Here is a 137,751-nt window from a genome sequence, read left to right on the forward strand (position 1 = left end):
GGGATTCAAATCCAGTGACTCAAACTATCTCGGAGTTCGTCGGTCGTGATGACTGGAGCTTGCCGGTGTTCACCGGAGCATCGTTGGCCGTGTCGGATTTGGTCTGAGCAATTGAATATGGTCACCGGAGTGTCGTTGGTTTCGTCATATTCGATCACCAAAGTGTTGTTGATTTCATCAAATTTGGTCCACAAATCTCTTCATTGGATCTCTTCGTTCATTACCGAAGCTTTTCATTCTTCGTCGGAGCTTTTCATCCTTCTCTAGATCTTCTCGGTGTCTGGGATTGGTTTCATGTCGAAGAGCAATTACGCGTTCATGTGAGTTTGTGTGAAAGATCGTATTGTCAGCTTCGTCGGAGAACTAGGCAGTTGTCAAATCCGCCGGAGAACTCGTTAGCACCGTCAAATCACACCAGAGTTGATATCGTTCATGTATAGATGGAATGATCGATTTCAAATTGGGGGAGAAAGGAAGTAGCGTAGGTATAATTATTCAAGGATATAATAGTATTTTGCCTATTAAAAATTTGGTGGTATAGTTGGTTAGTGTATAATTGAAAAGTGGTATCATGAAAGTGGTATTTTTGGCAATTTCTCAAAAAATTATTGTGTATTTCTTCTATTTCAAAATGATATAGATATTAAATTTTTTAATAAACTAATATAATATATTAAATTTTATTTATAAATGTATTAGCTTTTATGGGAACTACTTTCATAATTTAATCAATAATTTTTTTTTGAAGTTTATAATTTACTTTTATTATACAATAAAAATATAATGAATCTGAAAATTTTATCTGTTGAAACAATTTTTTTAAAAATATGGTTCACTTTAAAAGGAAGAGAATATTATTATTTTAAGTATATTCTTACAACCATATTTGTCATTTTGTTTTACCAGTTTATAGATTTTCTTTTATTTCTTTCTTAAAACATATTTATCGAGAAAAAACTAATCCGAACAAATGAAATGTAATATTAGATACAATAATCAGTGTGTGGATTCATCCGGTGTCAAAACCGTACAAACTGCTAACTTCACATCAATGTGTAAATTGTTAGATAGCTTTTGATTGTTTGTTGATTTGTGCAACAAAACTCTCACCACATGTTAAACTCGGTCCCAATTTTTTTTTTTTTGAAACTCAACTCGGTCCCAAATTTGACTTATTTGTTTTGAAGTTATCGAATGAGTTATTATTTTCAACGTGCTTTTGTTTTTCTATATTGTCGGTATGTGGGCACTTATAAGGAGTCGTCGATTTAGAAACAAACGAAAAAGGAAGTCGTCGACTACTCCTCTACATTTTATTTATTTGGTTAATGGGATAAATCATTAATAAGAGTCGACCACATTTAGGCACGTATCAGATTATTTTGTGAAATGAAAACAATGTCTATGCGATAATGAAACAATTGAATGGTGCATGGGAAGCCAACAATCTTAAGGTCGTTGGTTACTAGTATTTCTCATGTCTCACGTGTTTTACTTTTATGTTAGTTTCTTATCTAAAATAAACAAAACAACAAATAATATGTTTGTTAAATTTCTTTCTTTATAACAACAAAATGCCATTGGCTCAACTATTAAAGTAACTAATTATATTGGCAACGAGAACTCATTTAATACTTGTTGTTTCCATTACATCTGTCAAAAGGTTTCCATAGACCTTGCCACCGATTCATAGTGATTTGAACCAAACTTTGAAGGTGAAATGCGTATGCATAAACCAAGATTGATCAACATATCTCATTTTAAACATTAAATATCCAAAACCGGAATGTAAATGACAATGATTACTTCACCGATTTCATTTCAAATATGTTTTTATCTTGACTAAAATACCATTATAGTGGATGGCTTGATAACTAAACTCAATCACTAATCAAAAATGTTGTCCCTACCACGTTTTTTCTCCATGAATCCTTACCACTTGTTTCATATATGGCCGCAAACAAAATAGAATACAAATTAATCATGTAGAGGAATTAATAAAAACAAGAAAATCTCAAAAGGAGCAGCTTATGGGAGACGCAAACACGTGCCTTAAGCAAATATTATCAGTTATCCTAATTCTAGTTTAATCATTTAATAAAATTTCGTAAAACACCTAACAGAGAAGTTTTTTCAAACACCGGCACACCGCCAAGATTGATAATATTTGCGTGTGCAGTGATTATAGAATTGACTTAAGAAGATACGCCGCTTGTGAATAGTAACCGGTAAACTGTTCAGCAGTTGATCCTTTGACAACTAAAAAGAAGGTAGGCATCAAACACTTTAGTATACCGCACCGTTGACCTAATATGGAACTATAATCGAAAAATACCAAAGATACGAAATATTTAACAAATAATCAAAACGAATGAAATATGAGAGTATTATTTGGGGAGATGTGCAAAATGCATCTAAAGAGCATACACACTGGTACTAAAAAAAAGAGAGTTTTTATCATAAATAGTATTACAAAAATAAAAATATGAGAAAGATTGTATAAAAAACTATGAATGTTTCTTCTTCCAAAGACGTTCGTACACAAATGAGAAATAACTACTCCATTTGGCAAATTCCTGATTAATTAGTAGCATTTTTCTATATCATTTAAATTTAGTTGCATAAAGATAATGATGTCTAAACCGCCAATAGAGATTTATTTAAGTTCAATCAATAAAAAATCCAAAACCTCAATACTGATTACTGAACAAATAAAAGAACAGAAAAAAAACATTTTCCACGTGAGATAATTAAATGAAGCTGTGATCTGTCTGTCTCTGTCTTAAGATACCGTGTTCTGTCTCCACTAGCTCTCTCGTGTCCTCTCCCTCCTCATAAACCAAACATATAAATAAACTTATATTCATTCATCCAGACACAATATCATCATCATCATCATCATCATCATCATCATCATCAATTCTCTCACAACTCAGAAGATGGAGAAAAACTGCGACTTGGAACTTCGTCTCTTTCCAACATCCTCTTATGATACCGATTCAGACACCTCGTAAGTGTCTCTCTACTCTTTCTCTCTTTTATAAGATTTAATCAATAAAATTTAATTAGTATACATGAATCTGATAAATTTTACATTAAATTGATTTGTAGTGTGGTAGAATCAAGAAGCTCTGGAAATTCACTACCAAAGGAAGAAGAATCTCAGAGGATAACAATTTTCTACAATGGAAAAATGTGTGTTTCTTCGAATGTTACCAATCTTCAGGTATGTACATATATAGGCGCCCATATGTATGATTACTATATTTTATAAGCAACTAATTAATTTTATTAACCATTAATGTTTTCTATAAATATGAATGCAGGCTAAATCTATAATATCGATCGCGAGTAGAGAAATGGAAGAGAGGTCATCCTCAAACGGGTCGGATCCTCGGGACAGGCTGACCCGATTACATCATCATCACCTTCCGAATCCAAAGGCTTCAATGAAAAGATCTCTCCAAAGTTTTCTTCAGAAACGGCGGATGCGAATTCAAGCCACTTCACCTTACCATCAGCATTCACGCCGATAGTGTTTTTATTTGACATCGCTTAGCAGTTTTGTGTTTAGTATGTGTGATCCAAAAGTAAATTCAACTATGTTATATTTCTCATGTGCGCTTGGTCCTGATTAGGGAGGTACTCCCAACACAAACACACATTTAATCCCAAGATTTTGATTATGATTTTACATTAGGATACTTTATTACTTTTCTGTTGAAATGTAAAATATATATCTCAACATGCATGTCATTTAAAGATTAGATAGATCGATCTTATGAAAAAGTAGGAAAACACAGAGGTATACAAAAAACAGAACAAGAGTCACTATAAAAGGGTAAACTCTTGGGGATCACAGGTTGGAATCTCCAAAATGATGGCTGGTGACATTTTTCTCTTTTCAAATCCCATAACCGGGAAAGTTCAAGTTTTGACAGTCGAAATAAAGACTAGAGAGCGCTTTTTTTTTGACATGGCAAAACCAAATATAACTGGGATACGGATTCATTGTAGTAAACCGGAATAATACACCTAGAGGCCAGTTTGGACGTGGTCGGGTTTTTACGGAACCCAAACAATCGATATCCACTTATGTTCAATCTGTCAAAGCTTTGTTTTGATATGCCAAGTCTAATACTAGGTCAAGTTGGAACTAGATGAATTTTATACATGTCTTGTTTGTTGTTGGCGATGGTTAAACATGTGACATCCATAGTTTGTCTTTGTCAGGCTAGACATAATTTTTCTCTCTTAGTAGGTTAGAGAGATTGTTTGGTGACAAACTAAGACATGTTTTAGCCCTAGTGTGTAAAAACAAGTTGAGAATATACTTAACTTTATAATCTCTTCCGTGTGGTTGTGACGACGTCTTCATCTCTTGGGTGTAGAGATCTTGTGCTCAAAGGAGACTTGAGTCCAATGATTTTTTTTATAATCTCTTTTGGACAGCTCCAGTACCGTTCATTTCAGTAGAAACCCTCTCAGCAATGATGGTAGGGATGCAATCCCCTTTGACAAAAGGATGGTGTGAGAGCACCTCCCTCACCATATTCTCAAATCGAGTGAGGAATTCAGGTCGAACCCTGTCCATAACCACCTTCCAAGAGGCATGAAACATTTTGTGGATAGAGAAAAATAGATAGAGAGGGAAGGAGAGATGTGTTGTTTGTGACTGTTGCAGGGACACATATATATATAGAAGAGAAGAGAAAATTGTCATTTGCTTAAAGGCAATAAAATCAATGCTATGTTAAAATGCGAACTAGAAAGTAAAAAAAAAATAGTTTACTACAAATAAAATATACTAGATGATTATCCGTGAATTCGAGGATATAAATATTATATGTAAATATATATTATATATAAAATGTCGTTAAATTTTTTCATAAATTTGATAAAAAGATAAGTGATGAATATTTAATAATAATAAATACGAATGAAATTATATATGTAATTACCACATTAACTTCTTCAACACATACTATGCATCTTTTCGATCTTTTTATTTTTTTGTTATTATTTTTTTATTTTTATTAATTTTTGCTAATATTTTTCTAATTTTTACATATTTTTTACTAAATGTTTATTTCTCTCTGTAAACAGTAATAAGTGAACCAAAAATAAATCTTATCATTTTTTTCAAGTATAAAATTAATTTATTCACTTTATTATTTGATTTAAATGCAAAACTTTTTTAATCAAAGTTCTCACATGTTTTGTTAACATAATTTGTTCAATTTTTAAAGTCTAATTATTTATAAAGCATATATGAACATTGTAAGAGATTAATAATTATTATTAATATGATTATATTTTTGTTTGAAATTGGAAAAAATATTTGTTGATTCATTGGCCATATATACACATTGTATTTTAAATACGGTAAAAATAATTTGAAATTGTTTGTTTGATAATATAGATTAGATTAAGTAATTCTAAAATTAGTTTCCTTTCAAAAACCTTAATTAAATAAATGAAATTCAAATACAAACAACCAATCAAATTAAGAGAATTAATTCTAAAGTTCACATATAAATAACACATAAGCAAAATCCACTTAAATGACTTCTCAACTAATATATAGGAAGATTTTAAGCATTTTTTCTTGATTAATATTATTTTTAAACCACATACCATATAATTAAAATCTTCATATATATTAGTTGAGGAGTCATTTAAGTGGATTTTGCTTATGTGTTATTTATATGTGAATTTTAGAATTAATTCTCTTAATTTGATTGGTTGTTTGTATTTGAATTTTTATTTATTTAATTAAGGTTTTTGAAAGGAAACTAATTTTAGAATTACCTAATCTAGTTTATATTACCTAACAAACAATTTCAAATTTTTTACTATATTTAAAATAGAATGTGTATATATGGCCAATGAATCCAATAAATATTTTTTTCCAATTTCAAGAAAAATCCACTTAAACCATGTCTTTAACGATGCCGAAATGTTAATTTTTCAGTAGTCAGAATTCGAATTCAAGTGGTGGAATTCATAACTTACAGTTATAGGCAGGAGAAAACATCCTTGATAAACGGCTAAACAATTGTAAAGGGGTTTTTATTTTGTAAAATGATCAGTGGTAAAAGGTTTACAACTGTGAGTACCGTTTTGGGTTCGAGTTTTTTTGATCATCCAGACTATCTTAAACTGTAAGAATACGCGGAGGAATACCATGAGTCACGTGAGATTGGTATGTACGCTTAGAAAGCTTTTTTCTTCCTCTTTTTATAGTTCAAATTTAACACAGATCATTTGATAACTGGTTTTTTCACATTTTATAAAATAAAGTAATGATTAGTTATTTACCCATCACATGGGATCATGACAATCGTCTTTTGTTGGCAAGACTACTTACAGCGAGAAATAATCTTATGGTTTATTGATAATATTATATCAATTATATTTCTCTTTTATTACCAATAGGCATGAGCAGCAACCTTCTTTTCCTTGTTTCCTCTTTGGTATTTTTTGGAGAAAAAAAAAATGAAGCCACAGTGGTAGCTACCATGGTCAGTTCTAATAAAGAGAGCAGTAGATGTCAATTTATTTGTTTATGAGTGATTTAGAAATTTAAGTGCCCAACAAGTTTCCAGAATCTTTACAACTTGATGTCTTTTTTTTTAGCAATACAACTTGATGTCTTAGACATGTTATGAGTGATTAAAAATAATTACACATACACATTTGTTTTTACGTATACTATTTTTTTTTTTGGGGGCAAATCCCCTTACTATTATTTGAGGAGACCACTAATCAAATTAACTTTTTGCTCATGTGTTTATTACATGTGTGTCATTTCCTATGTGGCATCTCCACATTTCACCTCACACCAATTTTTCAAAAGCCCATCATTGCCTAGAATATTTACCTCTCATGCCATTGTAATGGACATATGTTATAATCAAAAGGGAATAAATGTTATTAATACCCAATGCTTTGCGTGATGTGCTATACGTGATGTGCATATAGTTAATGTCCAATGCTTTACGTTCATGATAAACCATAAACTACCTCTTATATGCCTCTTTTATATTTTATGTTTACAAAATATGTTTATAAAATAGAGTTATATTGCTCGCAGGAAATGACACTTTTATATGCATGTTTTATAGTTTATGTTTATACAGACAATAACATTATGTATACTTCTTTTATATTTTGGTGATGTATTCTTTCTCAACTGAAGTTATAATGCTGATACTAACATAAAATATATTTTTTTTTCACCGTAGAATATATATATATATATATATATTTTTTTTTGTTCCAAGAACATATATATTTATATATATATTGTTAATATAATGCTCATACTTATAATAGTTGTATGTCATATTTTCATACACATCCATCGTTTCGTGAAAACATATATTTTGAAGAATTGTTTTTATATTTTATGTGTATCGTAATTTTTATACTTTTGTATTTTTATAATACAATGAATGCATAATTTAAAACGATTTAATGATACAATAAATGTCATTATTGAATATGAAATCTCGCAAATCATGAATATAAAATCTCTCAATTTCGTATGCCAGTCAAGGAATAATTATGATTGATTTATGATTCAGTCCCTAATCAGATCGTACATTATTATTTGCATTAATTTCTTGAATTTCCTGAATATGAAATCTCGCAAAACATGATTGATTTAGGATTCAGTCCCTAATCAGATCGCACTCTTTCCGTATTAACTCAATCACCACGTAATTGAGGCTTAATTGATATGATTAGCGATATTTCTTTTAATGTTTCATATTTGTGGCATAGTCTTAGTTTTGATGTTACCATAATTATAAAAAATCTTTGTCACATTTGTTATAAAAGGAAAGCCAGGTGAGTAAATGGCTGTCTTTTGTTTTGTTATAAAAACTATTTGTCACATTTCGTTGATACCCAACACAAATAGCTGTCTTTTGTTTTGTGCCTTTCAAAAATATCCTCGATGGATCGTGTAATCCTCATATTCTGATTGGTAATTCATTTTTTTTTATGTTCATGAAGTATCAAATATTGTTTAACTAGCAGCGTATTGTTATATAGTTGTTTTACTAATCCATTTTGGTTATCATAGATGTCATCGGACATGTTCTGCAAGTGGATCGCATTCAGATGTTTTCAGTTAATGAAAAAGAGATCCCGAAGATTTCATTGCTGATACGTGATGCTGAGTAAGTTCCGTTTAAAAAATCATATTCAAATTTTTGTCACATAGTTGATATCCCTTATATATTAAAATAGAAGCACTTTTAGAGACTAACCTTATATTCATGTGTTATTAACAAGAATGACATTTCCTATGTGGCAACACCATATTACTTCTCAACCTCTTTGTGTAAAAATCCTCTTCTTACTAGACTTATTAAATTTTTTGCCATTGTGAGATAATAGTAGCTTAACATAATGTTTTAGTCATATTAATTGATATTAATTGGTTATGTGCATTGATATGGACGATAATATCAAATCCGATAGGGTTTTTATAATGTTATACGAAATTAATATGATAGTATATGATATCTATAGTCACAATTGATAGAGTTTTGACTATATATATGATTCATATTTTTATAATATTATATTTCTTTATGACTCTAAATTATAAATGATATTTTTAGGGACTGAAAAATATAAATGATTCATAATTTTGTTTTTCTATAAAACTTTAGTGCATGACATTTATTTTGATGAATATTTTTTGTATTTTATGGAATACATGACATTTATTTTTAGATAGACAATATAAATTGTTTATATTATAATATCAAAATGTCGTATATAAAAATTTATGAGCAATCTTGAAAATTATAAAATACATTCAAAAAGGAATTCCATATTAAATTTATTGAAATCCCTAAATTTTTGCAAAAATACTTTTTAATTACAAAATTATCATAAATGATGACATATATATTGAAAATGGAAATTTATATAATTCTTTCCGATTAAATTTAAGGCAAATATCAATGTTTAATGTGGACTTCCTTAATTTATGCCATATGCATATAATACTTTCTATAATTATCTGAAAACCTATGATTATAATCATATACGAAATTAATAGGATAGTCTAATATATATAGTCACAACTGATAGAGTTTTGACTATATATACAATTCATATTATTATAATATTTAACTTCTTTACGATTAATAAATGATACATGACATTTTTTAAGAGATTAGAAAATATACAAGAATCATAATTATGTTCTTCTATAAATCTTTAGTACATGACATTTATTTTGAATAATATTTTTTAGTTTATGAGATACATGATATTTATTTTGGATTGGACAATACAAACTGCTTTATATTGTAAAATCAAAGTCGTATATAAAACATTATGAGCTTACATTCAAAAAGGAATTACATATTAATTTTTTTGCATTCCCTTAAATTTTGCAATAATACTGTTCATTACAAAATTATCATAAATGGTGATAGACATTTCATTTGGAAATTTATATAATTATTTTCGACTAAATTTAAAGAACAAACCATTTTTAATGTGTAATTCCTTAATTTTCGCCATATGTTTATAATACTTTCTATTATTATCTTGAAATCTAAAATTATAATCCTAAACGAAATTAATAGGATAATCTTATATATTAGTCACAAATGATAGAGTTTTGACTATGTATATACATTCATATTTTTATAATATTTAATTTCTTTATGCTTCATACCATTCTTTAGGGATTGGAAACTATGATTATAAAACTTTGGTATGTGACTTTTATTTTTATTAATATTTTTTGTATTTTATGGGATACATGACATTTATTTTGAGATAATATAAACTGTTTTATATTGTAAAATCAAAATGGTGTATATAAAAATTTTATGAGCAATCTTGAAATATTATAAAATACATTTCAAAAAGGAATTTCCTATTAAATTTCTTCCAATCTCTTAATTTTGTGCAATAAATTGTTTTACGAAATTATCATAAATGGTGACATACATTAAATTTGGAAATTCATATAATTATTTCCGATTAAATTTAAGAAAAACATCAATTTTAATGTGGACTTCCTTAATTTTTGCCCTATACATGTAATACTTTATATAATTATCTAGAAATCGACGAACAATTAGGGATTTACAACATTACTTTATGGTAATATCTAAATATATCAGGTGATAAGAAAAGAGATCGAATCCAACATCCGAACCGTAGCCCATGATCTCATGTCCCATCAATATTTTTTTAGTAAAAACACTCTTTATAAATAAAAAATAAATCAAAAGAAACTCATATGTATTTTGAGTCATAATGGATATTAAGGTTCGATAAAGGGTCTTTTTTACAGTTTTGAGTCCTAATTAATCCACTAAATTTACTTCAATTTATTTATATTCTTCTTACAACTTTTATGTACTTCAAAATCAGTATGATTTTAATAAAATATAACGATTTAACTTCGATAATAAAACAATTACATTTGTCAACCATAATAAAATTATCATTATCCGGATACTTCAATAATTTTTTTTGTTGATTGAAAAATTCAATAAACCTCTAATCCCAAGTTGGTTTTCCTTACATTAATCTATATGACAACATTACTTATCCTAATTATACCAAATATAATATGTCATTTTTATGTTTTCAATATCTATAGTTAAAATTTATAATTTCTTTTCCGTTCTCCCCGCACAGGGTGCGGGTGATCACCTAGTCGTATACTATTATTATTCATCACTTTGTCAAGGTAAGTTGCCAAAACATTATAAATTTATAACATGTTTAGTGGCGTCAGAGGACAAAAAAGTCATGTGTGGTATCTTGGGTAGTTTGGCCCATTTACGTTTTTTACACTATGTTTAATGTTTATCTTAGCATCATTGTAAATTGTATTTATCCCTAATGGGCTCTCCATTTGATAAAGAAAAAAGATGAACCCAAGTATCTATATAGGACCACGAAACAATAGCAGAAAGGCATCAATGAAAATACATAACTTAACCGTTATAGGCTGGAGAAAAGCATCCTTGATAAACCATTGTTAAAAGGTTTTGAACTGGTAAAATACTTTCGTAATTATTTCCTTCCTCTCTTTGGAGTTTAAATTTAACACAAATCATTTGATAACAGGTTTTATTTTACATTTCATAAAATAAAGTGATTTACTTACCCATCACATGGTATCATGGCAATCGTCTCTTGTTGGCAGAATACATGTGAAGTTTAACTACACAGTAAATAAATCATAAGATTTATTGAGAACATCAATTCTATTTTTCTTTTTTATTACCAATAGGCATGACCACCAACTCATTGAAGAAGAAAGGAAGGAAAAGAGAAGAAACAGAGAGATCACAAACGTCTGCTAAAAACTGCAACAACTCACTGGCTTGTGACACATGATTCTTCACCAATCATGCGAAGCGAGTTTCCAATTGAATTCGTAGGGAGGCATGACTGTGGGAGTTTCTTCTGAAACCGAAGAAGGCAATTGTACATAAACTCTTGTAAAAGAAGTTTGCCAAGGAGCAAAAACATGAATTGTTTGTGTGGTTTATCGGGATGGGAATCGCCAGGAATGGATTCTATCACATTTTGTGTAATAAATATATATGAAAGCTAAATACTCAAGACATTGGTTGTCTTTTGCGTCTTCTATCTTTCTCTGTTTTGAACTATGCTCTTGTTTGATTTATGATCTGCATATCAAATCTCATGAGCCGTATCAATCATCAAAATTGACAGAATGAGGATTACTTGACAACCTTGGACCTTGGTCCAGGCAAAGTTATAACAAATCAATGAACACACAGAAGGATATATATATATATTATTAGTGAACAAAGGGGTGAACAGAAACCTCTCTGAGCGTAACAATGGCGAGAGAGACGAGAGAGAGAAAAGACAAAATAGGAATACTTTCTGTTAGATTTTATTGAACGTAGTCAAATGACTATATACAGTTGTAACTTCCTAACCGGAACAAACCGGGTATCAATGTACAATTACTAAACCGAATTTACAGAACCGACAATCAATTTATTACATATCAATATTCCCCCTCAAGATGGAGCATATATGTTAATAATGCCCATCTTGCCTAAGAGATGTCGGAAAGGATTAGGATAGAGAGGTTTAGTAAGCAAGTCAGCAAGCTGATTCACAGACCGAACATGCAGGGTCTTGATCTGCCCCATCTTCACTCGTTCCCGAACTATGTGGCAAGCTCTTTCCACATGCTTTGTGCGTTCATGGAACACAGAGTTGTTGGCTATGTGGAGAGCTGCAGTGTTGTCACAGTAGAGAGGAGCTGGTTCGGAGATGTCGATCCAAAGATCCTCAAGAAGATTGCGAAACCATAGCATTTCTCGTACTGCATCAGACATAGCGCGATACTCGGACTCAGCAGAAGAGTTGGACACCACATCTTGTTTGTTTGACTTCCAAGATATCAAAGATGTCCCAATGAACATACAAAAGCCTGAGACGCTACGGCGAGTGTCAGGACAAGTGCTCCAATCTGCATCAGCAAAAGCGGAGAGCTTTAAGTCAGACTGTGCAGAGTAGAACAAGCCTTGACCAATAGAGCCTTTTAAGTAGCGAAGGACTTTGTATGCAGCTTGCTGATGAGGAACGCGGGGAGCAGAGGTGAACTGACACAGTTTGTGTACCGCAAACGTGATGTCGGGTCGAGTGAAAGTGAGATACAAGAGTTTTCCAATAAGACGTCGATAAGACTCCACATCAGAGAGAAGCTCACCATCTTCAAGAGAAAGTTTGATGCTAGGATCCATTGGTATAGAAGAAGGTTTTGAACCAAGCAATCCAGTCTCTGTTAAGAGGTCAAGAACATACTTTCTTTGACAGATGGTGATTCCAGCAGAGGATCGAGCTACCTCAAGACCAAGAAAGTAACGTAGAGGACCCAAATCACGGAGTTTGAAAGAAGACTTCAAAGCTGTTTTCAGCAACTCCGTAGCTTTGTCACAGCTGCTTGCGATGATTATATCATCAACATACACTAGAACCGCCATGTAAACATCCCCAGAGTTCTTCAAGAACAGAGTGTGGTCACCAGAAGAAGTATGGAATCCCAACTCAAGCAGCGTTGCAGAAAACTTCAGAAACCATTGCCGAGAGGCTTGCTTCAAACCGTAGATTGATTTCTTAAGACGCAAGACTGCATTAGGAGGAAGAGATTCCCCCTGTCTTGTTGCGTATCCAGGTGGTAAAGTCATGTAAATCTCCTCCTCTAGATCCCCATTTAGAAATGCATTGGAGATATCCAGTTGAGAGAGTGACCATCCTTTGGCAGCAGCAACAGCGAGTAGCAGTTTGACAGTGGCTAACTTGGCAACAGGGGAGAAGGTTTCAACATAATCCAGACCTTCTTGCTGAGTATAACCTTTAGCCACAACGCGTGCTTTGTATCTTTCTATGGTGCCATCGGCGTTGAGCTTGATCTTGAAAACCCACTTACATCCCACGGCCTGTTTCCCTTCAGGTAAAGAACAAATTAACCAAGTCCCATTATCTTCAAGTGCCACAATCTCTATGTCCATTGCCTTACACCATTCCCTAAACTTGAGTGCCTGAGCGTAGGTAGTAGGTTCAGGAATGCTGTCAACAGCATTGATAAACATCAGGTAAGGGTCTGATAAGGCATCATAAGAGAGGACGTTGGAGACAGGATGCTCAGTAGAAGAGTTCACTGCGTAGCAATGATAATCTTTGAGATGGCTCGGTGGTTTAGTTGTTCTGCGTGTAGAAGTTGGAGCTGCAGGGACAGGGATTTCAGACGAAGATGCATCACCTGAGACTGTAGCTTCATGGTCATTAGAGGCTAAACCAACAGGAGGGAAGAATACTTCAGCGTCTCTAGTAATTGTGGGTTTATGAAGGGGAAAGATGTCCTCATAAAACACTACATTGCGAGAGATGAAGATAGTATTACTCTCCATATCAAGTAGTTTATATCCTTTATAACCGGAGGGGTAGCCAAGGAAGACGCAGGCTTTAGCTCGTTCTTGGAACTTATGGCGATGCTTAGGTGAAGTACTAGCATAGCACAAACATCCAAAGGTCTTCAAATGAGTGTACTCAGGTTCCTTTTGATGGAGAATCTCGAAAGGGGTCTTGTTGTCAAGAAGAGGTGAAGGCGTTCTGTTGATAAGGAAGACCGCCGTAAGAACACACTCACCCCAAAGAGAGAGAGGAACATGAGACTGAAAGAGAAGAGCCCTTGCAACATTCAAGATATGTTGATGTTTGCGCTCTACCACTGAGTTTTGCTCAGGTGTCTCAGGGCAGGAGTGATAGGAGATGATCCCTTTGCGTTTGTAGAGTTCATCGAACCGCAATTCTGGTGCGTTGTCTGAGCGCACAGACTTGACTTTTGTGTTGAATTGTGTTTCCACCATGGTAATGAAGGAAGGGAACACTTGAAGTACATCACTCTTGTGTTTGAGAAGATAGATCCATGTGACTCTAGAATGATCATCAACTATAGTTAGGAAATAGCGATGACCATCTTGAGTTTCTTCAGAGAATGGACCCCAAACATCGATGTGAAGACGTTCAAAAGGAGTTGTACACATGTTTTGTCGTAAAGGAAAGGATAACTTCTTCTGTTTAGCTCGTTGACAAATATCACAATGCACCAATCCTTTATTCTTTTGTTTAGAAATCCCAAGTACATCGGTAAGAGTATCTAAACGACTGAAAGAAGTGTGACCAAGTCTGCGGTGCCAAACAGCGGCATCAATAACAGAGTTTGTAACAAAAGAAGTAGAAACAGAGTCTTCACAAACTGAGTCTGCACAAACTGAATCTTCTCCATCCAAGATGTACAGGTTCGCAAGTCTTCTACCTCTTCCAATCATCAATCCCTTGGAAAGATCCTGGATCAGACAACACGCAGGATCAAAAATAATCCTAGAACCGAGATCTGTGGTCAAGGAACTGATACTGATAAGGTTCAAGCGGAAAGCAGGAATGAATAAAACATTCTGCAAGGTGATAGCTTTGTTGATAACAACAGAACCGACTCCTCCAACAGCAACTGTTTGACCAGTGGGGAGGTTCACATGACGCTTGATAGAGGTATCAAGCGTAACAAACAGAGATTTGTCATGTGAAACATGGTGAGTTGCACCAGAGTCGATTATCCAAGTTTTCTCAGTTGTCACACATTCAGAGACAGTAAGAAGACCAATGAAACTGAATGTGGAGGGTGAGAATGAAATACCAGAAGGACTAGCGACAGACTGACTAGTGGAAACCGAGGTGCTAGCAGCACTGTAGTTCACAGAAGATGCAGGCTGAAGCTGAGATGAGAAATAGGCTATGAAATCCTGAATCTGATCCTTGCTCAAGTTACCAACGAGGGAATCAAGACCTCCAGTGAACGGCTTGTCTGGAGCACTGACATTGGCTGCTACAGCAGGAGAAGAAGGTGGCTTGCCATGAATGGGTTTGCCTTTCTTCCAACCAACGGGATAACCGTGTAGTTTGTAGCAACGATCGATCACATGTCCTTCAACGCCACAGTGTGAACAAGTAGGTCGATTGTTCTTCTTCTGAAAAGCATTCAGAGAGCCTTGTGAGGCAGCAGACTGAGCTTCTGGAGAACTAGCAGTCTGAGTCTCAGTAGGAGCAGAAGGAGAACTGATGTGGTAAGCAGCAGGAATCACAGGAGAGTTGAACATTCGTTGACTGTCATCTTGGTCAAGAATGTTACAAATCTCAGCCAAGTCAGGAAGGGGCTTTTTCATGATTATCTGGCCACGGATGCTCGAGTACTTGTCGTTCAAGCCAGCAAGGAATTTGATGGTTCGAGAACGATCAACTTTTGCTTGAGCTTGACGTTGTCCAGCGCAGTTGAAACCGTCACAGCAAGCACAAGGATCAGGAACCTCAGAGCTGTCAAGATTATCCCAGAGAGTCTTCAACGTCGTGTAATAGACAGAGAGATCCATCGAGCCCTGACGTAGATCCTGGATTTGTTGAACAAGCTGAAAGGTTCTGGGTAAGTTGGTTTTGTGAAAACGGTCATGGAGATCCTTCCAAATCTGAGCAGCATCATCAAACGAAAGGATACTACCATAGATTTGTTTGGAAACCGAGTTCAAAAGCCATGATTTAACCATACTGTTGCATCTAGACCAGATCCGAAACAGAGGGTTACCTTCAACCGGACGAGGGAGAGAGTTATCGATGAAAGAGATCTTATTCTTTGCATCCAGTGCTATCTTCATCGCGGAGCTCCATTGACCATAGTTCGATCCATCCAGCTGAACAGAGACGATCAACAGGCCTGGATGGTCGGCGTGATGGAGAAACAACGGAGAGTGAACGCTATCGGGGTTCATCAGTGCAGCGCGAGCAAACTGAGTCTCAGTAATCGGAGTTGTCGCCGGCGAAGAGCCAACGACCTGAGGATTCGAGCTGCCTGCACGAGTGAAACGACCGGTACGGCGGTTGCGACGAAGAGTGACCACCATCGGAGCAGAGAAAGCACCAAACAGAGAAAGGGAAGGTGAAAATAAGATCGATGGAAGCGGAAAAACGAGGAGAGAGCGATGTTGAGCTTGAGCTCAACGCTCTGATACCATATTAGTGAACAAAGGGGTGAACAGAAACCTCTCTGAGCGTAACAATGGCGAGAGAGACGAGAGAGAGAAAAGACAAAATAGGAATACTTTCTGTTAGATTTTATTGAACGTAGTCAAATGACTATATACAGTTGTAACTTCCTAACCGGAACAAACCGGGTATCAATGTACAATTACTAAACCGAATTTACAGAACCGACAATCAATTTATTACATATCAATATATATATATATATATATACTCAAGATAATTAAAAACTAAAAATTTCGTTACATTATACATTTTCTCATCAAAACAACAATTCCTCTCGGTCTGAACTGATATGTACTCAGGCTTATTTTCCTTCGATTCCTCTCCTACATTTTTAATTTTAAGAAACATTTCACAGATCAGCCATAAATCTTGATAGAATGTAAGGTATGAGCACCAATCAAGCTGCTAAAACCACCATTATGAAACCAAACAATTGAAGTGTGTAAGTAATAGTGTGTACAAGCATTAGGGAGTATTCATTCCCTTCGGCCTTGACACAAACAAGCTATGGACTCAGCATGATAATTCCTTATTAGTTATTACTAATGACAATCCAACCTTGACATGTACTATGCTGATGAAATAGTCTATTTTATTGTATATAAATAAAGGTTCCTTTAGTACTAGTGCTCTTAATCTCAAACAAAAAAAGAAATAAATCAACCAAGCTGCATTAGTTTGCTAATATGTTCATGTTGGTTACGGCTAAAAACCAATTCAGAATTCATTTAAGAGAGAAAAAAAACTCCACTCCACTCAAAAGCAAAATGTTTTATCTAATATAATGTGTCAGGGATGTAAAATGTGACTGATGGCAAAGGGAAAGGCTCATGGGACAAATGAAGAGATGGGTTAGATTCCGACACACAGCATGTGGTGCCATTTCAGGAGGCCAACGGTTAATAACAATTTGCATTTCTTACCAGGCACAAACTTCCCATCTTTTGTCTGAAATAAAATATTATCTATCAAGTACAAAAGTTTCTTTGATTTTTACAATTTTAAATGATTTTTTATGTAAAAGATTCCTAAACATCAGAACTTGAATACTGCTAGTATTTAATTCATTCAAACAATTTGATTTTTTTATGGTGAGTATAAATTTAATTTATTTATTTATGCAAGTTATTCAGAAACCTATGGTATGTTCAAGACTTTAGGAGTATACTACTTCCTCTAAATATGATATTGAAACAAACAGATACATCAAAGCAACAATCAATCAAGTTGATTAAACTAAATGCGACAACAATACGTGTGGGGAAGCAAGAAAGTACAACAAGTGGAACGTTTGTCCAAAAAAAAAAAAAAAAGTACAACAAGTGGAACAAAGTGAATATGCTAGTAAGAAGGGAACCCAACATGGAACACATGAGGAGACAAACACAGACTATGAAAGCCCTCTTTTCAAATGCATCCACATGCCATCAAGTTACAATCTTAAAATGTCATTACTTCGAGACACACAAATAAAGATAAGACTCAATGCCCACCCACGCCCCAATAAACCATCTTTCTTTTACAAAAATCAAGAAACCAAAAGACATGGTACTATTACAACATTAACTAATGCCGGAGCTCCGGTTTCCTTCACCGTAATAGAGATATAACCGGCCGTCAAAAGCCTCTGGAAGCTGAGGACTATGGTGGTTGAGAGGCGGAGCCATGAAAAAAGAAATGCTTTGACTGTCCATTGGAGAAGATGAAGAAGAAGACGAAGATATCGATCTTTGATTGATATTGTTATTGTTGTTGAGAAAGAGAGATTGTGAATTGGACTGAAGGGTCCCCCTACTGCTGTAACAACCGGTTGCTCCGGGAGAATCAGAAGAAGAGATTCCAAAGTTGTAGTTCGGTACAAAAGAGTATTGGTTTTGACTATGATGATGATTCAACGACGGTTCTTGACGATGATTCAAGGAGTTTGAGTTTGGCATGAGCTGAACCGGGTTGAAACAATCAGAAGAACCACCACCGGTCCAATTCCGGTTCGGTTCGTCGAAACCGCTTGTGAGAAGCTGAGTGAAGGAGCTTTGCAAGTCTTTATTGTCTCTCTCTTTCGATGTCCTCTCTCTCTCTTTGCCACGACTCTCTGTCCTAGACAAAGACAACAGCGAGCTCTCAGATGTGCTGGATTTGGACAGCGAGAGCGTCTGGTCGAAGTTCGTGTCGATCGGATCCAAACCGGAGATCGAATCAGAAGCCGCGTTGATAAGCCACTCGACGGCTTTGCTCGGCTGATCGAACCCGAGACGGTCTTGGAGATCGTAGAACTGGATTGCTGTAGCGACGGAGAGACGTATCCTCCGATCTCTCAACCCTTTTGATGTTAAGACTTTGCTGTGTCGGTCTTTGCCACCGGAAGCTCGTGAAACCCTAATGATACGCGACGATGGATCGCTCCAATCCCTCATTTCGGTTTTGTCGGAGGAGAGTCTCTGTAGCTTTCTGCTTGTTTGTTGTTGTTGGTGTTGTTGTGTCTCGATGTCGTCGTCGTCCTCCATTGAAACACTACTCTCATGCTTTTCCGGCAAGATAGTCGCCGGCGAGACGGATGAAGCCAGTTAAGCCCTAAGTAAGCATTCAATATTCTCTCTCCCTCTCTCTCTCTCTCGTCACAGTTTCTTTTGTTTCTGAAGCGAAAACAGTAAAGAGCAAAAAAGCCTGAGTATGTTGCAGTGATGAAATCTGTAAAAAGAGGAACAAGAAATTAAAGTCACTGCTATATATTGAAATACTGAAATATATTTTAAAATTTTAATTTTAGCGAATTAATTAATTAATACTAATATGTAGATCTGCAAAGCCTATCTGTAAATTAACATTCATGTTCATTCTTAGCATTTCAGTTACATAGCATATAGCTTCATAGCTGCAAGAGTCTTTTTTGAAACCCTAAATTATTATTATTGTTTAATAAAGAAAATATATATTTATATAGATTATGAGCTTTGGTCATAAGTTTGGGCAGAATCATAAATACCCATAAGAACAAGGAGAGATATTAATTAGTTGAAGAACATGGCTAATGATTTTTTTTTTCATGAAGCTTGCCCTAAAAATGGAACAATCACATGAGTTAACAATATAGATAAATTAAATTAAACATAGATTTAATCCTTAATAAATAAAAGAGAGAAAGGGTTTTGCCTCAAAAATCACCAACAAGAGAAACTCACTTGGATAACAGGTGTCAGCTGTCCAAGCTCACTGTAGAACAACAACGGCTCCGAAGATGGTATAAATGAAATTTCATTTAGATTCTTCTCACGAGCTTGTTTTCTCTCTGTCTTTGGTATGTTTCTGTAACTTAGATCTCATCAACATAAGCGTAGTGGTAAAAAGATCCACAGATCTGAAATATTCAAATCAAAAGGGTTATTCAATATAACATCAAGTATTCATTTCCAGGGGAGTTTATGGTTTGGGGTTTATGATGTTTTTCTTCTTCTTTCCAGGGGAAATAAGCCAAGAAAGTGAAAGAAAAATGGCGAAAATGGCGAAAAATGGGAATCGGAGGGATGCTAGAGAGAGAAAGTATTTTTACTTGTTAGAGAAAAATATCCACGGTAGCCTTCGGACAAGGGGATACAAGTGCACCGTTCGGACCATTTAGTACTTTCGTCATGTTGTTTTCTCTCTTTTACCCTTCTTACGTTTTCCTTTTCACAAATCTGCCACTCATTGTTTACCTAATTACAATATCAAATTGGCTACAACTAATCCAATTATGAAGTACTGCTTGTCAGTGTTACAAAAAAAATGTACTGTTTGTCTAATTCATCAGCATTGGTGAGTAGATTTATATTTAAAAATATGATTATTTTTCAAATATGTGTTAAATCTCTCAAACTTTTTTTTGATCAAAAAATCTCTCAAACTAAATAAGATTGTCTTCTCTCTTCTTTATTTTCTATTTCAGTCCTATTATATTCATGAGAAACCTGTTCAAGTAATCAATCAATGTTGATGTCCTAAGATCATTATAAAATCTGACTAGGCAATAGCTAGGAATAAGCACACGGGTATATTCTCTGTTTGTGTATTTGTAGGTGAAAGAAAATAAGAATAATGCAAGTGCATATAATTTATTAGGAAAAATCTTTAAAGGGTAATTAGTAGTTACATACATATTTGCTACATAGTGGGGATAAAATATACATTTGCTAGGGTAATTAGTAATTACATACATATTTGCTACATAGTGGGTAAATTTTTGATCTAAGTGGGTAAAATATACATTTGCTATAAAATTGATATATATTTGCTACATTTGCTACTTTAAAAGTTAAAACAAATGTATATTTTACCCACTTAGATCAAAAATGGATATACCAATCACATGGCTTTAAGTTTGTGTACAAGTCAAAACGAAAAATGTCCAAACGTACAAATTCGATTCGAATTACTTAGCGTCGGGATAAAACAGACAAAATAGAAAAGCTAATAATCTTAAGTCACTCTTTTTTTTTCTGAACACCATCTTAAGTCACTCAAACTCATCCGAAGAAGGTGTGGACAACGCTGTCGCTGACCAAACCAATATGTGGGGTTGACATTATCAGCAACGAACAATCTATATGAAAAGTCATCAACAAATTCATGGTGCTCAAATATACAATTGTGACATTTCATATCCTACACTAGCGATTCCATTTTTAAATGTACGGGAGAAAGGATCCTTCCTTAAACTATGGCTCCATGAGGTACATTGATGCAAATATCTAGTCTAAAATTGTTAAAGGATTGTTGTCTATTTAGGAACCATACTTGCATCATGTTTCATGCTGATTTAAAATCTATAGTGAAAAAGACCCTGTCGAGGTGATTAAGTGGACACACGATCTTCAGATAAGGCATAAACTTCAATCTTGCACTCGATAAAATACAGGGAGGTTATCAGTAGAATCTAACTCTATATCATTTCTCTCTTTTCAGATAAATCAGAGTCAACAAATCAAAACTGTGCTTTTCTCACTTAAGCAGGGATTCTTTTGAACTCTAGCCGCTAGTATTTTTTTTTTGTTATCTGCCCATCTATATAGATCAATTGGTGGTCAGTCGGACGACCCTCCGTAGAGTGTCTCCGTCTGATCGGGTCTGATCTATATGGGAGAAAATATGATCTCTGCTCCTTGCTTCCTTAGCTAGCGCATCAGCTCGAATGTTCCGGTTTCGAGGAATATGAGAGTCTCACATCCATGAAATCCTCTTGGAGCCTCCGGAAGATCTCTATCTCTGTCGAGAAAGTAGGCCACTCCATCGGATTAGTGGTCATGTCCACCAGGTCCGAGCAGTCCGTCTCAATATGTATCGAGGTGATCCTCCTATCTCTCAGACATGAAGTTGCCCAAATTAGCCCCTCCATTTCCGCATGTAACGCTGATAGGCTCCTGATGAAAGCCCGCAGTCCAAAAGTCTCTGAGCCCGTATGGTCCTTTAGACTCCACCCTAACCACTTACCATGCCATTATCGGTCTATGACGCATCGATTTGGCAGGTAGGAATTTGGGGTATCGTGGTGAACCGGGTCGCTGTCTCCACTCTCATGATGGCTGAATCATCATGATCCTCCTCTATTTCTTCTTTCTCGTTTGCTTTCCTCCACTCTTCTGCTTCTAGAGTCGCATGTTGGAGAGTGTCCATAGGTGAAACGACCTTCCCATTAAAGAGCTTATCGTTTCTCGCCTTCCAAATGTACCAACAGATCCATGGGAAGGTATCGAATTGTGGCCTTAGTGGGGCCACTTCTTTTCTCTCCCAAAACAGAAAATTCATGTTTTGGTATATCGAAGTACTCGGGAAGTCACCCGGAATGGACGGATAGTCCGATAAGGCCCAGACTTGTAGCGCTGGAGGGCATTCAAAAAGTAGATGGTTGATCGACTCCACTGGGTCAGCACATCTAGGACAGCTCCTATCGTTGTCCAGGTGTCTATAGGTGAGACTTTCTACCGTAGCTACGCAACCCGAGATAGCCTGTCATAGGAAGTGTTTCATCTTACTCGGGGCCTTTATCTTCCATACATGTTTTTGGAGCCTCGTGATGCTTGGTTCAAGAACCCGGTCATCCATCAAGCCTAGCTTGTTCGAACATAGTACTTCATTTGATGCTTGAAGCCACTTGGACAGTTACATTACATCTCACACGAATTCAAACCCACTAGGACTAACTAAATACATTCCCATTTAGGGAAATGTTACGTTCTCTATAGTCACATGCATGTCTTTAATGATATGAATATTCCAGAATCGCATAAATATTTGTGTGGCTTCCATTTTTAAAATGGTTTTTAAGAAGACCAATGCAAAAAGAAGGTGATACTTTGGGTGGTAACAGAGCTTACGACGGGCTCGAGACTGTGAGGCACCAGGCACGTGTCGCTGTCTGAAGGCATTTATTGATGCATATTCAGAATATTTTGTTTCACATCGAATTTCACCTTTTTGTTGCCAAAATACATAGTTTTTTTTTTACAAAATACATAGTTTTTTCTTCAAAATACATAGTTACTCCAATGTATCTCTTGAATCTGTATTTCGAATATTTATTGAATCTGAAAAGTATTTTCGTCTTTTCGAATTGATTTATTATTAGAAATTTTATAATGCAGAAAGAGCAAAAGACCATTTGGAGTTAATCAACTTCCAACTTTCAAGTACATTTTTGTTATCTGCATTTAATCTTGTAGTTGTCAGCTCCATCCTCAAAGCTCAAGAGTCAAGATTTTATTCAAATGATTTATTTTAACAACCTAGAACGTCTTTTAAAAAAAACAACTTAGAACGTAACATGACCAATAGTGGTTCATAACCATTGACAATAACTAAACGAGAGAATGTGTACTTCTGTGTCCATATATATTCATAATTTAAATGGTTTTATCAAAATGATTTTGGTGAGTATTCAATGTTATGGTAAAAGATCTAGCTTCTAGGATCTTCCTCAGTAGTGCGACTCTATTTTTATGGTTCTCGAAAGAGAGGATAACGAAACTGTCACTATCAGTTTCAATACAAAGTTACAAGTCTAATGTGATTTCTTATTTATATTACTAATGAAATCTGTAAAGAGGTTCTCTCATGCAGTTTGGTTTCCTTTCTCAACAAGATGTGATCTTTTCTTCCAGAACTTGAGATGAAGAGATCTTCCTTCAAGCATCTTCTCAATCTCCTCCATTGGCATTCCTTTTGTCTCCGGAACACACACCACAACAAAGAGAAGAGCAATGACTGAGATCACTCCAAACATGAGAAATGTCCAAGAAGTCCCAATAGCTTCAGTCAGAGACAAGAAAGATTGAGCCACAATTAAATTTGATATCCAATTTGCAGTTGCAGCTATTCCTCCACAGATTCCTCTGAATCTCAATGGATAAATCTCTGAGTTAACTATCCATGGAACAGTCCCCATTCCAGGAGAGAAGAAAATGATATAAAGTCCCAATCCAAGAAGAGCAAACCAACCAAAATTACTAGGACATCCTTTTGTGTACCAAAGCCGGTTTTCATTATGACACAAGTCCTTAACCGAATCATTAGAGACCCAACAAGCCCCAGGATGTACCTGCATTAATCATATAAAAAAGGATATGGAAAATCAAATTTAAAAAAAAAAACATTTTCGGATTTTTGAAGTACCTTTCCACTGGGAGATGAACAAAACCCACAGGAAGGTGAAGAAGCTTTCAAACAAGTCATACAATCCCAACTTTGTGCTTTCACAGATGAGTTGTAATCTGGACAAGTAAAGTTATTGAACCTGTGTGTCTCCAGGGAGCTAACCGCAGGAGCATGAGTAGTCACTTCGTAGAAAACACCAGTTAGCAATCCAAGAGAGACAATGACTCCTAAAAGACTAATGATCAAAAGCTTTTTCCTTCCGGCTCTGTCGATGAGGTAAATGCTAATGATGGAACCAAATGCGTTAAGTCCTGCGGTTACTAGAGACAAGAGAATAGCTGTTCTGTTTGAAGCGAAACCGGCGAGTTGGAAAATGGTTGGACTATAATACATAACAGTGTTGATACCAACGAACTGTTGAAACACTTGGAGACCAACACCAGCTATTAGTCCTCGTCTAACGGTTTTGGTTTTGCATAGTTTGATCATGTTTATTTTCTCTGAAGATCCTTCTTCTAGTATCTCTGATTCAACTGAGTCCTTTAGTGCTCCAATCTCTTGTTCTACATCTTCTGCTGAGTATATTCTTCTCATGATTGCTCTAGCCTCTTCTTCTCTTCCCTGTTTGTATTAAAAAAATATTAAAAAAAAATTGTTGTGAGTATATATATTTTTCTCATATAAAGTAGACTGAACCACCGAACAGAACCAAAAATGTGAACTGGAAGTAGGCTTAAAATGGTTATAAAATATTTAGAGAAATGATACCAAACGGATCCATAGTAGATTTGGTTTTATATTTTGCCATATTACTTATGATCTTTCCCTAAGTATTATATTGAGCACATTCATATATACCTTGCGGTATAACCAACGAGGCGATTCAGGGAGTGTAAACATTAAGATGAACTGCAAAAGAGCTGGGACTCCCGCGATTCCTAGCATCCACCTCCATGTTCCCTTCACCTAAAACCAATGAGAGAAACAGAACATTAACACCCTTTAGAATAGTCCAAAATGTTAAATTGTTTAATATCACTTACATCGGTGAAGGCTAAGTTAATGAGATAAGACAAGAATTGTCCTCCGGTGATAAGAAACCCATTGGTACTGACCAAAGCTCCTCTGATCTTAGCCGGAGAAGCTTCTGAGATGTAGAGAGGGGCGGTCATCGAGGCCATACCGACCCCAAGTCCCACAAAAACACGGCCAACGACAATGAGGGACGGGTTAGGAGCAGCAGCCATAATGGTAGCTCCTATTAGGAAGAGGAAATCCGCCATGAGAATGGCGCTTCTCCTCCCGAATCTGTCGTTGGCCCAACCTCCGATGGCGGCTCCAACGATGGCTCCTGCAACCGCCATGCTCACTATCATCTCCTGTTTTTACAATTTTGTTACTTGGAGCTTAGTGCTTGTTTGTAACGTTTGGGTGGTTGATTAGGTGATTCCTAACGGTAAATACAAAAACGGCATGATGTGTACAACGGCTTGCGTAAAACAATAGAATCGAAATTCTTATGATCTGCTTTTATTTACGCTTGTCCAATTTTTTTCTGAAATTTTTTCTTAAAACTTTTGCAAAGTACTACTCCATAATGATTAGACCTAAGGTTATTAAGGTTTCTTTAATTCGACACTATGATCTCTGTGTTGCTTTGGGATATACAAATACAATTTCATTACTACATCAATCCTGTTAAAATAGTTCCTATACAATAATCATAATTCAACACACATTTTTTTGTTGTAAATTCTAACTAGATTATGACCCGCGCTTTGGAAGCGCGGAATATTTTACGATGAAAATTTTCACTAATAACTTAACAAATATTTTGGTAACTTTTAAAGAGTATATTTAAAATATTTTTGCATTTAAATCAGTGTTTCTAAATTCAACCCAATTGTGATTATACCGGTTAATCCGGAGATCTGACAATTCAATTTAGGTTTTTAAAATATTCATATTAACAAAAATCACTATAAACCGAGACTAACCGATTGAACTGATGGATGACCAATATGTAATCTAATTTGATTTAAATTGTAATAGTTTCATAATTTGTAATCTTATAATCTAAATTTTAAAGTTTATTATTTTGCAATTTATGAAATTATAATGTTTTTACAAAATTTTAAAGAGAAAATGATAGATATAAAATATTAAGATTAATTATTGTATTGTTTGAAACATTGATAGTAGTATAAAAATATATTGTTTGGAAATATTGATAGTAATATAAAAAAATAAGTATATTGTTTGGAAACATAGATAGTGGTATAAAGAAAAGAACATTAGTGATTTAATGTATGTTTAACTATAAAGTATAAAGATGTATTTAATTTAAAAACTTACAAAATAAATGTTAGGTCCAACAGAATGTTTCTGTTTTAATAAGATAAGATTAAAAACAAACATATAAGAACCTGTAACCAAGTTTCTCGGTCAACAGTCTTGAAATCTTCTTTGATATAAAGCAGAGCTCCTGATATAACTCCTGCATGTATATATAAAGCCAATCAAACTTGAGCCACATGTGTACATAGATGAGTGAATATACAAATAACAGATTAAGAAACTTGCCGGTATCGTAGCCAAAGAGAAGACCACCGATTCCAGCGGAGAAAGCAAGACGAAGAACATAAGGGTTCTTCCATGTTAGAGAAAAACACTCTCTGAAAGCTGATTTATCTGCTCCTCCATGTATTCCTCCTTCCATCCTTTCTTATTTTGTGTGTGTAAGTTTAGTTAAGTGTTAGATGAAGGAGACTGAACAACAACTATAAACTTATAAAGAGTGTGAGTTTCTCTGTTGTGGCTAATTTTTTTTTGTATTTTTCGTTGTGCTGACAAAAGTGAGAAAATGATAAGTGGTTATTATTCAATGGAGAATTGATATGGTACAAGACACTCTTGCTAGAAAAATCCAATTGACTTGTCCAAATTTTCTTCTCTTACCTTTTTGATAACTCGTTTATTTGCTTTTTTTCTCATTTCTATTGTATTTTACTTAAGCTATTATTTATTTACCTTTTGAAAATTTCGCATATTTTCTTTAAATATACACAATTATTATTACACTTTCTAACAAAACATAAATGATTGAATTTGAATCAATTAACAATGGTTGGGTTGCATGTTTTGATTAGTTTGTTGTCAGTAACCAACCTTTGGTCAAATATCATTGTCATCCTGATTATTAGACCGAAATAACACGGGAAATGATAATATGCTGGGTCAATTGAAGAGTGTGCATGATCATGTATAAATAAATATAAATATTTAAGAACTTTGAAAAAATTAGCTTATCTAAGCTTAATCATGCATGCTTATAATTTTAAAAAAGGTATCAAGAGTGTTTAAATCAAATGGGTGATTTGACGGGCCGATTTGGAAGACAAACTATGCTAGTCTATCTAGTCAAGATATGAAAAGTTATAACAGAGGAATACGATGTGAGCCTACTACATAGTTGCGTAATTTGACAACTGACATCACAATATCATATTATTTTCCCTGAATATTAGTCTCACTAATCTAGACTTTTCTTTGCTTACTTGTGTATCATCCGAGACTACTAGTCGTCTACACCACGTAAGAATTTTCTGCATTGGAATATATTCCCTGGATGTATTAGTTTAGTTCAAACTTTCTTTTATTTATACCTTTTCCCTGAAAAAGATAAAAGGGTTTATATAAACTTAAAATTATATTATGATATTATTAATAATCTTTTAAAAGTATAAAACAAATATTAGTTTTTTTGTAGATATAAAACAAAATTTATATTAAAAATTTTAAAACTAATTTATAAATTAAAAAAACTAACACAACATATTTATGGTTAAAATAAAAAAGATTTTCCTACCTTTCCAAAAAAAAAAAGAGATTTTCCTTCATTTATTTTTGATGTTTTCTTGCAAAATGCAAAATTTTATATCACAGAAGCGACAAAATACTACCGTGACCAAAACTGAATGAAAACATTGGAAAAAATACATTTGAGTATCTTGAAAGGCCTCACCGAGAGGTATTAATTGGCAAAGGCCTCACTGAGAGGTATTAATTGGGCCAAATAATAAGCCCAATACAAGAAAACCTAGAGGCGTTATATAAATTCCAGCATCCCTCGTCAGCCCTCACTCCTCTTCTTCCTCTTCAAGTCCGCCGTTGCAACTCAGGTACGTTATTATTCTTCTTCGATCTCCATCGTTATAGCTCTTCTTACTACTCCTGTTAGGTTTGTTCCATCTCAAAATTATATCATCGTTTTTATAGAATCTTATTCAAAATTTACTTATTTTTCGGACATAACCTTTTGAATTACGAAACCAAGATCAATGCGCTATCTCTTGTCTTCTTCCTGACCTAATGTCTTAATGAATCTCTGTTTTGTCTTTTTTTCCCAAACATAAAGTTTCCTGTTCTTATCTGTTCCGATCTTTGTGTTCAGTAATAAAGGCTCGAGCTTTAGAAGACAATGGCTGCTTCTTTCCCCAACCTTAACTCTGATTCTGGATTGAAGAAGCTCGACGAGCATCTCCTCACTCGCAGTTACATCACTGGGTAAGCTTCTGTGATTAGATCCTAAAGTCTCTACCTTTGTTTGAAACTACAAGACAAGAGTAACAAGTAGTTTCGTTTCTGTTTGTTTCACAGGTACCAGGCTTCAAAGGATGACATCACTGTCTTTACAGCTCTTGCAAAGCCTCCAACTTCACAGTATGTCAACGCATATCGTTGGTACAGCCACATCGATGCCCTTTTGAGGATCTCGTAAGCTTCATCTTTGGTTCCTACTTATTTATGCTTTTTGTTGTTGTTTGGATTCATCTGAAGTTTGCGTCTAATGTTTTGTTGTGTAGTGGTGTCTCTGCTGAAGGAAGCGGTGTCATTGTTGAGGGATCAGCCCCCGTCTCAGAGGAGGCTGTTGCTACTCCACCAGCAGCTGATTCTAAGGTATGCTCAGATTGGTTCTCTTCTCTTATCTTATTATGATGTATCTCATGGGGATGTTTAATTTTGCAGGATGCGGCTGATGAGGAAGATGATGATGATGTTGATCTTTTCGGTGAGGAGACCGAAGAGGAGAAGAAAGCTGCTGAAGAGAGAGCTGCTTCCGTGAAGGCATCTACTAAGAAGAAGGAATGTAAGTTTGGGGTTTTTTTGTCTTTATTATACTTATGTTTTACATGTCTTGGATTCTAACTGGCTCTCTGTTTTTTTCTCTATCAGCTGGAAAGTCATCAGTCTTGATTGATATCAAGCCATGGGATGATGAGACTGACATGAAGAAGCTAGAGGAAGCTGTGAGATCCGTCCAGATGGAAGGATTATTCTGGGGAGCGTCAAAGCTTGTACCGGTTGGTTACGGTATCAAGAAGTTGCAGATCATGTGCACCATTGTTGACGACCTCGTCTCTGTTGACACCATGATTGAAGAGACGCTCACCGTCGAGCCAATCAATGAGTTTGTCCAGAGCTGTGACATTGTTGCCTTCAACAAAATCTGTAAGTTTTCCACGAATAGATTCCCAACATTTTTTTTTTTGTATTTAACTCACTCATTTTTGGTTGGTTGAACCATAATGCAGGAGGATGGAGAAAAGAGCTCAAGGATGTCCTTTGTGTGTTTTTATTTTTTGAGTTTCCTGTGTTTTCTACTGTTGTTTTGATTCTGATATTTGAATAATTTTGATGCTTATTCAATACAGTCTTTTCTTTATTTCTCAAATATGAGTCAAAAATTTAGTAAACGTCTCATTAAATTATCTTTGAGGATTACTAAAGGTTTGAATCATTGTTATCATGCGTATGAGGAAGACATGGACTAATTTGTAAGAAAATAAATACAGAAACAAGGTGCTGTAGTTCCTAATGCTGTCTGAAGCCTCTGACATGAAAACATTAGGCCAGAAACGACCGTCTCTTGTGGAATATCCTCCGAGAGTTCGTTCTAACACAGGTCTGTCTAGTGACTTAAGCTCTCAGGCACGTTAGTGAAAGACATGCCTGATGTCCTCTGAATGAGTTGTTTAATAAGTTGATAGCAATCTACGTCTAATAATAGATCCTGGGATCTCTCCTTGGAGGTTGTTTCTAGAAGAAGAAAACCCTTATTGATCTTTCAACTAAATTTTATGGATTACAACAACTTTGCTAATATAGCCAAGAAAGCCAAAAACTTAGAAAGAAGCTTGATGTGTCTCAAGCGCACATGCCAGAGGACAACAACCATGATCTCAGGTTGAGATATCAGAGCATGGAACCTGTATAGAACGGACTTTCAAATTTAGCAATGTCTTGAACCACAAGAAAATTCTAGTTCATTGCTTCCAAACTTAGACATAGTAGGTTAGAGCAATTCATGGGAGATCTTGGAAGATTAAGCGAGTCTCAAATATAAGCCAAATTTACAATACTTAGATAATATAAATTTATTTTATGAAAATATCAAAATTGTTCTAAAACATATATGTTAACAACATCAAGATGATAAAACTGTTACTGAAGGAAACATAATGATACTACATTTAAGATTCAATATCAGAATCAGAGGAGAGATAATCATCTGCCTTAAGGCTTGGAACAGAATCATCATCAGATTCACCCAAGGACTCTTGCTTCTTACCAACTGCTGCTACTTCCTCCATCAAACTATCCTTAGCGGCTAAACCCTCTCCCTCTTGAGTCTCACTCACAACTTCTCTATAACCTTCCTCAGAAACCATATCATCATCTCTGTCTAAAACATGTGTTAGAGATTCCACAGCTGATTCAGGAACCTTCATAAGCACATCATCCGCCTGTTGAACATTCTCTGATCCAACCAAATCGTTCCCAACTTTCAATCTTTTGGCCTCTCGGAGAGGTAGAGTCGTGTCTACGCTTCTCTGAACCTCGCTGTTAGCTGGAACATCCACGTCTGCCAGCCATAAGTTGGATAGAACACTGCCATCCACAGCACTACGGTCCGACTTATTCAGACCTAGTGTGTTGTGTTTTTGGCTGGCCAGAGAATTGCTTTGAGGGAACTGGCTGCTCAGTGATGGGAGACCGTCAAGCGGAAGTGCCCTCGGATGTATGACAACTTCAAGAGACATGAGGGCATGAGCACAGAACTCAGCAACTTTCATCTCCGCCTGCAACTTACCTGTTCAAAGTTCCAGTATATGCATCAAACACTTCAGCAGTTTCTTGGCTTTTTTAAAGCTTAGTGTTTAGTTACCTCTTTGGAAAAGCTCATGTCCTTCAGCTAAAAATGCAGGGCGTACTCGTGATGGAGAAACCAGAGACGCCAAAAACGCACGGAGTGCTGCAAGCTGAAACTCAACCAGATCTGTAGACGATTTATTGGGTAAATGATGGTAGGTTTCAGCATTGGCCCATCTCCCTTCACAAGCATTTGTTGCTGTGGTCATTAGTAGATTATCAACACGTTCTCTCCAGCTATCCAATCCCAATGCACCAGCCTGAAAGCCATTAAAAAAAGAAGAAGAAATATGGTGAGTATAAGTAAGGATTAAGGTAACTAAGACACAGTGCTGATTAAAGACTAAGTTTTGATAGTAATAACTAATAAGTTAAAAACAGCTTACAGTATTGAGAAGAGTTTCTAGTGCCTCAAGAGCTGCTATCTTCAACGAGTGATTGTGAGGGACACCCACTTCAACAGCAGAGTTCTCTGCCTCGGCTCCGGAATTAGCTGAATGCTTCCTTTTTTTACCGCAACTCTTAAGAACAGCATTATTTGTAAGCGACGGGGTTTTGCTAGATACCGCATCAAATCCTTCTAGATCCACAGAGGCATTAGATACAACTTCATTTGCCAGTTGCATTGCCATTCCTGGTCAGAGAAAACTAATGTTAGCACAAAGGATCTTTTATTTGTCATCACCTCAAGCTGAGAAATGAAAAAAAAATGCAAGCAAAGGGAAGATCTATTATACCTACACCCATGGATTTGAGCAAGGTTTTAATGATTGAGTAGAGCTTTATCCTCAGCTCTGGCAATGAACATTTCCAGAAGTAACTACTAACAAGCCTCACCACAGATGCAGCATATGGTAAAACTTGGCTGCAAAATGAATCAACACAGTTTAGTTCCAGACCGCATAGACTACTAAAGGAAGGTCAGGTTTCAATTGAAACATGAACTTTAATGTGCACACATATATAGTTTTGGTTCTAGAGAATAAAAAAGAGACCAGTTTACCTGCGGATGCACTTTATAGTAGCGCGCAAGAGTTCCAGAGCCGAAGAATGCAAAGTCGGAAGTTCTGCACAAACCAATTCTTGTTGGATCCCTGTCATGAAAGGTGACATGGCTCGTGGTAGAGAGCCATTCACCACCAACACTCGCTCAACAAGGGACAATAATGAAGCAACTGGAATATTAAGCTGAAACGTTGAGGGAAAAAGAATATTCAGCAAATTGAATTTGGATTACATAGTAGTAGCACACATCAAGAGAGAAGTAAGGAGCTGAAACTTGTAAGCTCACACTACCTTGGATTTGTACGAGCTAGTTAACATCGTTGAGCTACAGAACATAAGTGTAGAAACTCTAGAAACAATCAACTGCTCAGAGTTCCACGAAGCATCATCCAGAGCCCCATCTTGACCTCCCAAAGGCAGAGGAGAGTCTTTACCAGGAGGAACCAATCGTTGGATTGCTTTTTTCCCTATTGTTTCTGCAAATAAACGCCACAGTGTTCTATCAGGGAATCTATAGCCAAAGACAAAAAAAAATAGGGAACAAGGGGAAGTAGCAAATATTACCATCTTCTAAACCTTGGAAAAAATTATTTAAATGCACGTTTATAGATATCAACAGCTTCTGCATCATCAAGGACCAGCTGCCTGCATCGCCTTTGTTAGCTTTTGGGAGCAATGCTAGAAAGTGGGCAAATCTCTGAAGGTTTGAGATAGAAAAGGAATGAAGTGGGGCAACGTTAATATTTCCTTGCTTATGAGTTAGTGAATGTATAAAAACGATGAGTACCTTTAACATATTAGAACTGGTTTTCGCAGAAAATATTTTGGAGGCAATAACGGCTTCAACCTGCAAGAAATATCATTTCAAATAGACTCTCAATAATAAAACAGTGATAGAATATCAAACCACCAGATATTTTACAAATTTAATTATATTAAAACATCAAAATACTGATACAAATAAAAAGAAGATTTGAGAAGCGAAGAAGAGCTGACCTTGTCATAACTACTGTGGAAGGCAGCAGGAAACAAGGTAACAATAGTACTCAGAAGATGCGCAATGCTTTCCTGCACACATCTCAATACCAATCAAAATGAGGAATCTAGCAATGACATGATCAGAACTAACGTTTGTTAAGAGAAACTTCAAGGGCCTTGTTAAATAGGACACTTACACATAAAGCTTCTGAAGATTCTTCCTCCAATAGTTTAATAATCGGAAGGACTACTTTCGAAGCGTGTGAGACTGCTTCTTTCTTCGTATTCGTGAATCTAGACAGCCTGATTCCAATTTAAAAAAAAAAACAGCTTAGAATTACACAAACATACGAATATAAAAATCTGATGTACATAGCTTTTCATCCTAATGTACACAGACCTTGTAAGGAGATCAGAGATTGAAGTACACGAAGCCACACGAACAATTCTAGAACTTGCTGGATTCTGCTTTTTTTTTTGAAACAAAATACAAAAAGTCAGAATAACTGGAAAAAAATAGAGCAAAGCCACACACACACACACACATACCTTAATAAGTGATAGCAAACTGTTGAACCAAACAGAGTATAAACTAAAGAAACGATCTGAGCTGCATTCTTGACAAGTTACTCCAATCAAAACGACACCCACCCAGCATTTATCAGCCTATTATCAATTAACCAAAAAAAAATAAAATTAAAACTCGTTTAAAAAACAACAAAGTTAATACCTTTCTTTTTAAATTAAGACAAGAACTTGTTACCATGTCTGAAGAGACCAGAGCCAACAACCTCTCGACCCAATCATCGACGGCTGATTTGGAAGGCTTGGCTTGAAGCTTCTTGTGGTCAGGTGAAGACGACGGAGGCTCGGATAAGAGTTTGTGGGTGGAGATGGTGGATACAACCTTGGAGAGTGATTGGAAGTCGACGAGAGGCTGCTTCTCGTTCGGGACGTGCTCGGAGAGGAGGTTTCTGAGAATCTTGGGCTTCATTCTCGGGTCGCACATGTCGTCGAAACGCTCAAACGACGCCATTGAAGCTGTCAGAATCTAGAGAGAGAGAGAGAGAGAGAGAGAGAGAGAGAGAGGGGGAGAGAGAGAGGTAGGGTTTTAGAACAGAAGCTCAAATTTGCAGTTCGATACCCTAAACTCTAATAAATTTGCAAAATGAAACTGAATATTATTATAACTACAGAACAGCTCCAAACTATAACTAGAAAAGGTTAACTAGGCCCGTCGAAAGTTAAATGTTGTTATGCAAACAGAAACTAAAAGTCCGCTCCTGGGGGGGGGGGGGATACATATGAAACATTGGGATACAGTCTGGTCTCTTTTGGAACCGATAAGAGAAAGACATTAGGGGTTCTGTAATTTCAGTCAAAAGACACTATTTGTGCCAACAGAATAAGCCTTATTCTACTACAGTCTATTAGGAATCGGCTGGTGGGCTGCTTGAAAAGGGATGAAGCCCAAGTTACAAGGTTTATGCTGTATAACACACATCTGATGGTGTTTTTTTTATAATCCAGTATCCGACCACTAAGCGTGATCGACTAGCCCACCGGGCTTATGCCCATGCCATTACAGGATTTTTAAGCGTCCACTTAAGAGCCCCTGTTTACGCAAAGTGGTCTGGAGGGCGAGAGGAGCCCGGGTAAATCCTCTCGTGGCCAGCGCGGATCGAACACATCTGATGGTGTTACCGGTTAAAATTAAAACCTTCATTTTTGCACTTTCTACACTGACTTGAGAAGGATACATATATAGTGTGCGAGTTTGATTGGTTTCCCACCTGAATAGCATAAAGTTTTTTTTGTGACCTGAGGATATTCAGTGGACCAAAATCCAACAGACTAATTTTTCGGAGGTATATTTATCGGCGTAGAAGAAATCCGGTTGTTTACAATGAGAATTAGATATTTATGTCGCATGACCAAACAAACATGCAACTCTGAGATGGTAGGTTTCACACTCATAATATTTAGCATCTTTTCGAAGATGCTATACCATTTAATCATGCTTGTGTGCTTAGAATAACAGAATTTCTAAATAACAAAATAATGAAATAGATACACTTTTGATAGTAAGATATTCTAAAAAAGTTTCTCACAAATATAATAATAATATTTTACACTTTTATACAAATATTTAAAACAATATTTTGAAAATTAAGAAATAAAAAATATAAAATTGTATGAATATCTCAAAAGTTGAGAAAATCTTGCAAAAATAAATCATGAGATACTCAATAATCTATATTTTTTTATTTTTATTTTATTAGTTTTTGAAATACATATACTTGTTTTTTTCCCTCCTCTTACTTGCACTATATGTATTCTTATAATATAAAGTTGAACCAATCATGAATGTATAAAAGGCATTAGAGGTTTTGATTTAAATTATCCGGCTCTCGTTTTCTCTCATGTGTGAGATATCCCGTTGGACATGTTTGGAATATTTTTTCAAATTAATGGTTGGCATGATTATATTCCAGTGGAAACTACGAAGTCGGAGAGAATGGAATATATCAACTTCTATTAAAACAAAGACCAACCATTATCGGACATCAGACATCACTAACTTGATTATTACAAGAAAACCAAAAAAACACCATAATCGCTTTGTGGTGAAAGAAACATCAAGGGCACTTGCAGTTTCAGTATAACAGAAAAGAAACTTCTGTAAAAACAATGCATCGACCCATAAACTGACATCAGATATTACTAAGTTGACTAGTACAAGAAAATAAAAACACCATTTTTAAGTCGCTTTCTAGTGAAATTATCAAGGGCACTTGCAGCTTCCGTATAACATGAAAGAGACTTGTTTATTAGCCATCAAGAAACAAGAGGTCGCTGGAAATACCGCAAGAGTATCCATCTCAGCGACGGTGCTAGGACGATCTTCTTCCGGTGCGGTATCTTCCTCAATAATCATTTCGAGGGTTGTGGTAGAGATGTGGCGGCGTGCTCGTGGGGCTGTAGCACGGTGAGGGGTCACGGCAGAGAATGGAGTCAGAGGTTGAGGTGCCAGATTCTGATGGTCTGGTCGGAAGACGGAAACGGTATTTTGGGTATCAGCCATTTTTTATCAATGGGTTTTGTGTTCCTTGTGCTGAACTAAAGAGTTAGGGCTCAGAAGTGTAAACTTTTTGTTGTGTTTTGGGTGTTGTTGACTTGGAAGGTGGATTCCTCTATGTTTATATAGGAGTTGCATGGACCATATTATCCTCAATTATTCTTTGAGAAATTGGATAAAGAATGTATTTGCTTTCAATAAGACTGAACTTGACATATACGTCCAGTGCAAAGGACAGCAGTAACAAGTTGTTGTTTTCTTTTTGTAAACTAGCAGTAACAAGTTGTTACTAATAACTTTATGAATTAAATGAAAGTTTTGGACATCATCAAAGAGTTTTGAAAAGTCAGCTAGCTTCTTCATTCTTCTTTCTTCCAAATTGAAAAAACTAAATAGCGATAGATATTATCATTTTTGAGATAAGATGTCATTTTTCTGCAACGTGTTTACATTTGTTCTTTTTATCGATTTCATATTTGCTTCTGTGATTTAAAAAAAAAAAAAATTTATGCATCTCCAACCTCATTTTATTTTTTACTCTAAGATAGAGTTCAGAATAAAAGTACTTCAGTGGTGATCTATTTCTCATTCTATAATAGATTGAAAAATATGTTTATTCTAAATGTAAAATAATTTATTTTTTATCACTCTATTTTTTACTCTAAATTATTGTATCATTGGAAACAAACTGCAGCTCTATTATAAAATTACTATATTTTAGAATAGAAAATAGAATAAATCATTGGAGATGGTCTAACCAGCATAAACCTGATTCGTTTTTTTCTCAAATACTTAGAATAGGTTAAATTTATGTGCATAAAATTTGCACATATACTACCTTTGAGTTCAGTTGTATACTTAAAGTTTGTGCGTAGCTATAATATATAGAAAAATGTCGTATTTGGATAGGCGGTGCTAGGAACCCAACCCAAATGGTAATCTAACCTATTAAGGTGATGTAAATAATCGGTCTAGTTGAATGACATACGCTTAGAAGCTTTGAGTTTCCATAATTATTGAAGAAACCACGTAAACGTAAACAAGAGGCCGATGGCTATAATACAACGTTTGCTCTTTTTACGCTTTTAATGTGGTTTCATTTCGTAATTATATGAAAGGGAAAAAGAAGAATTTTGTTGGTGGTTTCTGCAAAATCATTGTCTCGATTTGGGCTAAATTTAATGTGAAAAGCGTTCAAACTGTCTCTTTTTGTTTGCCGGTGGATTGTGCCGTAGCTCTGACGGCAAATGTGAGAATGGCGTGTCTATAACATTGAAGGGTTTTGGCTTTCTCTTCCTTTATGAGATAAGGCTACACATAATCAAGATACATGTGTATCAAATTTGAAATCCAAAATAGAAATAAGCGCAAGTATAATATCAGATAGATATGACGTGGTCCTAATTCCACAATGACCTATTATATTAACATGAACTAGATTTTCACCCGCGCTTTGGAAGCGCGGAATATTTTACGATGAAAAATTTCACTAATAACTTAACAAATATTTTGGTAATTTTTAAAGAGTGTGTATTTAAAATATTTTTGCATTTAAATCAGTGTTTTTAAATTCAACCCGATTGTGATTATACCAGTTAATCCGGAGATCTGACAATTCAATTTAGGTTTTTAAAATATTTATTTTAAAAAAATCACTAAAACCCGAGACTAACCGATTGAACTGATGGATGACCGATATGTAATCTAATTGGATTTAAATTGAAATAGTTTCATATTTTGTAGTTTTATAATCCAAATTTTAAAGTTCATTATTTTGCAATTTATGAAATTATAACGTTTCTACAAAATTTTAAAGAGAAAATGATAGATATAAAATAACTAAGATTAATTATTGTATTGTTTGGAAACATTAATAGTAGTATAAAATATATTGTTTGGAAACATTGATAGTAGTATAAAGAAATAAGTATATTGTTTGGAAACATGGATAGTAGTATAAAGAAATGAACATTAGTGATTTAATATAGGTTTAACTATAAAGTATAAATGTGTATTTAATTTAAAAACTTACAAAATAAATGTTAGGTCCAACAGAATGTTTCTGTTTTAATAAGATAGATTATTGTCCCCTAAAATGAATTTCTACTTACCCGATAAACCGAACCAGAACCTATCTAGTAAATCAGCAGAATTATTGCTCATGTATATGCTCATTTGACTGAAAGAAGTATTCCTAGAATTAATATAAATACATTAATATATCCCTGTTCTAATCCAAAACAAGGTATTTGTAAAGATACATAAAAATAAATTAAACTGGTTCATAATCCCAAACTGGTAGTGCATAGTCTAGAAAGGTGATATAATATGATTTTGTTTTGATTAAATTTTATATTAATTAATCAAAGAAAATGGGCATTTACAAATGATTATTTGGATGTAGATAAAAACTGAGCTAAAAGAAAAAACCCTAAACATTTTTATCATCTCGCATGCTAAACACCATATGCTAAACAATCGATTTTGGTGTCAAAATTGCGTGGAAAAATAAGAAGAGCAGAATGACGAATTTTTTTGCTTGATCCTCACAAACTTATCTATGTGAGTTGAGAGTAATCAGCCTAATCTATAGGGAGGTATGTCCTCTTCACTATAGTTTGGAACAATATGTTGAAAAAGACAATGTCATTCTCCAGAACTAGATCATTTAAGTCAAGGCATGTATTAGTGTTCCGAGTTCTTGGGTAATAGGAAGAGGATTAACCTTGTGTTACAAAAAAAGTGTTACAAAAAAAGGAAGAGGATTAACCCACTTAGAGATCCTACCACTTTCTGCTGAAAGCAAAATTACCTATGTGAAAAAAAAAAAAATTATGAGAAAATAGAGCCTCTTTAATATCGGTATAGAAAAAAAGGTGTTGAGTTGAGATTAATTGTTATATTCGTCATGCTTACGCTATAATTATGGAAGAAACCGCGTAAAAATTGAAGGCCGATGGCTATGTTCCAGTTCTACACTTTTACGCTTTAATGTTGCGGGTAAGGGACCCTCCAAATTTAGAAAACACAAACAAGAATTTTGGTGGCTTCTGCAAAACCTTTGTCTTCACTAGGGCAGAATTGATGACAAAAAGCTTAAAACTCTCTTTCTTTTGGCGGTGGATCTTGTGCCGTGTCTCTGACGGCAAACATGAGCATGGCTCGTCAATAATAGTAACTACTTTTGGTCTTCATTGCCGTATTGAGATAAGGCCCGCAAAGTACGTATATATCCAACATGCATATACTATTTAGGGTTGAAGCACTGAAAACCAAAATAAAGTTAAGCTCAAACATATATCAGATAGATATTAAGTGGTCCATAGATAATTTAGGGTGTTACTTGTGAGTCTATGATGAACCGACGACCCACCTTATTATATCACATTTCCTTCTTTTGTAGTCTTTCCAAGGTTTAACCCATATGAATCCGTAATTTCGTATTTTGTCAAAATAAAGCGTATAGATCCGTTATCCATATATGTGTGTATCAGCTTCTATATGATAAATATGGTATTAATATGCATCAAAAGATTAACATGAATTTGGTGGCCCAAGTTTAATACAAAATAAACACTTTTCTTTTTAATCTTCTGGAAGGGATTCTGGCGTTTTGGATGCCTGGTTCGGTGAGAATGTTTATAATGTTTAGCTAACAAAGTTGAGAATTCTGAATTTCAGGTGCTTGTGATTCAAAACCCCTGTGATCTTATCAAAGGTTAGCGATTGGTCAGTAATGTTTTAAAACCGATTGAGTTTAAAGTTTTGTGGTTCTATATTGTGTTCAAACCTGAGATTAACATATGATCGATTGGTGTTTTGTTTTACCAAATTGTATTTAGAAAGCGACCGTTTGGACATGACCAGCCAAGAACGTATAAACGAGAAGACACAATCAGTAAAGCCAAAAAGGTTGAGTTCCCAGCTAAACATGCCATTTCCAGCGAAGGAAAGGTAAATTAGATTGTCACCGTCTTAAACCTGACTCAAGTAAAGTTGAACCAAATGGTACTAGAATTGTATCCCCATGGTCAATCACTGTTGCATTTTCCTGCAGGATCTGATTCGACGGTGTCTAACATATAACAAAGCAGATATGCATTATGTTCTAACACTAGCACAAGATTCACATCTTTCCTGAACTAAGTAATGAGAGTGTGTAGTCTTCACTAACAAACCAGATCTGTTAAAGGACAAGGTCTTAGACAATTTCATTATCTTCATCATGTTTGTTATACTCATCAGACAATATTTTGTCAGTTGGAACATCAGCTTGGCCACTTTGATGCTGGTTGATTGCTTTACCCTCCTTATTTTCATTTTTCAGAATATAATTTTCCCTGCGATTGTTCAACATATTATCTTCAGAATGTTCTGTGTCTTTGTTACCAGACTGTGAATCTTTTGAGAATCAGAGCCCTCTCTGTCCCATTGGCTGACGGTTCTTTCTAAATGTGAACCAACCCCTTTGAATCAAAGCCCTTTCTAGTTTGTTCCAGTTGGGAAAGAAGAACCAACCCCTTCAGTTAGCAAAAAAAAAAAAAAAAAAAAGAACCAACCCCTTTTAGTAAATTATTTCCTCACGTTCTTGTACTTCAGTCAATTTATACACCCACATTATTTTCTTTAATGTTTAATTCAATATGTTACTTATTTATGTTCCTTTTTGACAGATTTTGAAATGAAACATTTGGTCAAATTTTTGTTTTTGTAAACATGATAACTTTAATTAAGTAGCTTGACTTAAATTGAAGAGAAAGCCAAAAGACAAAAACTAAAAAAATCAATTAATTGATCAATAACTCGTTTTATACTATTTAGTCAAAATCATTTTTATGGTATGAATCTTTTTTTTTTGCCGCTGGATTCTATTATTAAGTCTTCAAGGTAAAAAGTTCTAAACAATGATAACTAACAAAACAATGTAGAAAAGGATACACCAATAGGAGATCCAAAATAAACTAACACATCTATTTTACGTATGGATAACTAAAGATTTTTCATATAAAAGCTTCATATTTGCTTCTAGAATAGATGAATCTCAAAGGAGATAATCTTCCTATTAATCCAAAAGCACAACGCTTCAAAGTGAGTTGAAAATGATTGTCATTTTCTTTTTATTACTCCAGTAGAAACCACCGAGATAAGACAACTCTTTATTTTGCTATATTAGCAGAATCAAAGAGATTACCGTTCCAAAGAACTTCATGCTACCTTTTGAAGTAACCATAGTTTGCAGTAAGAACCATCAACGATTGAAGCCGGTAAGACATGTCGCCACCATCTCCAGTAGATCTGTCAATTATCTTTTCTAAACAGTTCAATTGAACCGAAAGTTTTGTCTTTCCAAAACAATTGGAAAAGCATACAAAAGAACAAAAAACTTTGCCAGATTCTAAATAAATTGGCAATAAAATAGCTACTGGAAACAAAACAGATCAAAGAAAAAGAAATAAAACGAATTAAATAAGCCGATGTCGGAGCTGGAGAAGCCTCCGATCATCGACTTGAAACTATGAAAAATCTCTCTTTTTCTCTTTTGATGGCTAGGATTTTTTTTTATGGTAAGAATCTAAAATTTGACTATGACTCGTCTTTAAGTGGTGTATTAATTACTTACTAGGGGCGGTGCCCCGCGCAAGCGCGGGGTTATTGACAATGATACATGTGATTCCTACCAATCAATCAGAGGCTGAGCTAGGTCGAGAGAATCCTTCCTTGTATGTAAAGTTAAAGATTTGCATGCAATGTTGGCTTGCAGTAAAAAAAAGGTGAAATTACACTTAGTACGAAACATGTATGCCGTGTGGATAGTGATGTCCATTTTGGAAAAAAAAAATAGTGATACCCATTTTAGAGGGGTTTTGTATTTGGTGCTGCTGCGATGGATCAATAAGTGGGGAGAGATCAGTTGTGTTTTTTTTTGTTTTAACACAAAGGAGGTGGTTTTAGTTTTCAGTATTTGGTTGTTTGTTGTATGAATTATTAGTGTATACGTATAGTATTTATACTATTATTTATGAAGTGATTTTACTTACTTGTCATGTTCTCCATAATTTTAGCTAATTTTGTTTATTTGTCATGTTTTATTAAATTTAAACTAAATTATCATTGATTTATTATTTGTTTTTAGCTGAGTCACTAATTTATTAATTTCAAAATAGCTTTGATGAATCTTGTATAAATAAAAACGAATTTTATCTCTATTAGTCATAAATTTATATGTTATATTAGCTTTTCTTATTTGTCATATTTTTATTAGGTTTTAGACTTTTAGATAGTTTATTGGTTTATTATTAGTTTCTAACTATTCACTATTTTATTAACTTAAATAATACCCTTACTGAATTTATATATAAATAAAAACGAATTTTATTTTAATGATATAAAGTTTATATGTAATATGCTATATTAAATAATTGATTACAAAATAATATTATAGATTTTTTTAAAAAAATAAAATAAGATAACTCTTATATATATATTGTGTGCCTATCTGAAAACAATATTTTTATTATAAAGTTAAAAAAAATTAAGATACAAAACAATTTATAATTAAATATTAGTCAACCAAAAAAATATAAATATATTTTCTAAACTATCTCTAAGATATGAGTGTTTTAAAAAAACTTAACACACTAATATTTGACATATATATTTTGATAAAAGATATTTGACATATATAAATATTTTGATGTTTGATTTAATTGGTTAAAAACATAAATAATAATTTATTATGCTGGTTTTAGATTAATAAGACATAAACTAATAAGTATTTATAAAAAATGCGGGCAAAACATCTAGTAACATGTATATAACATGTTGACAATAAAAGTTTTCTAATACTTAAAAAAAGTGTAAAAAGTGGTGGATTTGGGTGATTATTTTGGTTTAGTTGAAGAGGTTTTAATTGATATATTAAAGTGAAGTTTTGATACAAGAAACAAATCAGAAGCGAAAGCCAAGATTATAAAACAAAAATCAGATTGTGGAACCAAGAAAAGTTGTGAGAAAGTTCTCGTAGTCACCAGAAACATATCAGAAACATCAGCAACAGTGTTATCAATACGTTATCTTTTACATTTTGAAATTGTTTCTTGGTAAAGATGTTTCTCCATAGATATATTCATATTCAAATGTCAAAAGCTACCGGATATATTAAATCTAAATTGGAAAAAGAAATGAAGAAGGTAATGTCTATGTCATTTTATAAATATAATCATCATCCAAGAAGTAATGTCCATTAAGAATTTGTTCATCGTGTGATCTTCTCAGTGCTTTCACTCATCATTAATTATCCATGAAGCAAGTACATCTCAGTCTTACTACAAACAAAAGGTTCAATTTTCTGCACCCTTATTTACAAAGACAAGACCACAAATCTCTACTCCTTGCATGCCTTTGACCATCGGCCCGAACCTCCGCAGCCAAAGCTTCCTTATTGCCCTCAACAGAGCCACGCCTCTATTACTAAACTGCTTCACCGCCGCCAAATCCACTTCTTACCACTCCATCAGACAAGATCGACCAGTCAATACCAGGCTCCTTCAAGACATCATTGGCTTACTATACACACCTAATGGAATATACTCCATGGACGGCGAAAAGATCTCTACGTTACTTTGACGTGCACTGACGATGCTACTGCGTTGAAACCTACCCCCAAGGATTTCGGTGGATCCATTGGTCTCGCTAACAACCACTTACTTATCTGTTCCCTCGCAGCTTGTCTCCATGTACAAGCTTCCTACAAAGATGTCTCTTTGCTTGCCTTCCACGGAAGGTATAAAGTCTTATTACAATGAAGATTTTTGGATCGGCGGTGGTCCTTTTTTCTATTTCCCTTACCTTAAAGATGCGTCTAAGATCTTTGCCTCGACGACTTGATTATAATTTATTGTCTTTCTTGATCCTTTTGATATTTGAATCTGCTCAATATTTTTAGTACCTTTGCAAAGTCTCTTCTCAGAAATCAATGCAACCATATATCTTACAACCTGTACGAAGAAGAAAACAAAGTGGCGTCTCAGATCAGTGTCTCCAGGATATTTATCAACGGCATGTCCAAATATAACATCAAACCCGATGCCGAGGGAAGAAAATAAATGTCAATGAAAGCGGAGCTTAAGACCTTATTAAGCTTGTAAGTTTCTCTGAGTTAATAGATATTGCGAGACCCTAATATAGTAATATGTATTTGACATGATTATGATCTAAGAGAAGAAAAACCTTTGCGAAGGGAGAAGGCACAGAAGAAGCAATGTATTCTTCAAGCGATGAGTCAAAGAGAGAACATTAAGCATTCTTCACAGCAATCAGATAGTTTGGAGAAGTGGTGGGAGAGACCTATACGATAACTTTCAGTTTATCTTTGCTTTTCTTTTATTCCTTCAAGACCATGTTCGTTCGCAGAGCCTTGCATATCTCTTTGGTGGATCATGGATCCTACAAAATCACAGTTTTAATGCCAATAAATCAGAAGCGTTTCATTTTAAAGAGGATAAAAGACATCAAATCTCAATAATTTTAAAAGAAATGTCACTACCAACAATTTACCTGACAGAGGAGAGAATATCAATAAGATCTTTGCCATAAGTTCAGTTATTTCGAAAGTGAAAGAACAGAGGAAATGGAGAAAACAATAGATGATGAAGGAGTTATAGGTGGAATTCATCGCTGGAAAGTCGTTATGTATAAAGTAAATGTAACCACCGGTCGAAACGGCTCGAGTGGGAGTTATGAAGTATTCGTAATAACACAGCATGTTTGGACTTCCATGGTGAGCAAAAGAGTCACAGTCACAGCACCGGAAGAAGACATTATCGAAGAATCTTGCAACGCTTGATGAAGAAGATTAACAGAGAGTGGTTGTGGGTGTTTATCCCAACTCTCAACCCTCTCCATTTTAGTGATTCGACGTGAAGGCAACGGAGAGGTCACCAGCTTAGTGATAATAACATTTATTGGCGAGATTAAGAGAAATACGTTGAACCTAGGAGAGGCTAAGAGATGATAGAAGAATTCATTGTCTTTGCAGTCTAAGATCTGAGGAGAATGTGAAGTTGAAGAGACAAAAGACGATAACATTGAAACCCTAATACTGTATCAATCACAAAACGCAGAGTTCAGTTCATTAACCAAACTCATATGCATAACCAAACGTACCAAATGACTGAACCAAAGAGGAAAACCGAAATCAAACGGGAGAACAAATGTCCTAACCAAACCGAGAACAATATGGGGCCCACAAATCATTAAAAATATGCTGAGGTGGACACATTGAGAAGAGAGGAAAGTCCCTCATTATATATATGATTCCTGGTCAAAAATCATTGTTATGGTAAGAATCTAAAATCTTGCACTATATAATCTCGTATTCTGTTTAGTAATTTATATTGTTACTAGCACCACATATTCTGCGATTTGAAAATTTTATAGCATCATCGATTTTCATTTTAAAGGTACCAGCTTATACGTATTATACATTTGATTATTGTTATATTCAAGGTATTTAGTCCTAATTTTGTGTTCCCTATTAACAAATAATGAAATATTTTTGTTTGTTTTAGATTCATTGATCAACAAGAAATAAATTATAAAAATGAAGCGAAAATAAGAAATTGGTTTAGCATTTCAAAAGTTTGAATTTTGATATAAAATACTTTTTGTCTGATGTCTGATGTCTGATGTCTCATTGTAGGCATATCTCTTTTGGTTTGTTTTTGTCTTTCTGTTCACTATCTTGTTAAATAATTCGTTGTAGTCATAATAATATACATCTTGGAATTACAAAAAAGTGAATTATAATGTTCTTGTGTCGTTGTCCATAATTTCTATGTATTGGAAACTTTTTTGGCTATTGATTGTAATATTGTCTAATTTTCACCCTAACATCGACTGCCATTGCACATCTCCATAAGATTTTCGATTTTGTACGTTTCATATGCGCAAATTCTAATACACATTATTGAGCATAATTCAGTATTGATAACTTTAACACCAAAAGTGTAGTCGTGTATGTTGAAAATGCTATATTAATTTTATGCAAATATTCTAAATGGTGAGTGTATAAATATATTTTTTTTGTGTATAAATTTTTTTGTGTATAAATATTTTTTGTTTTGTCTTTTGGTTTGTTACAGATAGTTATGTCAATTTTAAGCCAATCTAAACCAATAAAATATTGCAGTGATTTAATAATAACTAGAGTTTTGACCTGCATGTCCATGCAGATATATTTTTCATTTTATAAAATATATAACTAAAAATTTTAATATATAATTTACATTTTAATGTTATTATATATTGTATAGTTATATAGCTTTATTGTTTTAAGTTTCTTATTTGACATAATTAATTTATAATGATTTGTTGTATATATTAAAATTGTTTTTTTTAATTATTACACCTAATATATTTTAAAGTTTGGTACAATAAATTCATAATTTGAAATTATTAAATAGAAAATCACGTACAAGATATATTTTAATACAATTCTACATTTTGCATACAATATATTTTCAAAATTTGTTTAATTATACTATAGAAATGATATTTTTGAATAATTTATGTTTTCATATTTTATTTTAAAAATATACTTTAGCATTTATAATGTTATTATAGTGCCTAATTTTATATGTAAATCTGTTTAATTAGTTCAGTCCTAATATTTTTTAAAAATTATGCATTACAATATCTATTATATTATTTTAGTAACTTTATTGATATATGATATTTTTGATGTTATAGTATCAAGTTAGTATTTTTTTATTTTTTATTAAATTAAGATTTTAAATATTATATTATTTTAATTTTTACAAAATTGTTTGTTTTCCGTGTTTCATTAAAAAAAATACTTTAGGACCTATTATTTTTATATTTTGTAAAAATTTTGAATTTATCATAATGATTTTAGAAGATATATTTTTAATATTTATATTTAGTCAATATAAATTTGAAAAATTACGTAACTATTTTGATTTTGGAAGACTATATGACTTTTAATTCTTCTTTTATTAAATTAATGTATTATTTTGTTTGATAAATATTAAAATTTTCAGAAACTTTTTCATATTTTTCAACAATTTTTTTTATAATTTTAAATAATGAACAAATTTATTTTTAAAATTATTTTCTTATTAATATTGAAAAATATTTAATTTTCAATTTTTTTAGTAGCATAGTTTTTAAATAACACATGAATTACAGGTTAGTTGTATAATTAATATTTTGTTGATAATTATTTTTAGATGATATATTGTTGGGAGTTTCAATTTAAATAGAATAAAAATATATTATTATTTTTAGATAATATGTTGTTGTGAGCTAGAGAATATACGTTAGCAACTTGTTTTTTAGGTGTAAAAATATTACATGATAGAATTTCTAATTTAATACAATATATTTTAAAATTGTAAAATTTATAAAGTATAGCATATCTTAATATTTAATTAACATTAATTTATAATAATTTATAACCACGAAATTAGGTATTATTTATTTCATAAAAGATATTTAAAAATATTTGGTAAGATTTTATTAGATTTTTTTCAACAGATTTTTATATTGAAATTGATTTATTTTTTGATATCCTTATTAAATATTAAGATATTTTGAAAATAATATATATTTAATTGATTAATGTAAATAATCAAATCATATTAACTAATTAATGAAATGGTCCAACATGACTTTTGTACAGTAGATTTTTTTTGTGCTTCTTTTTTAATAGAGAAAGATTACCAATATCAATATATTATAATAAAAATATAGAAACATACTATTGAGATAAAATATAATAATTATTAGTATAATATGATTAATAATAATATTATGTTTATTATTTATTTTTTTAATAGTTGAAAGTTATAATTTTAATATTTTTTCTGAAGATTTATATTCAATTTTTAAAATTTTTTCGTTTTATATGTGTATATTTTTATATATGTATGTATATTAATTTTTTAAAAATCTAATGAATAGCTAGTTTAATTTAAAAAACAAATTATGATATTGTTTGTGAATTTAAATTAATATATAAATGTGTATATATTTTAATTATAAATATTTCCATTTTTAATTCTTAATTTAAAATTTTAAAATATTTTTTAAAAAGTTAATTTTATATTTTTTATATATCCGTAACTGTAAACGTTAGCTGGAACCAACTTTTGATTTTAAGATATTCTAAGCGATTTGAAATGTTTTGTAACAATTTGTATGATTGTTTGAAACGCTGTCAATCGTTATCAACCGTAAAAATTGCATTTACGGGTGGTAACGGAGAAACTAGTCAGACTCTAAATAGACAAATTCTAATTAGTTGTCGTATCTAGTTAAAACTTGTAAGAGCACCATTAACGCTGTTGTTAACGAGGGTGCTTACTATTTTTTTAATTAAAAAAAGCAGGAAAGAGAAAGAGAAGAAGAAGAAAGAACGCTTAAACAAGCGGCGTGAATTATGGGTTGTTTCAATTGTTTGCGGGCTCCACCGACGTGTGAAGGTCCGCGATTGATTCTCTTTTTAATTTTTTTTTTTAATTCAGATAAAAAAAAACTAAAAAAAAAAACTTGTGGGGTAATGATGCTCTAAGTTATAACTTATAACCTAATGATTTGTGTTCACATTTTCATGTCGTCATCCTGAATTAAATATAGTAAAAATGTCACTCGATACAATGGCCGTCTTGCCAACCATTAGTTTCGGTTACTCGTGGCTCCTTGATACTTCCAACGGCTTCTCCGTAACACCAAAAGCCAAAATGGACGTTTGTATTGTCTATGTTAACGTCTTCTCTCTTCTTTTTCTTGGTCAAAAGAACTATGTTAGCTTTAATATAAAGATTCCTCTTACGAATTATTTGAAATTTTGTAGTTTGATATAGGCATGCACATTTGGGAACCGTCGATTTTGGTTCAGTTGATTCGGATTTTTAGATTTTTGGTGTTATTCTCGTAAATCTTATGAGGGTTTTACTAATTACTAGGTCGAATTCGGTTTAGTTTTTTATAAATTCGGTTCGAATTAGATTGTAAGCAATGTTTAAAATTGTCTAAAAATAAATATTTTAAACCTAAAATTGGACAATTTTCTTCTTTAAAATATATTAATTATTTACAAGTCTAATTAACAGTTAGTTAGACTATGTTAATTAACTAAAAGTATTCAAAATAACCAATAAGACAAACTACAAAAATAATTTGAATACTCTAAAATGTCAAAATCACCTTAACATATACAAAACTTTAGTATATTTAACTAATTTCATATATCTCCGAATTTAAAGTTTGGATTTTGGTTCGGTTTGGGTTAAACTAAATCCCAGAATACTAAGTTTTTAAGTTCTGTTCAAATATTTTTGTATAACAGTTCGGATCTGGTTTCGGTTTTTCTGGTTCAAAATTAGATAGATATTTCGGATTGGATAAAAATGCTCAGGTGTAGTTTAATAGTAGGACAAATGAATTAACACTATGAGTGTGATTTGTAGTTGTTGTTGGAGCTCTCTACAGCCCGATTTATCTCTAAAGCACCAAAATCAGAGTAATCAAGTTTTAATTTATTTTTAAAACTACAATTTTTAAAATAACCTACAACTGTATAAGTGCTATGCAGAGCCAAATATCCAAAGCAATTTTTAGTGTTTTTCATAAAATTCTACCTGCAACAATAATTTTGAAAGTACAACCATTACCATAACTTTTTTTTTAACATAACTATATACTAGATTAACATTTCAACTATTGTAATTATTTGTGTGATGATTCCTTCAAATAATCTGGATGATTAAAAAATAATTAATTACGAAAGGTTGAGGTTGAAATACATGATGATTAAGGTATAGTATAAGCACGTTATGATCTGATTAAGAATTAAACTTTCTAAAAAGTAATAATTTGACCAAATCATGTGTTTTTTAAAACTCCTCAAAATATAGATCAAATTTTCACGTTTTCTTGTTTTTTTATTTCAGAAAGTTAGAATTCGAGATTTTAACAGTCACGAAAGCATAACTAAATATTTTATAAAAGTGTGAAAACACCGTAACCTAATAGTAAGATTTAAAAGTTCTACACTTCAGTTTAGAATTCGAATTATAGACTATGCAAATTATTGCAGATTGCAAATAATCTATATTCCAAGATTTGGAGACAACGATTTATTAAACAATTATACAGATAACGGAAGAAATATTTACAAAATGTAAATTTTGTAAATATTTACAAAAAATTCATTCAGAAAAAAAGAAATATTTACAAAAATGTATCTTCATAAGGTATGTAGTATTTTCGATTGTCGAATCGTTTATGTAATCGTTTGCATAATTGTAATATCATAATAAATCAGTGTTAAAAACATTTTATAAGACCATAATTTATTGTTTTGTTTGGTAAATTGGTAAAGAAAAACCAATCCATTCTAAATTTTTTATAGGGAAAAGAAAAAACTGATATCACGTTAATTAAAACGTGCGGATCATACTAATGAACCTTACCTAATTCTGTATAGACACACTTTTATACTCGTCAACTCAAATATATTACGAATTTTTTTTTTTTTACGAAATTATTGTAGCTAGCGCAGACGTCAGAGTGTGTGAGAGAGAGATGTACATGCAACCTCGTCCTAAGCAGAAATAAATTAATAATACTCCTAAGTTAATAATACGATCAATGTAAAATGTAAACTTAATTAAATACCTTCCTCGGACTAATCAGAAAGTTCCCCTCCTTCTCAGCTCTCTTTCTCTCTCTCCATCTGGCGATTTTTTTCATATCAATCGGCTTCGTTTTTTATTTTCTTGAATTTTTAAATTCGTAACTCCGTACTGATCTCATCTCTTCTTCGAATATTCTTCGTTCGATTTGAATATTCTCCTCCGTTTCCCGGGATTCTCAACGGTCTTACAGATGGCTTCTCGAGCAACTCCTTCGCGATCGGCGCCGTCATATACAGCTAGTAGTAGTAGTAGTAGTAGTTCGAGTGGTGTTAGCAGGACACGTGTGGGTAACTACGAGCTGGGTAGAACTTTGGGGGAAGGCACCTTCGCGAAAGTCAAGTTTGCTAGGAACGTTGTCAACGGACAGAACGTCGCCATTAAGATTATCGATAAAGAGAAAGTTATGAGAAACAAGATGGTCGCTCAGGTATTTTACAAACAGAAAAAAAAGAGAGAGAGAATTTACGAAAAAGACTTTGACTTTCGATTTGGGTTTTGTCTTTTAATGTTAGATCAAGCGTGAGATCTCGACGATGAAGCTCATCAAGCACCCCAATGTGATCCGTATGCTTGAGGTGATGGCTAGCAAAACTAAGATCTACTTTGTTTTGGAGTTCGTTACTGGTGGAGAGCTTTTCGATAAAATTGTGAGCTTTTTCTCTCTGTTTTATCATCGATTGAAGATGGTTTTGGACTTGATTCTATGTATGTAATCTACTAGGCAAGCAAGGGGAGGTTGAAGGAAGATGGTGCTAGGAAGTACTTCCAACAGCTTATTAATGCCGTCGACTATTGCCATAGCAGAGGAGTTTATCATAGAGACCTCAAGGTTTATTTAGGAATCTTATTAATGTGTGGTTTTTTTATTGAATCAATAGTTTATGATTCAGTGTTGTGGTTGCAGCCAGAGAATTTGCTTTTGGATGCAAATGGGACTCTGAAAGTCTCTGATTTTGGATTGAGTGCTCTACCTCAGCAAGTCCGAGTGAGCTTCTTGTTGTTATATTATTTTGATTTGTGAATGTCACTAGCGTGATAATATTATGTGACCCCTTGTTCTTCTTCTTTAGGAGGATGGTTTACTTCACACAACATGTGGAACACCCAATTATGTTGCTCCAGAGGTGTTATTATTTTACTTCTACTGTAAAGAAAGCTTGAGCTTTATTTTTTTTCTGGTCTCACTAGCAATCTATTCTTGCCTTGCCTCTATATATAGATAATCAATAACAAAGGTTACGATGGAGCCAAAGCTGATTTGTGGTCTTGTGGTGTCATTCTCTTTGTCTTAATGGCTGGATATTTGCCTTTCGAAGATTCTAACTTGGCTTCCTTATATAAAAAGGTTGTTACATGCCTGCTTCATTCCTTCTTCATTTGCTTTTTTTTAATGTTTTTCTCTCATGCATCTTCACATGCCCACCTGATTCTTATGTCTTCATGGTTATAGATATTCAAAGCCGAATTTACCTGCCCTAACTGGTTCTCTGCAAGTGCCAAAAAGCTAATCAAAAGAATTCTGGATCCCAATCCAGCAACGGTATTATATATATTTATATATATATATATATTTTTTTTTTTCTTACTCCTTTATAGCTGAAGAGGTTTCCTTTGTTTTTATGCTGTTTGAAGAGGCAAGAGCTTCTTCTACTGAACTGAGTAGGTTTGAAGTCTTCGCACTTTAACTTTTTTTTTTTTTTAATATTGGACAGAGGATTACATTTGCTGAAGTAATTGAAAACGAGTGGTTTAATAAAGGGTATAAAGCACCCAAATATGAAAATGCAAATGTCAGCCTTGATGATGTTGATGCCATTTTTGATGAATCAGGGGTAAGACTCTTATGTTTCGTTTTTTTTCTTTCTAATATTTGTCTTGGATGATTGTGTGCTTAGATTATTTTTTTGGGGGTCATATAGGAGTCCGAGAACCTTGTTGTGGAGAGGCGGGAGGAAGGACTTAGAACACCAGTAGCTATGAATGCTTTTGAGCTCATCTCAAAATCCAAAGGTCTCAATCTCGGTTCACTTTTCGAAAAGCAAATGGTACACCGCTTTCTTTTTCTTTGGGATATAACTAAATGAGAAGTAGCTTTTTGCCTAAAGTTTAGTTACCATTTCTTTTTCTTTTTTTTTTGAGAATCCTGTATTTTTGTTAGTGGGAAAGTAGACGTTCTTACTGATAAGCATGTTTTAATTTCAGGGGCTTGTTAAAAGGAAAACTCAGTTTACTTCAAAATATCCTGCCAATGAGATAGTCACAAAAATTGAGGCTGCAGCAGCACCTATGGGATTTGATGTCAAGAAAAACAACTACAAGGTTTTGAGTAATTTTCTGTTGCATCATATTCTCACTCACGTTTCCTGTTGAAAATTTTGTATTTTAATTCTTCTGATTACACCGTTTTCTTTTTGATTTCATCCAAAGATGAAGCTTCTAGGAGAGAAATCAGGCCGCAAGGGTCAATTAGCAATCACGACTGAGGTTAGTCCTTTTCTTGTCGTGATGATGTCACGGTGTTGGATGAGCCCCTAATCTCTTTTAAGTTAACGGACATATTATACTGTTCAGGTTTTTCAAGTTGCTCCATCGCTATATATGGTTGAAATGAGGAAATCAGGGGGTGACACCTTGGAATTCCACAAGGTATATGCATCTAAGGCTCTCTATCTAATCTTTGTGGATATGGTTCATAAATCTTTTGCCTTTTTTCTTGGTCTCTATTTTTAGTTTTACAAGAACCTCACCACGGGTCTTAAAGACATTGTTTGGAAAACAATCGACGTAGAGAAAGAGGAAGAAACCCAAGGTGCAGTATTTTCTTTGAAGAATCTGTTAAAGATATAAAAGCCTTAAGAGAGTAATGAAAAGACAGAACACCAAATCCTGTTTTTTGTTTCTCTTAGTTTCAGGTGGTACTAGTGGTGCCGTGGTTGCTTCTTGATACCGGTCAAATTGTCTACGTATGCTTCTAATTATTAGATTTTGTTCTGTATAAAATTGCTTTGGGGTGTTTCGAGTGTGGTTTTGAAGTTATTATACAAAAGGAAGCGTCAAGAAGTGGAGCAAAGCAGCAAACTGGAAACTACATTTGGGGGATTTTTTTCTTTTTTGTTAATCTTTTGCTTGATTGCACTGGAATGTTGTGAATAACGTATATAGCTTGAATCTGAATAAACCGTAAATCAAAAGCTTTTTACATATTTGAATAGCTTTAAGAATTTACATATACGGATCAACGTAGTGAATACAGAACATTATAGTAAATAGTTGGTGCTCAGCCCTTAGTCCAGCATCAGAAGATACACCACATAGATATTAGATACCATAAAATATTGTGACAAATTTTATTCAGAATATTACCTGAAAACTTAGATAATACTTTGTCATTGATTCCTCCAAACCGTTTATTTATAATAAAGCTAAGATAAACACTTAGTTTAAATAATAGTATAAACTTTTATTACTGCTCATTTTAATCACAAATACTACAAAGTTTCATACAAAACTAAAAAAAAAAAAATCTTCAAGAAATTCAAAAAACCAAATCTTAAACGAACTATTGGGCCAAAATATTAAAGATATTGCGGCAAACTCTTATTGGGCCACAAAGGCTCACGAAGAAAACAGCGAAAACCCTAGAAGAGAGTGAGCATATATCGAACGCCTCCTTCCACATCTTCGCTCTTCAAGCTCTTCTCTCTCCTTCCCCTCCTCCAAGGTTAGTCCGTCTCCTTGTTACCGATGATTATTTCTCTCCGATTGTTGATTCTTAATTTTCGTCATGAATCTGCACTGTTTTTAGCTTCTGATGTCTAGATGACCAATACTGTTCGTTTATCGATTATTAATCCCTCGACTCTTTGTTGTTAGTGTAATCGATCCGTCTCGTTTCTTTAGATCTGATCGTAGAAACGTTTACAAACTTGTATAAATACCGTTTGATTGTGAGCTATTCAGATGCAAGTACGATAGAACACAAATTATATAAATATATTTTTACACTAAGTCTGTTTGGAAAAGCTCAGGTTCAGAAGATTATGAGATTTATTTTGGGATTAAAATATTTCTAAATCGTTTCGTTTCAGATGATTAATTCTTATTGTTATATTTGTGATTGCAGAGTTATCGTAGGTGAAGAAATAAAAGCTAGTCACAATGGTAAGTCTTACTTGTTATATCTTTTACTTGCCTTCTTCTTGTTGATTCTAAGCTAAATACATTATTCTTTTTTTATGAACTTGTAGGTGAAGTTCACGGCCGATGAGCTTCGTAGGATTATGGACTACAAACACAACATCCGTAATATGTCCGTTATTGCCCATGTCGACCATGGTACGACTTTCTTTTTACTTATTCTCTTTTATTTTATGCTTTTATATATATTCTTTAAAAACTTACGATTTTATATATCTTGTGATTGATAGGTAAATCCACCCTCACTGACTCCTTGGTTGCTGCCGCTGGTATCATTGCCCAAGAAGTTGCTGGTGATGTCCGTATGACTGATACTCGTGCTGACGAGGCTGAGCGTGGTATCACCATCAAGTCCACTGGTATCTCTCTCTACTACGAGATGACCGATGCTTCCTTGAAGAGTTTCACCGGTGCCAGAGATGGAAACGAGTACCTTATCAATCTCATTGACTCCCCCGGGCACGTTGACTTTTCCTCTGAGGTCACTGCTGCTCTCCGTATTACCGATGGTGCTCTTGTGGTGGTCGACTGTATTGAGGGTGTCTGTGTTCAGACCGAGACTGTGCTGCGTCAGGCTCTTGGTGAGAGGATTAGGCCTGTTCTGACTGTGAACAAGATGGACAGGTGTTTCCTTGAGCTTCAGGTTGATGGTGAAGAGGCTTACCAGACTTTCCAGAGGGTTATTGAGAATGCTAATGTCATCATGGCGACGTATGAGGATCCTCTCCTTGGGGATGTTCAGGTCTACCCTGAGAAGGGAACTGTTGCCTTCTCTGCTGGACTTCACGGATGGGCTTTCACCTTGACCAACTTTGCCAAGATGTACGCTTCCAAGTTCGGTGTTGATGAGACTAAGATGATGGAGAGGCTGTGGGGTGAGAATTTCTTTGACCCTGCCACCAGGAAATGGAGCAGCAAGAACACTGGATCCGCTACCTGCAAGCGTGGGTTTGTGCAGTTCTGTTATGAACCCATCAAGCAGATCATTGCCACTTGCATGAATGACCAGAAGGACAAGTTGTGGCCTATGTTGCAGAAGCTTGGTGTCCAGATGAAGTCTGATGAGAAGGAGCTTATGGGTAAACCTTTGATGAAGCGTGTCATGCAGACTTGGCTCCCTGCAAGTACTGCACTACTTGAGATGATGATCTTTCACCTTCCTTCTCCCCACACTGCCCAGAGGTACCGTGTTGAGAACTTGTATGAAGGTCCTCTCGATGATCAGTACGCCACTGCCATCAGAAACTGCGATCCTAATGGTCCCCTTATGCTCTACGTTTCTAAGATGATTCCAGCCTCGGACAAGGGTAGATTCTTTGCTTTTGGTCGTGTCTTCGCTGGTAAGGTGTCCACTGGTATGAAAGTCAGGATTATGGGTCCCAACTTTGTTCCTGGAGAGAAGAAAGACCTTTACGTCAAGAGTGTCCAGAGAACTGTCATCTGGATGGGTAAGAGGCAAGAGACTGTTGAGGATGTTCCCTGTGGTAACACCGTTGCTATGGTTGGTCTTGATCAGTTTATCACCAAGAATGCTACTCTGACGAATGAGAAAGAAGTTGATGCTCATCCTATCCGGGCCATGAAGTTTTCTGTGTCCCCTGTTGTACGTGTTGCTGTTCAGTGCAAGGTCGCTTCCGATCTTCCCAAGCTTGTTGAGGGGCTTAAGAGGCTGGCCAAGTCTGACCCTATGGTTGTGTGCACAATGGAGGAGTCAGGTGAGCACATTGTTGCTGGTGCTGGAGAACTCCATCTTGAGATTTGCTTGAAGGATCTTCAGGATGATTTCATGGGTGGTGCTGAGATTGTCAAGTCAGACCCTGTTGTCTCATTCCGTGAGACTGTTTTGGAGCGATCTGTGCGTACCGTGATGAGCAAGTCCCCTAACAAGCATAACCGTCTGTACATGGAGGCTAGGCCCTTGGAGGATGGTCTTGCGGAGGCAATTGATGATGGCCGTATTGGTCCAAGAGATGATCCCAAGATACGTTCCAAGATCTTGGCTGAGGAGTTTGGTTGGGACAAGGATCTTGCAAAGAAGATTTGGGCGTTTGGACCTGAAACCACAGGGCCCAACATGGTTGTTGACATGTGTAAGGGAGTTCAGTACCTGAACGAAATCAAGGATTCTGTTGTTGCTGGGTTCCAGTGGGCTTCCAAGGAAGGTCCCCTTTGTGATGAGAACATGAGAGGAATCTGTTTTGAGGTTTGCGATGTGGTGCTCCACTCTGATGCTATCCACAGAGGTGGTGGTCAGGTTATCCCAACAGCGAGGAGGGTTATCTACGCCTCGCAGCTCACTGCCAAGCCCAGACTTTTGGAGCCTGTTTACATGGTGGAGATCCAAGCACCAGAAGGAGCTCTTGGAGGAATCTACAGCGTGCTGAATCAGAAGCGTGGACACGTGTTTGAGGAGATGCAGAGGCCAGGAACCCCGCTGTACAACATCAAGGCGTACCTACCAGTCGTTGAGTCATTTGGATTCTCGAGTCAGCTTAGAGCAGCAACCTCAGGACAGGCTTTCCCTCAGTGTGTGTTTGATCACTGGGAGATGATGTCGTCTGACCCATTGGAGGCAGGATCTCAGGCTTCAACGCTGGTGGCTGACATCAGGAAGAGGAAGGGTATGAAGGAGCAGATGACTCCATTGTCTGATTTCGAAGACAAGCTGTAAGCAGCAGCAGCCAACAAGCCTCGCTATGGTCGCCCTTTTCTCTCTATCTCTACCGTATTTTGTTTACTGTTTACTCTGTTTCGGTGGTTATGATGCGACTTTATTTGTGTGGCCACATACTCTTGAATGTTTTGTTTTTGTTTTAGTTGAAAACTGTTTTATCTCTACGTGTTCGCATGTATTTTACTCTTTGCACTCATTATCTTGTTTTCATTGGAAGCAATGAGATGTTAAATGCTGTTATGCATTGCAAGCAATGAGATGCTAGTCTCCAAGCCAAACCATTAGGTTGATACTATGCAGGTGTAGGGAAGATGTTGGGGATGTGTTTTTTTTAGGTCAGAGATTTTTGATTCCGTTATTGCGGTGTTGAAGTTAAAACTCGATTAAACACTTATGACACCGAGACTGTCTTTTTTTTTTCAAGGGCCATTGAGTGGTCATCGTGCATGTAAATATTGTTGTTCCGATGATGTTTAAACTATCCAATGTTGTGTTTTTGTATTTTGTTAGCCAAAATATCTCTTTTTCTTTATGGCATTGTTTATCTCAGCTGTATGTTGAAGAGCATCCATCATATCCCATCTAGAACCTATTTGTTGCAAATGTCATCGTACAATCTTGGATTTGTATGATGAGCCCTTCTAATCAAATAAGTGTCCTCTTCTGGTGCATTGAGAGAATTTAAGCTAGCGTTATCGAGAGAGTTACCAATCAGTCAGTCACCATCATCCTCTTGTCATTGGACGGGCCGTATAAAATAACTTTCAACACCAAAAAAATTTCCGGCATGAAAAAGTCGGTTGACCTGGAAACTTCGAAGACGACCAAATCTCAAGTATGTTCGGTTCGATTCTAATTAGTTTTTGAATTTTTAAGGATAAGAACTTAAACTTAATTTAAGTATTTATAAATTTTGGTTGTATTTCAATTTGAATTACTACGGATTTGTTTCTGAATTGAGTATTTGTTTAAATTAGAAAATTTTAAAATCTAAATATATCATAAAACTTTCAAAATCTAAAAATAAAAATAATACAAAACAATAACGTAAGAATATACATAAAGGCAAATAAAAGATAGTTTAATTTGAATATGTAGATGGAGAACGAGTAGATATTTCTAACGTTTTGAGCATTTTTGACTATTTTCAAATTTTTATTTGCAACTATTTTGGATATTTTAGCTAAAAAAAAACTATTTTGGATATTTTAATGTATTTAAAATATTTTCTAGATTATAACTGTTAATCTTTGTTTGATTCGGATATCTAAACTAAGAGTTTATTATGGCTGCTTCAAAAGGATATTTTAAGCTATATATTGTCAACAGCAGGCCGGCTTAGATAAATTATAGTCCCTGTGCTAAAATATTTTGTTTCTCATAAATTACAATATCATTTCTCTAAATACAAATGAGGACCCTAATTTCTATAAGAATTTTTGAAAAAAAAAATGGACCCTGTACTTGTGCACCTTGGGCACACCCCAAGAGCCGGCACTGGAACTCAACAGTCTGACAATAGGCTAGGAGGTTGGGAGAGTGATAACTATAGGCTGGGAGACTTATCCTAAGATTAGATGGCAACACCTAACAAATTACAATAACACTCTTCTCCGATATCAAATATAAGATTTTATGGATGTACATATATTTGGATATTGAAAACAAAAGTTTTGGATATATTTTTTTGTCAACACAAAAGTTTTGGATATATCCGACATAAAATAGTTTTCGTGATATTATGAGCGTTTTTTAATTTTATACACAATGAACAAGGAGGCGTTGTTTGCTCTGTATCTATTATTAAAGGAAAAAAAAACAAAATATTACAACATTTGTTTTTTTCTTATCCAGGCTCTATTCGTTTCGCACATTAATTTGATCTTTAATGTAGTTTTCAAGCATTTTGTTATTTTCTGTATATATAAGAACACTGACAATGGACGCCACATATGCAACACATGGGAATGTTCATGGCTTTTACAATCATAAAAGATACAATCTCTGCTTTTCCTCTTCTTATTCTTCTTACATTTTAAACCAACATTTCCGGTTTAATGGAAACCAGAAAATGATTTATGAATTCCGGTTTAGCTTGAGAGTCCTTCATTTGTTACGTACACAGCCCATGCTTCCTACAATTCCAAAATGTCAGCTAAGAGTTAGTGACCATAACAAGAACCAAAGCTTACAAGTTGAACCAATCTCGGTTCTTGCTCGGTTTAAGTTACCTGAAGAATGGAGAATACTCTGCTCGCGACCGACTTCTGAACCGGTGAAGTTCCACCTCTCTGTTGAAGTTTATCTGGATGTAAACAAAGCCGAGCTTTTTGGTAAGCTTTCTTCACTTGTGATCCATCTCGAAGATTCGCCAAAGGTATCTCTTTCCAGTTGCTACTGGACCATAGAACCTGAATAAAAAAATCCCGGTTTGGTCAGAATCAGTGACCGGTTTACTTGCTCTGAGACAAATTAACCAATTTACTTACATGATGTAGAGTTGAGAGGAGGAGTCTAATGTTGGTCTCTTTTCCGGTTAACCAGATTCTTATCTCTTCATCTTTCATCTCCATCTCCATCTGCAATCATTCAACTGCCACGTCAGATTCTTACTTAAATGAGAACATTAGTTACTGGTTTTGTCGTGTTCCAAAAAAAAAGTTACTGATTTTGTCGGAATTTTTTTTATTACAAGTTACAACTAACCAACCTCTTCTTCTGATTTGGCTTCTTCTTCTTCTTCACTTCTTCTTGAATCCATTAAGTCTTCTTCTTGTGTTTGCTTTGCTTCTGGCCGTTGAGATCTCTCTTTAGCCCAAGCTATTGCTTCATCCATGTCGTTCGAATCCGAGTTCCCTCGATCAAAACGATCTGAGTTTATTTCGATCACGTAAGAGCTCATCTCTTCTTCTTCTTCCTCTTCTATCTCATCGACTCTACAGTCTCCGGTCGTCCTCTGTTTTGTCTCAGTATCTTCTTCTTCTTCGTAGACGAAAGAAGAAACAGGGGAAGACGCCGGAGAGCTCGGTCCGAAATCATCAATTCTCCTGAAGGAGCTAGGATCCAAGCTCATGGTCTCCGGCGAGGATCTTCTCGATCCGCTGAAGTGTGTTTTTTGTAGTAAAAATCTGATCTTTCGTGGCCGGAGAACGCCGGGATACTCTGTTTCTTAGATTCCCGCTTATGACTTCTCGACGGGACGTTTAACGGTCTACAAAAAAAAAACAGAGCATATCGAAATTACAAATTACGTAACCAACCTCGGAAACTAAACATAAGTGGAGGGTAGAATAGTAAATTTAATTCACCTGAGTCTAGAAGTAAAAGAAGAGAACCCCGCGTCATCGCCGGACGTCACCGCCGGTGGCGGATAGTGAGGACTCACCTCCTCGGAAGTGAGCACCGACGAGGAGTTCGACCTCGACTTCGGCTTGCTCTGCTTCTTGAATCCCTCCTTGGCCGTCCCACCGCGACTGCCGAACACGCCGTCGTAGAATCCGTCTCCGCCGGAGGGGATCCTAAACGCCGTTAAGTTTCTGCCGTGAGATTTAGAAGACGGGAGCGTGCCACCGGAGGAAATTCCCGGGGGCAGGAAAACCTCGTCGTAGAAACAGTCGGAGCGGGAAAAGTCGCCGGAGAATTTTCGAGTGAGGACGCTTCGCGGCGGACCGCCGAAGACATCGGCGAAGTCTTCCGCGTGGATTCGAGCGTCCATGGATTTTCGAGCGATGGAGAAGAATGGATCAAGGTTTAAACCCATCTTCATACGCCACGATTCGTCCATTTCGCCGCTGAAGTCTTTTTTTTTTTTGCTCCGGTTACTCGAACTTTCTCAAGAGAGTGTGAAGTGAAGAGAGAATGTATGTGTGCTGTGCTGTGTTGTGTTGTGTTGTGTTGTGTATGTACACAAAGGTAAACATATATAGTGGTAACGGGGAAAAAGAATAAAATATTGATTTGATTGGTTTTCAACTCTCTTTTTCCCCCTGTCTGAGAAGGTTTTTTTTTCTGTCTGAAAAGATATTAGTTACACAAAAAGTTAAATTTAGGTGTAATATTTTTCTAAATTTAGTGTAGTCCGACACATTAAAGCTTTGATTGGTAATCTTGCGGAATGGTGAAATGACGTTTTCACGAGATTTTGCAGGTATTTTATCAATCAAGAAAATTTTGAAATGATAAAAAACGCAAAACATAGATTTGCGTTTCTGCTAACAGAAATATAAAAAAAAAATATTAAGTGGAAAAATGAGTTTTATTATATTATGGTGGAAAAAATATAAATTCAACACTTTCATATTACTAAATTATATGCCAATACCATTTTAAATCTTTAAATAAATAGCAATAATTTTATGATAAATATTTATGATAAATATTTATGTCAATCTATTATTAAATATCATATTAAAAAATAAGCTTAACATTTATAATAAGAGCTAAAATAATTTTAATAAATATTAGTTATTTTCATATTATGTAATAATTAGTTTTATTATTGATATTTATTTTTCTTATAAAAGGTGAATATCATATAAAATATTTTGATCAATTCAACATTTATTTCATCATTCCGCAAATTTAAAATTTTTTATTGCTTAATTAATTTTTTTCGCAGCTTAACTTTTTATCTGCGATTCCGCGATTAAACGATGGTTATCAGTAATCTGAGCCTAAACGTAGGATACCATTGTGCAGGCACATTGATTTATCCCAAAATATATAGTGAAATTCTATTCGTTAAACATATGGGAGATATCAATGTTTTTTTTTGTAAAAAAAGGGAGATGTCAATGTTAACCATAAGGTTGTGGTTTTTGGAGAACTAAACAATCCAAATCCAAAAAGGTTCATTTCATTTTATCTTGTAGCTACGTAAATATAAAATTATATTATAAACTTTATTTTAATACTTAAAATAACCTTTTCACGGACCCAAACTATCTCAGATTAACAAAAAATATCAATGCTTCCTCTCTGTCTTTCAAAAATTTAATCCATGCAAATATTAAATTATTATAAACCGATTCCATTTCATTTAGAAAACTAATATATATTTACGAGTAGCATTATATTAACAGATTATAAATAGAAGCAAATATGTAAATCATTTATGTAAGATAAAAAATTGATTCTGATTTTTTGGTCATTAATTAATATAAGCCATTGCCACTTGGAGAGTTGGAGTCCCTACTCTGAAAGACATGATTTAATGGTTTCCCTTTTGTTTAGCTGTATAATTGATTTTATCTTAATTAATTCTACAGAATTTTTAATTCATAATTAAAATTTCAGTTGTTTTTTGGGTGATAGTGGTCCTAGTGGAGTGTAAAACCAAAAAAAAAAAAAACAAATCTCATCTGTTAAGATTAAATTGTTGTTTCAATAATTTACATAATAAAATATTAATTGGACCATACGGTACTGATTCCAGTACAAATGTACAATGTGTTCGTTTTTTTCGTTGCCAAATTATTCATGTAGATTGAGATGTTTCCCGATCATTTGCGTTGAATGTTTATAAATTAGTTGATATAAATATACTCCATTTTGAAAATTTAGATTTTTTATTAAAATGATTTTAAAATATATTGTATGTTTTATATATTTTTGAAGAGCACATATTCTTAATACTGATCATATCCAGCAATTCCTTATACTGTATATTTATTAGTTAAAAATAAATAGTAATTTTGTTTATTGAATTAATATAATTAACGAAATGTAGTCATATACAAAATAATATATAATTCAATTTTACTATGTTTTTAATATATGGCAATACAAAAAATACATATTTAAGAAACAAATAAAGTATAATGTAGTTATTTTCATTTAGATGTACAATCGAAAATATACATAGTTATATGTTGTTTTAGAAACAATAAAGTTTTACAATAAAAATTATACTTCTATTTTAGGTAACATCACATAGACGTATACTGTATAGAAGTCATTAAGTAACATACAAAGAAAATTTATTGTGTCTTAAGAAATTAAGTTCGACGAAAAATACAATGCAATTCTTATACAATCATTTTAGACATAATTATTTTAGACAAGTGAAGATAGTAATTCTTTTTTTTGAGAAAAAGAACATAGTAATTAAACCGAAAACTTTTACGTGTAAGCATTTTTTTATTTTTTAAAAATGCATTTTCAAACTGATATCATTTTAAACAAGTGAAGATGGTATTTTTTTTTGACTAAGAAGATGGTAATTAAACCGGGAACTTTTAAATGTAAGCATTTTAATTGATAATCCTCACTTCCTATAGACATTCTAAATATGTTTTTTTTTTGCGAACTTTTTAACATTCTAAATATGTTAGGGTTAGGGAAAGGATTATTTATTAAAAATGTGATTATTATGATATTAAATAGAAGCGGGTGCAAGGAATGACATATACCATTTGGAGGGGACAATGCATATGCTATAATTTGATGTCAATAAACTTTCTTCCCCACCAAAAAGCTACACTTCTTACTTTCCAACACATGCTTATATCATTAATACCAATTAAACGATTGTTAATTTCTTTTAAATCATATGATGTTCCCGAATGGACAGATCATTAAATCATCATTTTATATAAGTGGTACCCACTTCTTATTTTTATGTTATTTGTAAACAAATTCTCACTCTGTTCATAATAAATGTTATTCTAATTGTTTTTGTTATATAAAAAATATTACTTTATAATTTTAATACAAATTATATTTAATTTCAGTTGAAAATTAATTGCAAATTATATTAATTTTATAAATAGTTTTATTTATCTCAAATACTATTGGTCAAAAAAATGTAATTAATAACAATTTATATATATTTCCGCCACTTTATTAATCTGTGTAAAAAATGTCAAATTGACACTTAATTATGTGGTGATAATTATATGTTTTTGGAAATAATAATTAGATAAAGAACAAAAAGAAATTGGAACAAGCCTTGGTTTAGCTTAGAACACGTATCAGATTCGGACCATGGTATAGGAACATTACAGGTAAAAATGCAGATCAGGTGGTCTTGAAAGGGGACAACTTAACTTATTTTAACAATATTTCAATACAATATAATAAAATATGTTTAAAAATATGCATTGCTATAAGATTTGCCCCCTTAAGATTCGAGCTTAGATCATTTTATATCAATTAAAAACTAACTAAAAGAGATAAACTAAAGAATGTCCAAAGATCTAAAAAATCAATTAATCTTTAGCTGTTCCAAGCATGTGTGTGAGCTGTAATGCTATGTTGCAAATATGTCACCTCTAAGTTATCAAATATCTTTTAAAGATCAAATCACCTTTAACAAAGGTTAAAAACTGAGTGGTCTACCATTTCCCAAAAAAATCTTAAATGGTGAAAACTGATAAAGATGAGTTCAATGCATACAAATGAGACTCATCATATACATGTAAAGTTACCTAGAAGACATGAAATACATTTTACTAGTAGCTAGAGCCATGTAGTATATATTTTAAATGAATAGATTTTTTTTTTTTGCTAACTTGAAATGAATAGATTTGATTAATTTCCACAAGAATGTGACAGTACAGAGGCAATGATCTTAGTGAAAACTGGAAGACAAACAGAAGCAACAGAACGTGGGAGATGATTCAGCAAACCAAAAGCATTAAGTTCTTTGAATAATACCAAGCACACAAAATCATCAAAGACACAAACAGTCTAGGTCAAACACAAAGAATGGATGGCCATAACCAATGGGCTTTCTCTTGATACATCGCCGGATAAAGTAATAACTAATAAGCCGACGAGGTAAGCTATTGTAACCATAAGAAGACAAAACAATATACAGTTAAATTTTAACCTAGATCACACAAAACACACGGGCCACGGCATTTGAAAAGATGGGTGAAAAAAAAGAATCAAAATATATAGGTTGCTTAAGGAACAATATACCCATGACTCGTGGTCGTGGATATGGAGCAAAGGAAGCATTCCATGTGTTTCGTTGCAGAGTAATTTTACTGAAGCCAATAAAACCATGACACAGCATTTACTAAAAGTGGAAGAAAAGGAAACATTATATAGAATATTTATGTTTTTGACAGAAGAGTGCTAAAAGAACTACACAACCCATCAGTCCAAAATGGCATGAATACGTAGCGAGTGACTCCAGTGATATGGCTGTGTGATTCTTGGGGATGTAAAGAAGGATTCACCAGTGTTGTTTATGAATAAAGTAACAAGCAGGATATTGTACGATTTTTACTGCAGGATTCTATATAGATCCCTTTTGCTAAAGCGTACAAAATTTAACTGCAGGACTATATTGTTTAGCTTTGTACCCTTTGCCAACTATTTGAGGGTATATCTCAGTACATAAGATGCTAAAGAACTTACTAGATGATGGTATAATCAGAGCTGTCGAGTTTCTACAAACTATTTAAGCTGTAAAGCTGTTATTGTATCAGCCAGTTGACCACAGAAAACATTGTACAGTAATGTTAAGAGATTGAACAGTTCTCGCTCTGTCGGCACCCACAATTAACCCTTCACCATCCCTGAAGCTCCAGTAGCATTTACTGCTGAGTGTTGATCTAAATATCATAAATCCAAGGTAGAAAATCCTGTAGAAAAATTCCACGAAATGACTACAACAAATAGAAACTGAGGGCATACCATTTAAGCATTACAAACAAAACAACAAATCACATCACTAAACATATTTTCCAAAAAGACTATTTCACAAGAAATTTCTTGAAAGTAACACTTTCCTTTTAGCATGATTCTGTATGGGATTATATGGTAACAGAGAATGGTAGCGTAAGGGTTCTCTCAACCTTAACATGGAAAAACAAACAGCAACATGCAGAAATGTGAATAGCTCAGTAAGTTACTAAATTCCAACAAAAGGCATGATAAGACATGATTTTTTGTTTGCAGAGAATAGTGAAAAGTCCTACATCAAAAGCAGTAGCCGAGGAAGGTGCCTTCTTTACTTTTATTTTCTCAGCAACAGTTTCCAACTTTGGCTTACTATCATAACCAGCCAAAGATGCATGCATTATCACGAATTAGTACCTTCAAACATCACCAAGTTCACAAAAACCACAATAAACAATAAACCGAGAGCTAATGCAACAAGAAAGCTATCAACTTCACTATACCCAGATAATGGATATATCTTTAATGATATAGCAATGTGTAAGATATACCCCATCAAGTTTAAGCCTCACATTTTCTCCTAATCTATTTCTAGCCATTGAATCCTATTTGTCCCAAAAGATTTCCTTTTTCTTTTCATTATTGATATTATAATTTGCACACTTTCACGGAAAGTAAGCACATCTTAAATGTAAAGAAACTTTTGGTGTTACTGTCACGCCTTCTCAGTTGCATAAACTCTTACTATTTTTATTCCATCAACAACTTTTTGCTTGAAGCCTCAAACGGTGTACCAACCAGTTTATGCTTATAAAAATGAATATACCTATAAACTGAACCAAACAAAAAACCTTCCAGGACAAATTCTGTGTCAAGCACAAAGAATGAATGGCCATAACCATTGAAACCAACCCAAAATAAACCTGAATCATGCAAAACACAGATTTGCATAGTGAAAAAAGGAAGAAAACATATTTTATTACAAAATGTGAATGTAAAATGTGAATGTGTTAGAGAAGAGTGTGCTAAAGGAACTACATAACCCATCAGTCCAATGGCATGGATTCGTTGCAGGTGATCCAATAACCTGACTTTATGAAACACTAGATATAAGCCCGTTGCGTTGCAACGGGATTTTTGATGTTTTAATTTAATAAAGAACATAAAGAAATAATAATTTTATGATTGATTTGCATATGCTGTATGAAATTTATTTTATAATTAAAATTTTTACATAAGTTCAAGTTAAATTTTTATTTTATAATCATGATACATAGAAGAATTTTATCTATTTATTTAATAGATAGTTTTTATTCATGATTTTTATTAAATAATTTATTATATTGTTGAATTTTATAATTTAATTTTATTAACAATTTTTTAAGTTGCTTGGTTCTTCCAAGTTGATAATTAATATGATGGCAATTATATATTTAAAATGTGACTTGTTCTAATATATATCATAATTAAAAGAATATATACTAAGATAATAACCAAAACTAAATTTTTAGAAAGTAATTATTAATATTATTTAATAGTAATTTTCCATTTTTGAAACCCTAACCAAAATATAATTGCAAAAGACTATTTGATAACAATTTTTTTTTCTAATATTGTGACATGTGTTTTAAATATGTAATGATTAAAAATATATGAACCATGAAAATAAAATAAACGAAGTTTGAAACAACTAATTTTAAAAATTATTAGAAAAACAATTTTAAAATTATTTAATAGTAACTTGAAGAAATTTTCCTTTTTCAATTAACAGAAAAAACAGATTTGAAAAATAATTTATTTAATACTAATTTTCTTTTTCTAAATTATAATGAAATTTTATCATAAAATACTATATTGAACCTAGTTTTTCAAAATTAATGGGTAACATGGTTGTGACACATGACAATTATATATTTAAAAATGTGATATGAGTTAAACTATCTCATAAATAAATAAATATATACTAAGATAACAAAAATGATTTCTGTTAATAGTTTATCATAAATATTATTTAATAGTAATTTCTATTTTTAAAATTTTTAAAAATATATAATTGCAAAATAATATTTGATGATATTTTTATTTTAAATATTGTGAAATTTGTTAGAATATTTTATGATTAAAATATATATACTATGAAACTATAAAATTAATTTCTAAAAAATATTTCAAAATTATTAAATATTTTATTAAATTTTTTTAAATATTTAGTAGTAATTTTAAGATAAATTATATTTTAAAATACTTTAGAAAAATATTTGTAAAATAGTTATTTAATAATAAATTAATTTTTTAATTAAAAATTATTTTTCTATTTACTCTAGTTTTTAATGCACATTTTTATCCTAAATTTTGTTAAAGAAATATCATTTACTAAATTATTTTTTCTCTATGTTTTTTTATTTCATAATTTTCATCTCTTTTGAACATGTTTTTTCTAATACATGATATTAACATAAAACTAAAAAATATCAAATATTCATGTTGTTGATATAAGATATTTTATGGAGCAGTGAATACATCATAATGTAAGGTTTCAAGTTTCTAAAGTAAATAAAAAAATTGTCAAAAATACTACATTCATATTATTACTTTTCATGTTTACACTAACCACTATTATATTTTCACTTTTAAAAAGGAAAAAAACATTTCTAATTCTAGAATTAATGTCGACAAAAAAAACTAAGGTTAACTAATTTAAACTTAAAATTTAGAGTTGAGAGATAGGGTAATGTTAAGGGTTTAGGTTTAATATTTTTGCATATATAAAATTATATATGAAGTCTTTAAGATAATAGTAATTATCTTAAGAAACAACATTTGCATTAATAAATAAATATTTTTATAGAGTGATAATTATTACTGTACAAAGGCCTAATCATTATTGTGGCAATAATTTACGTAGGTAGCATAACAATAATGACAAAAGAAGTCATATTGAGTTTGTAAGAAGAAAAGAATATGCGATGATAAGGATACAGAACCGTACTTTGTATTTTTCATGAATCAATAATTATACTTGGTGATCAAATATGAGGGAGTTTAGTTCTATATATATATATGTGAATAATTGTAATTATTTTTGGTTTATGATCTTTTTAATTATAATTTGAATAAAAGAAAATTAACATTATATAGTCTTTTACATTTTTTGGTCTAAGATTTTTTAAAAATGATAACTACTATCAAATATTTCTTGACAGTTTTTTTATTTCTTTAAAGTTATCTTTTCTTCATGATTTGAATAAAGGAAATTTAACATTAAGCAATTTTTTGGTTTAACATTTTTAAAAATGATAATTACAATTAAATGTTTTTTACATTTTTTACGATTTTAGAAAAGGAAAATTAGTGTTAAATATTGTACAAACTGATTTTTGTTTAAAACACATGTGACAATCTTAAACTTTTAATTATCATGTGTCGCTATCATGTTAATTAGTAACTTTGAAAAACAAAGTTTCATAAGTCTTAGATTTTTCCAAAAAATATAATTACTATCAAATACTTCTTGACAGTTTTTTTTATTTTTTACAGTTATCTTTTCTTCGTGATTTCTATGAAGGAAATTAACATTAATCAATATTTTTTACAATTTTTTAGTTTAAGCTTTTTAAAAAGGATAATTATGATTAAATATTATATACATTTTTTTATGATTTTAGAAAAGTAAAATTAGTGTTAAATATTTTACAAATTGATTTTAGTTTTAAACACTTGTCACAATCTTTAAGTTTTAATTGACATGTGTCGCGATCGTGTTAATTACTAACTTTGAAGAACCAAACTTTATTATAATAAGAAAAGAAAATTGTTTAGAATTCTGAAAAAAGGAAAAATCTGAAACAATTAATATTAAATAAATTTTAACTATTAAATAATTTTTACAATTAGATTATTCAAAATTCGTAGTTATTATATAAGTACATATATATTTTAATCATTATATATTTAAACACATGTAAAAATATCAGAAAAAAAATTATTATTAAATAATATTTTACAATTATCTTTTGTTTAGAATTTTAAAAATTATTGTATATATATATATATATATATATATATATATATTTAATTATGATATATTTTAACAAATATCAAAAATTTAAATATATAACTGTCATGTGTCACAATCATGTTAATTAATAATTTTGACATGTGTTTTAAACTATAATCAGTTTGTACAATATTATCTTTTGTTTAGAATTTTAAAATTGGAAAATTACTATTAATTATTTTTATAATAAGGTTTTTAATTATGAGATAGATTAACACATGTCACAATCTTAAAGAAGGAAAAATTCTGAAAAAATAATATTAAATAATTTTTAACTATTAGAAATATTTACAATTAGATTATTCTTTTTTTTTGGTCAAAACAATTAGATTATTCAAAATTCGTTTTTATTATATAAGTACATATATTTTTAATCATTATATATTTAAACACATGTAAAATATTAGAAGAAAAATTACTATCAAATAATCTTTTACAATTATCTTTTGTTTAGAATTTAAAAAATGGAAAATTACTATTAGTAATATTTATAATAAGTTTTTAATTTTTAATTATGAGAAAGATTAACAAATGTCACAATCTTAAATATTTTGTTTAGAATTTTAAAAATAGAAAATTACTATTAATAATATTTATAATAAGGTTTTTAATTATGAAATATATTAACACATGTCACAATCTTAAAGTTTTAATTGTCATGTGTCGCGATCATGTTAATTAGTAACTTTGAAGAACCAAGCTTTATATAATAAGATGGGGAAGTAAAGACACATCAATGTTGTTTATGATTAAAGTAACATGCAAGCGGGATCCAAGTCTTCGATTAAGTGCTATAATATTTTAATTTTTGAATTAAAGTTTAATATCTATCTTATTAAAACAGAAACATTCTGTTGGACCTAACATTTATTTTGTAAGTTTTTAAATTAAATACACATTTATATTTTATAGTTAAACCTACATTAAATCACTAATGTTTCTTTCTTTATATTACTATCCATGTTTCCAAACAATATACTTATTTCTTTATACTACTATCAATGTTCCAAACAATATATTTTTTATACTACTATTAATGCTTCCAAACAATACAATAATTAATCTTATTTATTTTATATCTACCATTTTCTCTTTAAAATTTTGTAGAAATGTCATAATTTCATAAATTGTAAAATAATGAACTTTAAAGTTTGGATTATAAGATTACAAATTATGAAACTATTACAATTTAAATCCAATTAGATTATACATAGCAGTCATCCATCAGTTCAATCGGTTAGTCTCGGGTTTTACTGATTTTTTATAATATGAATATTTTAGAAACCTAAATTGAATTGTCAGATCTCCGGATTAACCGGTATAATCACAATCGAGTTGAATTTAAAAACACTGATTTAAATGCAAAAATATTTTAAATACACACTCTTTAAAAATTACCAAATATTTGTTAAGTAATTAGTGAATTTTTTTATCGTAAAATATTCCGCGCTTCCAAAGCGCGGGTCAAAATCTAGTATCTTATTAAAACAGAAACATTACAACTTCTTTTAGGTGGATTTTAATGTTGGACCTTATGTAATTAATGCTATATTAATCTACTTATTATTAAACATGCCTTTTTATAAATAATTAACATCAACCATTACCATAGTTTTTCACTTTTTACCTTATTATTATATCCACTACGCATGTTTCCTTATATTACCTATATTTTACTATAAGCTAGATACATCCACTAGCATATTATACTATAAGATAGATTATTAATAATACATCTACTAACATATAATACTATACGACAGATTACTAATAATACAATATATTATCTGTATTCATTAACTTGCATCCATCAATATTAGCAATACTATGAAGACAACTAAATATATACTTTGAACCTATAAACCATGATATACTAATTTATAACAAAAATGATATTACTGTTACAAATTAGTTTTTATAAATATTATTTATAACAGCAATTTGTTATATAAGATAAACTTAATCAAGACCCAAATCTTTTTTTTCCTGTTCAGAAAAAAAGAAACCTACGAATATATACCGTTAATTTAGCGAAATCTTTCGAATAAATGGTAAATCTCACCAACCCAAAAAAATGAATTAAAAATATAACAAAAGATATTATGTTTGAAATTTAGCTCACTGGGTCGGGTATAAATATGTTCATTTCAGGTATAAGTTATTCGAGTTCTCAATATTTGGATCTAAGTAGGTATTTGTTTTTTTTGTCTGGATCGATTTTTTTTTGTTCCGGATCATTCTAACCTTTTTATATTATAAATCTTAAATAATATACAACATTTATATAAAATATGTGAATCAAAAGATAAATCCGCGCAGGTGCGCGGGTCATGAACTAGTCTTAATATAAAAGACAAACCAATAAATGAAAGACACATTAGCTATTGGAGTTTTTATGAGGTTCTTGAAAGTTATCAAATGATATACTCAAAGAAACTTTCATCCTTCTCTCATACGTTTTTTTTCAAATTATTTCCTTATTGTTGGAATATCCATTGGGGTTCTACCAATAAACTTACAGCTGACCTTAGAGCACTATACATCGCACAGTAACTAAAGAGAATGAACAGTTCTCGCATTGTCGGCGTCCAAATCTCTTACAACCTAAAGCTTCATTGTTTACTGCTAAGTCTAGTATCATAAACCCAAGGTAGAATCCAGTAGAAATGTCTTCCACATAAAGACAACAACAGTTGCAATCGTTGTCATAAATCGGGACATACCATTTACATTACCAACAAAAAGGCAAATCACATCACCAAAAATCATCTTTCACAAGAGATTCCTGAAAGTAACAATAACAGAGCTCTAAAGCAACAAGCGAGCTATCAGCTTCACTATACCTGAACGCCGATAAATAATGGATACCTTTAATGATATAGCAACGTAAGATATACCCCATCAAGGCATAAACCTCAGAGATTCTATTTCTAGCCATTGAATCATGTATGTCGCAGCATAATTACTTTTTCTTCTCATAATTGATATTATTACTTGCATATAACTTCAGAGAAAGTGAGCATCCTAAATGTATAGAAACTCTTGGTGTTACAGTCAAGCCTTTCTCAGTTGCACCAATAATTCGTACCTAATTGCACCTTTTACCGTATATCTAATCGTGAAGGCAGCTAAAAACAAAACACCAAAGTCTATAATGAAATCATCAAGAATAATCAAAAGTGATCAACAAACAGTGAGGCATGCTGCGCATTGTATGAGCTGTGAAGTTTCAACTCTTTTTTTTGGGCTGAATATGAAGTTTCAAGTCTTGCTATTAAGTAAAATATTACGTACAAATCAAGAGGCAACTTGATTTAGGCCAAATTGTTTCTTTGTTTTTCCGTTTGCGTATTCATGTTATAATGAGACACAAACGCACAAGCAGAGAAACAATCCCGCCTTAGTCAAATATCTTAGAGTTATCGTAGTTTCTGCTAGCTAACAGTCCACAAAATATAACAGCATCTACTTATCATTTCTAGTACCTGGAAGGGAAGGAGTTATAAAAGAGAAGCCTTGGAGCTTCACGAGAAGACAAAATACAAAAGAGAAAAGCCTGAATCCATTAAAGTTAGGTCTTATTCGTTTATAAATAACAAAGGTCAACAAGCACCAGTGGTCTAGTGGTAGAATAGTACCCTGCCACGGTACAGACCCGGGTTCGATTCCCGGCTGGTGCATTCTGAGCTGTGAAGAAATATGGTACAGCGTTGGTTGGGTCCTTCGCACTCATCTGAACTGAGATGATGTCACCACATCCTGAGCTCTCTTTTTTTACTCTCTCTCTGCAAACATTGTCCCACAATGAGTTCACTTAGAGCCGCTAAGATTATGCCACGTGGCAATATTAATTAAAAAGCTATATCTATTTTTCTCTCCTTGCTTTGTTCTGTTAGCCCACTGTATTCTAGAGGATCCTCTCCTCCGCCGGAATATTCCAGATTCGTTACACCGACAATACGTATAATCTCCGATGATGGAAGACGGTTCGAATCCAACTGAGAACGGCTCCGATCGCGACGGATCGGCTCTGATATTCCTCGGAACGGGATGCTCGAGCGCGGTCCCTAACGCAATGTGCCTGATCCAGAAATCCGACTCCCCCTGCCACGTCTGCTCTCAGTCTCTCTCGATCCCTCCCGAGAGAAACCCTAACTACAGGTAATACACACTCTCAATGCGATCTTCGTTTAGATTCGAGATTCGGTTTATTATTATTTTTTCTTCTATCATCTCATCGCCATTGTTTTAATCGGAGCTCTGATGTATAGCTTTCGATCCGTATGAAGGCTTTTAAGATTGTGTGTGTGTGTGGATCCATTGGCAGGGGAAACACTTCATTGCTCATCGATTATTGCTCAAATGATGATGGCAAGCATAAGTACATTCAAATCGACGTTGGCAAGACGTTCAGGGAACAAGTCCTTCGTTGGTTCACTCTTCACAACATTCCTCAAGTTGATTCCGTAAGCTCTCCCCGTCTACTTTAGATCTCCTCTTTTTATGAATGCTGCTTGAGATTATGTTTGCTATATATGATGCAGATCATTTTGACTCATGAGCATGCTGATGCAGTACTTGGCCTGGATGATATACGTTCCGTGCAGCCATTTAGTCCCACCAATGATATAGATCCTACTCCTATTTTTGTTAGCCAATATGCTATGGACAGGTAGGTAGTATATAATAATGATATCTTCTTCAATCATCTTTGGAAATTTTGAAGCTGTAGTTTCAACAATTTTTTTTGTTTTTTAACTGAAAACAGCCTTGCTGTGAAGTTCCCGTATTTGGTTCAGAAGAAACTTAAAGAAGGGCAAGAAGTTAGGCGAGTAGCGCAGCTGGATTGGAGAGTGATCGAGGAAGATTGTGAGAAGCCTTTTGTAGCTTCTGGCTTATCGTTCACGCCACTTCCAGTAAGTTATTTCGGTAGAAATAGTGAAATCATGTATTTCCTGCTGATGATCTGTGTGGAGACTTGAATCTTTGTTTATTTCCCGTAGGTGATGCATGGAGAAGACTATGTCTGTCTTGGCTTCCTTTTTGGCGAAAAATCAAGAGTGGCGTATATATCCGATGTGTCACGCTTTCTTCCAAGCACTGAGTATGGTAGGTGTTAACACTTTTGCTTAGCGCGTGTGTGTGTGTGTGTTTGATATTCTGAAACAAGATATCTCAGACTCTTTTGCCTTTGGATTTTATACAGTTATATCGAAATCTGGTGGTGGACAACTGGATCTCCTTATCTTGGACACATTATATAAGGTAATAGACATTATCCGTGTGCTTAAAGTTTGAATTTGTATGAATACTCTATCTGATGTTTTCACATTGTTTCTTTTATTTTTTTTTGCTGCAGACAGGATCCCACAACACACACTTATGTTTCCCACAGGTTAGCTTAGTTTGTTGTAGTTACTGTATTTATTCTTTTTATGGTTTATATATGCTTACTTTTGTTTTCTGTAGACACTAGAGACGATCAAAAGACTGAGTCCGAAAAGGGCTCTTTTAATCGGAATGACTCACGAGTTTGATCACCACAAAGACAATGAGTTTCTTGAAGAATGGTCTAAAAGGTAGCAAACTGTAGACAAATCTCAATTAACACCATCTATCTATCTGAAGAAACCATACGCAGAAAGAGAGGACTAATCTTTACTTATTTGTTGCAATTTTTTGGTTTTATTAGGGAAGGGATTTCGGTAGAACTTGCATATGATGGCTTGAGAGTCCCAGTCGATCTATGAAGAGGTAAATAAACATTAGACCTTCTCATTTAGAGAACTAAGATTATTTGCGTTTGATTCACCTCTGTTCATTTAAACCTCTTTAGGCGGAACATTTAAATTTGAAGATGAGGATGCTTGCTTGTGTGGGTCTTCTTGTCTTAAGATACAGAGAGAGAGCTTCATATCAAGATTATCACTAAAAGATTTTTGTTTTGTTATTTGTTATCTTAAGTTGGGATTCTTTTGTATTCGTTAAGTTATAGTTTAGGATTTAACCCTTGATTATTATCTTTTTGATCGTTTTTTCAGATATACCTGTTAAAATAGTAACTAAAGAAAGAAAAAAGTTCATCTTAAAACTACTTTATGCTTGAAATGTTGATTACTACATCAGCAATCAAATTTCTAAATAGACAACTGCAGAAAAGGATAGCAATCACTTAACTTCTGTTGAAGTTCAAAACAGGCTATTGACTGTGTATGAGAAACATAAATGAAAGGTTATATTGAACTTGTCAGTGAAGAAACATAAAGTAGAATACCTAAAAAAAACTTGTTTTTCATTTCTTTGTGACACTCAAATTTTTTTTTAGGTATAAGCGTGAGGAGATCAGTATCCAAGCTTGGGAAAGTCAGGAGAAAGCCAAACTCGAAGCAGAAATGCAACGAATTGCGGTATGTGAGGTGTTTTTGAACACTTCTGCTTTATCACTTGCATAAAAGTCAATGATAAAGCATTGTTGGTAGGTTAAAGGTTAGCAGATGAAGGCTGAAGCTGTAGCAAAAATGGTGAAGAATATAGCAATGGTTATGTAAAGGTCGGAAGAGAAACGGGCTTCTGCAGAAGCTAGAAAAGCCCGTGATGTCGAGAAAGCAGTGGCTGAAGCCCAATATATCAGGGAAACCGGTCGAATACCGGCTTCAGGCTCCAAGATATGATATGTTGTGGTTGGTTCACATGAGGCATTGGAATGATTCTTGTACTTTGAGTAAATCAAGATTTGATTCTCAAATCCCTTTGTGTAATATATAAATGAAATGCACTTTGTGTTGCATAGGTTCAAAAGAGAATGGTAAAGATTGTGTCTTACATTAGGGCTTGCTATTGCCTAAGGCCCTAAAGGAACAATTTAAACCAGAACTGATATAAACATAAACCACTTGTAGGCCGGATAAATCACTTGAAAAAACACTTATGCTTTATGGTTACATCATTACATGTTCACATCATATTACTTGCAAGCCAAACAACTGTACTAGTGGCCCTCTATATTGTTCATGAGTATTTTTGGGATTTAAGTCGTCCAACGATAAGACAGTTCATGAGTATTTTTGGTCCAGTTAGCCTAATGATCAATCATCAAATGTTGTTAATCATATCTGGGGTTTGGGTGTTTTTGTTTGTTTGTTAAATGGTAAAATATCATATAAATAAAATGAAACTTAGGAGTTGAAACTTGTGATTACAACTTGGTGACCCTAAAGTATCATAAAAATGTCAAAGATCGGTTTAATAGGAAAAAAAAATATTGAAGCAATAATCCTTTTTAAAACTTTTTTTTTTGGAAGCAATAATTCAATTGATGTGATATTATGAAACGTTGTAATTAAACACGAACACTTGAGGAAAGACGAAACTATAATGAGTTCTCGAACTCGGAGATAGGCTTGTGATGGTATTTGTGCAGGCTTAAGACATAGCTTCCATTGTTTTTTTCTTCTTTCTGGTGGTGCTTTAAGTTTGAATTTCGTCTCTTGGTGGTTTATAGAAGGTACAAACGTGACGCAAGAACACACGTAACGAGTAATAGAGTTCTCGAGATTCTCCATGCTTGTTCCTTTACTGGAGAAAACTTCGCAACTGAGCGTTCCTCTCCTTATAATCGCAGAAGATATCTCGGCAGAAGTGCTAGAGATACTGGTGGGTGAATAAGAAGCAAGAGCAGTAACACAAATTACAAAAAGCTTTAGCAAGTGTTTAAGAAAATACCAAAACAGCAAAATCGTAACACAAGGAAGAAAATATGAATTCATCCGTAACACTAGTGCTATATTTCCTTAAATTTCGTAACGTAGATCATATATCACAATGTGATTAAAATATGGTCTTAGATTTTGGTTTAGGATATAGGATTTGAGTATAAAATTTAAAATTTAGAGTTTACGATTTTAATAATAGCGTTTTTGTCTTTAAAATTGACGTTATTCTTCTTTTTAGCTATTTTAAAATGATTTTTTATTTTAATTATCTGTGTGACATTTTGATTGATCGTAGAGAGTGAGAGGTGAATTTAAAAGTTCGGCCGAATTTGGTTTTTTTGGATTTGTTCGTTTGGGTTTTTTGTAATTCCTGTTGGGCCCTCTTTTTTTGAATAAATAAATTGAAGTTAAAAAACAAAAAAGGTTCGGTCGAGTTTTGTTCATTAAAAATCTCATACTTCCTATTTAGTAATTTTGGTTCTTAGTTTGGATAAATGGTTTAACACCGTCAACGTCTTGGTAGCGTGGATTCGAGATTGGTTTAAACGTCAAATAGAACCGGCGACAGAGAGTGCATATTCCCTTTTTATGCCCGACACAGATGATACGACGAGTCAGCCAGTTATTAATAGAGACGTCACGTCAAAATATCCGAGAGGATGAGAATGACTATAACCGGGTCAAGGATAAAGATAATAACGTCGCCAAACAGATGATGCGTCAAGTAAACGCTCCTTCTCTCGAACTTTTTCTTCAGCGCCCGCCCTTGATTGTTTTCTTCTTCTGGTAAGCTCGTTTGTTTTCTGCAGCGAGCGATCGCAACGTTTTAAATTTGTGAATCAGTTTCTGTAGATCATCATCATATGTTTCTGTAGAAAATTTCGATTTCTGTGTATGTAGAGTCTCGCCCTTGATTGTTATCTATCTTCGTTATTCCTCCTGATTCGTTTCCGGGAATTCATGTGTGTAGAATCGATGCCTTTAGATTTGATTTTGACCTAAGCGTGAAGCTGATCATAATATTATCATAGATTTTTTTTTTTTTTTTTACTTGTAACGATGATCTCTTTGTGACATCAGTTTTGATTTCACGTGATCATTATGATTGATTGGAATCATCGTGACAATCTTGCTTGATTTTGGTTTACTGTATGAATGAATGATTGAGTAATGAGTTTGCTTGTTCTTTGTTCAGTACCAACACTTAGCGATGAAGCCAGGAAAATCAGCTTTGAATCCCCACGCAAGGAGCTTACGTACGTACCACTCTCGAAAGAAGAGGGTTGTTTTGCAAAGCCTGCTGCTGCTGCCACACTTCACGTGCAGTACCAACCCTGTGGAGCATATGTTTATGAGATGGAGTCCAAGGAATGGGAACTTTTTTAAGTTCTCAAATGTACACACCTGTCACAATCAGCAGATGAGGGATGAGGATTTGAAGTTGGAGTTGGACACGGAAGAGAAATTTGCAATCCTTTTAGATAATTTGTCTCACGAGTCTATCATAGATGCTTACTTGGCCAACAGTGGTGATTTGGATGCAACCATCGACATGAATCAGCTGCTCGCGGTAAATTCATTCAATCACTTGCTCATGAATATGTGTGTTTGAATTCTGGGTGGAAACATGCTCTAACATAACATCATCCCTGCAATAGCTTTCTTAACAAGTTTAACATTCTAATCCTAATACTATTACGTGCCTCCAATTCTAAACTTTCAACGCATATTTAAACTCGAAAATCATTCTTATTCATATAGTATTCATTAGAGCAATTCATCCATTTTTGGATACATATAAAACATCATTTACATATTCACATTATATAATTAGTGTTAGTCACTTTAATTAAGCATGTGTTTCCTTTACTTTTTTTTTTACTTATCTTATTACTATGTTAGGTCGAGATTAATGTTATATTATTGAGATTAATGGTACTCGCCTTATAATGTTAGGTCCAGGTGTGTTTGTAGTATTTGATTTGCTCAAAGCTTAAATTATTATACTTTTATTTTCGTAAAATAATAATACCCGCGTAGGGTGAGTCACCTAGTTAACATATGTTTACCAATTTAAAAGACAAACCAAAACTAAATGCAAATAACAAATTAAGTAAAATTTCAATTTTATTTTTTGTTTTTATTTATCATTGTGTTTATTTTCTCTTTTCCTTATTTTTTTTTATTACTATTATTAACAGATAGACGGTGGAAAAGGAGGTTGGGGGGGGGGCCGACAGTAAATAAATAAATATTTCGGTTTGGGGGTGGGGAAGTCTCGCAATTAGGTTATCCGAAGATTGAGAGAGAGATGGAGGTGGAGACGATAATGGCGTCGAAGGATTTGTGTTTGTACAATACGATAACGAATCAGAAGGAAAATTTAAAGCCAATCAATCCAGGGAAGATCGGAATGTATGTCTGCGGAGTCGCACTTCACAGTTACGATTCCCTCAATCTCCACGAAGCTCGAACATCCGTTGCTTTTGACGTCCTTTACAGGTGTGGTCTCTCTCTTCTATATTTCCCTCTCCACACCATTGTTGTTAAGTTTGAGTGATTCTGTTAAACATATATATGCATGAATTATGCAGATACTTAAGGTACTTGGGTTACCAAGTTAATTATGTGCGGAGTCTTGGAGACCTTAATAACATGGTACGTATGTTCCCAGTTGATCTCTTTTTTTTTTCTTTTTGTTTTCTCTCTGTTCCAAAGTAAAAAAAAAAAAAAAAGTCTCTCTGAATATTACTGCAGCTATTCTTAAAAGCTGAGTTCCATCGGGAGAACCCAGTAGACTACAGCAGTCGCCTCCGCAAGCAGTATCTTGCAGATATGAATGCTCTTCAGTGCCTCCTTCCCACCCACGAACCTCGTGTCAGTGACCATGTGGAGCACATCATCAATATCATTATAAAGGTCATTGAGAAAGGTTATGGGTATCAAGTGGGTGGTGATGTTTTCTTCTCGGTCCATAAGTCACCAAACTATGGTCAACTACTTTCTAGTCAATCACTAGCTGGTAATCGTGTCAGTGGGCGTGTTGCGCTTCTTGATCTTAAAAAGCGCAATCCTGCTGACTTTGCACTGTGGAAGGTATGGCCTGTTTTTTTTTTATTTCTTTCTTTTTTTTTAAGTCGGTAAAATTATTATTTATTATTATTATTATTATGCTGTGAAGGCTGCAAAACCTGGTGAAGAAGAACCAAGCTGGGAGAGCCCTTGGGGACTAGGTAGACCAGGATTGCACGTAGAGTGCAGAGCAATGAGCACCCTTTACCTCCCTCCGAGATTTGACATTCACGGTGGTACTGCAAATCTGAAATTCCCGCACCATGAAAACGTGATTGCCCAGACTTGTTGTGAAGAAGATAGTAGTGGTGCGAATTTCTGGTTGCACAGTGAGCAAGTCATCTACAACGACGACCATAAGTTGCAAAGACATGGTCGATATATTACAATTGGAGAAGTAAGTTTTTTTCTTTTATCTTGTTCACATAAATAAAATTTAGTCTCTGTTGTGGGCTAATATGCAGCATTGTGTAGATGATGGTCGTGTTTCACCCACTGGCTGTGAGATACTTCTTGATGAGTGTGCACTACCGCACTTCCCTGACCTATACCAAGCACGAGCTAGAGGTTTCGTCAGACTCTTTGTATAATGTATATCAGGTACAACACTACTTTCCCAACTTTGAATTAATGGTTTGCCAATGTTTATTTATTTATTTATTTATTTTCATATCTCCTCTTTTTTTTTAGACATTACAAGATCTTGTTGAAGCTCTGGCTCCATATCAAGAAGCACTAAAAGACAAGAATAGAAAGTACTATAAGCAGACTTCAGAAGCTCAAGACGCTATTAAGAAATTGTGGAGGGATTTTGAAGAGAAAATGTCAGACGACCTGAACTCACCTCACATACTCAGAGACGCGTTGCCAAGAACGATGAAACTCATCAAGGTTTTAATCACCAAACTCAAGAAGAAAACGAAGAGGATGTCGCTGGTTGTGTCGCTGGTGGAGCTCGAGAAAGCAGCGAGGGGAATCCTCGATGTGCTTGGTCTGCTCACGAGTCTGAGCTACGAAGAGCTTTTGAAAGAGATGAAACAAAAGGCATTAGGAAGAGGAAAATTAGGGGAAGAAGAAGTATTACAGTTGATTGAAGAAAGGAAAACGAGACGGGACCTGAAAGACTTTGAGAGAAGCGACAAGATTAGAGCTTGGTTGAAAAGCAGAGGAATCTCCCTCATGGATATTCCTGGAGGAAAAGACACTCTGTGGAGGCCCTCCTTCCTTTTCAGCCCTCAGCCTAAACCTGGAAAATGATACTCTGTGGAGGCCCATGCTCCCTTGCAGCTCTAAGCCTTAACCTGGCGAGTCAAAGGCAACACCTCCTTGATCATTTTAAACTTATGCTTCTTCTGCAGCATAATGAACTCTTTTTATGTGTCTACTCTTTTTTTTTAATTTATGTTTTGTTGTTGTCCAATGGAAGACATATTGATGACTTAGGGCCTTATGTTTAAACAAATGCTGTGTGTTTTATTTTATGCCTTTATTGGAATTCATATTTTTCTCAGTCGCACCCTTGTTCCAATAGGAGTGAACGGCATATTGTATTTATGCACCCTTTGTTTTATCATATTGTACCTGTCATCTACTGTTTAAGACGTACTACATTCATTGTTAACATTATTATATGGTAATAAATCAGGTTCTTTTCAAGCTGGTTCTTGTAATTGCAAAATCTGCTGATAGCTTTTCGAGTCTGTTGCCTATCAAAAAACTGAGAAAGGGGTACACACTTTTGAGAGTATAAACCTGGAGGCTGTTCAAACCATATGTGCCATGCTACTTGAAGTTCCAAGCATGACATCGAACCCACATGATGCCACACGCACTCATGCTGCCTTGTATGCGTCATCTGCGATGGGAAGCTCTACGTGGCCAATGCTGGGACAAGTCATGAAGGCAACAGGAGATGTTCACGCCACTCAGCTGTCGACCGAACATAATGCGTCTATAGAGTCAGTGCGAAGGGAGCTTCAGGCTCTGCATCCGAACCATCCGGATATAGTGGTTCTGACTTCTGAAGCATAACGTTTGGAGAGTAAAAGGAATCATTCAGGTGAAATAAACACACACAAAAGTCGTATGTTTGTATATGTTGTTACATACTGCTCTGAGTGATTTGTAATGGCAGGTTTCAAGATCAATTCGGGATGTGTATCTGAAACGGTCGGAGTTCAACAGGGAACCGTTGTATGCGAAATTCAGACTGAGGGCACCGTTCAGCAGGCCGTTACTGAGTGCAGAGCCGTCGGTGACGGTGCATAGGCTGGAGGAGGAGAAGGACAAGTTTATAATATGTGCGTCAGATGGACTATGGGAACATATGAGTAACCAAGAAGCAGTAGAGATGGTGCAGAATCATCCGCGTAACGTGAGAATTAAGCACTCATAAATTGTTTTTTTTCTTTCTTTGTGCTAGTGAGTGAGTCTTTATAAAGTGAAAAAACACGTAATTGGTGATGTGCAGGGGATAGCAAAGAGGCTGGTGAAAGTGGCGTTACAAGTAGCGGCAAAGAAGAGAGAGATGAGATACTCAGACCTTAAAAAGATAGAGAGAGGGGTGCGAAGGCATTTCCATGAAATAGTAACTAAAGAAAGAAAACAGTTCATCTTAAAACTACTTTATGTTTGAAATAAACAGGCTATTATTGACTGTGTATGAAACATAAATAAAATAGTAACTAAAGAAAGAAAACAGTTCATCTTAAAACTACTTTATGCTTGAAATAAACAGGCTATTGACTGTGTATGAAACATAAATAAAAGCTCATGTCAGAAGATCAAGGAATTAGACAAGAATAGTTACAGGTCACTCTCGGGGATGAGGTCTTAGGTCTTATTATGTGTGGGAGATCACGGGACCGCTAAGCATGTCAAACTAGTTTGAATATGGAAAAGCATGTATCAGCTTCTTAAGATTCAAACCCTTGCTCCACGCCTATAGTCTATAGACTGGACTTTGGATAAAAATATGAAATTTTGATTACTACATTATCAAGTCAAAATTATAAGAGAAATTTAAGTTATACTACGGATGATTCCATTTCTTAGAAAACAGAAAACTGTCCTGACTATAGCTGTGAAGAAAGGGTTTGAAACAAGATTACTTAATCTTCACTTTTCATTTATGACTTAAGAGAAAGCTAACCAAATCCATAACACACAACCTTCAATGAGTTTCCTTGGTGGTGCTTATAAGCTCTGGTCTCCATCTAATCCTCACAACAGAAAGCTAATCTAGGTTCCACCAACTACTTAAATAAATAAGAGAATACTTTAGCTGTTTTCAGACCAAAGAACTTTTAACAAGCTTGGCAAAATCTTTTTGGGTGGTAAATTCATGGACCCACATGTGAGGAATGGTTTGTCTCCACTTCTGTTTTCAACTCTGGTAGTCAAACTCATGGTTTTGAATCTTTGCAAATTAGATAAACTTTCTAAATTATTTGTTTAAATTATATTAGCAATGTGAAAAGGAAAATATGTCGTATAAAGTGTGCGAGGAAATGAACTAGTGGGTTTCTTTGACTTATCTCATGCACCGACCACTAAAAACTAAAAAGAGATATGGCGCGCAAGTTCAACAAGCCCATTATGAAAGTATCGACATATCCGTATATATATGTTTGTTTGAACATTCTTTTAGTCTGTACAAATCTTTTCGCTGTTGACCAAAAAAATGGCTACAAACTTTTCCTTATTATTCAATTCAAAAAATAAAATAAATTAGCGACCAGTATATCACGATCACATCAACGTTGACGATATTTATGGAACAATAAATCTAAATGTTCATGTCACTATTTGTGAGAAGAAAATTAATCTTCTCTTCTTTTTTTGCGCAACTAAAATTAATCTTCTCTATGAATGAGGAAAAGAATGTTGAATGCGTGTAAATTGGGTCAACGATCTTGCTCCAAGAGTCCAATCATTTTCTTTGAAATTCATACATAGACAAATGACAAAAATCAACTGTATAGCTCGAGTTTATCTTTTTTTTTGCCATCTGAAAGATATATTATTTGAAAGAGAGAAAAATTACAAAGGTCCAAACCCAGCCCAAACGAAAAAAAAACCATACCAAAACCCCACAAACGACAAAACCCGAAGCCCAAAGGAAAAACGAGATCCAACAGCCGCACCGCTTCCCCGCAGCACACACCTCCACGTGTCGAAACCACAACCGTCTAAGAGACGCGTGTCGGACGCAGGTGCTTCGTCTTCTCACACGGCTCGAACTCGCCGCCGGGGCCATAACCGCACCTTCACCGGAGCAACAAGACACCAACTCTATCCCATACAGAGGTCGACGCTGAACTGAACCAAACCACATCAGAACCACCGAAATCACCGGGAATAGACCAAAGGACACCGAAAACCACCTCCAACGACAATATTAGAGGTATAGGGGTCGGCGTCAATCTTCAAGGGCCCGAACTTCAGAGAGCTTCTATCGGCGTCGCCGAGATCGCCTCCGAATTCAGCCACCCATCACCATAACGAATCACCCTTCTCTCAGCCCGAACACATCCGTGGGAATCAGAAGCCGGCGACCAATACCAAAAATGGGAACAACACGGCCCCAGAGTCAACCGCCGGCGAATAACGGAGCAGACGCCACCGTTTCCCGGAAACTTGAAGACGGACCACCACCGTAGACTAAGATGCATGACCGTAAATTAAAAAAGAAAAGAAAAAACAGAGGCAAAAGAAGTCTAATACGATGACCGGACCGGCGGCGGCAAAGAGAGCCGGAATCGCCGGCCGGAGACTGCGAAGCGACGGTGAAAGCTCTCTAGAGAGAAGTCAGAGGAAACCTAGAGAGAGAAAATCATAAACAGCAAACTAATGTCTTCTAGCTCGAGTTTATCATCAACTAGAGCCGAGAACAATATATGTATTTTCTTAAAAGATTTTCATTTTTAAAATTTTAAAATTTCTTACACGAGACAACTTAAACAATTATATAAAAGAAATAAACTAAACCATAAAACCGGTCTCATCTAGACCGGGATGGTTCGATAAACCAACTAAAACTGAGGACAAAAAAAATCCAAACGCTGAAACATATATTTAAACCAAGTACCAAATAACTATCATAAAAAACATATATTTTTTTTGTTCAAACATAAAAACATATTCTAAAGTTATGATTATATTAGAAATTAATGTAATGTTCTTTTGCATTTGTAGTGACAGTCACATGAGTAAATGATCAGATGTGTTACATCTTAGTCTCATACTTACTAATATTGTTAGAACATCTCCATTAGAGGTTCATGGAAAATTCACACGTTTGCCAAGAAAAAAATATATTAAAATAACCATTTTTTTATGAACCTGTCCCTTATGAACTCTCTGCAGTGAACTTCGCTATGGTGAGTTCATCACTGTTTCGTGGATTCTACGACACGTAGCGGTCTACGACTGGTCTAATTTTATTTTTTTTAATCAAACAGAAAAAAAAGTTTTAATAATAAAATATTGAAAACTTCGAACTCTAAATGGGATTCACTAATGGGATGTTCTTATAGACCTTAACTAAGAAAAAAAAACTTGAGTCAATTTTGTTTATCTCCTTGTAAGAAAAAGAGAGTTAATTTTCTTTCATGTGAGAAAAATGTACGCTGAAAATAAAAAACTTGTCTTTTGGAAAAGAGAATAATCTCATATATTTTCTGTGTAAAAGCATGTTCTTGAAGAAAAAAAATCTAATTAAAAAAGATCTCTTTTGAGGAAAACAAGGTTAGTCTATAGGAATCTAGCTGAGCTTGAGCCTCACAATACGTACACCCTCGCCAATTGTTTATATCATTCGCATGTTTTGAATTTTATAAGCCGATAAAAACTATAATGTACTTAATTAAAGTTCTAATTAAAATTCACAGATTGTTTAATTTGGCATTGCTGCTCGGTATGGCACAAATCCTCCTCGAATCTACGTTATAAACAATATTATTTAAACTTTTTTTCATGGTAAAACTTTTAGATACAGTTGAATATTTAACCTAAGTTAAATGTGGTAAGATAGAGGTAGTCAATGGAATATTTTGATTCTGGTTAGATGTATAACTGGAATTTTTTATCCATAAATGATAATTTTCCACAATGAATATATGTACAGTAGTATTAAATAGAAATCTATAAGAGAACAAAGAAGAAGAGAGCTAGTCAACGGTCAAAGTGACAGAGAAAGGCAATGCCCTAAAGTGGTGTCAGTTCGATTGCTTACGTTTCAGTACTGATTTACATTTGCATTGCGAATCTACACACAATCACTTCTTCGGTTTCTTCTTTAAATCAAACAAAACGAAGTTTCTCTTTTTATTGCCACTATCATAATTACTAGGAGGTCAATAAAAACACATGGGATGTTGTGTATACTATTTACAATTTAACAAAAAGAATGTTATTTACCTTTCATTCATTTTTGTTTACATCCATATGTTGTTCTGTTTTAGTTTAGAAGTACTGCATTTTTTATTATTATAGTCATAGAGAGATGAGTGGCCCAAAAAAAAGAATTCACTGTGAAAAGAAATGATTAAGATATTACGGCGACTGTCGAGATTCGAAAGATGTATATAAAAATTAAGTTGATTTTTAAATTCTACTAAAATATTAGTATCATAATTTTTTCCTTTTGGCATGAAGTATTTCAAGTATATATTTTTGTATCTGAAAAATCAAAAACATTTTTCTTTTAACATGTCTAAAAGCAAAATCATTGCAACGGGAAATTTCTCTCAAAAATCATAATCATTGCAATGATTTTTAACTCAGATGAAATAGTGTTTTTACAATGTCAAATTCACACATCCATTTTACTTTATGGCTCCATATATTTTCTTAATTATTTTTTTCAATATTGCTCCAATACAAATAAATTGAAGTGCTTTTCGAGATTTAATTTGATAGGAAAATATATTCATCACTCAAATACCAAAAAGCAAGAGATCCCAAAACTCCCATTATATAGAATTAAAAATACAAGAAAAAAAAATCCCTCTTTTTCAGTTATTATCAAAAAATTCCCAAAAATCTATTAAAGGAAAAAGAAGCTACAGAACACCCATTTGTCCCCCTTCTTCTTCTCTATTAGAGCGAGACAAAGCTTGTCTGGTCTTACTTCAACCTTATACAAATATATAATCTGTATAATATATAAACATAAAACAGATACAGAGGACTTGGCATTGGCAATGGAGTACGAGAGGATTGAGAAGGTGCAGGTAATTAACTCTTCTCTCTCTCAAGTACCTTACAGTGAGTTTCCTCTGTTGAAGAATTTCTGGGAGAAAGATATGAACTTTTTCTTTTTAAATCCTTTTTACTGTTAATTTCATCCTTTTTTCTCCTCCCTTCAATCAAACAGTTTTGCTTTATCTGAAAAAGTTTATTTTGTTCGTCCTTTAAACTATTGAAGAGTTTAGCAAAAAAAAAAAAAAACTATTGAAGCCATGAAAAATGCAACAAGTTTCGGTTTATATCTTTGCAGAAGAAGAGCATGCTCTCGCCAACGAAGCTGAGAATGAAGCTAATGGGTCCGCACAATAATAACAAAAAGAAAGAAGGGTCTAACAATAACTCTTCAAGAACGTCTCCTGTTCGTCTTCAGGTCTCTGACGGCACAGAATTCTCGAAGAACAGCTTGCTTGCTTCTAAATCTGATTCATACGGCGACGATGATAATGGTCTGTTCTCTCCTCTTCCTTACCTCAGTTTGTCTTAGAATTACTAAATTCTCTGTATTTACTCTGTTCTTGGCTAAAGTCTCTGTCTCTGCTCTGTTCTTGGCTAAAGTCTCTGTATTTGCTCTGTTCTTGGTCAAAGTCTCTGTATTTTCTCTGTTCTTGGCTAAAACTTCTCTTTTTTTTTGATCTGTTCTTGCTTTATCTCTCTGCTCCAATGTTACAATTAAAGCCTTTAATCGATTTAACTTTGCCTTTCTTGGTCAAAGTCTCTGTCTTTGCTCTGTTCTTGGTCAAAGTTTTTTGTCTTTTACTCTGCTCTTGTCGTGTGTGGCTTGTAGTGGCGGCTTCCACAACGGACATAGGAGTAGCTAAACCGCCGGTTTTGGACCTAACCGATACTCAAGCCTCGAGACATCGGTCTGAAGGTCTTACGAGAGAAAACAATCAACTGAAAAAGGCTGACATGAGTATGGCTCTGCGAACAACACAAGAAGATGAAAATCTTGATTACGACAGTAACGCAAGCTCCTCAAGCTTCGAGTTTCACGGTGGTGTTCGTGGAGAGCGTTCGAATCAGAGTCATGTCTCAAGAGCATACTTTTCGAGACAAATGCCATCCAAGTGGAATGATGCTGAGAAGTGGATAATGAGCAGACAGAACATGGTGATGAGGAAGAACGGTCAAGGGAATCGGATGCCTGTTAGAGTTATGACCGATAATACATGTTACGAGCATAGCAACTCTAGGATACAAACTGAGGGGTCCGACAAGTTCCCTAATTACGTTCCACATCCCGTTCCAACTCAAGGTTATGGAGGAAACTTGTTGATCGATCAACCCACAGAAAGCAATGATCTTGTGGACACAACAAAGGACTCATCACGTAACGATACTCCAGGTAAAAGAATAAATAAATTCCCTCAAATAAAACTACGTACCTCATGTTTTTATGCAAATTAATTAGCATATAAGAAGAAAATTTCTTAAAGTAACATTTATTGAATAATTAACAAATATGTACTCAACATTTCTTAAAGTAACATTTATTGAAGCTCATTGTAATTGACAAGATGTAGTCTTTTTCCTTAATGTGTGAAGCTGGTCCTGTGATTCGATCTGTATGTATGAGAGATATGGGAACTGATATGACGCCAATACCAAGTCAAGAACCTTCAAGATCTGTGACACCAGTTGGTGCAACAACTCCTCTTCGCAGCCCGACTTCGTCTCTACCCTCTACTCCTAGAGGAGGCCAGCAAGAAGAGTCACTAGACCCGTCAGCAAACACAAAAAGAGAACTATCCGAGGAGGAAATGAAAGCGAAGACGAGAAGAGAGATAGTAACTCTCGGAGTACGGTTAGGGAAGATGAACATCGCAGCTTGGGCAAGTAAAGAAGAAGAGGAGAACAATAAAAACAAGATAGATGCAGAGGAGACACAGAGGATTGAGTTTGATAAACGAGCAAATGCTTGGGAAGAAGCAGAAAAATCAAAACATAATGCAAGGTCTGTATTCTCTTAACCTAAAACCAAATATCAAACTTGTCAGTGAAGAAACATAAAATAGAATACCTAAAACGAACCTGTTTTCATTTAAAACTTAAAATTTTCTTTAGGTATAAGCGTGAGGAGATCAGAATCCAAGCTTGGGAAAGTCAGGAGAAAGCCAAACTCGAAGCAGAAATGCGACGAATTGAGGTATGTGAGGTGTTTTTGAATACTTCTGCTTTGTCACTTACGTAAAAGTCAATGATAAAAGCATTGTTGGTAGGCTAAAGTTGAGCAGATGAAGGCTGAAGCTGAAGCAAGGATAGTGAAGAAAATAGCAATGGCTAAGCAAAGCTCGGAAGAGAAACGAGCTTCTGCAGAAGCTAGAAAAGCCCGTGATGCCGAGAAGGCAGTGGCTGAAGCCCAATATATCAGGGAAACCGGTCGAATACCGGCTTCAGGTTACAAGATATGCTGTGGTTGGTTCTCATGAGGCACTTGAAATGTTTTTTTTTTTTGGCTTTTGAGTAAATCAGGATTTGAGAACCTTTTGTGTAATATATAAATGGAATGCATTTTGTGCTGCATGGGTTCAAAGAGAAAGGAACAATCTAAACCAGACAAATATAAACAGAAACCACTTTTAGGCCGGATAAATCACTGGAAGTAAAAGTTTGGCGTTATGGTTACATGTTCACATCATATTACTTGCAAACCAAACAACTGTACTAGTGCCTAGTGGCCCTCTAAACTGATATGTTTGGGCTTTGAACTATGGTCCGGTCCAATGATTAGAAAGTTCATGAGTATCTTTGGTCCAGTTAGCCTAATGATCAAGCATCAAATGTTAATCATATCTGGACCTTGGGTGTGTTTTTTTCTGTTAAATGGTAAATATCATATAAATAAATGAAACTTAGGAGTTGGAACTTGTGATTACAACTTGGTTACCCTAAAGTATTATATAAATCTTAAAGATTAGTTTAACAGGAAAAGAAGATATAAGAAAAAATATGGAAGCAACAATCCTTTTTAAAACGTTTTTTGGAAGCAATAATTCAATTGATATTATATTATGAAACATTGGAATTAAACACGGAAACTTGAGGGAGGACGAAAGTATAATAAGAGTTGTAAAGAGGATATCACAAAGAAAGACATTCTTCAAATAGATATTTACTCTGCAACACAGAACTATGACGAATGTTCTAATCTAACGTATGCCGAATATGCCAGAAAATGAAATGTATAACATAGAATTTTAAGCTCCCAATCCCCAAGCGGACGTTTGGTGTAGATTCCGCGGAAATAGCCCTCTCAAATCGCTTGTTTGCCTGTAATGCGTCATCCTACTTTAGGACGAGGCATTAAGATTTCTGACAACATCTCATAATGATTTTGGTTGAGTGAATTTACGCCTATATATAAGCTCTGTTAGTTAAATTAATTCTGTTTACATGATGGATTTTAATTTATGAGACTAACCTTGTTTACTAGATACTGAAGACGGTCTTAGAGGAACCTCTTTAGAAGAATTTTTTTTTTTTTTTATCTGATGAAACCATTTTCGATTTGATGTTTGGACATTGGTCTGTTCTTGGAAAAATTAGATCAGTTCATTTCTTACATCTAATTATTTTTGATAATTGGATTAGTTAATATTAATTAATTAGTAATTCGCCATCGCATAAAACAACGAAAGGATACTACATAGATTTTTTCCTGTGGTCATATTATAACTCAAAACAACTTTATTTACTTTGCCTCAAAAAGTGTTTGGACGACCATTAATAATATCACATTTGACGTTTTCTGTTCGTCGTTTTAAATGAAGATAAATGAGAAAAACTATTCGTACAATAACAACTTATATATACACTCAAAACCCTTTTAGCTGAAAGCTTATTTTGGTTCTATTCATTTAATATTGTATCATGATACTTACATTTGACTACGGTAGTACTTTTTATCAACTTTGCTAGATCAATTTCTGCAATCCTTTTTAGTACACCTAGTCAACAAAAATAGATAGAAGATATTACAATGGATTGGTCTTGAGAAAAAGACAAGTAAAATATTAACGTAAAACTCCCCATTTTTATTTTCTTTATACATGAAAACACAAGGTTTCTATTTTACCAAAAAAAACAAAAGGTTTCTAGATTATTTAAATTAAATTATCAATTTTTAAAACCTAAATTGTCTTCATTTCACAAAATTCCAGAGCGTTCATGTCTATAGCTAACGATACAGCTTCTCTGAACCTTTTGTTGAAATAAATTGATTTCTCTACGTGAATCATTTAGTTATGTCTAATTTCTCTACTATATAAAGTTAAGGTCTTCAGCAGCAAACCTTAAAAGAACATTTTCTGCATTTTATTAGAGTTTGAAAAGTTTGTATTGGAAGATCACATTCCGGCTTAAATTTATAACAAATTTATGTTGATTGATAAAATAAGTATAATCAGTTATGGATTGATGCATGTTTTTACATCCAATGAATTTCACATGTTCATTTTCTGCTTCTAAAATTTAAAACACAATAAGAAAATTAGTATATCTTGAAATCCAGATATTAACGTCATGAAAATATTCAATAGGTTTGAAATAGGGTTATGACACCTATCCAGAAAAGACATATGATTTCATGTTTAGTAGACAGAAGCTAGGTTCTTAATATCTTCATTTGAATATATTCTGTACCTTCTAATGAATGGCTACGATCGACGTTATGTGAACATTAAAAAATAACAATTGATTTTCTAAGAGGATGAAAAAAAAAAGAAAAATAAATTTGACAGGCAAAACTGAAAAAGAAAAAGAAAAAAGGTTTGTCCAAAAAAAAAAAGATAAGAACTTTCAAAATGATGGGTCACCATGCACTATTTAACTAGGGCTCATGAAAGTGCCCTAACTTGTGTCATCTATTAATGTTCCTATCACATCACATGCACCATTATTTTCAACAGTTACCAATTTTCTAACTTAAATTTTATAGTCCCACACCACCAAAGATATATGTGAATCACATTCATACACCACAAATCAAACTATATACTTAAATATCTCTTTATCAGATTTGTTATTTATTTGACTTATCTTTTATTAATTGATCACTCTATTCTCTTAATGGCCAATCAATACACAAACCCTAATCATAAATTCATCTATTATTCAAATGATGCCAACTTATAGCTTACCAAAATGACGTCAAAAACAAAACAAAAACCTACAAATTTCTTCTCTATGATTGAAACCAAACAATATATTTGTAAGATGTTTCCATATTCACAACAATCTTTATAGAAGATCAATACAGCTTCCGGTTGATTATTTGGATATCACGTTTACGTTTCTATATATGTTGTAACCATTCTACAAATTTCGTTTCACATTCCTCATATTTTGGTTAAAACAAAACTTACATTTATCTTACGTTTGTATGGCCAATCAACACACAAACCCTAATCATAAGTTCATCTATTACTATTATATTCCTCATGTTTTTTTTGTTTGTTTCCAATACCATTTAGGATATACTGATATACAATGCAATTTTCCCTACCATTTACTATAAACGTCAGGGCAAATCTTAATTGACCTACCAATAAAAATATCTTACGCGTACGAACTACTGTTCGATACGTGTCAGGAAAAAAAGGTTACTGCTGACGCAAAACGAGATCTAATTTTAGTGTAAAGCCCTAAATAGCGGGTCGGAATATTTTGGTGTTTCACACAAACCAATAAGGGAACTTGGACACAAGTCACTTTCTATGTGGACCAGTGACTCTCAGACAAAAGTTAACATAGCCCCAAAACAAAACAACACTTCACCATCAAAGTTGATTGTAGGGGTGTGAGCAAATAAAATGACATAACAAAAAGTTCAGTAAAAATATTCATATAAGTAAAAACAAAAACAAAAACAAAAGATCTTATAATTACAGTGTTCGACAGATAGAGTTTCTCTGTTTCCACAAAGGCCAACACAAAGCTCTCTTCTTATAAGTAATAAAGACAGATTAAGCTAGTACCTAAGAGGATCAATACTTAATTAATAACTTGAATACCAAGAAAAAGGGTTTTTCTTTTCTACTTGTCTAGTAGTTGAATGAACCCCCAACGGATGCAATACCGTTACCGAGACTCCTCGGATCTGACCGGTTCCCAAAGTCATCGCAGTTCCCATTTCTTGGGACCTTATCAACGTTATTGGAGGATGGAGCAGAGTTGAGAAGCTCAAGGCCTCTTTTACCCATTTGCTGCACTTCTTGTGGTGAGAGTATCTTGATGCACCACACGCTGCTCACGAACTCCCTGTAGTCAGATGACAAAGTTAGAATCAATGCCAAGTGAGAAAAGTGGGAAGTTAAACTTACGGCCAAGGGTCATCGCCGAGGAGAAGAACATCGTTCTCTCGGTCAACGAATACAAGCTGCCAGCCTGATCTCACAGGATCTTCTAATTGGCCTTCGAGGCCAAACATGCGAGCAAGCTCGCTTCGCAGCTCGTTGTAGCTGCTGAACTTCTTTATATCTAGCGATCTTCCAAAAGACCCTGACTTGTACACCTGCAAGAACATTCTCACTAGATCATCACTAGTTACGTGCGAGACAAGAAACACACTTTGGGAAGAAAAACCTTTAATTTATACCTTCACAAAGGTATTAGACTGTTGGTTTTCTGAGGACTGTAGAGAACCTGGTTCGTCTATACAACTAGAAGGTGTCGTTGTAAATGCAAGATTGCCAGAGAACTCGTTGTTGAAACTAGATGATGTGAAGGGTTGAGTGCCTCCAATGCCAATGCTTCTAAGGTTTGACATTCCGTTTGGCATCAGAGGGGAAGATGAATCAATGTTGACTCCAAAGAGAAGATGGCTGTGCGGGTCTGAGGGGTTCTCTTCTTGCTCACACTCTTGACTACTGGGGAATGGAGGCAACGAGACGACATTTGGAGAAACGTTGTTTGTGTGAGACTGTCCTAACTGCTCCATAACTGATTGATTGTTGTTGTTGTTACCAGCTCCAGAGTGCTGGAACGATGAATCAACTGCTTGACGTTTTGATGGCCAGCCGGAAGAAGTCATTGTAGAGTTTGTTCTAGTGAGGTTGAGCAGCTGAGAAGACTCGTCTTGAGGGAAGTTGCTGAGAAGAGTGTGGAGTGGAGTGATGGGATTGTTTCCTCCATTGGTGTCTGAGAAGCTTTGTTGATGACACAGAGAAGTCATGGACTGGAGAAGAGACATGTTTGACTGAGAAGCAGAACCAAACTGAGACATAGCTCTTGTTGCTGTTGTTGGACTGGAAGCAGACTGATTATGATTGTCCACCACTTGCTGCTGCTGTTGCTGCTGAGATTGAGCCTCTGACTGAGGCTGGTGGGTTTCAGGAAGATAAGACTGATGTTGTTGCTGCTGCTGCTGTTGCTGAGAGAGTTGTTGCTGATGCTGCTGAGAGAGTTGCTGCTGCAGCAGCTGCGACTGCACTAAGGAAGGGGGTTGCATTGAGAAACCCGAGGGACTTTGGAACTGAAGAAGAGAAGCAGCAGCTTTAGCAGGATCAATGCCTCTCATGTCTTGATATGCAGCTGCAGCCATTGCTTGGTAAACGTCATTCTGCACACCAAGCAATCCAGATGCATCAAGCCTAGGCTGCATCCACGGGTTTACTCCCATACCTTGAAAGTTCATAGACTGAAGTCCTCGATCCCACATGAGCGGTGAACTCATACTCATGCCCATACCCATATCATCTTCCCTAAGACCTAAGAGGCAACAATTAGAATATATACAAGAACTTCAAGGGATGAACCAAGTTTTTTTGAAATTTACAAAAATACCATGAAAAGATGGGAGACCTGGAGGAGGCCAAGGACGTTTAAGCCTGAGAGGAAAAGGAGATGGATACATAGGGAATGTTGTTAGAGGCTCAATCTCCCACAAGGACACCCTTGGTTGCCTATCTCCTGCAGTTGACTCATCCCATCCAACCTGCACCATGATCAAGATGATGATGACATATCTATATAAAAGAAAGCAAAGATTTGGTTGAAAGAAATGAACCTTTACGGACCGCCAATGAGAATTAGACCAACGAGCAGGATTTAGATCACAAATGCCAGTTATTGTACCCATGTACCTGCCAAAAAATTAACATTCTTGAGGAGGAACTTCCAGGTGCAAAAAAAATAAAAAAATAGAAAGCAGAGTAATAATAAGAACTCTGTTTATAATTCACCTACCTGCGTACACTTGATTCTTCGGTTTCAAACAGCATCCTAAACCTCATGCCAACAGAGACGCGAGTGTGATAAACAGCTTTCACGTACTTAGCCAAGGGTATTACAAACTCTGATGGACACGCCCTGTAGAGAAAAAAAAATGCAAGGAATCAGCACGTTAGGTGCATTCATAATTATGGGGATCTAAAACCGTACCTTGGGTTATAGAAGATGGTGAAACGGCTGTTTGTGGCGGCTGCATGAGCAGCAGCAGCAAGAAGGCCTAAATGCATACTGTCACTTGATAAAACAGATGAAGGCATGACAGTTTGTGGCCGGTTGGCTCGTCTTATACCAAGAAGTAACTGATTTTTATCGTTCCTGATGTTATAACAATAAAAATGACGATGAGCTCCAACACTCACAAGGTACGGGATAATTGAAGGAGTGGTTTCTAACCAGATAAAAAGAACGGAGTCACCAGCGACAAGCCTTTTAGCACTCACAAACACGCTCCAGCCGGTAGTAAGAAGGTGTCTTTTGGGTTGGCCTGAGAAAAGATGAACAAAAGCAGAATCAATATCTCTCTTTGTTCTTCAGTTATTGTTAGGCCTTCGCGTTTTACACCTAACCGAAGTCTCAACAGAAAAAAAAATCCGATCCAAACTGTTACTATAAAAAATATCCGAACTGGGTTTAAGAGATTTAAAGAGCTATATACTTTCGGGTTTGGTACAACTCTAACCAAACCGAAATCCGAACTAGGATTAGTTTAATATGTTAAGGTAATTTTGATATTTATAGTGTTCTAAAGATTTTTGTAGTTTTTATTTATTATTTTAAATACTTATTAGTTAGTTTAGGTAGTTTAGTTTGATTTTTGAATAATTTATATATTTTGGTTGGTCAATTTATTAGTTTTCTTTTTAGATTTTCGAGCAGAAACTTTATAACCTGATCTAAATCGAACTAGAAATGAACCCAAACATAAGTAAAACTCAAATGGGACTCTTGTGAGATAGTACCGAAAAATCCAAATCAGCATGACTTCTACTAACCTCGGAAAATATGCCTGAACTTCCATTCATTATCATGCAGATCTCTTGCCATCAACTCTTGAGCTGGAGGCTGCTGTGTGTAATCCTAAAGACACACACAAAAAATAAAAATCATTAGCTGAGTTTCAAAGAAAGAAACTTCAGAGTAAGCAGAAGATGAAAGTACCAAGGGAGGGAAAACTTTTTCAGCAGCACGGCGAGGCACAGAGAAACCACCATGAGTGTTGGTATCACTAGCAGTCAGAGTTTTACAAAAATAGTTTGTAGGTTGTCTATTCGGGACACCTAGTTCCGCCGGAAGGTAAGGATCTTTTTGCTCTTGCTGGCATCATCAAACAATAAAACTGTTCATAACACCGACAAATCCTCAAAAAGTAAAAAAAAATTATGGATTACATGTAAAAAGTCTCATTACCGCATTCAACGGCTGTAAAGTCATTTGTGCATAGACTTCATCTGTTTCAATATCAGCCTGAAATTTCAAGAAAATATTGTCCTAAATTAAGTCAAAGAATAGAATAATGTGAAGCTTCTCATATGACAAGTTTCTCACATGCATTGTGACATTGTGAAGCTGACAGATAAGCTGTGGCTGCAAGCTCGGATAGTTTGGTGTATGGGCATCCACTTCTTTATTGGTTGAAGCAGCGACCTGAAAGTAGACAAAATGTTCACAGATGCTTCAGTAATATGTAACCAATAGAATCCAAAATAGCATAAGGGAAAGAAGACAGACAGAGACCTGTTCACTGTGACCTTGAGGGAAATACACAACTCTGCTTCCAAGAGGAGGTAATGAGACAAGAGGACCAGCACAAGCATGCCAAAGCTCAGAATTAAGAACTCTTTTCTCCCCTGTAACTTTATTTTCAACAAAAAAAAACACACAAGTTAAGTTAAAATGTCCACAAAAATACGAAGTTTCTACATTTGCAAGTATCAAGCAAGAGAGAGAGAGAGGGAGAGTAATAATACCTTCATGAGGATGAGGATTAAACCCAGCTAAAGACAATCTCATCTTCTTATTTATATATATAACTTAAAAAGCAAATAATAAAAACAAAAATTTCAAACTTTGTTTCTTCAAAGATCCAAGATGCCAAAAATGTAATTATGACTTAGGAGAGACACCAAAAAAAAGTATTAACTTTCTTTTAACAGTTTCCCTCCACCTCCCACTCATTCACCAACCAAATCTTTTAACAAATCCAGAAACACTTAGGAAAAAAAAAACAGAGTTCTTCTTCTTCTTCTTGTCCTAACAGAACAGAACACACATCCCACTCCAAGTCTGGAATTTTTCAGCCAAATAAGCTGGCAATCTTAATCTCGCCGACCTCAAAGCCACTTTTCCGAATCTTCAACTTCTTCATCATTACTTATAAATTTATCCAGTAATCCCACTGATAACTCTCATCGAAATAGTTGTATATATAAAAAGAAAAACACCACCGCCAAAAGCTCAGAAGCCAAGAAAGAAACACGGATCTCGAGCTATCACCAAAACGACGGGAGAAGGTGTCGTTTCAATCGTGTACAAAATAGATCTTCTTTTTTTTTAAGCTCTGTGCTTTTGGTTTAGAAGCTTATGATCGGGAAATGAGAAAGAAAGTGATGGGCATGCAACTGCTCAACTGTTACACAACATGTGTACAGAAGGAATAATATTCAGACAAAGAAAGAAAGAAGGGAAGAGACTGTTTTTTTGTTTTTAATTTTGTTTAGAATATGGTTTCTCCGGTAGCGAAAAGTGGCGGCGAGATGGCGGGGCTAGCTTCTGCTAATATTATTGTTATTATTATTCTCAGCTCGAAAGTTCACTAACTTCTCTCTCTCTTGTTTGAATGAGAAGGAAGAAAGAACGACAATGGCTAACGGGAGCTGGTCTTTTATTATGTTCTTGCTTAACATTTTTAAAGCAACTTGTTCTTCTCAAAGGACACAGAATCACTACTTTACCCCTTATTTCTGTTTTTATTTACAGTTGGGGACTCGTGTCCTTTTTTTCTTATGTATTGCTCCTCCCGACTTTCGAAACTTCGTTGCGTCCTCCATGTACCAAATACTATATTATAATATTATAGTAGATTTTAACTTTTAAAAGGTTTTTAATCATAAGCTTATACATCCAACCTCGTCTCTGGTATGATAATTGATCAAATACGTTGTACTACAGTCACATATTTTATCTGTATTTTAAGTACACATACATGATCTTATTTCATTTATTAGATATATAGGACTACTATATATTTCTTCACGTCACGGTCACTATTTGTACCATATAATATTTTTTAGATCATTATTTCAGTTATTAAAAATCATTTTCGGGTGTCAGCAAAACTGTGTTACGAAATTAAGAAATTTATCAAGTAATTTAATCGAAAGTTGACAATCTTACTATGGATCTCAGCTCTTTAACCATTTAGAAATCAAAGTCCCGTATACTTTTTTGAAAAAAAGAAGGTTAAATCCAGATCTATTAAATACACAGACCTAATCTACAGATGGAGGTACAACCCACGGATAATTCATCTTTTAGACATTCAAATGAGTTGAAAACAATAAATTATATCCATGTGGTCGGTGAGATTTGAACCCGGATTTACCGTATTGGGTTTTTAATTTCCTCAAGCGTCACTAGACCATCACCACCGGTTACAGTCCTGTATACTCCCATCGGAAAATAGTTCTAGCGACACCAAAGCTGTAATACCACATCACATTCCCTGAAAACATGTCGTGGTTCGTCGTCACTTATGATCATTTTTTTGTCACTTACAATCGTAAAGTTCATGCTTGGATCGCCATCCACAACATATTTCTCACCGGTGATTGAATTTCACAAGAAAATGACGGAACATCGGTTATCTGTAATCTATGCATGTTTACCCCTTAGTCCCGAAACCATATTTTTATCAGTGACAATATTGGGAGGATGTATGAAAGAATCTCACCCAAAAGCTTCTAACAACAACAAAGCTAGAATCAAAATAACCTAGTGAAAATGTGGTTGGCTCTGCCACCGAGTGTAGTTACAAAATTTCTGGTATCCAATTGATCATGATATTAGGACATCTCCAACTTCAGTCCATTTTTTCTTTCAAAATTGAGTAAAAGTGAATATGGAGTAAGGATTGATCCAACCCAACTTCATATCTCACTCCATAATAATGTTTACTCCATAAATGGAATATTTTAATTTTTGTTTGTTTATCACTCCATTATAGAGTGAGAAATGGAATAGAATTAGAGTATTTTTACTCAATTTTCACTATTACTCTATTTTGAAGGAAAAATTGAGTATTACATCGAAAATGCTCTTAAACATATATGATAATTTTCAACAAATGGAAACCGTTGCACAGTTACTACGTGATTAAACTGCTTGTTATCCATCCTTCACCAAAATAATAATTATATTCTTTAATTATTGAGTTTTTAAAATACTAATCATCTATGATTAATCTCATAAAATCATCTGGACCAACAATAGATTATTTAATAAAATTTTTTGTAAGAAATGAAAAAAAACAGCCACAGTTACATAGAAAATAAAATACATAGGTGTAGTGAAACTGCGTAAAGAACAATATGTTTCAATGTTCTATATGACCATTTTTTTTTTGTCAACATCTATAACAAAGTTTATTTGTGTACTTTATAAACTAGATCTTATACCCTCCATTTTAAAATGTTACATATTCTAATTTTTCACCCATTTCAATAAAACATATTAAATCTCATTTATATATGTATAGTCTTTTGTGATTATTTTTTTCATTATTTTAAGTCAATAAAAAGTCAATAAATGCAGTTAAACATTTTGAACTTTGCAATTAGTAAACAAAACATGCATTAAAATGTAAAAATAAATTTTTTAAAACAATTTTTTTTTAGAATACGTAATTTCATTAAACGGATGAGGTAGTTATTATTATCATTAGTTATTAGTTGTGGCGCGGGCGAGTACGTCATAAATTAAGTGCTCTCTTTTCTTTGGGTTTATTCTTTTGTCTCATTATTGATTGTGTGATGTGAAATGGAAGTGTGCGAGTTATTAATATATTTATTTATGAAATTAGCAATACGTCAAGGTAGACCGTGATATCACGGTGATATTATCACCTGACCTGATAAAATGACAGGTCGTGCTTTGAGGCTTTCCTTTTTCTACATTTTTCCTAAAATGATGTGTGAATTAGTTGTTCGAATCGCATATTGTAGACGGCAAAATTATATTTTTACTCCATTATAGAATTAAAAAAAAAGATTGAAAAAGATTTTAAATTCTATTCAAATAAAAAATGGAAAAACGGAATTACTAAATTAGAGATAATGAGAAGAGGTTGTGCCAAAAAAGAAAAGATAATGAGTAGAGGAGGAAAAGAAAGCACAGTGTAGGGTTGTCCCTAGAAAGAAAAGGGTAGAGGAAGGGAGCGGTGTACGATGATAGGTTATGAAATCAAGGAACCAATTACAACCGTTAGATCAAATACAAGAGTTGGAGATGGGAGATGACATTTTCTACGGGTCGGTTTCAGATTACTTGCGGAGTGTGATTGGTTGATTAGTGGAGTAAAAGGGTGAAAAATAAGACTTCTAAAGAAAAAAGCGGATCAAGCGTTACGTATCTAGCAAATCGAACGGATCGAGCGGAACAAAAGTGAATCGAGCGGATTTAGTGTGATTAAGCGGATCTAACATTTTAAAATATATGTTCGAATAGTAAAAATAGATAAAAAAGCGGTTCAAAATACTGTCAAATTTAAAATATTTAGATAATTTTTAATTACTCTTTATATTTCATAATTATAGTATTTATTTTAAAAAATCTTAAAACTGAAGTAAATATAAATTATAATCTTGACAAAATAGTATAATATTTTAACTTTTAATATCAACTAACCCATCAATTTTAAAATATTTAAAAGTTTTTTTACTAAAAACAATACATTATCAAAAATAAGATTTTGAATAATAAGATATATACCCAAAATAGTAACCTAAAATATATTTCTCATATGTACATAATAGACCTAAGACTGGACGGTAATAATTAAAGTGAGTTACATATGCTATTCAAAAAAAAATTATTAAGCAACACTGTTTTTTTTTTTTTTTTGCTAAAATTTGGAAGCAACACTGTTACAAGTGGATATAATTGAACTACTCCTAAATAGGAGTTGGAGAAATGAACCGCTTGCGGTTCTTAAAACAAGAACAAACAATAAAAACTTTTGAACAAAGCAGTCCGACCACTTTACACACAAGTTTATAACATTTTTGCTGAATGGTATGATATAGTGGATGCTACACATGTGTGGTCCGTCCACCAAATTATCCATCTCCTATTTTCAGCCTAAAGTGGAAATGGGAAGAATGAAAAGTAATAAAGTTGGAGTAAATCTTTTCACCTCACAAAACTTGAAGAAATATTTTACTCTAGTTTCATAACATTTTTCACCTTTTTAGAGTAAATGAGTTGAAATTGTTTTCCAATTGATTGGGTAAAATCAGAGTAAATAGGCTGAAACTTTTTTCCACCTACTTTGTTTTACTCTAATAGTACAATCACACCCACAGTGTTCAATCGTTACACGCATTCACCCTTTGCTCTTTCCCACACACGTGCGCCACTGTGTATATATTCACGTACACGTAAATCCATAAAATATTTTATCTTCCACATATCAGGCATACAAGGATTGCAGGTTTGTAAAGTCAATAGTTAAATTGTCTTCTGCAGGAAGAAGTTGACATACCTGCTCGTTACCTCAGAGCTCTTTTTGGTACAGGTAACTTCGAACCTCTTCTCATGTTCGCCTAGCACTTTATCACTTTATCGACAATAATGATTATAATTTTCGATAAGTTAATCAGAAGTCAGCTATTCTAGAGATGATTTGGGAATTCGTGACATCTGAAATAATGAAATAACAAGAAGAACATCATTTTCCCAAGGTATTCTTTGATGCTCGAGGATGAAGATCGATTTCTCAGGATTTTAAAAATTGAATAGTCGAGTGTGTCGGATTTAATGGATATGCGATGCTAGGAATGTAATACATTAATTTGAGAAACTTTGTTCAAAATAAATTTACAATCAGATCTGAATTTCCCATTTTATCAGGTTAAATGAAATTATTTTTTCGTATAAAAAAATTGACACTGTAAGTGCAAAGATGACACCACAATTAAGTAATGCAGAAGGTAAACCAAGAGACAAAATAGATACAAGCAAACATCAATTGCTTTATTAGAAATCGCCTTGTAAACCCTATTACAAGTTCTGCTTAATCAGCCTCGCTACCCTGTTAACACCCTAACAGCTGCTACTGAACAATTTCTAATCTACCCAAACTTGTCTCTCCATCGTCAGTACTTCAGCAACTGCTTCAGCACGACCCAAGAACACCCTAAGGGATTTTCACCCTTCCTCTATAACAATAGCTTCGAGTGTTTTATTGGAATACCCACGACTCCATAGCTCTTTTATCGTGATCTCCACGTTCCTGAAACCTAGTCTCCAAGGCAACATGGATATATGGACAACTTCTATATTAGTAAGTACACTTTCATTTTCTTGGAATGTACTTATTCCTCAAGGCATAAACTTACTCCCCAAGTTTATCTCTTGCCTTTTCTTCAGGGTATAAACTTGCTCCTCAAGTTTATCCTACGCCAGCTCAGCATCTCGCGTCCACATGGTTTCTACCACTCCGCATGCCTCCTGGTTCACTCTCTGACACACACTGCATCAACAACTACTTCAACGACTACGTCAAGACATAAACCCTCAGTTTATTCTTCTCCATCTCAGCAGATCCTTGCATCCACATGGTAATCCACCACTCCGCATGCCTTATGTAGTAACGACTAATGCTTTCAGCATCAGTGACTTCGTCGTCTAATTAGTCACGGAAGACTATTGACATCTGCAAGCTTTTCTTGCATCTTCAGACACTACCTGAGACACTAGTTCAATATTGACCGAAGATTCTTGAAGACTCGAGTTATCACCCAACTGTTAAGAGTTTAAGGTGATAGGAGCCTATCGAGTTTCGCTGGATTGTATGGAACGAAGAGCTAAATATTTAACTAGTCAAATGAGTTATAGTTTATATTGGTCATTATAATTTTGGTCGCTTATAATCATGCTAGCTAGATCATGGGACGAAATCCACACCGACCTTCGAAATATGTATACATTCTGATAATTAAAATGACTAGAATGGTGAAAAAAGATTAATAATGAAGATTTATAAGTCGCGAGTTTCACACTCTTAACTTCAGCTAAGATTCCACTCTAACTCAACTACTAGGAGTCTATATATGACCAATATCACTTGACATCTATTTTAGTTGTTAACTTGTTATACGAGAATAATATTCGATTTACATTTGCTTTACTTTTTTCTTTTGAACGGCACGTTTGCTTTACTTGAAGTTCAAAATCAGTTGTTTACAAGAATTACAACAGTTATGAATCTGTCGTAAGTAACAGTATGAACATAGCAAAACAAGTATAAGAGATAAGAACGCACGCACGAAAGGCCATTCATGCATGTCCCTCGAAGAAACTGCCAGCTGCATCAGAGGGTCTGGCCCATCACATGCGGTCTCTCTTTTTTCCTTTTCTCAGAAAAAACACCTGTGATAGGTACTTGTATTATTTTATTTATAAGAGAAAATTCTGTCTTAATTTTATTTGTTCTTTTAAATATGCTGGATAATTTTAGAAGATGAGATACCTTTTCAATCAGCATCAATCATTCTTAACTTTGGTTTACAAAATTCCAAGTGTTTCTGTCTCATGCAAATTTGGCGTATGGCTTATCCCAACGGTTGGTGTTAATATCGCATATTTATAATTGTGGAGCATATCATTACCAATATTACTAGGTCAGTTGAACGACTCATTCTCTTCATCATTATAAAATGTTGATCAATAATTTTACTAGAATTTTCCAGTTTCCTTATTAATTAAGTTTTTCTGATTGGTGGTATATTAGTATAACACGAAAAAATGTTGTGGTCTATGGGCATTACACGTGAAACCTGTCTTATTGAATATTTTGAATGTAAGTTATATCGTCTTTGGATTTTATGAACAGAAGTAAAAGGACAAAATTATTTTGTATCTAACGTTTAAATAATTATCTAACACCAAAAAACAATACCTATTTAAAACACCGAATTCTCTGGCAAACTTGTCAACGTCATTGCCAAAATTTTCTCATACATTTTCATAACCGTTACACTTTTCATGTAACGAAGAAAATCAAAACAATACATTAAAAATGCATGATATTTACTCGTATAGTAAAAAAGGCCAAATAAATTAAACAAACGAAGTAAATAAAGTTAATAAACTACTCAAGTGCACACTTTTTTTTTGACGACACTCAAGTGCTCACTTATCGGCCGCAAATACAACGACTAGTTTTGTCCCAATGACTAATTCGACCCTCTTAAACAATTCTTGATGACAGTGACAAAAAAAATAATTCTTGATGTTTTTAACATATTTTAAAAATTTATATTTATTTGTTAATTTACTTTTTATAAATATTGTGTAATTCCTACTTGTAATTTTAAAATATATTTTCATTTTAAATAAAATACATTGGTAAAAATTTAAACATTAATTTTTTAATTTCAAAACAAGTCTGAAATATTATTTTTTAAATGCGGAAAATTGTAATTTCAATGTTTGAAGTGATGCTTTTTCTGATATAGTATATTTCTATTTGAATTCTTCGTGTTACTAATTAACTCAAAACATATATCAAGAGTTAATTATATTTGTATGTTTGTCGACTTGATTTTAGCTTTACATCCTTGTTTGTAATTTTTTTTCTATTTTATTGAACTTCTGTGTTATGGATTTGACCTTGAAACTGCATCAAAATTTCTTGTCTCTAAAAAAAAAGGATTTTTTCAAGAAAATATTTTCTATTAGATTATTATATTTTGTTTTTTTTAGATGAAACTATCCTAACTAATAATTAATTTGGGATGTGTTCGGTTTGTAGACTCAACTGTAATTAGAGATAATCAAACCGAATTCTAAATCAGATCTAATCTATGATAAAGCCGGACAAACCGAGAGACACTAAACCCTAGACAACAAAGAGCGAAAGAATGTATCGCATGAAACAATCAAATGATACATGACCACCACAGAAGCCGAGAAGAGCATATGATAGGATATGATAGCGTTGATTCGAACAATCATCTTCTGGTTGGAGCATGGAGCGGAACAAGACCTTCACCACTGGGGTATAAACCCCCACGAACCATAGAGACTACAGACGTAAAGATTCGAGCAGATCCCAGAAAAGAAGTCTTTTCCTTACTATACGAAAGAAAACGTAACAATAGAATGGGAAATGACCCACATAAGACAATATCTACCAGGAAAACTCCAAAGAGGTTTAGATCCACGTTCCCTAACTAGAAGCTCATCTTCTCAAAGGAGACATCCAACAGACTTCACATCACGAGGCCACTCACCATCATTCCAAATCTGCAACTTCAGGACCACTAAAACTCCTTCGAACAAACAAGCCTCGACTATAATAATCAAATCGTCATAAACAACAAAGTAAAGAAGAAAAAGGAGATTCTTCGGCTCGTCCTCAATACCACTCAGATCCACCACAAAACTTCACCGCTGAACCGCACCACCATCGAACAGAGATCCCAGAGAAACCATCACTTCACAACAGTTGAGACTCTCTACCACATATGAAGAGTCGTAGGGGACAAAAGCATAGAGACAAAGTGCCTTTGACACTATCGAAAAGGCTCAACGACGAAAAAACTGATCGGAAACAAAAATCCTAAAAAATGATTTTAGAGAAGCAAAAAGATTTTCTAGTCTTAATTGATTTTATAATATTTTTTGTTAAATCTACCAATTATTAAGATATGAGATTTCTCTTATATCTTTAGCTTTTTTTTTGCTAAAAAATTAAATAATATCTCTAATTTTAGTTGGTAAAACAAATCTCTCTAATTTTATTTATTACAAACAAATTTTACAAACTTTTTATGTGTCATAGTAGTCAATATCTAACAGTTAAATGTGATGTTTATTACCGTACTATACTGGCAATACAATCGTGTTTGCTATATATAAGTCGACCGCATTGTCATAACCCATGTAAAATTCTAAAGTATCATACTAGGAAAAAAAAGTACATTTGTGTTAGAACTTAGAAGTAGCATATATATAATATATGTCGACGTAGGTTTGATAAATAATAAATGTCGTGGTTATGCATATTCTCCACAGATACTGCTCAATGATCCGCCGAAGAGAGATATTTGTGGGGAAATCAAAATTAAAAAAGCAACAAGTCAAGTGTGTGTAGATTTGGGAGACCCACCATTCATCGCTGAAGATTTCCCCGTCCCACCTCTTTTGACATCGTATTTGATTTTATATCTTCCACTATTATTTCCTTCTCCTTAACTCTATTAATCAATGCCTTTCTGGCTAAAGCTTTTGGAAAACAAAATCGAATACATGATGGAAGTTACGAAGCTGCCTGGAAATAAATAAGTGAAGGAAATCAAGAAGTAAAGGTGGCGAAAGTAAACACCATATGAGTGAAAATGAAACCATTGAAAATGTATATTCCGAAAGAAGACGGTGAGCTAAAAGTGGGATGGATACAGGACAGATGGAGTAATGTCAATTTTCATAAATTTTAATATCATATCCATCCGCCCCCACACACTTTCTATTCGCATTGATAAGATGATGGTTACATATATACTTGTTCAAAAAAAAAAAAAAAAGATGGTTACATATATACATTTTTCTTGTTATTATATCTACTTATTATGTTATTAATTATATTTTATCTTAGTCAAAATATAATAACTATATTTTCATTATTGGTTGAGTTTTATGATTTTTTATAACTTAAGTTTTATGATATCTGTATCCGAACATAATTTGTAATGACTTGATTTGCTTATCTATCTTATATGTCACCAATATTTCATTTTACTTCAGATTTTTTTTCACCCACTTGTCATGTAGTAGTTCTTTCTAAATACTAATTAATATCAACTGCATTCTTGTTACAAAAGTCAGACTAATTTCATATTAGTTTAATATATACCAAGTAAGATCGATCAAACGAGTTTCAAATTGAATCGATTTCACAATGGATGAATTCACTTATTTTGATTTTTATATTTTATTAAACTATTTTAGCTTTAAATTAATCAAATAATTTTATTAGTATTTTATTTTGTTATGTTGTTAAAATTTATCTTCCTTCTGATACAGAATATTTTTCACTATTAAACACCAGTAATGTGAAATGTAACTGGAAAATTTTCATTAAATTTATAAATTTAGAAATAATTATAGTGAAGAACCTTTCACACACAGAGAATGAGATGATTAACTATATGTAAAATTATAAAATTATTTATTTATCATCAAATTTTAAAATTAAATGCATGAAATTTAACCATTTCGGAATTTGAGTTCACACACACAGCATCAGATTATTATATTTTAAACAATGTGAAAAATCTAGCTCAAAGTAAAATAACTAGGTTTTTAAGCCCTTAATTTATTTAAAGTAAAATTTTGTATAAAGTTTTTTGATAAAAAACCAAGTGTTGATAGACCAGAGACATTTGAGGAAAAGTCCAATACGGTAAATCTGAGGTTCGAATCCCGCTCTTTAGCGGATATGAACTATTGTTTTGACTCATTTAAATACTCAGAAAAACATCTGTGAGTTGCATCTTTCATCCAAGAATTAGTTATGTATCTTTAATAGATTCATGTTTATTTTTTTTTTGTCGAAAAACTATAGAAAAAGTTACTATTTGATAAAGAACTTGTTTATTTTGAATTACAACAACGTTTCTGATAATTCATCTGTAATATGAAGTCTTTATCACTTGCTGGACAAATATTTATATATATTTAACTTTATTTTTTGAATCTTTTTCAAGAAGATAATAATTAATAATTAAAGAAATTGAAGTTCGGTCCTACCCTTTTGTACATGTCCTGGGTTCGTATTTTTCCAAAATTTAAGCCATCGCTTTTTTCAAGTAGTTGACAGTTATTCAAAAAGAACGACCTCACATAATAATTTTGATCATCCATGATAAAAAATAATGAGAAATTTTGGACTTTGGAGTGAGCATGTTCGCGACAAAAAGTCTCCCGCAATCTTAAACTCATATTATTAATTTTTTATAGTTAAAAAAAAGGTTAGGAGTTTTTACTTTCTGCATTCTTTTTACCAATAAGACATGCAGAGGGTGAGATTGCACCTACGTATAGTCCATGATATCAAAGTTACATTTTTCTTCATAGACAATAAAATATTCATTTGAAACACACAACTTATCAGAAACTGTTGGATTTGATCTAGGTTTATGTCTAAGATGATGATGACTTCTGGACCAATTTGTCGAGAAACAACTTTAGAGAAGTCTCACATTAACTCTTACCTAGACTTCCAAAGAAGACTTGCAAAAATATCATTTCATGTCACTTGTTCATTGCATAAAATATAGATTGCACTATTCCTGAATTCCAAGTCGTCGTTCCATCACCCATGCATTGATAGATGTTAATGGGTTGCAAGCTAAATGAAGATTTTTAGGTGTTGAGTGGATAAACCGAAAACTTCTTATTTTACATCCTCAAACACATGTGTATTTATATACATATCTCTCTTTCTATATATATATATATATATATATTCAAATCTCTAGAAACAAAGAATTATAAAAATAGTTTTTATTAGCTTTACAAACTACTCAAAACTCAAATTCTTAATGTTTCTCTTAGATTTCTTATGATCTACTCTCTTAGATCTTTTCTCAATCTTAAATCTTATGAAACAACACCCCATGAAACCAAAATTTATATGAAAGACAATTCCATTTAACATATGAGATATGAAAACCACAAACCTAATCTAATAGAAAACTTCATTTTCCTATTTTAGATTTCCTTATTGTGTCTATTTCTTAACATATTAAACCCTTATTAATATGTTAAGTTTCCACAAGTTTGGAATTATCCAATATTCACCCTTTTAATTCTAACTTGAATTAGGGATATTAATTTCTTGAACTCCAATTAAGCTCCTCGTGTACTTGAACTTAGTCACCAAGTAATCATCCTTCACCACATCATAGTGTTCGAATCCACTCATTGGAGTTACATCTTTCTCAAGGTTATACTGGATGATGCTCTTCTCTTCATCCTCGCTTTCAGACTGCTTGGCATACCCGGTGAAAGCCTTCTTCCTAGATTTGGCCCAGTTTTTATAAAACCTTCCCTTGACCTATTCACTTAAGTTGGGATGAGTCTTGCGGCGGAAACACTGCGGCGAGAACTCTGGTCACGTCCGCCATCTTGCGTACGTGACCTTTATTAAGGATTTTGACCTTCTTCTCAACACCATGCGCATTTATCTTCGTAATCAATGTCTGAAGTCTCGCCTCCCTTACACGATCAGGTCCAAAGGTGTCGTGACTTGATGACATTCCAGATGTCTTTCGCTGCGGTTTGTTCTCCCACTTGAATTATCTTAACCAGGTTCTATCGTGTCCCACATTTCATGAACACGAATAACACATTCATCCACATCGACCAAACTGTGTAGTTTGTCGATGATAACATCAGACATTGGATGAATGCTGATCTAAAGTCCTTCGTGCATGGAGTCCTAATCACGTCCACCATCTTGCTTACGCAATTTCTTCTTCACAAGCATCATGATCTTAGTTTCAACTTAAGCTTAGATCAAATCTCCAACATGAGGCTCTGATACCAATTCAGATCTCTAGAAACAGAGAATTATAAAACATCTTTTCTTATTAGCTTTAGAAACTACTCAAAACTAAAGATTTCAATGTTTCTCTTAGATCTCTTATGATCTACTCTCTTAGAACTTTTCTAAATTTTAGATCTTATGGAATCCATGAGACTTATACTTATATGAAAGACAATTTCATTTAACATGTGAGATATGGAAAACACAAACCTAATCTAATAGAAAACTTCTTTTTCTATTTTAGGTTTTATTATTGTGTTTATCTCTTAACATATTAAACACTTATTAATATGTTAAATTTCAACAAGTTTAGAATTATCCAATATATATATATATATATATATATACACACAATAGAACCTCTATAAATTAATACTCGATAAATTAAAAATCTCTATAAACTAATAAATTTGTCGGTCCCAACTTGGATCAGTGTAAAATATGATACAGATCGATAAAATAATAAGATAATAATATTTTCAAAACTCCTGTGTAAATATATAATCCCATTAAAATCATAAATTAATAATCTATCAATATATATTGTTTATATAAGTACAAACTAAACATTGTATTGTTGGTTTATATTTACAATAAAAATACATCTATTTCTCATATATTTCAATGTATTTTGATAATAGTTAGTCAAATTATATCGAAAATCACATAACAATTCTATGAAACATAAAAATATACACCAAAGAAGATAACAAAACAATATGAAAGTCAAATTTCTAAAATTTAAAATAATGTATATATGGTAAAACCAAATATTTCTTGTTTATAAACAAAAAATAGAAAAAATCTAAAAAGGAAACTTAGTAAATTAATATCTCTATAAATTAATAAGATTTTAAAGTCTCAACATTATCAATTTATAGAGGTTTCTACTCTAAATGTAGCATACAAAAAAAAATTAAATGGCATTTATGAAACAGAAAGTACTAAATACTATACTCTAAATCCAATACCGTTTTGCTTAAATTATTTTCAATATTTTTGATTAAAATATTATATGTAATGATATATTATTTGTATCTTTTGGTAAATGTTATTTTCTGATTTTTATTCGTGTTGTTTTTAAAACTAGTTTGTTTTATTAGTATTTAAAAATATTTTTTATCTATTAACCAACTTAAACTCATATTGTTTATTGAAAATCTCATGTAGCTTTGAAAATAAAAGACTTGAGTTATTATAATACAATTTGAATGATTTTAATATTATTTGATGTCTTATATATAACTAATTTTCATATCGTATAAAATATTTTTGGGGAAAAATAATTTCTTTTGGATTTATTTTATGATATTAGCTGTATTGTGTATCTTAACTAATTAATAAAACTCAACAAAAACAAAAATTGATAACCAACATGCGTTTTAAATACTTAAGAGTGGTTTTTGCAATGGGAGGTCTATAATCATATTGATATAATTATTTAAATAAATACAAAACATAATATCATTTATACTTGCTAGTTAATAATATGAAAATATTAATAAAATCAAAACACTGGAAGATAATAAGCTAACCATTTTTTTAAATCAAAACATTTTGTTATGTACTTTAATTTTGTACAGGAAAATAAGTTTTGTAAACCTAACATTTAGTAAATTATGATATTTCAAAAAAAAAAAATTATGATATTTCCAAAAGAGAACGATAATTAATTAGTTATTTTCTAAATGATGGAGACAAATAACCTAGTTAAACAAGTAACTATTGTATATATAGTATGGTACTTTCTTGACAAAAGCTAGTTCTTTCATTATATAAGATAATATTTTATACACATAAATTAAAATATTTAACTATATATTTTAAACAAGACTTAACGTCAATAAGTATCTACTTCATTATAATTCAACTAATAAACATAAAATTAATAAGTTTACATTATATTTAAAATGACAACAAAACGTCAAACATTAGAAAAATGGAAGGAGTATTGTTTAATATGAACACACATGCCAAGTTATAGCCTTACCTTTTTTCTTTGTTTATTCAGGCAAGTTATAAGCTTGTAGAGACAACATTTAAACAAGCACATACCAACAAAGATTTTCTTTGTAACCTCGTAAGAGCATTAAATCATGACAAGAGACAAGAATGTGATGCTAAATGTTAATTAGATTGTTTTCTAATAAGAAAAATGGGCCCCTCACTCCCTTAGTGAGCGAAACAATTTGACAACTTAAGAAAAAGAGAGTTAAAAGGTGTACTTAAGAATACACAAGGGAGACGTTAACACAGTGATTAATTAATGATAATTAAAAAGAAACCAAAACAACAAATAAAGACATGTTGAGTGTTTTGAAGACACTGATAACCCCTGTCTAGTGATATTCTAACTTATAGTCCTCTAATCCTTGCGATTAGTGCTAATTATGGATAGTAATGGTGATAGGCAATTAAAAAATAAAAGGTATCCCTCTGTTTCATAATACTCCCTCTGTTTTTTATTATAAGTCGTTTTAGAACTATGCACATGGATTGAGAAAATCATTAATTTTTTAAATTTTCTAAACAAAAAACATCATTAATTGTTTATCTAATCACAATTCAACCAATACAAAAATATAAGATATTTTATCATTGGTTATATTGCATTAAGTTTAAATAAATTTTACATAGAAAACCGAAAACGGCTTATAACTTGGAACAAATGAACTTCTCTAAAACGACTTATATTAAAAAAACGGAGGGAGTAAGTGTTATTCTAACATTTTTTGTTACACAAAAAGTGCCACTTTACAATTCCAATGCAAACTATACTTACTTTCAGCTGAAAATTAATTGCAAATTACATTAATTTTATAAACAATTTTATTTATCTCAAATATTATTAGTCAGAGAGGTGTTTTCAATAAAATTACATATATATATTTCCGTCACTTTCTTAATTTGTGTGAAAAATGTCAAAATAACACTTATTCAAAAACAGAGTGAATATTATTAAGTGTCATTCTAACATTTTTTCTTTTTAAACAAAAAATGTAACTTTAAAATTCAAATGCAGATTTTGCGTACTTTCAGCTTAAAGTTAATTGCAAAATGCATAGACTTTATGTATGTTTTGTATATGTTTATATCTATCGCTAAAATCCCTTTTCACTTATTTTCATGAGTTATTTTATGAAATACTTCTAATAACCAAAATTCAAGCTCCACTGAATGCCTTCTGAACGAGTGGTCGTCGTAGGCTCTCTCCCCTTTCACTCCTCTTTTTTATTTGCTCTGATTTGTCCTCTTCTGACCTGTCGTTGATAAGTGTGGTCGGAGCTCCGCTGCGGGTTCCTCTACATTTGCTCTAGGTGGTGTAAATCCGAGGTCTGTGGGTTTTGTGCTGGAGAATCAGCGAGGCGGTGGGGGTTTTGTGGTAGGGTGTTCAATCTATGGTTCTTTTTTCTCTTTGTAGATCCCGCAGGCTGAACGGAGTAGTGGCCTTTGGTGGTTGTTGAACTCGTTCCTATGGTTCCAATCTTCCTTTAGTCGGAGTTCCTCTTCAGCATGGAACGGGATTTACAACTTCTCTCTTGACGGCGATTTGGCGTCTCTTCGCTTTGTTTTGTCTTGAGTTCAAGGAAGACGTCAGTTTTGTAACGTCGGAGTGTGCACGAAGGTTAATGCGACTGTGTGATTTATTATCCTCGTTGTTTCGCACTTCTAGTCGAAGTCCAAAGTTTCAAAAGTTGTCGTCTATGGTTGCTCTTCCTCTTCACAAGTATTCCTCTTCCTTTGTTCGTCATCGCCATTACAGGTTCGTGTTCTGTACTTCATTTTCAGAGCTTTCTCAGTTTTGCATAGTCTGTTGGTTTCCGTCTCTCCAACAATTTTTCAGCGACTGTGAGCAGTAAGACGAAAAGCATGTTTTGTGTTTCTAGAGTAGGGATTCGATGCGGGTCTGATGGGGCCTATCAGATTCCATCTCGATGTGGAGACCAGCTTGAGTTCTCAGCCATCCCAGTGTGTGGTGGTTCACTTGAGCTTCCTCGTAGATTATTCTCTTCTTATTGCAAGTACTGAAGATAATGTTTCTTTGCTGTCTCTCTTTCAACTACTTTTAGTCAGTATATATCTGTTGGGTTCTCGAAGTCTGGAAGCTGTTTTTCAGGTACGCTTTCTCTATCCTCATCTCTGTATTGGCATATCGAGTTTAAACTTCAGTGGAGGCGATAAGTTTAGGGAAATTATCATGAACCAGCTACACTAATGATAGCATGGAATGTTCCGGCAACTGAGGAAACGAGGTGAACGTCACTCTTTCCTGGTTACCAACATTGATTGAGAACATGAGTTGATAGTTTAAAATTCTTGGAGCTGTCTAGCGGAATGTACCGGTTTGGTGGTTAAGCGAAACTAGCTAGGTTTCGGGTTGATTTAGATTGTTTTGTTTGAACCAAACTTGTAACCGAAATTTGAGTTTAGGTTTTTCAAATTTATTAATAAAATATAATTAGAAAAAAAATTGATACAAAATTTAGTTTCACAGTAAATAAATAAACATGAGCATGCACTTTTTAGATCTAGTAGTGGAATCATATCGATGATGTAGGCAACAAAAGAATAAATTGAAGTTTTATATCTGGTTCATATTTGTGCAGTATAATAATCAATTCCAAAAAATTTAAAGTATATTATACTTGGTGGAGGTATATGATTAAATTTATTACATTTATTTTGTTAGAAAAAGAACCCTACGAATATAATACATATAACTATATATATTATAATTTGACTAAGATATTGTTTACTTGCCTGCAGCTCCTCAAGAAAAAACAAGTTGTCCGAAAGATTAAAATATTTCTTGTAAAAAGTCACAAAGTACAAACAACCAAGCTAGCTTTATAGTATGTAACAAATATATGTTAAAATGTAGACTGAATTACTCAGATATATAAATACGGTTTATCAAATAAATTTTCCCTCCATTTCTATATAAGTAACAGAAATATACATAAGTTATTATTAATTACACATCTATGATCAACAATATTTGAGAAAAATAAAACTATTTATAAAATCAAATGCAGTTTACAATTATTTTCAGATGAAAGTAAATTTAATTTGTATTGAAATTGTAAAGTGACGCTTTTTGTATAACAAGAAAAAAAGATTAGATTGACTCCTATTGTGAAACAAAAGTTATAATATTTTATAATTATTGATGCTTTCATCAGCTGTGGTTTAGAGATAGTAATTTGGATATGGATGATTGATTGGGTTTTATCTTCCTAATTTAGTTTTATTTATTTTTAAATTATTAAACTTTATCAATCATATTGTAATTTTATTTTTAAAAGTTAAAATCTACATCAAATTTCTATTATTTTTTACCAATCATGTTTTAGTTTTATTTTTAAAGCTACGCCAAAAAAATAAAGCAAATTCTTTTTTTTATATATTTTAGGTAAAAAAATCTACATCTTTTTTAGACTCCTAAATAATTATTGCTCCTTTTTCTCAACACAAATTATTGATCCTTTCTATTATCATAAATACTTATCATAAACCTCTTACCAATATGTTGTCTACGGTTTCCTTTAGAAATACGAATTCGGATCATTTTGAGACTTTTGTGCTAAAGAAAAAGTCCATTCGAATGTGGACTATAAGGGTGCATACTTAGGTTTTATCTCATTACTATAGTTTTATTTATTTTCAAATCATTAAATATTACCAATCATGTTGTATCTTTATTTTTAAAAGTTAAAATTTATATAAAATTTCTATAAACTTTTACCAATCATGTTTTATCTTTATTTTTAAAGCTATGTCAAAAAATTAAAATAATGTTTTTCTTATGTATTTTAAGTAAAAAACTAAAATTTTCTTTTATAGACTTCACAGTCTGTAAAATAAAAAACTATCTATAATATCAAATAAACTAGATAATCAAAATTAAAAACATCTATAAATATTTAATTTAATTATGTTTTTAAAATTATTAAAATATTTTAAATAACATAAATTGTATTTACATATCATATAATAAATAACAGTAAATTTGATAATTAAAAATATTAATATAAACTATTTAATTGATCAAATAAGTATTTTTTATTTATACATCACATATTTCACATATTTTAAAAAAACATCTATAGTCTATAACTTACAACTACAAAAAAAATTAAGTACAACAAAAGTCTGCAAAAAGAATTACAAAAACAACTTTACAGCTTTAATCAATTTACTTACAATTAAACTTTCACAACTAAATTTTTAGAGTCACAGTCGAACCAATCATCACCTATATATGCCTTTACTTTTTCGTAGGGGCGAACACGTATCGGATATCCTGATTTATAGAGGTATTCATGATATGATCTGTTTCGTCTGAATAATTAATTATCGGATATGATTTGATCGTCACCATCAAGAAATTCAGTATGTCGGATATCCAGAAATTTTAGATTTTTACTAGAAATTTGATTCAATCAGTAAAAATAAATAAAAAAAACTAAAAATAATATAAAATAACAATATTTTATCACAAATGTAATTTTTTTTTTACTTTTTAACATTCTAAAAACTAATATAATAATTTAGTAAATAAAAATACTGTAAATTATATAAATATGATATTTATATAGCATATATATATATGAATATAATGGATCAGATCGGATATATGTTCTTAAAAATGTTAATATTTGTGATATGCTTCATTTCTTACGAATATTACATATTAGTATTTGATTTACTTCGTAGAGTTACGGATATCCAGATCTTTCAGTTCGATTCGAAACAGTTAACGAATTGAATCAAGTCCTCCGGAAAGGTTACGATATGTATTTTTTGCATGAGTAAAATTGTACTAAAGAGAAATTGAAACGTGTGTTATAACGTTAACGAAAGAATAATAGCCTTTAAACTAGTTAACGTGCCGAACTCTGAACATATACATTGTAAGGCCCATCAAAACCCAGAAAATATTTTGCTAGATGGAGCTTTACCATGAGATGCAAGCTATGCAACACTTTACCGTTTTTTATTTGTCAAGCACACTTTACCGTTTAAGCAGCTGTTTTGCGAGGCCTGATAAGTGCTGTCAGGTTCACATAAGGGGTTTTTTTTCTGGTGAGACATCTACCGTATAACTGAAAAGTTTAAATTCTCTTTTAGAACATAAAATTCCTGCACATTTTAAAGGATGTACTTTGATATATAACTCTAAAGTTATTAAAACAAACTTTTATTAAAATTCATTATAAATTGTCTGTAATTCTCAAAATTTTACGAACAACTCCATTATATCTACTATATACATTGTAGCATCAGGTTTTGTTTTTTTTTTTTTTTTGGTCAAACAGGTTTTGTTTTATATTCTCCTTGTCTGGTGCTCTCCTAGGTTTCTTGGTTTTATGTTCATGATCTCTATAATCATGTGCTATTATCAGCTTGATCTTTTCTGTCTCATTTTGTTGATGCAGAGATCATCAGTTCTTAGCCCTATTGGCACTTCTGTTGCTGGTCTGATAGGTTTCTCCTAATGTCTTGTACTTGGTCAAAGGTCTTGCCAGAATTTATTTCAACCCATGAGAAGATGCCTCAACATAATCTGGCCTAGCAAACTCTCAAATTATGTGATTAGACGTCAGCTAATATTTTCTAGCAAAGCATTATTGAATATTAATCCGTACTTATTTTTCTAAGCCCAGCCTAAGCTTCACTGACTTTAAAAGCTGATCACTGAAAAATATAATTTTGATTATAACATGTTCCCATTTTTCTCTTTCCAGTCTTGCAGAATAAAATGCTTGGGTCAGGCTTATAACGGGCCATCATATTCGCGAGCTAAACTTTGAAACCTATAAATCAGGTGAGTTTTATACGTTTGACCAGATGAATAATAAAGATAGCTACGAAGAAGTTAGATAATCATAATAGTATTCTCATAGAATAAGGTATGGTATAGCATTGAGATAGAAATGGTACAAGTATAGCTTGCAATGGCTATTCAAGTTGAGTATAAATACTTATTTGGGCTGGAGATACACGTACAATTAGCTTTTGTTTATCATATTGTCATCCAATTGCAATCTTGGAATAACAACGATACTTTATTTTGTGTGATTAAATATTGCCTTTGATTGCAAGTCATGCCAAATAATTCAAACGAAAATAGTTACTAGTAGGAGTCACGTCTCCATTACAATGATTGTGGGAATAATATAGTCTAGAGATATATGTTTGTTTCTATTTGTATAATCCACAAACCACGCGATTAGAGTATGATCCTTGCGCTCTGCCGTTCTTATAAAGCCTAAATTAATCAGTTGGAATATTTTGAAGATTCGAGTTCCAGTCTCCAGACAGGTTATACCGTTAAGATTCTTTAGTCACAGAAGAGTCGATATTATTTTGCTAATTAACTTTGAACTCTTTTTCCAAGCAAATACAAGTTTATGTGCAGGGCCGGCCCAGAGGGGAAGCCATCCAAGCCATCGATTAGGGCATCCAATTTAAAAGGGCATATTTTTTATAAATTTTTGTTACTATATAGATAAAAATAATTTTATAAGATTTTTTAATTGAAACTATACTTATTGGACATTTTTACTTATGATATTTTGAAGGCATAATTCAAATACTGAAAAATTCTTTAAAATGATATTCATTCGAACATAAATAGTGGTATTTTACTTATGAAATTAATATTCTACAAGAATCAATGTCACAATAGATTAGAAACCTACTATAATATTTTTTTGTTAAAGAATGAATGTTATATGACAATATAAATTATTTAGTGGGCATTTTTACTTATGATATTTTGAAGGCATTTTTACTTATGATATTTTGAAGGCATAATTCAAATACTGAAAATTTCTTTAAAGTGATATTCATTCGAACATAATTAGTGGTATTTTATTTATGGAATTATTATTCTACAAGAATCAATGTCAAAATAGATTAGATCGCCTACTATAATATTTGTTTTTTAAAGAATGATTGTTATATGAAAAATATAAATTATTTAGTGTGCATTTTAGAATATAAGAATATCGATCATCACATATAAAAAAAATTTAAAAGGTAAAAATAGTTATTAGTAGTATAACATGTTATTTAAGAGATTACCTAAATTGATTTTGTTATCGATCAAAAATGTTATAAGAATCGACTATATTTATTTAATGAATGCTTTTACATGAAAAAATGCAAAAAAAAATATTTTAATGTTTTATATTTACTGTTTTAGTTCAAAATTTTAAATTACTTTTATATTAGTTTTTTTTATAATTTCAATACAAAATATTAAAAGGCATAGTTTTAAATTGGATTAGGGCATTGTTAAACGTTAGACCGGCACTGTTTATGTGCAAATGCAACATATTCTTTGGTAGAGCGACGAAGCCTACAAAATGAAATGTGCTGTTATTAGATTCCAAATGTAAAGTTTTAGTGACTTCAGAATTGTAACGAGTTTTATATTTTTTTCTTAAAAAGTTGATCGATTATTTTTGAGTTTCGAAGAACTATTGTATCCACAGAGTGTTAAGCAGTCATTTTGATTCCTATCAATTGAAAGTTCAGATGATAGGTTTCTAACTCTTAATTAATGAGGATTCGTGATGATTTCTTAACTTTGTGTATGATAATTACGAGAGAAAATAGTTCGTTTACTCCTATCATTTTCTAATGATTTTTAAAATTACTAAAATCTGGACTATGCAATGGGTTAAAATACAATGTAAAGTTCGCATGTTCTCTAAAACTGCTTAGAAAATTAAACTCTGAAATAGAGGAACGCTAGACCGTTCTTCATGAAATCGTGACCTACTTCTCTTAAGCTATTGAAATTCGATTGGATCCTTCGCTTGTATCCATGGGAATTGAATCATTGTCAATTTTAAAGGCTACACATTTCACAATCTCGACTCAGTTACTTTCTTTTTGAAATGTTTTTCTTCTTCTAAATCTCTATGAATAGTTTATATTATGTTTATCCAAAATTATCTTTTCTCTATATAATTAACTATTTTAATACTAACTAGAATTTTTACATACATAGTTTGGACTAAAAGTTTTACTAATGATGTCTTTTGAAGTCACAGAGTAAATATTTTTTTTTGTTTATAAAAAGTACTGGTCATAAGTTTTTTTTGAGAAATGTACTGGTCATATGTTTGCTAAACTTTAATTTAGATTGGATCATGCTTCAGAAAATTATATTTCATTCTTTTGCTGATAACTATGTATTAAAAATTCAGTCATTTCATTTGTATCTGAAATATCCTTCAGTCATCTCGATCCGTAAATGCAAAGCGAACCATTCATTCGATCATACACCAAAGCATAACTCAGTAGAACAAAAAGAAGCATAGCAACCTGATGACGTGGTGGGGTTGTTTCTGTATATATGTCGACGTGAACATAAAATATTTATGCCAGAAAGGAAATCTACAATAAGACTTTGGACCAGATAAATAAACCCGAATCTGTGAACAGCGTTACTTTCAAATTAACAAATAACTGAAATGTTGTAGATAAGCCTTTAGAATTTCAATAATAAAATAAAGACAAGGAATGGAACCCACACTAAGTTTTTTTCGATGTCGGCAATGAAGTTCATGTCGACGTTGCAGCAAGTGGACAACGGCTTTTTGTTTTGTGCCTTGTGAAGGACTCAACTTTAACAAATTCGCATATATTTTTAGATTTATATTTTTAATTTGTTTGTAAATATCCACTGATTTGTCCAACAAATGAGCCATCCATTTGATTGAGTTGGATGCCAAAAGTTTTTTATTTTAGCATTTACGTCTGCCGCGAATGATGGACGCAAGTGATACTGGGCCCAAATAGTTTTGGTCATTTAAAAAAATACAACAAACAAACTAGCAATTAAAATTAGGAGCTAATTTTATAGTGCCAGATCATTGTTGGATTCACTCTTATCTTGAACTTCAAGCATGTCGTCGACGTCTTTCGGTTTTCGTTTCTTGACTTCTTGAAACTGTATCAACGATTTACTGTATACACGTTATATTACACGCTCTGTAACACATAAAACCATACACGTGCATTACAAGAGATGTGACCTACTTGTCTAAGACGTTTAAAAGAAATATAGAAATATGTATTATATAGAGGAATATTTTTTTTTGGGTCAAATGTATTATATAGGGGAATAAAACGCAAAATGTAGATATATGTTTCTTTTTCTAGAGGTATAATTTGACTTCTTGATTACGTGACCAGCTTTTTAGAATAACTGTCCAATAATGATCATCAGATTTTATAATAAATCTAAAATGTAATTTCTTTTTGACTGGGGATATAATCTAACTGCCATTTAATTTGTTCTATATGATCTAAGTTCTTAGCGTTCAAATTTTTGAAGAGTCACAATATACAAACTGCAGATATAGCCTACAGTTTCTAAATTCATTCGATTTCACTTAGACAAAGCCGATAATATTATACAAAAACGACTGAAAATGTGCATTTACCATCGCACTTGGTATTTTGGATCTTTCCAACACTATACCATTATTTTTTTTTTCACCAATTTAAAGAAGACTCCTACTAACTATGTAAATTAGACTTGGGCATTTTATCCGGACCCGAGACCGATCCAAAAAAACCTGGTCCGGCTAGAAACTGATCCGATCAAATTACCCTATCAGGTCTTGTTGTAGAGGATCCGCGGGTCTTGGACCCGACCCGGACCGAACCTGAAATCCGACGGGTACCCGAATTAATAATGTAAATTATATAAAATGAATCGATGGGGAGTCGAAGAAGGGTTATTTGTCTACAGAGAAAGGGGGTTAGCCATTAGGAGACAACCAATTTTTGTTCTATCTCGCATAATTTAGTATATATACACATTTTAATATAATAAAAACACAAATTTTAAATAAAAAATTTTAAATATTTTTGGATATATAAATCTTTCAGTTTTTTTTTGTATTTTTAGGTATTTTTTGGGTCGAACCCGAACCGAACCCAATCCGAACCCGACCTAGAACCGAACCGATAAATTCTAATTACCCGAATGGGTCTAACTATGTAAGCCCCGACCCGGACCCGGTATGATCCGAACCGACCCGGAACCGGAAATTTGAAATTACCCTACCGGGTCCTAAACTCCTAGATCCGAAAGACCCGGACCCAAAAAGACTCGACCCGAACCTGATCCGACAACCCGAATACCCAGGCCTAATGTAAATAACACTGATAATTTTGCATCAATGTGAACGACGTAAAACAGTTGTTTCTTGATTCGTACTAAACTATACGTCCTCAAATTCTACGTTTGTGGTATATGAATGATCTCTGAACTAAAAAAATTTTTTGCATAGTTTTGATGTCTTTCAAATAACCTGCAAAAGCATGTAATTTTTCTGGTTCTGAAACCATATTCATCAATTGAGAACAATTTTTTACAAATATGATACTGATGTAAATTCTTCATACACTCTATTGCTTAAAATAACGCTTCCACCTCTAAATAAAGAAAGAAAAAACTAGTCCTGACCATTCAGAACATGTCTTAAATCTTACAATTTCAGCTAATCAGCTACTTCAATCATTTTAGTATGATAAACTGTAAGCCTGCCGCCGTTTTAAGTTAATTGACCAAGTTAACCATTTCCGACTTCATAAAGTCTCATAATTTTCTGCCAAGTAATTCCTAAAAGAACTGCCATTACTAATTTTAGTTCTGTGGCCACAAGTGAATTTCAGTCAATTACTTTACAATTAGCCTTTTCTTTAGCTTTTCCTCTTTAGTCCACAAGTTCTCTAACAATTTTTTTTCAAACTTTACTCGGTAATCACTTGACTGACCTGTTCGTTCAATTATAAATACAATATTTGCTCACTAATACTCCTTACATTTTTAATAGATATCTTTTTAAAAAATTCGATGATCTTTTTAATTCTTAATATACTATACAGTTTATTTTTTTATTCGTTAATTATAATTAGTTAGATAGTTCTTGATTTTTGTATTAAAATATATAAAATTAAATAACTTTACATACACAACTCCAAAACGCCAACTAATAGAAAACAGAAAAAATAAGAGCTAAAACTTAAAAGTTCAAGTACTATTATATAAATTTAATTTGCAATATAGCTTTATTCGCTAAATATTACAATATAATATACATACATATAGTAAGAAACCCATCTAGTAACCTCTAAAGAATCTCTGAAGGCAAGTTCTAGTTGACATATGGTTTAGCTATTTTAGTTTTCAGCTTCAAATTTGAGTAAAATTGCTAAATAACCTTTTAAACCAAAGGTTGTTTCTCTCTAATCAATACTAGAAAAAGACATAACTGAAAAAGAAATAATAAAAAAACAATGCTGAAAGCATATTGACAAAATAAGATAATAATTTTGTAGAAATTTTTAAAAAAGGAAAAGAAGTAAAGAGAGGTCGCTGAAGTAGGGTTACAACAAGTCCTTGTCCATTGGAGTCTCTTTCGTCAACACCTGTCGGCCTTCTCAATCAAACACGCTCTTCACTCTCTTCTCACACCTCTCTCCCTCTCTCCATAAACACAAAAGCCAACTCCCCTCAGGACAAGCAATCTCAAAAAATACTCAATCAATTTCTTATATTATTATTTATTTACTTTCTTTTTTGCCTTTACTCCTTTGAATACAAAACAACCAAAGCTTTTTCTCTCTCACCTGCAATTTACCAGAAGAAGCAACAAACGGTTACTTTCCTCTTTTAAAACGTCTACCCAGGAAACTCTGAGAGCAGATTAGAGTAGATGGAGTTTGAATCATTCCTGGTGTCCTTAGGGACATCAGCAGTCATCTTCGTCGTTCTCATGTTTCTCTTCACCTGGCTCTCTCGTAGACCCGGTAACATTCCCGTTTACTACCCTAATCGGATCCTTAAAGGAATGGATCCGTGGGAAGGCAGCTCCTTGACCCGAAACCCATTCGCCTGGATCCGTGAAGCTTTCACTTCCACCGAACAAGACGTCGTTAAGCTCTCCGGCGTCGATACTGCCGTCTACTTCGTCTTCTTGAGCACCGGTTCGCCTTCTGTTCTGTTCTGATCTGGGTTTCTAATTTTACCTAATAAAGTTTCCATCTTTGCAGACAATTGTGGAGAAAAACGTTTCCTTTTTAAGGATTTTTTGTTTGTATATTGTTGGCTCTGATGAAGATCTTGTTTTGCTATGTTTATGTCACTTTGTCTTTATCTGCTTTAAATAAAGTACCCTTTTTTTGAGTTTTGAGTGTTAGACATTTGAGATTGAAATTAGAACCCTTAGGACACATGTTTTGCTTTGATAACTTTGGTTTAAGTTATTAGTGATTGACTTTGTGTGTAATGTTCTTGTTTTATTGTTGCACTGACTGGCTGATCTGAGTCAATTTTTTATTTAACCAGATCTATATGATGTGATGCTGGTCAAGCCAAAAAGTTTCTTTCTTTGGATATGTTCAGTGTCTCTTCTTCATTGCTCTAACACAAGTGTTTTTTTTTTTTTGATGAAACAGTTCTTGGGATATTTTCTTTGTCGGCTCTTATTCTCTTACCGACTCTACTCCCATTATCCGCTACAGACAACAGCTTAAAGAACTCAAGGAACGCCACTGACACCACTAGCAACGGAACCTTTAGCCAACTTGATAACCTATCAATGGCTAACATCACTGTAAGTAGCAGCAAACCCACACACACACACATAACTTCAATTCCTTCAGATACACCGAAGTTTTTTGATCCTTTTTTTCTGTTTTTAACAGAGAAAGAGTTCAAGGCTGTGGGCGTTCCTAGGAGCGGTTTACTGGATATCTGTGGTCACATACTTCATGTTATGGAAAGCTTACAAGCACGTCGCTTCGTTGAGAGCTGAAGCGCTGATGTCTAGCGAAGAAGTATTACCAGAGCAGTTCGCTATTCTCGTTAGAGACATACCTTCCCCACCTAATGGTGAGACACAGAAGGAGTTTGTAGATTCTTACTTCAGAGACATCTACCCTGAGACCTTCTACAGATCCCTTGTCGTAACAGAAAACAGCAAGGTAATCTATCTATCCATCTATCTGCTTGTTCTGTCTTTTTAAAGTCTCAATCTTTCTTACTCATTGGCTCATGTTTTTGTAGATTAATAAGATATGGGAAGACCTGGAAGGTTACAAGAAGAAGCTAGCGCGTGCAGAAGCAGTATTCGCAGCAACTAGTAACAGACCAACCAACAAAACCGGCATGCTTGGGCTCGTCGGAGAGCAAGTAGACAGCATTGAGTATTACACAAAGCTGATCAACGAGTCAGTAACCAAACTAGAAGCAGAGCAGAGAACGGTTCTCGCTGAGAAGCAGCAAACCGCAGCGGTTGTGTTCTTCACAGACAGAGTCACTGCAGCTCTAGCCGCTCAGTCTCTACACTGCCAGATGGTTGACAAATGGACGGTGACCGAAGCTCCGGAGCCTCGCCAGCTCATCTGGGAGAATCTCAAGATCAAGTTCTTCAGCAGGATAGTCAGGCAGTACCTGATCTACTTCATCGTTGCTATAACCATATTGTTCTACATGATCCCTATAGCGTTCGTCTCCGCCATCACCACTCTCGAGAATCTCCAGAAGACGCTTCCCTTCTTGAAGCCGATCGTGGAGATAGGCTTCATTAAAACCATCTTGGAGTCTTACCTCCCTCAGATTGCGCTCATCGTCTTCTTGGCTATGCTGCCTAAGTTCCTCATGTTCTTATCCAAGTCTGAAGGGATCCCTTCGCAGAGCCACGCCGTTAGAGCTACCTCCGGGAAGTACTTTTACTTCTCGGTCTTGAACGTCTTCATCGGTGTTACCCTCGCAGGGTCTTTGTTCCAGAATTTGAAGGCTCTTGAGAAGAAACCAAACTCAATTATCACCGTTTTGGCTACTAGTCTCCCTAAGAACGCTACTTTCTTCTTGACCTACGTTGCTCTCAAGTGAGTTTCCCTTCCTCTTCACTTATATTATACTATAGTATATATGTTCTATAAAACTTATGTTTCTTGAAATCTTGAAACGTTCAGGTTCTTTGTTGGTTATGGTCTCGAGCTGTCTAGGATCATACCTTTGATAATATTCCATTTAAAAAAGAAGTATCTATGCAAAACCGAAGCAGAGGTCAAAGAAGCTTGGTATCCAGGAGACTTAAGCTACGCGACTAGGGTTCCTAGCGACATGCTCATCCTCACTATCACCTTCTGCTACTCCGTGATCGCTCCTCTTATCCTCGTATTCGGCGTTATCTACTTCGGTCTAGGGTGGCTCATCCTTAGAAACCAGGTCAGACTCTCTCTCTCCCTAGTTTTTTAAGTTTAAGCACGTTCTCAGGTGGATCTTGATCTTGATCTGGCTTTTTAACGGTTTATGACAGGCTTTGAAAGTGTACGTTCCAGCATACGAGAGCTACGGGAGGATGTGGCCGCACATTCACACTCGCATTCTAGCGGCATTGTTTCTGTTCCAACTGGTTATGTTTGGTTACTTGGGAGTCAAGCTATTCGTTTGGGCGACTCTCCTGGTTCCTCTCATCTTCATCTCTCTCTTATTCGGTTACGTGTGCCGCCAGAAATTCTACAAAGGGTTCGAACACACGGCTCTAGAGGTGGCTTGCCGTGAGCTGAAGACGAGACCGGATCTCGAGGAGGTTTTCAAAGCGTACATCCCGCATAGCTTGAGCACTCACAAAGGAGACGATCACAAGTTTAAAGGCGCCATGTCTCGTTATCAAGACTATGCTGCGATATCAGCCGCTTAAACATTTGAATCCTTATTATTATCTCACAGATTTGTTTTTTTTCTTTTAGAAGCTTTTATTGTTGTTGTGTGTGATTTTAGGGTTTGTTTAGGGTTTTTTCGTTTGTATGTGTTCTTTGGTTGTTGTATAACTTGTAACCCATGCAAGCTACGCTTTAATTATCAACTTCGTCAGTCTTCGTTCAGATGTTAAATGTTTTCGTGTGTTTGATGTCCGTACACTTGTCAATATGTTACCTGTGGTGTCGATGAGTGAGTGTAACCCATTATCTAAGACATTTCAACGAGGACAAGGATCCAAGAAACTGCAACATTTTCTTCAAAACCACATTACAAAACCCCGTCTCTGCATTTTAACAGTGAAAAAAATTCAAGAAAGAAAAAAGAATGAGGAAGAAACATTTGCTTAATAAATATCATAACGCATGAGTCCTAATCATAGTTGTTCTGTTTTGTTATCTTCTCTCTTTTACTTTTGTTGATCCTCGAATCAGTTGCCGCTCTCGCATTTTTGAGCTTTCGAGTCTTGTCCAAGCAACTGAGGAGGTCTATTACTATCCTTCAAATGCGTATTAATGGGACTCAATTGCGAAGCCCAAAATAAACACCCACAAAAGTATAAATGCGCCAAAAATGAAGCCCAAATAAGGAAATGTTCAGAAACAAATTCTGCGATGTGTCAAAGACACGACAGCCTTATCCAGATACCAGATTTTAAATCAGCCAATAGTCACTCGACGCGTCAGCAAGGAGTAATCAAAACAGAATCCATTTCTGTGATCGTCAAAGCCACACGATGATCCTTGGCTAAATCATTTTAAAGACTTATCAGAAGAAAAAAATCAGGTAAAATCAAAAATAAGAAGACTGGTTGCAGAAGAAAATATAAGTTTTTTATTTGCTTTCACGTAAGAGTCAAAGAAAATGGCGAGCACTGTGATGACTACACTGCCTCAGTTCAATGGTCTTCGAGCTAGCAAGATCTCTGCAGCTCCAGTGCAAGGCCTGGTTTGTCATTTTCCTTTTTCTTATAAAATGTTATTTGATCTTCTATACACTTACGAAACTTACATGCATACAGAATATATATAGAAAATTTAGGGGTTCAATTTTGTTCTTGATTGATCATATTTGACAAGAGACTTTGTAATATAGTATGAAGTTGTGTTTATTACATCACAACGATAATTTTAGTTAAAAATTCTCAAGTTTTAGTTAAAGTTACATTTTTAATGCTCTCAGGCAACTGTTGTGCCCATGAGACGCAAGGGGAATGGAGCTTTGGGTGCAAAGTGTGACTTCATTGGTTCATCAACAAATCTGGTAACTAAAACAAATATGAAAAAACCTTAATTAAGTATCAGCAGCAATAAATAGATTATTATGCTCTCTAATTAGATAATGGTAACGTCGACGACTCTGATGTTGTTCGCTGGGAGATTCGGACTAGCACCATCAGCCAATAGGAAGGCGACAGCTGGGCTTAAGTTAGAGGCACGTGACTCGGGTCTACAAACGGGTGACCCAGCCGGGTTCACTCTCGCCGACACTTTGGCTTGTGGTACCGTTGGTCATATCATCGGCGTCGGAGTTGTCCTTGGTCTCAAAAACATTGGTGCTATTTAAAAACATGTTCATTTGTATTCTGTCAACTTGTAGATTTTTAAAAAACAAAGTTCTCAAGAACCCGAGGGGAGATCTAGTCAATGTTTATAATGTTTGTATCGCATTGTATTCCTCTTTAAAACAACTAGAACGACCGCATCTTCAAGTATGTAACGTGAAGCGAAGGCATTGTTCCCTTGTTAGAAAACACAAGTACTAGGTTTTATAAGTTTTACGTAAGCTTACATTAAAACTATGATGATAATATTTAATAGATCACATGAGTCATAAAGTAGACCCAGGCACTCTACATCTGTGTACTAGGCGATCTTTAACAAAGTTCATGTTGCAATCGCGTCTTTAGTCATCATCCATACATATTCGAAAGAGAAAAACCAAAGGTAACATTTGTCCTAAACAGAGAAGTAGCATTTTCATTCATGTCATAGATCATCATGTCTTTTTATTTTCTTATAAACTGATCAAGTCAATTACAAAAGAATCAAACATGCGACTAGCTTCAAAATATTTTTTCTCCAATAAGAAAAGGAAAACATAATTCAGTCGAGATAATTGAACAAAAGGAATTATTCTTTAGTTGGCCAACAACATCTTGGTCACTGAAACTTCATCATGTAACTCGTCAATGATTCTTACTTCTCACCTGAGACCCCTTTTGATTTATCGCACAGATCTTCGAGCATATTAAACCTTTTGCGGTTGTACTGGAATGATGATGCATTGGGTAGTTTCATCGAACCAGACGTGAATAAATTGATATAGCAAGAGAGAATAGTATACATAATTGAAGCGAATCTCCTTTGTAAAGTCTTTCTTTATAATTGTGTGGATTTTGTATCTTGTTTTATAGGCTTATATATCTAGAACCGCTACAAATACGAAAAAATAAATTTTGGAAAACTGTAGCTGAGTGGTTTAGCAATAGGCTTGCGTAGAAGTAGAACCAAACAATTTTTCCTTGAGAAAAAAGACTTCTGTGTATTCGACCAATGTAATGAGAGAATCGATATCAATGAGTACTATTTCTATTTCGTAGTATCAGTTTCTTTAGTTTAGTTAGTTAAAACATTTTGGCCAGTATGTAATAATGTAATGCAGACATCTGGATTCAAACTCGGATCTAGCGTTGAGGCGTTTCTAAGATCTTATCGAGGAATCAAAACATTTTGGCCAGTATGTTATAATTGTCCTAACTGACACGATTACAACTGAATACATAACTGAAGTTTGAACCCAGAAAATAAGTCAACTATCAAAATGTAGAAGGAAAAAAAAAACAAAATTTCTCTGAGCAATGTTATTTGTGTCGTAAAATTGTTAGTTTATCGGATTCTTCTCTCGTTAGCTGCGTCATCTTCTTAATGAACCAATGGTCTAAAAAGAGGGTTTGAAACCGAAACCACATAACAGATAAAGTATTCGCATATTAGCTGATAACGTAGAAGTAAAACAATATTGTCAGCTTTCTCAACCTACTAAACAATGGAAGCTGAGATTGAAACTAAAAAAAAGAATTATGTACATATGTAGTCATTGCATCGCATGTGATCAACATTTTCCACCGACTAACTTAGCAATAAGTATGTGACTATATTAAATTGCTAGTAGTAGTGGTGAACTGTAGGCATTGATAATACGTTGTTCAAGTATCGTTTGTTTTATTTTGTAGTAGTAGTAGTAGTAGGAGAGTGGATGAGTCATTATGCTTTTGACCAGTAATTAACTCCGGAGTTTCCATGACTTTGAGAAAGTTACGAGATCTCTTTAACAAAACTCAAAAACAGCTATTAGCGTTTAAAATCATCATCGGGTCTTCATCATAATCGTGATTCAATAGGTTTGGAGTTATAACTGTTATTTATAGTAATTTAGAGTCTTGATCTTGTCATCAAATCATTCTATGTAATGCCCTCTTAATCAACGATCTAAATGAGATGTACATGTAAATTGATATTTGAATATTTACTCCGATCCACAAAACATCGTCATCATCAACACTGACCTGGGCACTCAAAATATCAATTTGTTACACTACTGCTATTATGTACTATGTAATGGCAATGTAACGCTCATACGGTTAATGAATCCCTTATCTAATCACGACGTGACATTTTTGTGTGTTTAACACCGTTCATATCATATCGCAAATCAGGATATACCGTTCTGTTATTCCATTTCAAGAATATTTAGTTTTTAGAGTTTTTTTGGATATGTCTCCGAAAATATCTTTTTAACATTATAGATAATCAAATCAATTTTTAATAACTTTTGAACATATAACCCGGAAACACAACCAAAGTTTAAAGTTAATCAAGTAGTGATAGATTAATGGTCATTTTTTGGGTTTAGTGTATACATATATATCAGTTTTTGATTCGATTTCCCCTGAAAACTATATTATCGTTACTTGGTTAATATGGATTTGAGTTTCAATCTATGTGATTAATATGATGGACTGTAACAGATAATAACAGATGACCGGTCTATCTCTGGTATTTAATCGGAAAAATATTTTCAAACTCGGATAAAACTGTGTAACACCTAATCCACTATGTAGCATTAAATACGTTCCAATTTCTTCGAAACTAACTGAATCAGCCTAGAGAATAATAAAAGAAAGAGTTAAAAGTTAAGTAGACATCTACGTATTTATTTGTTTATAGTTAAGACTATGTCGTTGAATAGCCAAGAAAGATTAACATAATCCTCCATGTTTGATGTAACAAAATCATAGTTAGTATTTAATTAAATTTAGCTAATTTACCCCGATTTGTTTCTTTAAAAAAAAATTAAAGAAGTAGTAGAAAAGGTAGTGGTTGTTGTTACCTAAATCTAAATGATGATTAATATGAAAATCTTTTTGACTCTCTCGATATTATATAAAATATATGAATATCATAGCAAGTTGTGACGCATCGTTTTGCTTCCTCAAAATCTCAATCTCTCTCTCTCGAGTTTATAAGATTACGTTTACGTCTTTCCTCCAAATCTCCGGCAAAACCTGTTCTCTCTCTCTCTCTCTCTCTCTGTAGCCTCTTCGTCGACTACAGAGGTTTCATTTCCTCTCTTCTCTGCGTTTACCTTTAAAGCTAAAGACAAGTATATCTTTAACGAATCAGTTTCTGCGCTTGTTACCATATTCCATCCTAATGCTCCTAATATCATTGGTAGAGCTACATAAAAGACATTTCTCATAAACTTTGAGGTTATCATCTTGGATTTGATGACATCTTGTTTCACATCCTACGTTTAGGAGAGAATCTTTTTTTTATGTGGAAAGGAGTTAACCTTATGGTTCCTTCCCCTTATGGTGCCCGTCTCTGTTTTCCCTTTTTTCCCTTATGGGAAGAGGATAAAAAAAGTTTGCCTCCACTAAAATGATTAGAATACTTTTCTTTTCTTCCGGCTAATATTTGATAAATAACCTGTCATCCACATCTTTTGTTTTTGTTTTTTTATGTTTTTTCTCAAATGAGTACACAATCACATGATTAAAAAGTCCACTTTATCAAACTGTCAACATCACCCCGTTTCTTTGTTTCTCTTGCAGATTCCTTTTTAGGAGGTTGTTAGCAACTTTGTCATGTGCACTATCTGAGTTTGATACAACTTTGGAGGGGAAGCTCTTTTAGGAAGAAGATGGGTTTGAGCTGTTGGACTGGTACTGCAAGCCCGTGCCTAAAGGCGTGTGGTCGAAGATGGTGGATTATGCCTTTGGTGCATACACGCCTTGTGCTATTGACTCTTTCGTGCTTGGCACTTCTCATCTGGTGCTGTTGATTCTCTGCCTTTACCGCGTTTGGCTCACTGCAAAGGAGGACCACAGAGTGGATAAGTTCTGCTTGAGGTCTAAATGGTATAGCTATTTGCTTGCTCTCTTGGCTGCTTATAGTACTGCCGAGCCTTTGGTTAGATTGGTCATGCGGATCTCAATCTTGGATTTGGATGGAGCTGGGTTCCTCCCTATGAGGTATGTGTCATCATCCCTTGCTTTCTTTGCTGTATGTTTTTTTACTGAAAGTTTTTTTGGGTGTGGTTTCTTTGGCAGGCGTTCATGTTGGTTCTTGAAGCTTTTGCTTGGGGTTCTGCTTTGGTCATGACTGTTGTTGAAACTAAAACATATATCCATGAACTTCGTTGGTATGTCAGATTTGCTGTCATTTATGCTCTTGTGGGAGACATGGTGTTGTTAAATCTTGTTCTCTCAGTCAAGGAGTACTATGGCAGGTTGGTAATATTTGTCTATGCAAGTTTCATACCCTTGTCTGGCAGGATGAACTTATGTGCTTAAATTGTTTTTTTGTTGTTTTTTGTTAACAGTTTCAAACTGTATCTTTACATAAGCGAGGTGGCAGTACAGGTTTTGCACATTGATACTCCTTTTTGCCTTCTCTTTACCATGTATTGTGTATCTAAATCAGATTGTAGATGAAGCTGTTGTCTTTTGATAATATCCAGGTTGCATTTGGAACTCTATTGTTTGTGTATTTCCCTAATCTGGATCCATACCCTGGTTACGCACCATTGCGGACTGAAACCTCAGAGGATTACGAGTATGAAGAGCTTTCTGGAGGAGAACAGATATGTCCTGAGAGGCATGCAAATTTATTTGACAGTAGGTCACCTTTACCTACTTCTCATTTCCATCCTGTGGATTTGTTATGTATATTCTTTTCTATTTTATTTGAGAATCACCACAGAATCTCTGATCTCTGCTCTGTACTTACTACCTATCGGCAGCATTTTGTATAATAGTAGAATCTTCAACTTTGACTATTAAGTACCTTCTTACCAGTATCTTTTTCTCCCTACAGGAATCTTCTTCTCATGGTTGAATCCATTGATGACACTGGGATCCAAAAGGCCTCTTACAGAGAAGGATGTGTGGAGTCTGGACACTTGGGATCGTACTGAAACTCTCATGAGGAGGTATTTTTTCTTGTCTTTGATAAATAATAACTGTTCTCTTACTGTCTACGACTGGTGTGGTTGTGTGATATATATTTTAATCTCCTCTATAGCTTCCAGAGGTCCTGGGAAAAGGAACTAGAAAAGCCCAAACCGTGGCTCTTGAGAGCACTGAACAACAGCCTTGGAGGAAGGTAAAGGAGAAACATCTTTGTAGAGTGTCATGTGTGCTCTCGTCTCTTAGGAACATGGATTTATTGTTTGGGCTTGACTTGATGTGCGGTTTCTAAAACTACGCATCTGTGATTTTAAAAAACAAATTATCTGGTTGTAATATAGTATATGCATTATGATTAATTAGGAGCTGTAAAACCTCTTATGGCTGTTTAGTTCAAGTATGTTTTTATGCATTTTTGAGTTGTGGAAACATCTTAAATATATTTCGTGTCTTATGGAAACGTGCTTCTGCATTTTGTAGGTTTTGGTGGGGTGGGTTCTGGAAGGTAATTTTGTTTATTTTAATAATACTGGTGGATTCAGAGGTCTTATATTAAGTGTGTTTGGAGCTGCTTAATCAAGTCTTTGATCTAAATTGTATCACAGATTGGGAATGACTGTTCACAATTCGTGGGGCCTCTACTACTGAATGAGCTCTTAAAGGTATGTTTCTTTCCCTTTCTTGCCTTGTAAAATTTACATGCACATGGATTTGCTGAGATGGATCCATATTCATCTGGCCAAAAAAAATTAGTGTTTAACGTTCTTGATAGATTTAAAATCTTGTCATCCTTTGGATATTATTTTCTGATGATATCTCACATTGTGGTCTTAAAACTTTCTGCAGTCTATGCAACTTAATGAACCAGCCTGGATAGGTTACATTATGCAATCTCAATCTTTGTTGGTGTGGTATGCAACAACTTCCTCTTCCCCTCTGCCTATTTTAATCTTTTGCATTCTAAATCTTTGTTAGAGATATGAAACAAAGCACTCGTTTTCTTGGTCTCTCCTCTTTTTTCAAGGACTGAGTTCAAGGAGTCATTTCATTTAACTAGAATATAGATGCTACAGAATTTTTACTGTTTCGAGCTGAGTTTAATCTTAGTCTGATTCGAGTGTATTAGAACCTGATGCTAATCGTGTAGTTTGTTGTCTTTGTATATTATTACCTTTGCATGTTGAAGTGTTTTATATTTTAATATAGTTTTAGGGTAAGACTTTTCACCAAGGGGTTCCTTTAGCGCTTGATGTTGATGTTAACATTTTTAGGTATTGGGGGTTCTATGTGAAGCTCAATATTTCCAAAATGTGATGCGTGTTGGTTATCGGCTAAGGTCTGCACTGGTAAGCGAAGTTCCATTTTCTATTTCTTTTGCTACTTTGTTTTTTTTTTTCTTTTGGATTCTGCCTCTCTTTATCTTGATGCAAAACATGTGCTACTAGTATGTTTCCTGAAAGCTATAGCAGATTATGTTATAATGTTTCTTTCTCCCTTGATAGATTGCTGCTGTTTCCGGAAGTCGCTGAGGCTAACTAATGAAGGCCGGAAGAAGTTTCAAACAGGAAAAATAACAAACTTGATGACGACTGATGCTGAGTCGCTTCAGGTTATACCATCTTTGTTATGTTTTACCTCTTTAGCTTTTGTCTGTTTCTTTCTAAAGTTTCTCCTGTGTTTGACAGCAAATTTGCCAATCACTTCATACCATGTGGTCGGCACCATTTCGTATTATTGTAGCACTGGTTCTCCTCTATCAACAATTGGGTGTTGCCTCCCTCATTGGCGCATTGTTTCTTGTCCTTATGTTCCCTATACAGGTCCGTACATTTTTTTAAATGCTTATTTTCCATATGTAAACTATTTGTCTTTGCTTCTCTGTTATCTCTCCCCCAAGTGTCTTTCAGTTCAATGACAATGTCTCGTTGTCTTTATTGTTGAAACAGACTGTTATCATAAGCAAAACGCAGAAGTTAACAAAAGAAGGGTTGCAGCGTACTGACAAAAGAATTGGCCTAATGAATGAGATTTTAGCTGCGATGGATACAGTGAAGTAAGGATCATTCACTTTTTTGTTTCGCAAGATTGGAAGTTTGAGGCAATGCTTGGACTCACTAAACCACCAAATGATATGTAGGTGCTATGCTTGGGAAAACAGTTTTCAGTCTAAGGTTCAAACTGTTCGTGATGATGAACTATCTTGGTTCCGAAAGCACAACTTCTGTCAGCGGTATGTCTCTTTTAAGTGCAGTGACTGTTTTTTTTTTTTTTTTTTTTTTTTTCGAATCTGACTCATTATTCTTGGTCTTTTCCATTTTGTTTACTGCAGTTCAATATGTGTCATACTAAACAGCATTCCCGTTCTGGTGACTGTTGTTTCATTTGGTGTGTTCTCATTGCTTGGAGGAGATCTCACACCTGCTAGAGCCTTTACTGCCCTTTCTCTATTTTCTGTGCTTCGCTTCCCTTTATTCATGCTTCCTAACATTATCACTCAGGTTATTTCCTTCAATTTTTCTCTGCATCAATGTTTTCATTTCTGGTAATAATTGCTCCTAATTGCTCTTTTT

General features: G+C 33.7%; 14 protein-coding genes, 3 long non-coding RNA genes, 1 other non-coding gene and 3 pseudogenes across 23 annotated transcripts; 14 read left to right on the forward strand and 7 right to left on the reverse strand.

The window, feature by feature from the left end:
- The first annotated feature begins 2,872 nt into the window (after positions 1–2,872).
- LOC108833854 (protein TIFY 5A) lies at positions 2,873–3,694 on the forward strand. Its single transcript, XM_018607249.2, has 3 exons — positions 2,873–3,010; positions 3,112–3,226; positions 3,327–3,694. Exons 1-3 carry the CDS (start codon positions 2,940–2,942, stop codon positions 3,534–3,536), a joined length of 396 nt encoding a protein of 131 aa, XP_018462751.1. The 5' UTR covers positions 2,873–2,939; the 3' UTR covers positions 3,537–3,694.
- A 14,272-nt stretch (positions 3,695–17,966) lies between these two features.
- LOC108822953 (transcription factor TCP24) lies at positions 17,967–20,218 on the reverse strand. Of its 2 annotated transcripts, none has more exons than XM_056991937.1 (2): positions 19,818–20,218; positions 17,967–19,271 (listed from the first exon to the last, which is right to left on the reverse strand). In XM_056991937.1, the coding sequence occupies exon 2, from the start codon at positions 19,140–19,142 to the stop codon at positions 18,201–18,203; it is 942 nt and encodes a 313-aa protein (XP_056847917.1). In that variant the 5' UTR covers positions 19,143–19,271; positions 19,818–20,218; the 3' UTR covers positions 17,967–18,200. The 2 variants fall into 2 exon arrangements, with proteins under 2 accessions (XP_056847917.1, XP_018451672.2); XM_018596170.2 differs by having other exon boundaries at positions 17,967–19,326.
- A 3,401-nt stretch (positions 20,219–23,619) lies between these two features.
- On the reverse strand, positions 23,620–27,036 carry LOC130499129 (probable inositol transporter 2). Its single transcript, XM_056993037.1, has 6 exons — positions 26,845–27,036; positions 26,688–26,758; positions 25,305–25,640; positions 25,120–25,227; positions 24,280–24,882; positions 23,620–24,205 (listed from the first exon to the last, which is right to left on the reverse strand). The coding sequence occupies exons 1-6, from the start codon at positions 26,978–26,980 to the stop codon at positions 23,720–23,722; spliced, it is 1,740 nt and encodes a 579-aa protein (XP_056849017.1). The 5' UTR covers positions 26,981–27,036; the 3' UTR covers positions 23,620–23,719.
- A 1,176-nt stretch (positions 27,037–28,212) lies between these two features.
- Positions 28,213–29,986, forward strand: LOC130499130 (elongation factor 1-delta 1-like). Its single transcript, XM_056993038.1, has 7 exons — positions 28,213–28,442; positions 28,715–28,827; positions 28,921–29,037; positions 29,127–29,220; positions 29,290–29,410; positions 29,497–29,772; positions 29,856–29,986. Coding segments are annotated over exons 2-7 (696 nt in total). The 5' UTR covers positions 28,213–28,442; positions 28,715–28,741; the 3' UTR covers positions 29,858–29,986.
- A 658-nt stretch (positions 29,987–30,644) lies between these two features.
- LOC108818759 (uncharacterized) lies at positions 30,645–34,718 on the reverse strand. Its single transcript, XM_056993101.1, has 13 exons — positions 34,220–34,718; positions 34,006–34,122; positions 33,857–33,921; positions 33,654–33,759; positions 33,475–33,546; positions 33,266–33,325; positions 33,043–33,175; positions 32,770–32,954; positions 32,477–32,661; positions 32,211–32,338; positions 31,860–32,107; positions 31,490–31,733; positions 30,645–31,414 (listed from the first exon to the last, which is right to left on the reverse strand). Exons 1-13 carry the CDS (start codon positions 34,490–34,492, stop codon positions 30,795–30,797), a joined length of 2,436 nt encoding a protein of 811 aa, XP_056849081.1. The 5' UTR covers positions 34,493–34,718; the 3' UTR covers positions 30,645–30,794.
- Positions 34,719–35,970: 1,252 nt separating this feature from the next.
- Positions 35,971–36,634, reverse strand: LOC108821506 (uncharacterized). The gene has a single exon (XM_018594525.2). It carries the CDS (start codon positions 36,539–36,541, stop codon positions 36,242–36,244), a length of 300 nt encoding a protein of 99 aa, XP_018450027.1. The 5' UTR covers positions 36,542–36,634; the 3' UTR covers positions 35,971–36,241.
- Positions 36,635–39,820: 3,186 nt separating this feature from the next.
- On the forward strand, positions 39,821–40,996 carry LOC130498694 (uncharacterized). The gene is made up of 3 exons (XR_008937634.1): positions 39,821–40,253; positions 40,378–40,489; positions 40,593–40,996. It is a non-coding gene; the product is annotated as an uncharacterized LOC130498694 (long non-coding RNA).
- A 2,900-nt stretch (positions 40,997–43,896) lies between these two features.
- Positions 43,897–45,552, reverse strand: LOC108860205 (uncharacterized). The gene is made up of 3 exons (XR_008937441.1): positions 45,092–45,552; positions 44,765–44,980; positions 43,897–44,532 (listed from the first exon to the last, which is right to left on the reverse strand). It is a non-coding gene; the product is annotated as an uncharacterized LOC108860205 (long non-coding RNA).
- Positions 45,553–51,223: 5,671 nt separating this feature from the next.
- On the forward strand, positions 51,224–54,458 carry LOC108818693 (CBL-interacting serine/threonine-protein kinase 23). 2 transcript variants are annotated; one of them, XM_018591614.2, is made up of 14 exons: positions 51,224–51,682; positions 51,768–51,902; positions 51,977–52,084; positions 52,160–52,240; positions 52,326–52,379; positions 52,475–52,600; positions 52,706–52,795; positions 52,968–53,087; positions 53,175–53,300; positions 53,458–53,574; positions 53,683–53,739; positions 53,827–53,901; positions 53,986–54,064; positions 54,162–54,458. In XM_018591614.2, the coding sequence occupies exons 1-14, from the start codon at positions 51,446–51,448 to the stop codon at positions 54,197–54,199; spliced, it is 1,443 nt and encodes a 480-aa protein (XP_018447116.1). In that variant the 5' UTR covers positions 51,224–51,445; the 3' UTR covers positions 54,200–54,458. The 2 variants fall into 2 exon arrangements, with proteins under 2 accessions (XP_018447116.1, XP_018447118.1); XM_018591616.2 differs by having other exon boundaries at positions 54,168–54,458.
- A 422-nt stretch (positions 54,459–54,880) lies between these two features.
- LOC130498343 (elongation factor 2-like) lies at positions 54,881–58,288 on the forward strand. The gene is made up of 4 exons (XM_056991631.1): positions 54,881–54,976; positions 55,379–55,416; positions 55,503–55,590; positions 55,683–58,288. Exons 2-4 carry the CDS (start codon positions 55,414–55,416, stop codon positions 58,121–58,123), a joined length of 2,532 nt encoding a protein of 843 aa, XP_056847611.1. The 5' UTR covers positions 54,881–54,976; positions 55,379–55,413; the 3' UTR covers positions 58,124–58,288.
- A 1,608-nt stretch (positions 58,289–59,896) lies between these two features.
- Positions 59,897–62,032, reverse strand: LOC130498456 (uncharacterized; annotated as a pseudogene).
- Positions 62,033–74,423: 12,391 nt separating this feature from the next.
- TRNAG-GCC (transfer RNA glycine (anticodon GCC)) lies at positions 74,424–74,494 on the forward strand. The gene has a single exon. It is a non-coding gene; the product is annotated as a tRNA-Gly (tRNA).
- A 157-nt stretch (positions 74,495–74,651) lies between these two features.
- On the forward strand, positions 74,652–76,828 carry LOC108822255 (putative hydrolase C777.06c). Its single transcript, XM_056993274.1, has 10 exons — positions 74,652–74,975; positions 75,142–75,280; positions 75,359–75,486; positions 75,583–75,730; positions 75,818–75,923; positions 76,021–76,079; positions 76,174–76,209; positions 76,284–76,393; positions 76,507–76,568; positions 76,651–76,828. The coding sequence occupies exons 1-9, from the start codon at positions 74,788–74,790 to the stop codon at positions 76,562–76,564; spliced, it is 972 nt and encodes a 323-aa protein (XP_056849254.1). The 5' UTR covers positions 74,652–74,787; the 3' UTR covers positions 76,565–76,568; positions 76,651–76,828.
- Positions 76,829–79,179: 2,351 nt separating this feature from the next.
- LOC108822253 (cysteine--tRNA ligase 2, cytoplasmic-like) lies at positions 79,180–83,108 on the forward strand. Of its 2 annotated transcripts, none has more exons than XM_056991554.1 (8): positions 79,180–79,312; positions 79,722–80,096; positions 80,728–81,028; positions 81,121–81,184; positions 81,284–81,622; positions 81,708–81,995; positions 82,073–82,198; positions 82,289–83,108. In XM_056991554.1, the coding sequence occupies exons 3-8, from the start codon at positions 80,838–80,840 to the stop codon at positions 82,853–82,855; spliced, it is 1,575 nt and encodes a 524-aa protein (XP_056847534.1). In that variant the 5' UTR covers positions 79,180–79,312; positions 79,722–80,096; positions 80,728–80,837; the 3' UTR covers positions 82,856–83,108. The 2 variants fall into 2 exon arrangements, with proteins under 2 accessions (XP_056847534.1, XP_056847535.1); XM_056991555.1 differs by lacking the exon at positions 79,180–79,312 and adding an exon at positions 79,344–79,418.
- A 328-nt stretch (positions 83,109–83,436) lies between these two features.
- Positions 83,437–84,248, forward strand: LOC108819813 (probable protein phosphatase 2C 64; annotated as a pseudogene).
- Positions 84,249–88,602: 4,354 nt separating this feature from the next.
- On the forward strand, positions 88,603–91,372 carry LOC108822254 (uncharacterized). Of its 2 annotated transcripts, none has more exons than XM_056992425.1 (6): positions 88,603–88,833; positions 89,100–89,295; positions 89,634–90,194; positions 90,428–90,803; positions 90,914–90,995; positions 91,069–91,372. In XM_056992425.1, the coding sequence occupies exons 1-6, from the start codon at positions 88,804–88,806 to the stop codon at positions 91,276–91,278; spliced, it is 1,455 nt and encodes a 484-aa protein (XP_056848405.1). In that variant the 5' UTR covers positions 88,603–88,803; the 3' UTR covers positions 91,279–91,372. The 2 variants fall into 2 exon arrangements, with proteins under 2 accessions (XP_056848405.1, XP_056848404.1); XM_056992424.1 differs by having other exon boundaries at positions 88,609–88,833; positions 90,395–90,803.
- Positions 91,373–94,672: 3,300 nt separating this feature from the next.
- On the reverse strand, positions 94,673–99,965 carry LOC108822075 (auxin response factor 6). 2 transcript variants are annotated; one of them, XM_018595092.2, is made up of 14 exons: positions 99,046–99,965; positions 98,813–98,925; positions 98,624–98,722; positions 98,486–98,542; positions 98,237–98,392; positions 98,071–98,155; positions 97,472–97,562; positions 97,229–97,393; positions 97,034–97,156; positions 96,855–96,930; positions 96,632–96,782; positions 95,445–96,556; positions 95,170–95,360; positions 94,673–95,107 (listed from the first exon to the last, which is right to left on the reverse strand). In XM_018595092.2, exons 1-14 carry the CDS (start codon positions 99,086–99,088, stop codon positions 94,891–94,893), a joined length of 2,679 nt encoding a protein of 892 aa, XP_018450594.1. In that variant the 5' UTR covers positions 99,089–99,965; the 3' UTR covers positions 94,673–94,890. The 2 variants fall into 2 exon arrangements, with proteins under 2 accessions (XP_018450594.1, XP_018450593.1); XM_018595091.2 differs by having other exon boundaries at positions 98,813–98,931.
- A 15,090-nt stretch (positions 99,966–115,055) lies between these two features.
- LOC108822079 (uncharacterized) lies at positions 115,056–117,257 on the forward strand. The gene is made up of 3 exons (XR_008937273.1): positions 115,056–115,671; positions 115,796–116,161; positions 116,676–117,257. It is a non-coding gene; the product is annotated as an uncharacterized LOC108822079 (long non-coding RNA).
- An 8,220-nt stretch (positions 117,258–125,477) lies between these two features.
- Positions 125,478–128,834, forward strand: LOC130498639 (CSC1-like protein ERD4). The gene is made up of 6 exons (XM_056992168.1): positions 125,478–125,927; positions 126,399–126,556; positions 126,648–126,926; positions 127,009–127,832; positions 127,920–128,175; positions 128,267–128,834. Exons 1-6 carry the CDS (start codon positions 125,657–125,659, stop codon positions 128,648–128,650), a joined length of 2,172 nt encoding a protein of 723 aa, XP_056848148.1. The 5' UTR covers positions 125,478–125,656; the 3' UTR covers positions 128,651–128,834.
- Positions 128,835–129,461: 627 nt separating this feature from the next.
- LOC130498640 (photosystem I reaction center subunit psaK, chloroplastic) lies at positions 129,462–130,423 on the forward strand. Its single transcript, XM_056992169.1, has 3 exons — positions 129,462–129,657; positions 129,892–129,972; positions 130,048–130,423. The coding sequence occupies exons 1-3, from the start codon at positions 129,574–129,576 to the stop codon at positions 130,273–130,275; spliced, it is 393 nt and encodes a 130-aa protein (XP_056848149.1). The 5' UTR covers positions 129,462–129,573; the 3' UTR covers positions 130,276–130,423.
- A 2,759-nt stretch (positions 130,424–133,182) lies between these two features.
- LOC130498815 (ABC transporter C family member 1-like) lies at positions 133,183–137,727 on the forward strand (annotated as a pseudogene).
- The last annotated feature ends 24 nt before the right edge of the window (positions 137,728–137,751 follow it).

The sequence above is a fragment of the Raphanus sativus genome, chromosome 8 (genome assembly GCF_000801105.2).
Source record: "Raphanus sativus cultivar WK10039 chromosome 8, ASM80110v3, whole genome shotgun sequence".
Classification (NCBI taxonomy): domain Eukaryota; kingdom Viridiplantae; phylum Streptophyta; class Magnoliopsida; order Brassicales; family Brassicaceae; genus Raphanus; species Raphanus sativus.

What these genes read in the sequence shown, in the direction of transcription:
- LOC108833854 (XM_018607249.2), top strand. Translation starts at nt 2,940, where the DNA reads ATGGAGAAAAACTGCGACTTGGAACTTCGTCTCTTTCCAACATCCTCT. An exon ending in GATACCGATTCAGACACCTC is followed by an intron (nt 3,011 to 3,111) that starts GTAAGTGTCTCT and finishes ATTGATTTGTAG; the next exon opens with TGTGGTAGAATCAAGAAGCT. An exon ending in CGAATGTTACCAATCTTCAG is followed by an intron (nt 3,227 to 3,326) that starts GTATGTACATAT and finishes ATATGAATGCAG; the next exon opens with GCTAAATCTATAATATCGAT.
- LOC108822953 (XM_056991937.1), bottom strand. Translation starts at nt 19,142, where the DNA reads ATGGAGGACGACGACGACATCGAGACACAACAACACCAACAACAACAA.
- LOC130499129 (XM_056993037.1), bottom strand. Translation starts at nt 26,980, where the DNA reads ATGGAAGGAGGAATACATGGAGGAGCAGATAAATCAGCTTTCAGAGAG. An exon ending in ACCGAGAAACTTGGTTACAG is followed by an intron (nt 25,641 to 26,687) that starts GTTCTTATATGT and finishes TTGTAAAAACAG; the next exon opens with GAGATGATAGTGAGCATGGC. An exon ending in GTTCATCTCCCAGTGGAAAG is followed by an intron (nt 24,206 to 24,279) that starts GTACTTCAAAAA and finishes TGATTAATGCAG; the next exon opens with GTACATCCTGGGGCTTGTTG.
- LOC130499130 (XM_056993038.1), top strand. Translation starts at nt 28,742, where the DNA reads ATGGCTGCTTCTTTCCCCAACCTTAACTCTGATTCTGGATTGAAGAAG. An exon ending in ACTCGCAGTTACATCACTGG is followed by an intron (nt 28,828 to 28,920) that starts GTAAGCTTCTGT and finishes TTTGTTTCACAG; the next exon opens with GTACCAGGCTTCAAAGGATG. An exon ending in CACCAGCAGCTGATTCTAAG is followed by an intron (nt 29,221 to 29,289) that starts GTATGCTCAGAT and finishes TTAATTTTGCAG; the next exon opens with GATGCGGCTGATGAGGAAGA.
- LOC108818759 (XM_056993101.1), bottom strand. Translation starts at nt 34,492, where the DNA reads ATGGCGTCGTTTGAGCGTTTCGACGACATGTGCGACCCGAGAATGAAG. An exon ending in ATCTCTGATCTCCTTACAAG is followed by an intron (nt 33,760 to 33,856) that starts GTCTGTGTACAT and finishes AATTGGAATCAG; the next exon opens with GCTGTCTAGATTCACGAATA. An exon ending in AATCTTCAGAAGCTTTATGT is followed by an intron (nt 33,547 to 33,653) that starts GTAAGTGTCCTA and finishes AGATGTGTGCAG; the next exon opens with GAAAGCATTGCGCATCTTCT.
- LOC108821506 (XM_018594525.2), bottom strand. Translation starts at nt 36,541, where the DNA reads ATGGCTGATACCCAAAATACCGTTTCCGTCTTCCGACCAGACCATCAG.
- LOC108818693 (XM_018591614.2), top strand. Translation starts at nt 51,446, where the DNA reads ATGGCTTCTCGAGCAACTCCTTCGCGATCGGCGCCGTCATATACAGCT. An exon ending in AATTAGCAATCACGACTGAG is followed by an intron (nt 53,740 to 53,826) that starts GTTAGTCCTTTT and finishes TATACTGTTCAG; the next exon opens with GTTTTTCAAGTTGCTCCATC. An exon ending in ACACCTTGGAATTCCACAAG is followed by an intron (nt 53,902 to 53,985) that starts GTATATGCATCT and finishes CTCTATTTTTAG; the next exon opens with TTTTACAAGAACCTCACCAC.
- LOC130498343 (XM_056991631.1), top strand. An exon ending in TATTGCCCATGTCGACCATG is followed by an intron (nt 55,591 to 55,682) that starts GTACGACTTTCT and finishes TGTGATTGATAG; the next exon opens with GTAAATCCACCCTCACTGAC.
- LOC108822255 (XM_056993274.1), top strand. Translation starts at nt 74,788, where the DNA reads ATGATGGAAGACGGTTCGAATCCAACTGAGAACGGCTCCGATCGCGAC. An exon ending in TATCGTTCACGCCACTTCCA is followed by an intron (nt 75,731 to 75,817) that starts GTAAGTTATTTC and finishes TATTTCCCGTAG; the next exon opens with GTGATGCATGGAGAAGACTA. An exon ending in TCTTGGACACATTATATAAG is followed by an intron (nt 76,080 to 76,173) that starts GTAATAGACATT and finishes TTTTTGCTGCAG; the next exon opens with ACAGGATCCCACAACACACA.
- LOC108822253 (XM_056991554.1), top strand. Translation starts at nt 80,838, where the DNA reads ATGGAGGTGGAGACGATAATGGCGTCGAAGGATTTGTGTTTGTACAAT. An exon ending in GCTTTTGACGTCCTTTACAG is followed by an intron (nt 81,029 to 81,120) that starts GTGTGGTCTCTC and finishes TGAATTATGCAG; the next exon opens with ATACTTAAGGTACTTGGGTT. An exon ending in GATATATTACAATTGGAGAA is followed by an intron (nt 81,996 to 82,072) that starts GTAAGTTTTTTT and finishes AGCATTGTGTAG; the next exon opens with ATGATGGTCGTGTTTCACCC.
- LOC108822254 (XM_056992424.1), top strand. Translation starts at nt 88,804, where the DNA reads ATGGAGTACGAGAGGATTGAGAAGGTGCAG. An exon ending in AGAGGATTGAGAAGGTGCAG is followed by an intron (nt 88,834 to 89,099) that starts GTAATTAACTCT and finishes ATATCTTTGCAG; the next exon opens with AAGAAGAGCATGCTCTCGCC. An exon ending in ATACGGCGACGATGATAATG is followed by an intron (nt 89,296 to 89,633) that starts GTCTGTTCTCTC and finishes TGTGGCTTGTAG; the next exon opens with TGGCGGCTTCCACAACGGAC.
- LOC108822075 (XM_018595091.2), bottom strand. Translation starts at nt 99,088, where the DNA reads ATGAGATTGTCTTTAGCTGGGTTTAATCCTCATCCTCATGAAG. An exon ending in AAAAAGTTTTCCCTCCCTTG is followed by an intron (nt 98,156 to 98,236) that starts GTACTTTCATCT and finishes GTGTGTCTTTAG; the next exon opens with GATTACACACAGCAGCCTCC. An exon ending in GACTCCGTTCTTTTTATCTG is followed by an intron (nt 97,394 to 97,471) that starts GTTAGAAACCAC and finishes TTATAACATCAG; the next exon opens with GAACGATAAAAATCAGTTAC.
- LOC130498639 (XM_056992168.1), top strand. Translation starts at nt 125,657, where the DNA reads ATGGAGTTTGAATCATTCCTGGTGTCCTTAGGGACATCAGCAGTCATC. An exon ending in TCGTAACAGAAAACAGCAAG is followed by an intron (nt 126,927 to 127,008) that starts GTAATCTATCTA and finishes ATGTTTTTGTAG; the next exon opens with ATTAATAAGATATGGGAAGA. An exon ending in TTGACCTACGTTGCTCTCAA is followed by an intron (nt 127,833 to 127,919) that starts GTGAGTTTCCCT and finishes TGAAACGTTCAG; the next exon opens with GTTCTTTGTTGGTTATGGTC.
- LOC130498640 (XM_056992169.1), top strand. Translation starts at nt 129,574, where the DNA reads ATGGCGAGCACTGTGATGACTACACTGCCTCAGTTCAATGGTCTTCGA. An exon ending in CAGCTCCAGTGCAAGGCCTG is followed by an intron (nt 129,658 to 129,891) that starts GTTTGTCATTTT and finishes TAATGCTCTCAG; the next exon opens with GCAACTGTTGTGCCCATGAG. An exon ending in TTGGTTCATCAACAAATCTG is followed by an intron (nt 129,973 to 130,047) that starts GTAACTAAAACA and finishes CTCTCTAATTAG; the next exon opens with ATAATGGTAACGTCGACGAC.